Genomic DNA, 144,179 nt, shown 5'->3' with positions numbered 1-144,179 from the left:
AAACTTGAGTCCAGTTAGAAATTAAGGAAAGCAAGAAAGTGTTGCGTTTTACTGGGGCACGTGGTGAAAGCGGGGGGGGGGGGGGGGTAAGTCTATAGTAAAAACCGATAGTAAGATAAACCCGATAGTGAAAACCGGCGCAGAGTATAGGTAAAAATATGGAGTGAGTATTGTAAGAACTAACAAAGCGGTGCTTCGTAGATGCCACACCTTTTATGCATCAATGGAGCGTGTCACAAATTCTGACAATACACATGCTCAGCAACTGCCCCCATAACATTTCCAGGTCCGAAATACTGCCTGGTCTGGTCAAACATCGCCGCATACCATGGGAGGCTGTACTAGATAGGTTCAACCGTGCTAGGCAGGCTTTCTAGGACACAAAGAGCATTTCCTTACCATACATAAGTTTGGCAACCCTGGTTAAGCACATTTGCCTACAACCTCCTTATGATGTTGCAACCACACTATCGACCTTCAGTCCCCAGTAGCTGCATTGTCCCTTCCCAAGGAGGCGGGAAGGCAAGCAAAACAGCAGAAGGTGCTAAGAGTCTCTGGGTCCGAGTAGGCCGCAAATGGGGATTCTTTATAGCTACATTTAATGCTCGAACTCTTTCGAGCGAGCCAGTTTATCGGTGCTTCTACATGACTTATCTGGTATTCAATGGGACATAATAGGGTACTTAAGTCAGGTAAGAAACGTTGGCGAGGGATTTCTAGCGCACTTTAGCGGGGATAAATCCTGTTATTGGGGCATTATGAAACACATAACTCACGGGTAGGGTTCTTGGTACATAGGGCTATAACGGGAAATGTGGTAGAATTATATAGCATATATTTATTTATTTATTTATTTATTTACCTTTAGGGCCCAAAGGGCGTTACAATGGGGAGCGGGTTACATCTTGTCTAACATAAAAAACAAAAAAAGCAGCATTACAAACACAAGCTGAAACGAGCAACGTGAAGATAATAAATCACCACAACAGGTTGCTTACAGCAGATCGGAACGCAGTCTCATCTGTTATCGCAGCAACAAACAAAGGAAGGCGGTTCCAACAAACGCAAGTGGTGGGGATAAACGAATCATGAAAATGCTTTGTACGGCAGGATGGGACGTTAACATTGTACAGATGATCAATGCGTGCCGAAGTGCAAGATAGAGAAGATAGTAGCTGTTGTTTTAGAATTGAATTTTTGTGATATATTTTATGAAAAAGACACAACCGAAATAATTCCCTCCGATGATCGAGCACTGGTAAAAAAAGGCCTAATTTCATGGCCGTAACGCTTGATTTGCGGTGATAATTAGAAAGAATGAATCGCGATGCACGATTTTGGACTTTCTCTATTTCTGCAATAAGTGATTCTTGACCGGGGTCCCACACAGAAGCCGCATACGCTAATTTTGAACGAACGATACATTTGTAAAGAAGTAATTTTAGGGAACTAGGAGCCATATAAAAATTTCGCCGGAGGTGGACTAACATACGGTTAGCATTATTGACTACATAGTCAACGGGAAGTTTCCACGACAGGTTACATGCAAAGTGCACACCAAGGTATGTATAAGACTGGACAGTTTCGAGAGGGACGTCGTTAAGAAAGTAGTTAGTTGCAGCAGAGTTAGTTCGAGAAAAGCGCATGGATTTGCATTTATGAATGTTAAGATTCATTTTCCGCAACTTACACCATTGCATAACTTGGTTAATATCGGACTGTAAAGTGTTAATATCGGATGATTTAGTTATTTCCCGATAAATTACACATTCATCATCAAAAAGGCGGACTGATGAACAGATGTTAGTTGGCAAGTCATTATTGTTGATCAAAAAAAGTAAAGGCCCCAACACAGAGCCTTGAGGAACACCTGAGCGAACGGCAGATAAAGGAGAATCGGACTTATTTACAGTAACAAATTGTGCATGGTTAGTTAGGAAGCAGCGTAACCATGCGAGCACGTTAGTATCCAAGTTAAGATTAACCAGGTTAAGCATTAACCAGCGTATAGCATCTCTCGGTATTAGACTCAACAAAAGAACAGGTGCAGGCTTATGCGCCTACATCCACTTACGATGATGAGGATAGGGACGTATTTTACGAAGAAATTGAATTGCCAATGAATAAACTAAAAAAAATACTTACTGTATCGTTATGGGACATTTGAATGCGAAAATTGGGGTACAACAGCTAGGGAAGCATGTGGTAGGGAAATTTGGTTTAGGACCTAGAAACAGCCGCGGGGAAATGCTGGTTGGCTTTTCCGAAAGGAATAGGCTTCGAATAATGAATAGACTCTTCTGCAAAAAAAAAAAAACTGTAGGAAATGAACTTGGAAAAGCCCAAATGGTGAAACAAAAAACGATATCCACTTTAATCTAACTGGCACTACAAGCATGGCACACGACGCACAAGTGATTGGCAGAGTTAAAACAAGTAATCACAGGATGGTCAGAAGCCATGTCCCCCCCTCGGTTTAGGAAAAGAAATAATCAGGATGCTAAAGCGAAACACACCTAACCTGCCCGCTGTGGGAAGCGAAGTTGAAGAATCCAGATTGTTACTTGAAAACAAATTCTCAGTGTTCAATAAAAGCAATAATCTGGACGCTGTCACTTGTTTCACAAATGCGGTCGTTTAGTCAGCCCTAAATGTAGGAGGGCAACAGCCCAAGTTTTTAAGCTCTCGCAGAAAACCAAGGACCGCATTGACAAGTGCCAGAAAATGTTAGACGGCAGTGCTGGGGACCACATAGGAATGGCAGAGCTGTCCAAATTGATCAACAAGAGCAATTCTTCCAACATCCGCGCATACAGTGTCGCAAAAATTGAAGCTGAATTGAATATCAGGGGAAGTGTAAAGTCAACTAGAAGAAAGCTTATAATTGGCAAAAATAGAATGTACGCACCCCACCATGCCAATGGCAATGTAACAAGCAATAATGATCATGTACTCAAAATAGCCCAATAATTCTACACAAAGCTGTTCGCTTCTACCACTGACCCCGCAACACGTTTTGTTGTAACTTCTGACGTTCAGGTTCCGCCGATTGCCACAGATGAGGTCGCAGCGGCGCTCCACGCAAGGAAGACAGGCACAGCTGCAGGAAGCGATAGCATTACGCACCATATATTACCCCACCATGCCAATGGCAATGTAACAAGCAATAATGATCATGTACTCAAAATAGCCCAATAATTCTACACAAAGCTGTTCGCTTCTACCACTGACCCCGCAACACGTTTTGTTGTAACTTCTGACGTTCAGGTTCCGCCGATTGCCACAGATGAGGTCGCAGCGGCGCTCCACGCAAGGAAGACAGGCACAGCTGCAGGAAGCGATGGCATTACGCACCATATATTACGCCTTGGAGGGCACGTTGTGCTAGCAAAACTTGCAGCCATATTCTCGCAATGCTTGAGGCCTCACATGGCGCCAAAGGCGTAAAAAAATGCGAACTTCGTTCTCCTATATACGAAAGGTGATACCAAAGATCTTAAACATTACAGATCCCTCAGACTGCTATCTGTTACCTACAAATTATTTACAAAAGTCCTTCTCAATCGCTGAAGTGCCACTTTGGAATTTCTACAGCCACGAGAACAGGCCGGTTTCAGGAACGGTTTCTCAACATTAGACCATATCCACGCTGATAACCAGCTAATCGAAATGTGTTCGGAGTAAATGTTCCTCTCTATATGAGATTCACAGACTATGAAAAAGAATTCTACTCAGTGCCCACAACAGCAGTACTAATGGCGTTACGTGAACACGGCGTCAATGAGCTGTACATTGCGCTCTTCAAAGATATATACAGTGGGTGCACGTGAACTTTGCAGCTCCATCAAAGAACTAGTAAGTTTCCTATACAAAGGGGTGTCCGGGAAGGGGATACATTATCCACCCAATTACTCACGGCCTGTCTGGAGAATGCGTTCAGAAACCTTAGGTGGAAAAACAAACAGGGGTGAGAATTAATGGGGAATATCTCAGCGACCTAACGTTTGCAGACGACATCGTCCTGTTCAGTGAAAGCTGCACGGATTAGCCGCACATGCTCTGGCTCTGCCAATTGTGCTCCGAAAGAATGGCAGCAGGCTTAAAAATCAACAAAAACAAATTGAAGGTAATATTGAATCAGCGTGCTACAACACGAGACTTTAAGGTGGGTAACGAGATCTTGGAAACAGTACGCCACGTGTATCTTAGATAAAGCTTATCTGCTGATCCAAGCTATGAAACGGAAACTACCCGCAGAATTTGCACGGAATGGGTTACTTTCGGTAACAAATCAGGTGCCCCAACTAGTAGGCTTCCACTTCCCTCAAAAAGCTGGTCTTTTATCAGTGCGCTCTTCCAGTAATGACGTACCGGGAAGAAACTTGGGGTCTCACTAAACGACTTGACAGCAAAACTAGATCCGCACAACGGGCAACGGGAAAGAGAATGGTCGGTGTCACGCACAGGTACAAGAAAACAGGCGCGTGGATTAGGGAACAGACAAGGGTGGAGGACATTTTAGATGCTACGCATCTCTTTAACTCGCCTTGTCTCTCCATGCATGCATCCGCCGTCCATCCGCACGCCTCTCCCCCATTCTCCTCGACACGCCAGCTTCGCGGTAACGCCGCTCTCACCACAGCGCCATCTTGCGTTAGTGCTCGCTCCCCTCGCCATGCCAGCTGTGCCACTGTGGCATGGCGAGCTGTGGCGAGCTGTAACATGGCGAGTTGTAACGCGAGCTGTGGCACTGCCTCAGCACGCGTTAGCGCTCGGTTAACACATGCGCATGCGCTACTCTCTCTCATTCCCCTCACCGTTAACGCGCGGTACATATAAACGCGATAACTGCGCCGCTCCGCTCAGTCGCTCCACCACCACCGCTCCGATGGCATCCGATGACCACCGATGATTTGAATGGAGACTAACAGGTCTGCTACCGCGATGGTCGGCGCAACCGTAACAAGCACCGCCCAGATGCGTCGCATCACCCCATGGTTTCCATCCACGGAAAGATGTGGTCAATTTTTTATTTCAAATTAAGCGAAGGAAATGGGCATGGACGGGTCATATACTGCGTATGGCTGACAAGAGGTGGGCCATCTGTTTAACAGATTGGCTTCCACTAAATCGCACACGCAATAGGGGTCGGCCAAGGACAAGATGGCGAGATAAGTTGCGGAAATTTGGGAACATAACAAGCACTCAACTCGCACTCGATAGTCGTAGTTGGAGATTTTTGGCAGAAGCTTTCATCCTGCAGCGGACACAACCAGGCTAATAATGATGAATATGGTGATGATGATCGTAAAAAAAAATCCAACGAGAGTTCCTAAATGAACGTGGGCGCTGCCAGTTAGTTACGTATATTTTGCCTCCATTGTGCCTGCTATTTTCTTTTCACTGAAGAACGGGGAGATAAATGACAAGCGCAAGCGGTTAACTAGTTTAAAACGCTTATGACTATAGAAACCACTTCGCTTGTGAAGTACGCCGCGATGACAGCCGCTACGATAGAACGCGGTGTGGCTCTACTTGAGCCCAGCATGTGAGCTACGATGACAATGCACGGCCTTTAAGTGATGTGGACCTAAAAGCCCCACGAAAGCGAGAAGAGTGGCGGCAGAGGGATCGCGGGGTTTAAAGACGTTCAAAACCACTCAAACGACAATGGACCTCCCCCTGAAGGGCGGTTTCTCCGCTGGGGGACCAGAGCATGCACACGCATTCCACAACGGCTCCCAGTACTTTTGGCCATAAAACTGAATTTTCAATATCCACGACATTGTGGGTTGCACTCGGCAAACCAGGAAGGCTTCCGGTTCATCTGGATGCGAGCTACAAGGCCGTCGGAGCTCCCAGCAGACAAATACCAACGGCTGGAGACTTTGCCACGTCCGCACAGCAGCTAGGCCTAACGAGGCCTGGCGCGCAACTGACGCATTCACCATCGCACGACGCCGGACCAGCTGCACATCGCCACAGCTGCTGCGCAACCACTACGGAAAATATCGTCCACGGTGAAGATATCGACCCCGCAGACCTAAACAACAAGCCCACCGGACTGCTAGGCCGAGTGCCGTGCAGGCAAGTGCACAGCAAGGTCATCGCGCTCTCTGCGTAACAGCAAGAAATGCCAGGCTTGGTGCCAGCCTCTGCGAAACCTCTTCCCGCAATTCACACCAAAATAATCCTGCGTCCGCGTGGCCACGTGGCACTTACATCGGTCGCTCTAGCTATGCTAGCGGACATAATTCAAACACAGGCAGGACTGTGCCCTAACAATGAAGACCAAGTCCGCATACAGCAGGTATCCAACTTTATCATCATAAGCACTCCAACAGAATAACGTGTTATGAAATAAGCAAGTATAACTTCTCTCACGCTGAAGGGAAAGCAGTATGAGATTGCTGCGCACCTTGCCGCACCAGGGAACACGGTGATGGGAGTAATATTCAATATACCGGATGACGACACCCCAGAGCAAGTCCCCAATAGCGCCTGCCAGTACAACCCCGCCTAGAAGATCTTGGACGCTTGGTGACTCAATAACTCCAGCATCGCTCAGATAATATTCGTGATGGTACCAAAGTCCCCTACTGGGTTCGCTACCGTGCAGCAACGTATAGATGCAAGCCGTTCCGCAGAACGTCTGAGGCATGCTCAGCGTGCTGGCAGCCAGTACACCGTCGCGATCTGCGCCCCAACGCACAAGCGCCTCCAGCTGCCCTGTATGTGGGATTGTAAACGCGACCGAAAACAATCCGCGTGTGCCAAAGTACATCGTGTGCGCCAACCACACCCAACAGGGGCTGTGGACATCAACCGCGCTGTAAGCTAGTCACCTACGCACAAGCTGCGTCCCAAGCTGAAGATCCCAACAAGGACTCCTTCCCAGCCCTTCCAAACGCCGCACACCGCGACTCCAGGGGGCTTTCCACAGGCAAACGAAACCATTCGAAGGAGACCCAGCAACAACGGCCTCCTCAGCAAGACGACAGCCGGAAAACACAGGTGAGCTACCCACGTGCACCTCCCAGCAGCTCTATACAATGTTCATTCCTTTCCCCCCATTCGCAATCCCTCAAACAGACATCCTAAAGGAGGTGCAATCGATTCGCACCGAGATCAAGTAATTCCGGAAATAAAATGCTGCACTTAAACATAAGAACCTTCTACTAAAGCAACAGGCAACCTCCCCTCAGGTAGATGCATCTGAGATTTCCACCCCACCGCCGCCAAGACGGAGAAAGAGAGAGAGAGAGAACAATTTTATTGTGTGACCGGTGGGAAAAGGAAGAGGTTATAGATCCTCCTCGGTCCTCTTCCCCCTTCTAGGCGCCCACCAAGAGCCCTGGGACCCCGGAGGCGTCTTCAGCCATCCGGACTCGCCAAAACGGAGAGCAACTTTTTTGGATAAAACCAGCGCGAACGCAGAAAAGACGAAGGAAGTGCAACAAACGGACAGCCGTTGCACTGTTGTTGCACTTCCTTCACCTTTGTCTTAGTTCGCGCTGGTTTTATCCAAGAATGTCTTTCCAACTAGCTCAGCTTGCAACCCACCTGCGGAAGGCAACATCTCACGCTCCTGTTACCCCAAAAGAATCTTCTAACATGGAGGAACGCCTAGCCTCCTTCGAAAGTACGGGTAGACGGGCTCTTTCCGAGCAAAAAGAGGAGTACATTAACCTCTATAAAACCCTCATGAGCAATGAGGTTGCCATGCAGGCTACAATCGAAGCTCTGCGAACCGCAGTGCCAAATTACTTTCAGAGAATGGCAACCACTTCCACCGCCCCTGTAGCTACTCACGTAAACCCGCAACCAATGTATGTTCAGGTGAATGGCCAAGCTCAGTGAAATCCTCAAAGTCTGGCAACGGAATTGCCGGGGATCCGACAGGAAACGTTTCAACCTACAAATGCTGCTAACGACAGAAGCGGAAGCTCCATCGGTTTTTGCACTCCAGGGCGCAGGCCCTAACGTTAACCTTCTCGGGTATCAATCGTTGCAATCTTGAAATAACACCTACACGGCTACCCTGGTCCAAAGAACATCTCGGCAGACAGGTTACAGTTAGACAGCGTTGACATACCACATGATCTGGTGGTTCTCTACCCCCAAAAGCGCACTGCCTCTCGACTACATGTCCCCAATGTTTATAGCCGGCACCGGACTCACACACACACACCTTTAAGCATCTCTTTAGCTTGCCCGTACAAACAGCACAGCAATGCCCACTACCAATAGTAGGTGATTTTATTGCGCCCCACAATGCATGAGGCTATAACAGGAGCACCCGAAAAGTGCGTCTTCTCTGGGAGCACGTGCGGTCCCTCCAGTTAACATTTAAATCGTACCCCTCCATACGTACACAAATTGGTAACAGCATGCAGAAAGATACTCCACCAGACCTCACTGTCACTAGCAGGGTAGGAAACACACAGTGAAGCTGCACGGACCACTCGTTACGAAGCGACCACAACATCATCCAACTCAGTAACTCTGTTTTGTCAGCCTCAAACCGCAGTTAAGACAGCAGAATTTAACAAACTGGAATGAACTTAGGCAAACCCGCACTCAACGAGACCGTCCGGACACTAACGCGGATACACTAGAGAGCCGACTAGACCAATCAGTAGAGGATAAACGTAAGCACGACCGACCACTAGAACCCGCAATACCCGCAGAAGTAGTAGACACCCGCCTGCACTATATATAGGCTGCATACTAGAGTATACAGCGCAGATAGAAATGCAATAAACGTAACCACCCCTCGGAAGAAAACTAGCCGAACTTGAACAAGCAAATGAAACACACGCCGCCGAGTTTGCGCAAGCCAAATGGGGAAAACTGTGTGACCAAATGAAAGGGAATCCGAGTATGCACCGGACATGGTCCTAATTAGAACACTTGCTGGACCACGTACAATCATAAACGGTGCAAAACATCGTCTCACACACATCATTCAGAGTTCCCGGGAACGAACTTCAGAGTTCCCGCGAAATGCTAATAAACAATCAATCAATCAATCAATCAATCAATCAATCAATCAATCAATCAATCAATCAATCAATCAATCAATAAATCAATAAATCAATCAATCAATCAATAAATCAGCCATTCAGTCAATCAATCAATCAATCAATCAACCAACATCTCCTAGAGCGAACCAAAACGCTTTACAAAGCGAATGGTACCAGAGTCACTCTAACTCCTTATCAGGGAAAAGAAAACACAGAATTAGACAAAAATGGAACAGAAGCGGTGGTTCGAGAAGCCCTTCTTTACCTGCGCCCGGGGTCGGCACTAGGCATGGATGGCGTAACTAATAAAATGCTTCGCCATCTTGCTGACCCATCTATTTACAATCTGACTCAGCATTTTAACTATTATTGGACAACGGTATGTACTACTCGTATCGTGAAAGCGCGAGAAAATTTTTATTATTCCAATACCGGGCAAGCCTTTTACTCTCGACCATCTCCGTCCAATTTCCCTTACCTCGTGTATGCGCCGTAAAATTACGCCCATCTTCCCGCGAGGGAACCCTGATGTGGTGGGACGCATCAGGGGGGACCGGTTGGACTGACGCTGGTATTGGATTGCGTCAGTCCACTCGCTGAAGGGACTGTCGCTTCCATCACGTCTTCATCGGAAGATCTTGCACGGAGGTATCGTCACGCAAAGTCAAGACAAGTGCGAGAGCGAGCGCTGGACTGATCCGGCGCCGTGCGCTCCCCCGGTTATATTCCCGCTTTTGAAAGGAGAGGAGCCAGGGGGAAGAGTCGCGCACATGCGCACACATGCGCGCACCCAGAGCAGCGAAGCGCACACGCGCAATTGTTGTTATGATAATGAGACGGAGTGAGAGTGTTGCGCACAGCTGTCAGAGAGAAGAACAGAGGAGAGTTGCGCATGTGCAGTGAGCGTGCGGACGACGCCGCGACAACGACAACAATGGAGGGACATGCCCGAGAGCAAGAGATGCGTCGCATCTAATATTGGAGCATGTCATCCATGCACGAATGGTGAAGTACCTGGACTAGACAGACGCCCTCCCCAATACCATGATAGGCTTCCGGGCGGGACCGTCTACTCACGTTGTGCACCTGCAGTTATTTTATGATATTATGACACCACCTTCGCAGGTAGACGCCGCGCTATTCTCACACTAGACCTTACCAAGGCATTCGATAGAGTGTCCCATACGGCCATACTGAATGGCTTGGAATTCATAGCTCCTAGTCGAGGTACATATAAATACGTGAGACGTTTCTTTACGTCCAGTACGGCCATACTTCAAATAGGCGACATCACGTCGGACGTCGTTGAATTACCTTCAATAGGCATCGCCCAAATAGCCGTCCTCTCCCCGCTGCTCCTTGCATACTATTTAGGGTTCCCCTACGGGAAGATGGGGCAATTTTTTTTCTGTGCAATTGTTTTCAAGTAGTTTTGTTTTGTTTTGTTTTGAGTTGGTTTAGATTTGTGTGCATCCTCGTTATCGATGTAGCTTTTATATTTTGAAGTGTACCTGCTAAATGGCTTGATTTGGCCTACTATTATTCTGTAGCCGGCCTTGTTTTGTAGCTCGTTTACACAAAACTTGCTTACCATATTTTTATCTTGATTATCTCGATCTTATCTTTGTCTAGCACTGCCCAAGACGCCTTCATGGCTTGGGTTGATCGGATTTTGCATTGTGCATTCCTTTTCATAAGAGAAAGGTTTATTGTTATAATAAATATTGTTATTAAGATTATTATTATTGTTATCTATCTTCGTAATGATTTTTTTCCCTTGCTGTCAGGTCCGCTCGCGACGTCAGTGGCCAGGCGGCCTGGCTTTGAGTGTTAAAGGGCAGATCCCCCGCCGCACTGGCTGGAGGCACAGCACTGACAAAACTACGCTGTTGCCGCCGCCAATTTGCTGCGGCGCGTTTTGGAGCCGGCTTGTCTGGATGGCGAGAATGCGGCGGGTATAACCACCCCCTTTAAGAGGCCACACAGCCTCGCCAGGTTCCGAGGTTTGTCTGCGTAGCGGACAACCAAAGGGGAATTATCGTCGTGTGACCGCAGGGCGGCGGCAGGTTTTCCGGGAGATCCCTTTGTCATGCGCCACCATGGGAACTCTTCGGTAGCCTCCGATTTTCGCATCGGCCCTTCGAAGCCGCGGGCTTGTTAGCCTGCGCACAGGCGTTTGACGAGGAGGTGGTGGCGCCTGATTGATTACACGGCAAATAGCTCAGTGACAAATGTCTACGTGAATTTGGGCGCTCACCTGCGCGTATACGGAGGCTGGAGTGGCGTTCCTGAGAGAAAGTAACACCGAGGTGCTATAAGACCAGATTTTGCCATAAGAGAGCGTTCTTGTCTAAGATCTGACCTAAGCAGTTCCCGGTGAGGCAAGAGTCTCGACCGTTGAAGCTAGGCTGGGATTTCTGAATCCCTTAAGTGAGAGGTATACTTGAGGACCGCGTCAGAAGATAAGGGTACAGCTGTGTACCGGGCAACTAGACGGGTCCTGCGGCGGAAACAGTTTCGGCCGTCTTCGTCGATTGAGCGCTTTGTGCACGCTCCGAGCATACGAGAGTTAGACGTTTGAGGCTCTACAGTGACTTGTACGAACTTCGAGCTCTCGTCTAATTTAGTTTGAGATTTTTTCTTCTTTATTACTCATGTACCGAGTTATCTTAATGTGAAAGTTGCAAATAAAATTTCCGCTTCCCTTCATCGAATTCAAACGCCTCGAGTTCGTCAATTAAACCACCATCTCTTGGAGAACTTGGACACCATCGCCGTACGAACCTCCCGCCAAATCAACCGGAGCCCGGGCTCCGGGGTTCGTGATCCGCATCGGACTTCGGCGAAACGAACGAACATCATTACTCTTGCTATGTTATCTCATCTAAGTTGAGAATGCGTCGCACCCAACTTCTTACCGTACCTCTAATAACCCTTCCACTATGCACGTACAATTGCAAACGCTATTGCAAACTCCGCAGAAATTTTAAACTCCTAGATCTACAATGTACAAAAAGTGGTTGACATAACCTTGAAAACGTGCACATCTTTTACAGGCGCTTTCGTACAGAAACATTATTTTAAAAAAAGAACGCGCTGGCTAGGTTGCCGCCTACCTGAACGCCATAGAAACTCAAACGTTTTGCCTGGGTCACAATCGTTTGCTGGCTGGCCCCGTTGAAGACTGCAAGTGAGAAGTTTCTGCTGTCTCCACGCTCTCCGCCAATGGTGACGTAAATGGGGATGTCTGATCCTCTATGTTTTAGCTTGCCATTTCTCTGCAATTGAGCAAAAGCATCCAGGTAGCGTTGTCCACTTGTGTACTTCCAGGTCAAACGCCGGGATAGCCCAGTGATAGAGTATCCATCCAACACCAGTACGGTGCACACAGATGTCGGTAGCATGGCGGGCAGGTACGGCTTCTGCGAACTCCAATTCCTGCGTGTAGAAAGAAAGTTCGCCCAAGGTAAGCCCACTTAACGCAATAGTGCGCAGCATTTCCTTTGTTCATGTTGACACCCAATGTACACAGCATAATAAATACTTATAAACATTTCTGTCATTTAAACACTTTTTCGCACAAAACGAAACCATTTTCACAAGAGCGTTCCATAATCCACTTGTACCGAGTGTTCGCTTACGCGAACATTGCAGATCCCTCAAAGAAGTGTCTTGAAGTCAACTATCGATGAGTCTACGGAACTCGGCTCTGCTCGTGTCTTCAGTGATAACGCACGGTCCATCCCCCGGTCCAGTCCGTTTTTCGGCACGGTGAACAAAGTTCTATGTAAGGGGCAAAGACATGCCACATGGAAGACCTTTCAGACTCGTATGTTAGCGCACCTTCCTTGTCCTTTCTGAATACATAATTAAAGTATCTCGGCCGTGTGGTGTGTGATACCAATATTGGTGAGAACCTGCGTTTGCGCAATCACGTTGTGGGCACACCAACCCAACGCGCACGCACGAAGTTACAACGCAGCGGCGTCCAGTCTGCTATAAGCGACGCCGCTCCCCCATTGCGGGGAATATAAATGTGGCCAAGTTCCCATCTGTGATCTTTCCCTGTCAGCAGACTGTAAACAAAGGCGTTGTTTGGGACAACAACCCGTTCGGCTTCCCTCAGCGCAGTGCAGGTAGATTTTTTCGTTTAAAACTACTTTTTTTCTTGCAATCGAGCAAGTAAGAGCGCATGGCCTGTACAGTTTTTCCGGTGCAGAAATGACGACTTTACACAAACACTTCTAGCAATCTTTCAAAATTGTGTTAACGTTTGCGTAAATAGGAGCCGACCACCACCTGTTTAGATTAATTGGTTCGCCAGATTTCCTTCTTCGCCAAACTTTGGTTTCTTAATGCGTATTGCGTCAGCCACCGCAACGATCACGTGTTGGCGATAGCCCCTTGATCTGAAGCGACGCATTTGCAATCTGAAACAGGCATTCATGATATCCTCAGCCGCGTTCTTTACCGCACGGTTGAGGCAACGTCTGAAAATGGTTTTTTTCGCCAGTTTTGTGTAAGCGGACCTGAACGCTAATAGTGCCTTCCAGCTGTGAAGATGGTACATCCAACAAACGTGATTGTATGAAAACTTGAGGTTCAGTCCCAAGAATTGGCGACCTCACTGCTGGTGAATTTAGTGCGTAAACACGCGTTGATGAAGAACATCTTCGGATATCACCAGCATTCTTGCCATATCAGAAGAAAATACCTCTTTTACATTTTTTTAGCAACGTCTAAAAGCAATCACCATATCGAAAGACCTTTAGAACCGTTGCCTTGTTTTAGCCTGTCAGCAATTAACCTGTCCACGTATGTCATTACAACGTTTCTCAGAATGGGGGCAACGCGTGAACCAATACACACTCCTTGATTTTGTATGTACAGATTACCATCCGACTGAATGTAAGTTGATTTCAGGTTGAGCACTAGTAAATTAAAATATGTTAAAAAAATTCCAGATTCATTCAGAAACGGAACGGAACCAAACGCAAAACTAAAATTTCCAACACGGGTTAGCGTCAGGTCATTCGTTAGAAAATAATGGAAGTTTGACATCGACAGAGGCGGCAGTAACCTCCACTGCCAAATCTGGCCTCAGAAAGTCAACAAGCCTCTCCGAATTTTTATTCTAAAAGGGTCGTGTCTGTCCGACAAATTCACGGTGTGCTGTAAAGCACCGGCTCGAAAGGTACTACCGACTTTATGGGTTTAGCGCTGAAAACACGTCAAGCCCATGCCGCTCTGGTACTGATCAGTTTTACCAAACTCTAAAGGTGGAGCTTACTACTGGAGTAATTTTCTTCCTGTTGGACTTCCCGGAACTACACAAACTTGGAGGTACAAAAGAGGAAAAAACAGTGTCTTGAGCTTTGGCACAATACCTGGTATAAGGAAGCGCTCCGAAACCACACTCCTATTCCGACTGTGCATGGCACAGGTTATGATAGTTTGGGTAGTTGGCCGTCATCTTTTCGGCTAATCCGACCTTTGACGTCCAAAAGTACATCAACACCTTCCGGCACGCACCTTTCTTGTTATTCGGTGCAAGACTTGAAATTTGCATGCCGTACATGCGACAGGAGTTTAGGGGCGGATGCTTTCGGCTGCCCGCCGCATTTGGGACCGACGGTGACAGTATCCCTCACGTTGTCGGGAAACACGATGTCCCCAACAGTGAATACGCTTCCGGTTAAACAGGCGCCGTCAATATCGACTGCTCATGAGCACAAACGGCGTTCCCTCGCCGTATACTTCCCACTGTGGACTCCATTAGTGCGTTGAACTCTTGCCATCTCTGCTTAACGTGGTGCAGTACCCGCTGTGCTTTAGACGGTTTGTAGAGCAAATCACGGTAGAGCCGCCATTGCCTTTCCCACTCCAGACGTAGCATCCTCCGCATGACCCTGCCATGGCGGAAGGTAGAACTGAAGCCTCCGAAAAGAGCGCGCACTTTTTGCGGCAGCTGTCTCCGCCGAAGGCCGTACGAAAATGTGCGTGCCTTACGCACTGCTTTGACGGTTTTGTTGGTAGTGTGGTGTAGCATATAGGCATTTCAGTTTGAAAATAAAATTCTGCTGGAAGTAGCGTCTGTCTGTATAATATACTTTCTCAGTCCAATTTTTTGCTCGCTTTCCAGTTTTGATATACAAGCACGAACTAGGTCGCGCCCACACTTTCTTAAGTTATACCACGCAAGTCTAAAAAGGAAATACTCCCTACAGACTCCTAAATATACACATGACCCGAAGAAACAAAATGAGAGATCGAATGAACCAACTCAGCAAATTCTCGGAAGTGAAATGAGCGAAGTGTGGAACGAATAAACATAGATTTTATAAAGTCTGGCGGTGGGAAACAAGGCAGACTGGGCAATTAAACTTATACGAACTCTAAGTTGATTGATTGAAGGTTGATTGAATGATTGATAGAATATTATTGTTGGTAATATTACAATAATATAGTATTTTAATTTGTTTGTTATTATGTGTTTGCTTTGGCTTTTTGTGGGTGCATTCATCTTTAGGCGCACGGCAGTGCGTAATTCGTTGTTGTACTAGCAACGCTGTCTCTTAATGGCACTACTTGTGGGGTGTGTCAGTCGTCTTTGGCCTGTTTTTTCTCGTCTGCAAGCACAAAGGCCCTCCCGGGGTTCCTCAGAACGTTAAAAAATCAATCAATAAATAAATACACTAAAAAAGAATAGATTATTTATTTATTTATTTATTTATTTATTTATTTATTTATTTATTTATTTATTTATTTATTTATTTATTTATTTATTTATTTATTTATTTATTTATTTATTTATTTATTTATTTATTTATTTATTTATTCATTGACTTGCTGACTGATTTACTGATTGAATATTAATAACAAAGGTGCGAAAGAAACTGCCTGAGGCGGGAAAGAATCTGCGACGACTGCGTGAAGCCGACCCTTATTTGAACGTTTTCTTCAATAAAGATTGTCCAAGATGAATTGTGATTTGCACTGGCGCTCACGCCAGGCGGAAAAACATAAAGAAATTCTGCTGGGCCAGAGCCGGAAAAATCGACGCAAAAAAGTATTACAAGTCTCCTAACATTCGCGTTCCCGGTATTCCGATATCCATAAGATTATCTAATCATGGCAGCTTGTTTCAGTGAGTTATCTGATCTCCCTTTTTTCCAGGATAACATTCTGGTGCTCGTCATCAGGCGATTTTACTGTTGTAAACACTAACATTAGGAACACATGTAAACACAGAGAGGAATTAAAAGGTATAGCCAATTGTTTGAGTGAGTTTGAATGTTGTTGTGGTTACGGAAGTCAATCTGACTCACTTCTTGCAATAATTTTCCCTAAATGCGTACAAGTCTCATAGCATAACGAGGCGTACCTGCCGAGGGGGTGGCATTGGTGTGTTCTTAGTTCGAAATTTTATACTTGCGCACTCAACGTCAGTTTTGTTCATGCTGAGTGGCTGGCAGTGAACATGTATTGTGAAAATCACGATTTCTTGATGTTAGCTCTGTACCGGCGTCCATGTAACTTCTTGTTGGTTTTTTATTGGAACTGGACGATGTAGGGAAGCGTTGGCCATACGTTGATAAAGTTTTCCTGGCATGGGATTTTAATTATATTATCCTATATCCAAAGAATGTCATGGTACTAGGCGATCCGTATTGCTGTCGTGTGGTTTCGTGTCAACCATTGTTGCCCCGACCAGAGATGAAATTCTGAGTGGGTGTTTCGTGACGTCATGCTAAGACAAGATTGCAGTTCCAGCGCCTAATTATTCGTATAAATCATGTTAGTAGCCTCCTCCTCCTCCCCTTAGGGCTTCCAGCAATCCTTTCTTAATAAAGTTTGCTTCCTTAATTCCTTGCAAATCATGGGTTGTTGCTTAGAAAAGATCTCACTATTACTTTGTCGCTTGCAATGAATCTCTAAAGACACCACCTCCTATACCGCAACATTCATGTAAAAGTGGAACCGCTTTAGAAATACGGGGCATGTTTGTACACAAAAGAAAAAATCCCGGGCCATCTCCACTAAAGTTAAACCTGGTGAGGGGAGAAGCATGCAGTGTATAAGTGTGTACTTGACGCCTTGGCGCTTTTTCCAACGGAGATGAAACCATTGGGGGTACAGGTATACAGCTTGGCTGTAAAAATCTCTTGTTTTTGAATCACGAAGCCCTCTAGAACAAGGCGTAAACGAGTGCCCCGGGTTTTGTTACTACACGTTACGAAGTGCTCCAGGGCAAGGCGTAAACGAGTGTCCCGGGTTTTTTTTAGTAATCGTTGCGTTCTAGCGCGAAGGGTAAACGAGTTTCCGGGTGTTTTAGTACCATTACTACATGATACGAATGACGATTACGGTGACGACGACGGCAGGAGCCGCCAACAGCCCCAACCCCTCAGGGGCTTCTCCCGTAAAAGCAAGACGGCCTTATTGGGAACTTTGTATGACGTTCTCTGTTGGAAGGCAGATTACCACACAAAGTTTACGATAACCTGGGCGAGCTATTGGCCGATTCCAAGCGATCCTGCACATTTAACAGAAATAAAAAATAAAAAGCACTGAAGAAACTACGCTTGGATGATTCCGATATTATGCAGGCTACAGGTAAACCTGCATATTACGAAGTTGACAGAATTTCGCCATTTTTTGTTACATGCAGGTTTTCAGTAAACCAAGCAGAAACGAAACCAAAATTCTCGACATCAGAAAGACAAGCCCCCCATTCAAGGATTCATTTCACAGCGAAAAACAGCGGGAATTATTCCTGCGGTTGTCGTCAGCTTACGCACTACACGGCGTACCAAAGAAGCAACCTCACTTTCCCTCTTCACAAACGTAACTTAAGTGCCACGTTTTTTCTGTTGGCACTTTTCGGCGCGTGAACGCTTTTTAAGAACAAAGCTTATGATGAAATACAGCCTTTTTGCGAACTTGATGCTCTTTTCTGCTCTCGAAAATGTTGAGAGGGTGCCAGTTGGGATGCTCTACACGGCAGCGACATTCTGCGTTCCCGCCTACGGACACGGCATTCAAAATTGTGAGCTTGCCTTGAAGAGACAAACCTTTTCGTTTTTAGGCAGCAGAACTCATCACCGACGAACCGACATCACCGATAGGAGTGTAGAATCGCGACTACACGCCAATAGGCAGGCCTTGCATCCCAAAACTTAAGTCTGGAAAGGTCACCGCACTCGCCCGTGGAAATGCACCGTAGTTTGCGGTGCGGGTGAAAAAACATAAAGTGCAGTTACTGTTGCTATACCTGGTGTCACGCTACCCAAGCAAAACATGAGGTGGCTGCTACGTTAGCCACTGGATGGCGTTAGTTGATCCGTTCACCGTTATCATCATCATTGCGAATAAATTTTTTTACAAGTTTTTAGAGCTGATGGGTAATTACCGTAGTGTCAGTATTCGCTAAATAGTGCAATTCTCCTGCCAATTTATTAGTAAAAGTGCCCATAAAAATGCCTGATCAGCTCAGGAAGTTTGTTATTTCAAGGTTACCCACCGCAAGCTTTCTATACATACAGGTCGCAAACACATGGGCTATAATGGGGCTCGCAATGAGGAATTGAAACTTTTCGTCACATCCCAGAATTTCTTACATAAAGGCGCGTTACATCCAGGTTTAGCTTTACATCTCTGATTTCCTTTGGAAAAAATGCAAACATGGCCGTAAGAACGAACCCCTATATTTAGAATAAAAAATCGCACGAAACAATCTTGCCGCTCTAATGCTTTCGCTTGATAGTTTTCAAAGCTGGGATAACTGCGTAAAAGGCTTCCTTTGTGTATGGAGATATCTCCCAGCACGCTTCAACAGCAACCGTTCAGTATAACAACTTTTAAATGCGTTTTTAATCTTTGCGCACATGAGGAAACTGAGAACGAATACCCTTTTGCAATCCGCATTAGCTTTACGCCATCTGCCCTTCGCGGACCCAAACTGCCGATGTAAGGGCTACCGTGACGTGGCCAAAGTGCTGGCTGTGGTTCAGGGGTTTGGGACTGATGTTATGGTGAAATACGCGTAGAGATGGTGGGAACCACGGCCCACCTGGGTGCTCGCGTCCACACCGGCAGTGGTGCAAGGAGGGCGATGACGTCACGAGTGCCCTCCCGTAATGGTGGTTGCCCCGCTGTTCCTTTAGCGGAAACCGAAACTGACACTAAAAAACGAGGCTGGAAATAATTATTTACGCTCCTATCGGCTGTTTAATGTGTCATTCTATAATTAGTGGGCTCGTAGGCACCCGCAGCAGCGAAAAAAACGTAGCCCGAAAATTTTGTGTCCGTACGTTTTTAAAAGTAAGAAACCACCTCAACGTCGAACGGAAAAGAGCAAACCTTTGCTACTATCAAGAAATGTTCTTGCTCTGCAGTCACTCGGACGCAAACTGAATCTGCTTGGAAAGTTGGGAAAAAAAAAGTGCGGCCGTCCGTGGGAATAAAAGTTATTCTCCAGAGACCCCGCACGGGGCACCTTGAGCAATCCTGGTGACGGTACTGGCGATACCGCGGACCCCGAGCCCCCAAACATAAGCTGGATCCAACCGTGGCGATGTGTTTATAGGTGGAGGGTTCGAAACCACGAACGGTGGCCGTCGGAGCCCAGGTCAAGCTCCGGCGGATGGGCTCCCTGTCTGTTCACCAGGCAGGGAGCTCCGGGACCTCTTTGACTACCAGGGTAAGGTCAAAGAAGAAAGTACCCCCGTCTCCCTGCTTTCCAATGTATCATATGGCATTTTCCAAACCCCCCCCCCCCCCCAAACGTGATCGGCCCCCGAAAAGGGGCCGCACCGAAGCTTCATTCCCACCCTTGCCAACAATTGCATCCCAAAAGCCAGATAACTATCCGCGCTTCTTGATTGTTGAATCTCTTGACAAGTCGAATCCTATCTCCTCCCAGTCAGTGTTCCTTATCACCAAATTCCTTGAAGGCATCCCTGGCAAGTCTTTCCAAGCCAAGAAACTGGGAACCGGCGAAGTTCTGGTCGAGGTGAACACTCGCCAGCAAGCCACAAGCCTCCTTACCCAGAATCGCATGGCAGATCTGGACATCAGAGTCAGACCCCACCGTAGCCTCAATAGCTCTCAGGGTGTGATTTCTGAGCCTGATCTGATAAATGATACGGAAGCCGATCTGCTCGAAGGTCTGAAAGGCGAGGGCGTGACGGCAGTGAGGCGCATCACCATGCGGCGAGATGATAAGCAAATCATGACAAAGCATATAATCTGTACATTTGACCGTTCCACACTCCCTGAATCCATCAAAGCGGGTTTCATTCATTGTTCTGTCCGGCCTTACATCCCGAACCCGCGGCGCTGTTTCAAGTGCCAACGGTTGGGGCATGGCACCACCTCCTGTCGTGGAAAAACAACGTGTGCAAAATGTTCATCTCAAGATCATGATACAGATAACTGCCAGGCTCAACAATTAATGTGCAGCAACTGTCATGGACCTCATGCTGCGTACTCCTGCACGTGTGAAAGGTTCCAGATGGAAAAGAAAATAATCAACCTCAAAATCACTGAAAACATCACCTTCCCAGAGGCGCGGAAGAGGTTCGCCTCTTTCCCCCTGGGGAGGTACGCCGACGCAGCTCGCCGGGGGGCGGAGCGGCGTCTGGTTTCCACAGGGACCAGTTCAGCGAGTCTGACCTGGTCCCTCCGCCGCCCCCCCCCCCCCCCCCCTGGGTTGCCTCTGGCAGCCCAACCCGCCACCACGCCGCTTGCTGAGGCAGCAGCGGTTGTGGTGGCAACCTCTTCCGTCGGGACTGGTGCCGCTCCCGCCTCTGTCTCCCCATCCTCCAGTGCGTTGGAGGGTACCGAGGTGATGGACACCACGGGCCCCGCACCGGCTCCCACCGCCACCGCACCGCCCGTGCCACCTCTGGCGCCCCGGACGCCCTCGGCGGTGACGGCTCAAACGAAGGGCTCCCGAGGGGGGGCCAAGTCCGGGGGGCCCGGTCCGTCGGGCACCCCTTGGACATCCGACGACGACATGGATGTCGGGCCGTTCCTGCCTGAAACGCAGCGCAAGGAGCGGCCACCGACTTCCAAGCCTACAGACAGGCCTAAAAAGCCTAATCCCAGAGTAACAGCCCCGAAAGACGACACATGAACATATACACACACTCCATTCATTCTTAAACGTAAATAATGGGAACAGAAAATGTCATTCAATGGAACTGCCGAGGCCTCCCTAAAAATCTTGATGATGTGTATGATATCCTGCATGCCAATCAGCCAAGTCTCATGTGTCTCCAAGAGACTCACCTCAATTCCAAACAGACAAATTTCTTAAATAGGTACATGGTATTCAGAAAGGACAGGTTTGGCTGCACACACTCTTCAGGAGGGGTGGCAATTGTCGCCCGGAAATCCTTAGCCTGCCACCCTGTCACTCTGAACACTGTCCTCGAGGCTGTAGCAATCCGTACGATAATATTTAATAGGTTGGTAACGGTATGCTCCATCTACATTCCTCCTGATCATGCACTTTCGAGCTCTAATTTCGAGGCGCTGGTCGACCAGCTTCCCGAACCATACATACTAACAGGCGACCTTAATGCGCACAACTCTCTTTGGGGCTCCTCCAGAACGGATGACCGAGGTCGCCTGATAGAGAAGTTTCTTACATCCTCCGGAGCATGCCTCTTCAACAAAAAACAGCCTACATATCATAACTTAGGACACAATACATACTCTCATCTTGACTTGACGATTGGTTCTGCAGTTCTCTTTCCTTGTCTTGAGTAGGGTGTGGGCACAGACCCATATGGTAGGGACCATTTCCCCACTTCATTAACGTATACAGGGTGTCCCAGCTATCATGCACCATGATTTAAAAAAAGAGAAATTGCGTAACTCGAAGAAAACCTAGTGCATAATGTTTGCAGTGCTGTGAAGAAGCGGAGAGTAATTTTTTCGTTAATGAGACTTAAATAATTAATTGTAATTAATTATCTAACTCGAGAAATACTGCCCTAATCACTAAAGTGTCAATGAGGCACTTGTAGGTAACCACGAGGGGCATCTAACTGCGGTATTTTCAGCGACGAACTAATTGCATACTCATTTATTTTGACTGATAAAGGAAACCCGCGAAATATGAAAAATACCACGTGACGGCGCTTACGCGCGCATTGTAAAGCAGCGTCCCCAAACAAAGCTGATTGAAAGCAACTGCTTCGCGTGTTATCCGCCCGAAAAGACAGCGCATCACCTTGATAATAGCATGCATTGAAGGAGCAGCAACAGCAAGATTCGCGGGACGCGTGTGCAGATAAGGAACAAACTCGGTCGCGATTTCTTCTTTCTTTCTTTTGTTTATTTCATTCTGGCTAACTCAGAGGCAGCCTGTTTGAGGGCGTTGCTTTACGGTGGGCGCGGAGGCGCCGTCACGTGGTATTTTTCATATATCGCGGGTTTCCTTTATCAGTCATAATAAATGTGTACGCAATTAGTTCATCGCTGAAAATACCGCAGTTAGATGCCCCTCGTGGTTACCTTCAAATGCCTCATTGACACTTTAGTGATTAGGAGAGTATTTCTCGAGTTAGATAATTAATTACAATTAGTTAATTAAGTCTCATTAAAGAAAAAAATACTGTCCGCTTCTTCACAGTACTGCAAACATTATGCACCTGGTTTCTTTCGAGTTATGCCTTTACTCTTTTTTTAAATCTTGGTGCATGATAGCTGGGACACCCTGTATAGGTATAAGCCCGAGCAGTCCATCTTCCCATAAAAGGTTTAATGAATCACAAGCAAACTGGAGCACATTCACACAAACATCTCAACTACACCACACATCCATATAACACCTACACGTGGAGGAAGCCGCCCAACTCGTCACGGCGCACATCCTCGACGCCGCCGAAAAGTCCATTCCCCAGGCCTCCAGTGGGTCCCGCAGCCCAAGGAGGCCCTGGTGGAACGAGGACTGCAGGCGGGCGCGAGAGGCCCAGAACAAGGCATGGGGTGTCCTTCGCCGGTACCCCACGTCAGATAACCTCATTTCTTTTAAACGGGCCAAGGCTTTTGGGAGGCGAGTGCGCCGTGAGGCGAAAAGGGAGAGTTGGCGCACCTTCCTCACTTCCATCAATTCGTACACAGACACACACAAAGTCTGGACACGTATACGAAAACTAAAAGGACAACAGACACACAGCCTGCCCCTGGTTAGTACAACAGGGGACACACTGGAAGACCAGGCTAACACACTCGCACAACACTTCCAACACGTGTCCAGCTCAGCACACTACACTAATACTTTCATGCAACACAAAACATCTTCAGAAAAGAAGCCCTTACGAGACAAGAACAAGTCGAATTCTGCTTACAACTCTGAATTCACACTTCATGAGCTGAAGGTTGCTCTTGCCACTTGTAAGCCTTCAGCTCCAGGGGCAGACAGCATTACATACACCATGATACAACACCTACACCCAGACACTCTTGAGACACTCCTACACCTCTACAACAGAATATGGCTTTCGGGGCAGCTTCCAAGGTCTTGGAAGTAGGCCATAGTTGTGTCCTTTCTGAAGGAGGGGAAGGACCCTTCCTCTCCCGCAAGTTACCGTCCCATCGCCCTGACAAGCTGCCTGTGTAAGCTCCTCGAGAAGATGATAAACTGTAGGCTCGTGTACTTTCTGGAGTACAACGGTCTTCTCGAGGGCTGCCAGGCAGGCTTCAGGGTGGGGCGATGTACCAATGATCAACTTGTTGCACTGGAATCCTACATAAAAGATGCATTTGTCCATAACCAGTTCTGCCTTACAGTATTTTTCGATATTGAAAAAGCTTATGATACAGCCTGGCGCTATGGCATCCTCAGGGACCTTAAGTCATTTGGTGTGCACTTTCCAATGTATATTTGCAGGAAAATGGTGTGCCGCAAGGTGGAGTTCTAAGCTGCACATTGTTTATAGTTAAGATGAACTCCCTCCGAAAGGCATTGCCGCCGACCATTTCCTGTTCCATCTATGTGGACGATGTGCAAATATCTTTTAAATCCTGTAACCTGTCAATATGCGAACGTCAAGTACAGCTCGGTGTTAAGAAACTTGCTGGCTGGGCGGACCTTAACGGGTTTAAACTAAACCCGGCCAAAAGTACTTGTGTTGTGTTTTCCCGCAAGCGCGGGATTAACGCGGACCCTGAGATTACACTTAACCGTACACCTATTCCTGTTAAAAGGGAGCACAAGTTTTTAGGTGTCATATTTGACAACAAGCTCACGTTCATACCTCACATCAAAGCACTTAAACATAAATGCCTCAAAACACTAAACATTCTCAAGGTCCTCTCCCACCAATCTTATGGGGCAGACAAAGAACTACTTCTCCGGGTCTTTACCGCCTTAGTCGGGTCTCGATTAGACTACGGCAGTGTCGTGTATGGGTCGGCATCGAAAACAACCCTAAAAAGTCTTGATCCAGTACTCCACTTGGGTCTGCGCCTTGCGTCGGGTGCCTTCCGCACTAGCCCGACCCAGAGTCTATATGTTTAATGTAATAAGTGGTGCCTTGAGTACCAACGAACGTATGTTGACTTTCTCTACGCTTTTAAAATTTCATCTTTGAATAACCATCCTTTTAAACCTGTTTTTAATGATACATCCACATCGCCACTGTTTGTAAATCGCCCGTCTGTTCCTTTGCCGTCCTCACTTAGAGTGAGACAGCAAGCTCCAAATTTCGACATCTCCTTTTTAGACATTCACACATCTTCTTTTACTGACGTGTTACCACCCTGGCAGCTTCAACCTGTGTGTTGTGACTTGTCCTTCGTAAAAATTGATAAAAGCAGGGTACCACAAACTGCTATTTTGCAGCACTTCATGTCCCGGCAGTCTAAAAATGAATGTGCAGAGTTTTACAGTGACGCATCAAAAACTGCCCTTACTGTGTCGTGTGCGGCGCATGGACCCGATTTTAGAGTCTCTAAGACTCTGAACGCGAAGACCAGCATTTTTACGGCGGAAGCCCATGGAGTTTTGCTTGTTTTAAATCACATAGTGCAACATGAAATACCCAAGTCTATCATTTTCACAGATTCACTGAGTGTTGTACATGCATTGTCATCCAACAAGTCTTCTAAAAACAATGTTCTTAATGTAGTGTATAAAACCATTATGTCAGCATATGCATTAAATCTCGACGTGATCATGTGTTGGGTTCCAGGCCACTCTGGGATTGCGGGAAATGAGACCGCTGATCAGATGGCCGCTGCTGCTGCACATACAAATACACCGGACATAGCAGCAGTACTCTACACTGACCTCACGCCACACATCAGACAACACCTTCGCGAAACATGGCAAGCACTCTGGAATCAACAGACAGACAACAAACTACACATAATAAAGCCACTCTTGGGACCATACACGTCTGACGCACACAACAGACACACTGAAGTTGCCCTTGCTAGGTTACGGATAGGCCACACTCATATAACACACTCCCACCTGCTCACAGGATCTCCAAGACCTCTGTGCAGCAGGTGTGGAGAGGCCCTAACCATGATCCACATCCTTATACAATGTAAGGCACTCGACATTACACGACGCAAACACTTCCCACAACTACACACGCGACATATTCCACCACACCCGTCATACTTCTTAGGAGATGAAGCCATGTTTTCAATCAAACGCGTTTTCGAGTTTCTTACCGACGTAAAATTTTTACATCTCATTTCTTATCATGCATGTTGACAACCTGGCCCTTTACACCAGTCATCTTCATTACGTTGTGTTTTACTTTGTTTATTTTTACTGAATTGTTCTACTTTTACTTCCACGCCACTTTCATGTAATCACTATTGTTTGGCGCTCTTTGCCCTTAGTCGGCCTTGCGCCATTAAACTCCAAACATCATCATCATCATATTCTCCAGAGAATTTATTACGTAACGACCGTATAGTAACTTTTGGGGCTCTAGTGGAGTAATAGTAATTTGAAGGAATATCTTGTTAACGTTGTCCCTCAGAAAGCTGAAATTTTTATTGTAGATAAAACAGCCAGTACCATGCGTGAAAGAATGTTTTTGTAACCAAGAGATGAATATGAGTTTTTTTAGCGTCCATGAACCTCAAAAATTCAAATGCGTTAATTTTTAGTGACTTGTAAATAAAAACCATTATATATTTGTTATAAAATATAGTTCCTGTTATCGCACACATTAGAAATTTAGTACTCAAAACACACGTATTCCCGAGTGCTGTGAAAATTTCTAGAATCACTCAATATTAAAGACGGTGGTAACAACCTAATTTTAGAATACAGGCCAGTTTCAAGTATTACTTCGCCTTCCCGGGTTATAGGTAATAGTTTGATTGGCAACACAATTCATCGACTGACTTAACATTCTTTCTGAATCCTTGTTCAGATTAAAAAAAAAATAACTCAACAGAGGCAGCTTTATTAGACAGAGGCAGCTTTATTAGGCCAACAATCTACAACACATACATAATACTTTTTCCAATATCTGGCTATTCGTTGATTTTGCCAAGGAATTAGATTGCCTCAATCATAACATACTCAGGTATTAACTCTAATTCATTGAAACTCTAGGTGAACCACTTGCAGTACTCCAGCTGTATTGAACCAATAAAGACTGGCTGCATGCAAAGGCCCTTTTAATGTCATCACCAATAAGATTCGGTGTGCCTCAAGGAAGCGTAATACGGCTACTGCTCTCAAATACCTACAGTAATAATATTGTTGAGATAGACACAATAGATATACCCATCATGCGTGGGGATAGCAGCACCATGTTGCTTTTTGACAAAGCCGTAAATAATCTGTACACTTAAAGTAACAAATGTAATTGAGAAGCTGTATTTTTGGTCGCAATAAGAGAAAATAAGTCATACTGCAAAAACATGAGCAAATATTTTAGAGCATAAAATAACCAAACAAATTTTCACCGGTCTTTGAATAGGCGTTCGCACACTCCACTTACTCTTTCCAGGTAAAGTTTCTGGCGTAGTTGGTTGCACTCACCTAGTTGAGGAGATCGCATTGATAGCATATGCAAAAAACGATCGGCTGTGAGTGGAGACTCACCTAGCTGTCGAGCGCTGCTTCCAAGAACGATAACACTTCACGAACTACGCACTGTTTTGGTTATCCCACTAACTATCGTAGTTTATTTTGTCTGCCATAACAACAAAAACGTGAAGGATGTTCTGCGTTTTGAAAACATTTATTCCCTTAATTGCCATTGTGATATATATAAGCTCAACAATATCTGTTTCCCATCTCCAACGCTGTCAAGGTGGACAATATGTGTAATTCTCGAATTTTCTGCTCGTTTTTGTTTTCTTCCTTAAACACCCTAATCACTCGCAGAGGTTATGTACGACAAAAGAAACAACTTGGCTAGCACCCACAGTTCTATCTTTGATTCGTCTTACATTTCCGCAGTAATTATGTTTTATTCTCTATAACGTTATCTCAGATATTCTGAATGGCTGTGATTACACGGCAAGCTTTAATATCTTAAAACTGCAAATATGTTTCGGGATTCTGCAGAAGAAGTTTAACGATCTCAGTAGCTGTGTTGGTTCTTTTATTCTTGTTAAGTCACGTTTATGTTCTGGTTGTTAACTGTTATGTGCAATGTTCTGAAGCTTGGTATTCATTTTGTGTATTTTGCCCCATGAAACAAATTGTTTCGACAAAATTGATTTTAGCATTTAAAATGAAAAATTACCTAATGAGATTTCTTTTTGTTTAACAATTTTCTAGATTGAGTACTTACACTTAGTTGTTCTGTTATGACACGAGTCTGAATGACGCGTTGAGTATGTCGTTGGCGTTGCTACCATGCGGTTAGGTGGGCCTTGTGAAGCTGCTATCGTAGCTTTTAGCTGAGTTACCCAGCCAGAAAATAGTGGCGAAACAAACTGAATTGAATTAATCCGTGCAGAGTGCCATCTCTGCCTTTGTTGCTCGCTATGTGAAGTAAACGTGGCCGCCGCATTTTATCGCGAAAGACACCGACATCTTTGCCTTTGTGGCTTGGAGCCCCACGCACTCGGTGGAGTTTGTGAATGCTCACTCCATGCTCTAGAAGGTTTTCTGTGGGTTGAAACTCCGATGATTTGCCCTACCCCCATACCGACTACATGTTAAGCTTCAAAATTTGCGGCTCGGTTTATTTCATTGATCACGTCGCATATGTGTAGCTCACTTTACTGAGAAGTGACAGATGACCTCCCTATTTTGAACCACAGGATGGGGGTCATCGAACACAGGAAGGGCCGGAAATTGTCCTGCAGGAGCCACGCTTGTGTCCGGTATCAACGGCTGATCACAGGAGCCAGCCTGGTCCTCCTCAGCTTCGACGAACAATATTTCGGCAACCTGAATCAAAAGATTCCAAAAGATAACCATGCTCATTTTAGCCCTGTCAACAAAATGGCAGTGCCAACAGTGTCTTGAGTAGGTTCGCCACGGTCTCAGCGTGCAATATAAAAACATTGTTTGATTCCAAGCCGCGGCGGCCGCTTTTCTGATGGGTGTGAAAAGCGAAAACTTCCGTGTGTTCGAGATTTTGGCGCGGCCTAAAGCTCCCAAGGTTGCCAAAATTTATCCGGAGCCCTCTACTGCGGCGCACCATATAACTTGTGTAGCGTCAGCGTGCTTCTTGTCACAATCATGAAGAACCTGAAGTAGCGTCGACAACGGCAGGTTCCGGCCTTGAAGTGGCAGGCCCTCGCACGTGAAATACACTTCTGCACCGTTTTCCCAAATGCTGCTCACCGACGCCGTGATATGCGGTTCTTTCATCTATCGGATACCTAGCGGACGGTCTGGATGTTAGATAGAGCTCATGTAGGAAGCACACAACTCAATTATTTACCTCATTATATCAGAAAATGCTATTGCATTTTTATATTAGCTTAACAACAGGAGGCTACGGACATGTGTGGGGAATTTTGTTAATACTTGCTAGAAAGAAAATGAAATCTTCAAAAAACTTTCTTTTTGAGGCTCACCAGAAAACGTAAACTTCATACATCAACTAGATATCTGCAAGGCGCCGCCACAATCCCGCATTCAAGGTCAGTCGCTGATCACGCGTCTCATACACGGGGCATCTACTGCATTCAAGGTGACGGTATTGGCGACACCATGGCCCCGAGCGTGTACTTGTACCCGTGAGGTGTACTTATTATACTGATAAGTTGAGTGCGGTGGGATGCAAGCCTCTAACATTTTACATCAGGGCTCAGGTCAAGCTCCGGGCAATTGGCTCTCTGTCTGTCTACCAAGGTAGGGAGTTCCAGGACCAAATTGTCCGTCATGGTGAAGACAGCACAAACAAAGCACCCCTGTCCCCTGCTGTATATAACGCCGCATTGTGTTCTAGTACCCTGAGAAGGAGCCGTACTGAAGTATTTTCACCATTTTCTACTACAATGTTTTATAACCTGGACATCGATTCTCGCATCTTGGTAATAGAACCACTTGTTCAATAAAAGCCTCTTGCTTCAACGTCAGTATTTCGCATTTCAAAAAGCCTTGCATTTTCTCAAGCGAGATTCATACAATCACAAAAAACAAGAAACCGGAAAAATCCTTGTTGAAGTCACTAGCCAGGAATCTCTCGCCCAAACTCGCATCGTCGATCTGAACAAGATCACACCCACCGGAACCCGTACAGCCCTCCAGGTGTGATCTCTGAGCCAGACCTAATGGACGAGATGAATGCTGGCGTGCTGCAACTCCTACAGGATAAGAGTGTTACAGCAGTGAGGCACATCGTTATACGAAGAGGGAACGAGGAAATACCTTCAACCACATAATTATCTCATTCAATCGCTCAACACGGCCGAATGATGTAAATGCAGGATTCAGACTGTATTTCATTCGTTTTTACATAAAGAAACTTAAGCGCTGCTTCAAGTGCGAGCGGTTTTGTTATTCTTCGAAGTCTTTTCGAGGCTCTCTAGGCTTGTGCAAAATATTCCTCATAGGTTGACCCGAATAATAGCTGTAATTCGCAACACTTCATGTGCATCAATTGCCAGATTCGTCTTCCGGCTTACTCCAGGACCAGCACAAAACAACCCTTAGTAGAGGAGCGAAAACGTTCGCCTCTTTCCCCCCAATAGAAGTAGGCTGACGCAGCTTGCCGGGGACGTCAGCGGTAGCAGTTGGCAACGGTCTATGTTGTGAGCGATACCGCTCCCACCGTTTCCACGCCATGGGCCCTCGGTACACATGAGGGCACAAAGGAGATTGACACGGAGATTGACAAAGGAGATTCGCCTCTTTCCCCCCAATAGAAGTAGGCTGACGCAGCTTGCCGGGGACTGACTGGCTTCTGGTTTCGAGGGGATCCAGGTAGGGGGACTAAAATAGTCCGGACGCTGTCCACGCTGGTTAGCCTGCTACAGCGCAGCCAATGACCGCATCGCTGGCCGAGCCGTCAGCGGTAGCAGTTGGCAACGGTCTCTGTTGTGAGCGATACCGCTCCCACCGTTTCCACGCCATGGGCCCTCGGTACACATGAGGGCACAAAGGAGATTGACAAAGGAGATTTGCCTCTTTCCCCCCAATAGAGGTAGGCTGACGCAGCTTGCCGGGGACTGACTGGCTTCTGGTTTCGAGGGGATCCAGGTAGGGGGACTGAAATAGTCCGGACGCTGCCCACGCTGGTCAGCCTGCTACAGCGCAGCCAATCACCGCATCGCTGGCCGAGCCGTCAGCGGTAGCAGTTGGGAACGGTCTCTGTTGTGAGCGATACCGCTCCCACCGTTTCCACGCCATGGGCCCTCGGTACACATGAGGGCACAAAGTAGATTGACACGGAGGGGGGAGGGACCGCAGTAGCAGCTACGCCTGTGCTCCCGGTGGCACCCCAGACGCCCTCGTCTGTGGCGGTTGCCGCCAAGGTTTCCGAAAAGGTGCCATGTCTAGTGCCCCCGGTTTGCGGTAACTACCAGGGCGTCCGACTACGACATGGACGTGGGACCGGTCCTGTAATACTGCAATGCGGGGCGCACACGCTCGTGCTTGTTTGTGTGTGTGTGTGTGTGTGTGTGTGTGTGTGTGTGTGTGTGTGCGTGCGTGCATGTGTGTGCGTGCGTGTGCGCGTGCTTGTGTGTGTGCGTGTGTTTGTGCGTACATGGGTATGCGCGTGTGTGTATCTGTGTGTGTGTGCGTACGTGGGTGTGCGTGCGTGTGTTTGTGCGTACGTGCGTGTGCATGTGTGTGTATGTGTGTGTGAGTGTGCGTGTGTGTGCGTGTGTGTGTGGGGGGGGTTGTGTGCGGGCGCGTGTGCGTGTGGGTGGGTGTGCGCGTCCGTGTTTGTGTGTGCGCGTGTGTGTGCGTGCGTGGTTGGGGGTGTGTACGTTGGTAGCACATATTCCCGGTGTGTGGCCAACTTTGCACTAAAATCTTTGGGATATCATACCGTCCAATTGCCGAACATTCTTGCAGCAGCTGCTATTCGAATAATTATTTTAATATGTTTTAATGGTATGATGTCTCTCCATCCCTCCTAGTTACAGCTATCGATCTCTGAGTTTTACCCTCTAATGGATCAAAAACCCGTACCATGCATGGTAGTAGCCGACCTCAATTCGCGTAATTCGCCGTGGGGCTCTTTCCGCGCGGAAGCGTGATGTCGCCTGAGTGAAACATTGTCAACATAACAGGCAGCGCTCCTTTCAATAAGAAACAGCATACATACTTCTTTATTTATCTAATATAAAATATCTTACATGCCCTTATTGCAGGGCATTGTGTAAGGGCGGTAATGAAGGGTGAGTGCCGCGACAGAATTGTAAGATAATATCAAGCTTCGAATGAACAAAAAGAGGAACAAATAACACGTTATATGTCAGTAAAGAGAAAAAGCCCAGAGCGTACAAAAAAGGGCATTTGAAGTTGCACATGGGAACATGGCTGGTGGGAGGAAATATCATAATATAGAACATAAAAACATACCCACACATTAACATAGCTATTGGCTTTGCAGTTCCTTTTGCATCTCTTGTGGGGCAGGTTCATGAACCCATATGGTAAGGACCGCTTCAAAATAAATTACCATGCATACATGCGCAAAAGCACAAGTAGTTCACGTTCACATCAAACGTTAACTCAAGCAAGAAAGAAGTAGAGTACAATCACAGAAACATGAAATCTACACTACACCTCCAAGCGCACCTACACGGGAAGGGAGTGACGATCTTTTTACGGCGCGCATACTCGACCACGCGGAATGGTCGATTCCACACGCCTCTCTTGCGGCACGCAACCCAAGAAGGTCTTGCTGAAACGAGGGCTATAGGCTGGTGCGGGAAGCGCAGAACAAGGCCAGAGGCATCCGTCGTCGCAACCCCACATCGCAAAACCTCATATCTTCCAAACGAGCAAAGGCTCTTCTAACGCGTGTGCGGCTAGAGGCAAAACGAGGGAGCTGGCCTCATGCCTCATCATCACCGTCAACACCAGATTATGTACGTCCAGTCCACCGCAAAGGTCTCTCCCATTGAACTCCGCGCGATCGTGCCATACGCTGTTTCTTAAAATAATGAATTCATACGCAGACGCACACAAGGTATGAACACAAAAGGGCAAACTTGCAGAAGATAAGACACACAAGCTGCCCTTGGTTAGCTCAACAGGAGACTGACTCACTTGGAGATCAGGCTAAAACACTTGCACAACACCTCGAGCATGTATTCAGTTCTGCACACTACAGGTATTTATAAAACATAAAATGTGGGTTGAAAAGAAGCACCTATTCTACAAGTCAAATTCAGGTTACAACTGTGGATTTACACGCCATAGGTTTTGGGCTGCCCTGATCACATCGCAGCCGCCGGTTCCAGGTGCAGACAAAACTACGTACACTATTATTCAACACGTACACGCGATGCACTTTAAAAACATCTCCGCTTAACAATATACGGCTTTTGGGCCGCCTTCCTAGGAATTGGAGGGGGCCTAGAGTGACCCTATTTCTGAAGGAAGCGAAGGACCAATCCTGTCCGGCAAGTTATCGACCGATTGCTCTGACCGGCAGCCTGCGCAAGCTTTTCGAGAACGTGGTTTAGAAGAGACGTGTACTTTTTCGAATGTAATGGCCTTTTCGAGAGCTACGAGGCAGTCTTCAGGGTGGAGCGGTCCAGAAGTGATCATATTGAAAACGCTTATGATACGACACGCCGCTATGGAAGTGTTAAATACTTCAGCTTTTTTGGCATATCAGGTGACATGTCTAACACCTTTCCTAATTACATCTCTAAACAAGCTTACATACGAGCGACTACGAAATGAGGGGCTACAAGCGAGCGGCCACCTGCACCCGCCACTGCAACGGCTGTGTGGGCCCGGCGCGAACGAGGGAGCGGGCAACCTTATAGAAGTATTTTCGCTTCCCCAATTTTTATTGGGAAGCCCGTTGTCTCCATGCTAGCATTGCGCGAACTCCTTTCTCGCAGCGCTCCGCGCTGCGGCCATATCTGTGCGCCTTTTCCCCCTTTCTCCTTCCGGCCTATCCTCAGGGTAATCATAACACAAACGTTTCACGTCAGAGTCGGATCAGCACACCGAAACATTCTCGTGCAATATAATGGCGCACCTGACGACAAACGTTTGAGCTGCACGTTGTGTATAATTATGATGAATTTGAGTCAGAAGGCATTCGCACCCTCGATCTCTAGTTCAATTTATCTGGACCATGTTCAAACGTCTTTCAGATGATGTAACATGTCCATATGACGTCTTGACCATAGTTAATTAAAAAAATGTGCTTCCTGGGATGACACAATGGTTTTAAACTTAGTCTTGCGGAAAGTAAGAGGTGCGAACTCCGGCCGTATCCTGATATTAACGTTCAAGGTGACTCAATTCCCATAATAAAGGACCACTAGTTTTTAGTTAGTGTTGGACGAAAAAGTCATATTCTTTCCTTACATTAAACAACTTAACACAGATGGCTAAAAACAAATAGCATGAAGGACCTATCGCGCCAGTCAAAAGATGCAGACAAGCGCTTCGTATTGCGCGTTCATACCACCTTGGTAGGGTCCAGGATGGACTACGGCATTGTTGTGTATGACTCAGCCCCGAGAACGGCGCTAGAAATGCTCGACTATAGAGCTGAAATTGGGGCTTCGCTGTTCGTGTGGCGCTTTCCACAACATCCCCGTAGAAAGTCTTTACACCGAATACAAGAAACTGTACTTAGCCTAACTGTACCTAGCTTAACTGTATTTAGCTTAACGTATGTTACTTTTATACGCCCCACAATTTCAGCAATTAATACCCACCCTTTAAAGTTTGGTTAAACGATACCTCCACAACACCGAACTTTTTAAACCACCCGTTCGTTTATGCTTGTCTCTGACACAGAGGGAGAGAGGAAGCGTTTGAAGTTGCTGTATTTTTTTAGACACGTCTAAGACGGACTGTGCTATTCTTTTAACACTATGGCAGCACCGCTTTTGGCCGTGCGACCTGTTATTTGAGAAGCTTCAGAAAATCTGATTGCCAAGGAATTACTTTCTACAGTACTGCTTCTTTTTACAGTAAAATATCGACGTGCAGAATGTTACAGCGAATCGTTAAAAACTGCCCCCACAGTGTCTTGTGCTGCACACAGTCCAAACTTTATTACCCGTAGCACCATACAGTGGGTTTACGGCGGAGGCATACGGCATTTTTCTCGTTGCAGGTCACTACCACAAAATTTTGGCGACGAGATAACTGCGGAAATTGATGGGGTATGAACCCAGATACATCATCTATCTGCCAAAAATTGGCCGCGTATCTGCTCCTTTCGTTGCAAATGCCGTCAAAAGACGATAGTCTTTATCGGCTTTTGCGAAGTAAATGCCTCCCTTCGCTTTCCCGCTCACCTCTCATGTTGCTCCTCTTGCGTCGCGCTCCTCCCAAGGTAAAGACGCCAAATGTTTGTTTAAATCATTTTAAATTTCCCGCGTTCCACTGCTTCAAACCGGGGGTCTCGATGCGAACGCTGCCGTACGGCAAAGACGAGCGTGAATCGAGGCGCCCTACTTCAACGTTTATAGAAACGCGTTTCCCTACTCCACGTGCGTTGCAAGCAGAACGTGGAACCTATCTAGTGGAACCTTGCGTAACTGTTGCCGGTTGATTTCTTAAAATGGCGCCAGAAGCTATAGTGGCGCGGGCGACAGCAGGCGACGGCGGAGTGAATTTTTTTGCTGAAGTTGATGAAGTATTTAATTTCGCAGAAGTCAAGCATGTTTGATTTTTGATAAAGGAACACTGCAAATATCACTTCTGTATTGATTTGGTGTCGCATATTTGCGTAATGTCTTGTTCTTCTTCAACAATGTTGACAAGTATGAACATTCCACCGGACATAGACGGGTAGATTTAGCTGTGACTATATAAGACTATTGCGCAGGCATTGTTTTGCTTTGGCCTGGTGGCTGAATCGGGTCACAGACAGACAGACGGACAGACATACAGACAGACCAAAATTTCTGGGTTTAAGTAGCCCAAGAAAGACTATCGTCTTTAATATCAGCGGTAAATACAGCCCAGAACATATTTAACATCAAGTTTAAAATGTGCGAAACGCAACAGATAAACTAGCAGAGGACCTCGCGCAATCGACTTTCCCCAAATGTGGACTAAATAAACAATATCCAAACGCGACACCAGTTTGTGTTGGCCGCTTCCTCACTGCCGGCCCGCCGCTTTTGCTCTCGAGCAATGATCTGATCGCTGGCGCCAGATGCTCCGGGATATCGTTGGCTCATCGCGCAGCTGTGCGCGACCAAAGTTCTACAGCGATTCTAGGCACTCTATTTTTATTGCTTTTTATCACACTGCACAGAAAAGCGCGCCGGTGACGCGGAAAGTGCACTGAGCGCGTCACACGGTCGTTGCGTAGGCGACGGCCATGGCCGCAAGGTGGCGCAGGCCGGCGCAGGTACAAAGAGCAGTAGCATGTTGCCGCTGCAGTACATCGGACTCCCGTCCCAAACATGGCAGCTCATAGGAGTTAAGGATGCGATGGCGGGTTGCATTAAAAATCGGCATCTGTGCCGCTTACGAGAGCGGCAATCGAATATCAGCCGCAGTGTCAAGCCTAACACAACAGTAAGCAGACCTGTAGGCAGACTGGCCTGCTGCTAAAGAGCGCGCGTCTTCCCACCCACTGTCTCGAGCGTCGCGGGTTGTTCTCTAGCCGCGGCAGCTACTTCAGCTCGCGGCGGCTGCATCACGTCCACGTTCGATTTTTAAGTACGCGGCTGATGATATCAGTACGTAGGGGCCATAGCAGAAACTGCCGCCGACGCGGAATCTACAGAGCTACTGCCGGTCTGTTCTGCGATATCCGTCCGAAAGTAACGTGGGAAGCTTTGTTTATGTTAAGTTCAGCTTCTCGAGGCACCCGCTGAAACCGAAACTACGACTGGTCGCATTAAAAACGATTTTAATTAAATAACTGTCGCGCGCTGAAACAGATGAGGTTTTTACAGAGGATAGATAGGTCATAAGCTACTTATCGCTAAAAAAACAAAAACAAGATACAAAATTCTTGTGTCAGCGCCCCTCTAAGCCACTTATCCAAAAGACTTCTTTATAGACTCTCTGAGTGTGGTGCACCTATTGTCCGCCGCGAAGCCATCCAAAAGTCATGCCATAACACTTGTTTTAAAACCAGTATCTCTGTATATGCCTCGATTCTCGAACTGTCTGAGTGTCAGGTTTCAGGGCACTGAGCGGATCGTAGGCGATGAGGTCGGAGGTAGAATAGCTGGTGCTGCTGTACTCACGAATACAGTAAATATACCAACACTGCCCTACACCGACCTCAAGCCACACATCAAACACCAATTTTTTTAAAACACGACAATCATAGTGTGTTGAGCACAAATACAACAAACCACACGTAATGAAACCACACTTGGGACGATGCACAACTGACTCACGCAACAGACACACTGAAGTAGCCTTCGGGCCATTTCACACCAAACCACCCAGCTCGTCCGACCTCCGTCCATTTAACTATACAAAATATTGGTTGATCACTTGTTTACACTATGCGTTGCCGTAGCTGTTTTATTGCAAACCAATTTTTTTTCTCTATTGGAGCAATTTAAATTCCACCGCGGTGACGCAACCCGACGTTGGGAAAAAAATTCGGGAAATTAAAGATTATACGGACCTTAGTGAATTATTTGCACGTAACTGCAACAAAGCGTGCTTCCTTGCTGCAATGCACTGACAGTTGCTAGTGCGGCGGAAGGGCAGGTCGCGCGCGTTTTGAGATTACACGCGGATTGCTGCTTTAAAGGAGTGCGGCTGGCTATTACTAGATTTAGGAAGGGCGTCATGGGCAGATGATCAGTTGTTGATTTTCCTAAATAAATGACGCAACGCTGCGTTCGTGCAGGTAATATAGATGTCTAAGAAAATGGGCTGCCAGCCCGGCCGTGGTGCATTTTAGGAGTTCATGACTTCGTGTACCACAAAAAATGGACAAGGACAGAGGGCGGGGATGGGCACAAGCGCCCTAGTACCCGTCGCCTCCTTTTGTCCTTGTACGTTTTTTGCGCTACACGAAATCACGGAGTACCGCTACCAACCAGCCCAATCCAAGGCTCTGCTAAGCATTTGCGAGGCTGCAAGGCGCGTTCAACCTTTGCTAAAAGTGCTTCCAATCGGTCACCAGACATTCAAGGACCCGGACCACTAACCGAGAAAAACCCCATGCCACTCTTTGTCGCGTGCGAAGAACACCCATACACGACCTATCCAAATGTATAGCGGTAGATTGTTTATTAGATAAAGCTATACTTTTTACTCTTTCTTTGTACTCTTTCTACACATGCGTGTATTTTCTTATCTAGAAGCGGTCCTTTTCCATGGTTTTCAAGTAGCTATTTTGACGCAATGGAAGCCTGGTTTCACGCACGTGCCAGGTGGCCAGAGATTGTAATAGAGCTTTTCGTTCGACCAACCAGTATATGGGGAAATGCATTAGATTTTTGACGGACGCCTTGGGTCACAATAAGAAGCTTTCGCATTAAAATCAAGTGAGCATATACGCAGGAATTCAGCCACAGTTTGTGACATTACTTGCTCGTTACGCCTTTCAGGTCTAAGGCTAAGTTCGGACTACGGAGGTAACAGCTGTATCGTGCGCTATGGACGCAAAAAAACGACGTTTCGCGCAGTTCTGTTGGCTGAGACGTCAAGTGACGTCATTATTTAAAGATATTACGACATTTGCGACAATATTTTGAACCCGAACTAACCCATCTGGCACTTTCTTGGCAACGCACTGTGCAACACTGCCGACAAACGCTTTGCCTGTTTCCGTCGCGTCTGGAAGCACTGTGGAAGCTGTACTTATCGCCAGCACAGAGCGAAGCTGCGTGATTTTGTCGTCGCAGCAGATGCACCACCCATTTCTGCTTTGCTTTTGCGTCTTTCTTTGGGAAGTGGCTGTTGAACGCGCTCATCGCAGCAAGTGAAGGATGGGTGGCCAACAGTAGCTACACCACTGCGGCGTTGACGTCATTCCGGCGGTCGAAGAGCGCCACTACCAGGTAAGAGAGAAAAATGTTTTAGGCATATTTTTGAAGTATTTCTTGGGCATAGAGCTGTAATTTCCGGCTGTGGTACTTTGCGCCCCCATTATCGAAGTTTCGGATGTGTTGGCTGCCTACCTTGTGCAACCATTAAGGATTTTGAAAAAAAGTTGCGGAAGTGTTGCAGGTTCCCATCACGACATTGCGCAGTGTAAGAGTATGAAGGTTTGAATTTTTGAATTTTTGAATTTTTGAATTTTTTGAAATTCGAAATTTTGAAATTTTGACATTTTGAAATTTTAAATTTTTGAATTTTGGAATGTTCGAATGTAAGAGTATGAAAGGTTTGAATCCTCTAAGCACAGGCTCACGGCTAAATAACAAATTACCAGTCTCTAACTGTGGTCTGCAACATTATCCTGTGCTAAAAATGAGCGTCAGTCCGCCGTCGCTAGTATCCGACCAAGGTCACTATAGCATGAGATAATAAAAATGGCAACCTTCCCTCCACTACCTTAGCTATCTTATACGGGATGCTGACGATGTGAATGAATACTTCCTTAAAGATTTGAACCTGAGAAAATTGATCGCAGCTTGCACGCAGGCTCAGTTAATTTCACGGCGCTTTGCGGATGCTGTATATTCTTTTCCGGAAGTTCTTCGATGTTTATTCTACTAAGTATTGGTTTTGTTCAGCAAACGATTGCTGCCACATAGCATAACAGCGTTCATTCACCACTTCGTTTCAGCCGGTAGTGGCTCAAAGTGTGCAATATGTATTGTTTGAGGCCAATGGGGAGTCAACAAGCCAGTTTACAAGCAGCCATCAGTCAGCACTTAGGTGCAGATTCAGCTCTGGCCTCAAGCCAGATCACTTTACGATATACATCAAGCGCCCAACACCCGGAAGCACAAGACTGGTACGTCTCTAATCTTCAAAAACCGTTCAGCGCTGCCATCATTTTAGAACGTCACTTTCAGGGATTGTTGGATCCAATGTTGGATTGTGTTCTTGCATTTGCGTGCTTCTGTCTTGCGCACGCACTCTACACATGTTTCTTGGTGTAGTTCCTGTGCATTCCATTGCAGAACACTTGCTGCGCCGCTTGAATGCGGGGATGTTGCTTGGCCGATGAGACCCCGTTGTTGAACACTTGTTGCTTGTTTTCATTGTCGCCATAGCTTGCCACTGCGTGCAAATGGTATCTGTGCTCAAATTTGGTCTTGGTTTTGTGTATCAAAATGCGTCTTTGTATCGGGCTGAGAAGCTTTGTTAGTGTTGTTGGTTTTGTTGTCTACCACCCTGTAACGGCCCCACTGGGGCTAACAGTATCGTTAAATAAATAAATAAATAAATAAATAAAATGAAACGGATCAGGATCTTCTCCTGTCACTGTGATGCGGTAACGCTGATGAAATTGTTGTTACTCGTAACATCATGACGCGTTTGCTTCAACGGCTCAAGCTGTTTAGAACATCAACGCACAATCCAAGACAAAGTGCGCGAATAAACGTGGGGAAGCAGTCTGTTGATACCTCAATTCAAATCCGCACACTACATCCGCAAAGGTGACATGATATTTCTTTTCAGAAGAACAGCTTGTTTATCGTGTTGGTGCCTAATCGAGGGGAAAATGTCCTGCAAATTTGCTTGCTCTGTCGAAAAAAGGTAGTAAGCAGAGCTCCGGCGGCATCTGTGACTTAACGCCTCGTCGTTTCCCACCTTACAAGAATCCTCCCTTATTGTCTGTCGGTAGCCGTGTCACTACATATTCCCTGCTTCTGACGCTTCTTCGAGCACCGCACTAGAATTTCCCCAGACCTGTTGAAATACCATTCAAACTCATGGTCCCTTGCTTCGCGTCGTCCACACATTTGTCTAACTCGTGGCTTCTCGAATTTTTCTCGGCGTTTTTGTAAACCACAGTTCCCTCTACCCGGTTCCTACTCCGATCAGCCTCGAATACCTGTAACCCTTCAGGAAAACCTGCTTTCAATGTCGACGGCTGTTTTTACGAGTGAGTCACGACAGTTACGTGTTATGCAAAAAAGGGAGAGTGCACAATGTGGACTCGATGCTGGACGCACTAGCAAAGAAGTTGTTTAAAAATCTTCAGACCAACGTTGCAAACCGGGGTGAATTTCTGTGCAAGTCTCTTGCTGTTCCTCTTTTCCGAAATTCTCGTTCAAGTGACGCCCTATCACACAAAGGACTGACCTTAGTTCGATCGTCACCAGATCAATAATAAAGCTGCTGAGCAGCAGAAGTTTTCACTGCACGCCAATGATTGTGATTTTGGCGCTTTGACAGCTGCGCGCCCGTTGATATCAATCTGGGTACCATCTTCGCATTAGAATGTACCACAGCATAGCAACAATACCCTGCAATTCTAGGGCAATGTAGCAGTCCACTCAGCGGGCGACGTGCGAAATAGCCGTTGAAACACCGAGGTCGGAAGTGGGATAACGGTCACAACGCGGCCAATCCTGCAAACGCTAGTGTGGGAGCATATACTTGTATCACGGCTCCAAGTAAAGAAAGGCTCCTCGTGCATTCTCTCATGGCTGTATAATTCGCCGTTAATATTTCTAGAAGTGACGTGTAATTTTGTAATTCAAACTATAGGTTACTAATAGTGGCATCTACCGTAGAAAAACACCATTAGACAATGCTGGCTCAACCTCTTGATAGAAAGGACTTCGGTGGATAAAAAGATACGCCGAAAGTAAAATGTCTTGACACATGCGTGCGTCATTTCTGGCTGATTTGTGAAGGCACATCCGTCAGTAGTTCTGTTCGTGTCACTGTAGATAGACATTGGTGCGTTGAACGGGAGCTTCGGCGCCTGGTCTTTTGTTCCCAGGCCAAGCTTTCGGAGTTCCTGCATACATCAGGGTGATATGTTTGCATAGCCGAGAAATTCGAATTGTGGAATTGGCCGTTACGCCCTCAAGGAATCTTCTTACATGGGTTCGCTAAAAATTGAAGGTGGTTGAGGGGGGTTGTTGTCACAACCTGGTCGGAACTTGTGAGCTGTTCATTCACTCTGAAACCATCACTGGAAATCAAGCCAGTGTTCGGAATTTTTGGGCTTGTGTGAACGCATTGGTTTTAATACTTTTGTTGTGCCGCTGGCGCGCCGTGAAAGAGAGAAGTACGACAATTGCTAACCATACTTCATGACGTTTGCCGAAATACGTAACACGGGGCTAACACCTCCCCTCCCATAAACGATTAGCCTCTAAAGGAGCCTCACAACCCATTCACAGGCACAGCCATCTGTTCACAGCCAATGAGGTAGATCGATTACACGAATTTTTGATTTCTGAGTATTACAACCAATCAGAGTATTCGTGACAGGTTCTGGCCGCGCAAAGTGACCGAAGTAATGTATTTGTAATACTCACACATAACGGTTTAACTTGGTTACTGTGGCACTGGAAATGTCACCATGCAGACGTTATCAGCACATGCTTATTGGAAACACGTGCTTAAAAATTAGTATTTCGTGCGTCCCTTTTATAACATTGCGCTCCCACTTTTAGACAAGTCGTAGTGTCTAAATATGTGCATTTTGGTTGAAATTGCATGCTTACGATTCTCGTGCCGCTTTGATTTCGGAAGATTATCAGTATTTGAGGCGTGCATTGCGATGTGATTTCGTCTTTTGTAAGGAGACCCCGTAACAGAAATCCGCCATGACTTACCGCAGCAGTAGTGCTTGATGGTGCAACTGTTTTACGAACACTACCAGCCACACGTGACGTGAAGTAAAATGCGAGCGGCATGCCTATTATGATAAATCCCACGGAACACAAAGTCCATAGTATAGTCCAGCAGCGGTTCCCGAGCACCCGTGGCCGGTCTTCTTCCTGCGATGTGAGCGAAAGCGACATAACAAGGTTGGCGTTTTCCGGCATACAATATTGTAACCTGGGCTGAGCCCACATGCAGTGTCTCGTGGGACCCAACACCGCAAAATGACGCCCAAAACATGCTCCTTTGAGTACGAAGGGCCTATCAGAAAACGAAACCGTTCCCGTGTTTCGCTGATGTGATAAACAAACAGCGCATATTATAAAAGTTTCATCCGGCAAAACTGAAACCGAGCGTAAGGGAAAGAATGAAGGGAAAATTCCATAATGCATCACAAAACAAACGCACCTAAGAAATGTAGCCCTACGAAAAGCACATGTCGATTACACGTACCACACTGTAAATGCAGCCAGAACTACGTAGTCCAGGACAACATGTTAGACCTAAGATATGTCGTCCACAATGGCCAAAATTTAGGTTTGCGAAAATGGTGTAGGTTCTACGAACGAAAATTAAACTGGCGGAGATTCGGTATAATGGGAATAAGAGTCCCGCTTTTACAAAAGCGTAGAGCAGGCATTGGAGCAGCATTCTTCTGGCTTTGCGAGAATCCAAAAGTGCACAAACGTTTGGTAATAATTTACAATAGAAAACAGCTGTGTAATGACAGCAGTGTCGTGATGCATGGTTAGTGTAGCTAAAGTGTATTTGCCCGGATTTTTAGTCCCATTTAAATGTAGACCGCTGAGTTAAGTCTGTTGCACGATAAAACAAATCCTACTAGAAGGACGATTCTACTATACGAGGATATAAAATTTACTCCACTTTATTACCTCGTATTTGTCGTATGAGCAATAGGATTGCCTATAACAGTGATTCGTTCTGCCCGTCCGCTTACAGCCTTTGTTAAAACTTTTCTAGGCAAAACCTAAGCATTTTGGTTCGCAAAGAATTCAGAGAGTGAGCTTAAACTTTTAACCGCGACAAAACTACTTGATGACACTAAGAAAAAAAAGCGTAGGCTCGCTGGAGAGGTTAGCTTGTACATTGAATTTTTGTGGACTGTGAACTTTCGACATGATCCAGAAAATTTTGGCAAAGACTAAATACCAGCAAAAAAAATTCAAAACACAATTCTTCTTTGAAAGCAAGTTATACTACAAAATAAGCACAGAAAGCAATAGTACTACCTTACATCTTCCTACCTATTACAAATAGGGTTGGAATGTCATGCTGAAAATACAGAATAATCTGAGCAAATATAGGCCGGGAGACTCTGATGCGGAGCATGCCATGACCCTATTTCTTGATTTGCATATACAAAACTCAACAACATGATGGAAACTAGCTCTGCGCTACATCTGTAGTTTCACTATTTTGCTGACTGGTATCCTTCATAAAAACAGCTTGTCAGTAAACCAAGCAAAAGTGGTCATAACCTATCGTACTGATACTATTGAACCCGTTTTTATATAGTCCCGGAAAAAGGAAGTCTTTCTTCCAGGGAAACCCAAGGTATCTAATAACATTGCGCAATTTTTTCAGGAAACAGTAAAATATACTTACCTCATCTCTCATCTCTCATCTCATCTCTCATCTCTCACAGTTTTATTTTTTCAATATTCGTAAGAGCAAGCAACGTGGAAACCTTCTCCCCTAGCGAACGTGCCAACTGCGGCACGACTACTATTTTGCTAACAAAATATTCTTTCGATTTGCAACGAGACGTCTGCGCCTAGGATAAGTGGCCTCAGTCCTCGAGAAGAAAATAGAGCAAGGAGTGGAGAGAGCAAGGTAGTGGCCTTAGTAGAGGATAGAGCAGAATCGTGTCCTTGAATTGCTACGTTCGGGCTTTGTTTTATTGATTTAGCACTTGCGTTAAAGAGGGGGTTAAAATCAGATTTTATGTTGACGACTGCTTTTTGCTCACAACTATCAATTCCCTTAAAAATCAGGAAGTTCCAAGTGACAGCCTTGAAGGAATAATAATGGCGCAACCAATGGGACATGAACTAAACGCTGACAACACCGTATTTATGTGCATTACTAACAAAAAGCAACCATATGAATGTCAGTACACGAATAATGGCCTTCCTATCTCTGAAACCAACAGTTTCGAATATCGTGAGATTACGATAAATGATAATTTAAGTTGGTCTACAAGCATACTAAAAGTATGCTAGTCACCTCAAGGAAAACAGGATGGCTGAGAGAGACTAAAGCGCTTCCCTTTGAGCGAAACGCTTATTGCGTATAATACAATCATACGACGACGCTTAGATTACGTATGCGTCGTTTGCGACCCGCATAGTGTTAAAGACATTATTAATCTTGAAAAAAATTCCAAAATTACCTGTTCGTTTCATACACAGTCGATACCGCTGCTTCGACTGTCTAACAAAACTTATGAAATTTACCGAAATACCAACACCGAAATCTCGAAGAAAAATTGTAAAGGTTACATTTATTCTTCTTAGCGTATCGGCCTTACTCACTCCGTTGTCATCGCATCCCACCAGGCATTATCATTCCGCTAAGTTCACGCCAATCTCAATGCGCGCTAACCCTTTTAAGCCTTCATTGTTTCCCTGTACCGTAACTGATTGATTGACTGTAGGGTTTCACACGCCGACGCAACGCAGGCGATGTGGCGCGCCGTAGTGGAGGGCTCCGGTTTAATTTTGACCACCTGGGGATCTTTAACGTGCGCCGAAATCTCGTGCGCACGGGCGTTCTTGCTTTTCGCCTCCATCGTAAAGGCGGTCACCGCAGCAGGGAATCGAACCCGCGACGTCGTGCCCAGCAGCGCAAAGTCTTAGGCATTCCCGGGACTGTACCCGATTGGAATAATCTCCCTCGTGAAGGGAGGGGGGGGGGGTAGTTCTAACCCCTGTAGGCGGTAGTGTGTGGTAATGTCGCTAAAAGTAAGCAAGGGTTGGCGAGCGTTTCGTGCGCCGTGCTGTGAGACGTCCACGACTGGTGCTCGTAAACGAGTCCCCGAGCGGCCAGGTGAGCCGTTTCCGCACCGCCAAAGCTCACGTGGCCGGGGGTCGAGTGAAGGATTATGATTTTGTTGGGAGGAGGGCGAGATAGGAGAATTTGCCTAGCAGGGAAGATGTGCCACTGCGCGAAATTTCGTACGGCTGTCTCAGAATCGGAGATAATGTCAGAGGGGGGTGGTTGGTGTGTTATGGCCAGAGCTATTGCCGCTTCTTCGGCCTCGTGGCCGTGCTGATGGTGGCTGCCGCTGCTGTGATCGGTCTGTCTCCTGTAGTAATTGCGGCAGCGAATTAATAATATTCCTGTAATAATAGCGATAGCGAATAGCGACAGCGGTGTCTATGTTCTGCGGCGTCTGGAAATTGGGAGGGGGGCGGAGGGATAGGCGGAAGTGCGCCAAAGATCGGGCCCTTACGGACTGCGTATTGGGTAGGATGCATGTGACGGGGAAGGTGGAGGATGTTTGGACAGACGAGCAAGTTGGCTCAGGCAGGGAGCTTCGAGGAGCTCACGAGATCGTGTTAAATGTTCCAGGTGAAAGGAGGCGGAAGGAGAAGTGCTGGTCTGTATACCCTGGGCTGCAAGGCTTCTAATTTGTCGAGTTCCGCATTTCTACGTGATAAGTAAGGTTTGGAGTATGTGAATCGTGTGTTGAAGAGAGGTGTAACAAGTTCGCTTATTTTCGGTAGGGCCGTGGCCACGGGCGGTGATTCGGCGGATAAGTCCTACAATTTGTGTCGCTTGTCGGCTGAGTGTTTGTATTGTGGAAGAGTTGCCTTGAGTTTGCTGTAGGGTCAGTCCAAGTATGGTAAGGGATGGCCTAGATGTTATTGGCTGGTGATAGATGTGAATTTGTACGGGGGGAGGTCAGGGTTTGGGCGGCGGCAAGTAGTTAGGCATGTGTGAGTTTTCAGGTGGGCATGATAGGCTAGCTGAGTGGGCAAAGTTGTGTATGGTGTCCGTTGCGGTTTAAAGGCTTTATTACATGTTGGGTGTCACTGCACTGAGTTAGACAGACTGTTATATCGTCGGTGTATAGACTACTGTGGAGTGAGGGTATGTTGGTGAGTGCGGCAGCGAGAGAGATGAGAGCTATGTTGAACAGTGTGGGAGATAAGATTGAACCTTTGGGGGTTTCACGGTTGGGAAGGTGCAGCGTTGGGGATTGTCTATTGCCTAGTTTATGGGAGGCGGTAGGTTCACGTAAAGGGATTGAACGAGATTGAAGAGATTTGTGCCTACTTTCAAGTTATTTAACGAGGACAGAATAGCTGAGTGAGAGATCCGATCAAAAGGTTTCGTTATATCTACGGTAACCATTACCGGCGTATCTTGATCCGGGAGTGTTTTGAGTAGTTGATGATAAATTTGGAGGGGGGTGTCGTTGGTTGCGAGGTGTAATCGGGGAGAACATGTTATTGGGGAGAAGGCGCTGTTGATCGAGGTGGTAATTAAGGCGAGATACTATCATCTGTCCTAAGAGTTTGCAGATGCATGAACTGAGTGAAATGGGACGCAGGTTGAGCGCTGAGACAGATTTGTGAGGCTTGGGGATCAGCATTACGGTGGTATGTTTAAGTTCTGTTGGTACGTGCCCAGTTTGCCAGCAGTGGTTGTAGTAGTAGAGTTGTTGGTGGGAGTAAGGTTCTAGGTTTCGGGGGGTAGTGTATGTTATACCATCTGGTCCAGGTGTCGTGGTACGGGTGAGGGTATGTAGGACAGATTGCAGATTGGCGAATGTGAATGCGGTGTCTAGTTGGGAGTTTGGTATCCTGGAGTATGTTACAGAAGGCGCGTGTGGTTCCGGCGGCGAAATGTAAGTGTGGGTAAGAATTTGCGGCCACGTATGGTCGTCTTCCATGATATTATGGGACAATAGGTTGAAGCGTGCTTGGAATTGTGTTTTGGATGTTTGGCGGGGTCGAGTAAGTGCCTGAGAACACGCCATTATTTTTCATACTGAAGGCTTTAAAAATGTTGTCGCACATGCGTCCACAAGCGGTGGTTTGCAGTTGCATGCTATTATGCTCGATTTCGCATTCTAGGAAGGCAATTCAGTGGCGTAGCTTCCTATTGTAGCGTTGCGTCTTCCACCTCTTTTTCAGACCCAGGTGCGCACTGAGGAGATGTGCCAGTCTGTTGTCTAGAGTAACGGAGGGTGTTGAAGCTAAAAGCGTAGAGCTATGTTTCTGGATATCGGTGTGCATTCCGCGTATCCACTCCGTTAGGCTGAATGATTGAGGTGTTGGGTTGATGGGAAGTGCTTTCGTGCGGGTAGTTCGGAACCGGTTCCAATAGATTATTTTGTGCGGTCGGTTTTTTTTCCCTATAAGGGGTGTAGTAGTAGTCGTGATGTCAAGGATATTCTGCCGAGGATATGGTGCAAACGTTTTCACGTGGTGCGGTGGGTATATTTGGCAATGGAGAGGTCTGCAGATGTGTGTGTGTGCCGTGTGCTGGTGCCGTCCCGGGTTGGAATGTTGGTTTCATTTTCAATGGTGAGGAGGTGATGCTGTATTGTTTCCCATAAGGTCTGCCTTTTAATGTTCTGAGTCGAATAACCCCAAACTGGGTGAAGAGCATTCAAATCTATGGTAATTATTAAGGGGGTTTGTTCGCCTGTGTTATAGAGAGTCGGAACAGTTCGTGGAAAGTTTGTGACAGTCGTGGAGAGCTATACACATTTAGTATGCAGGTGGGCTGTGTGGCGCGGGTCTTGGGTATGAGGCGTATGAATGTGTAAAGGGGAGGTCGGGTCACAGTTCTATAGGCCAATTATGGCGACAATTACATACCCATTCCCTTCCCAGCCGACACGCCATCCACTGTATCTATCCCACATTATATCCCCAACCAAACGGCCCTGCATGCGGCGCTCGAGACACCACGCTTCACGCCATTTGGGAATGCCCTCGTTTACCCCCGTTCCGTTTACCCAAACCTCCCACTACCTAGTTGGAGGTTTCCGGGAGCTCATCGCCCGAGCTACAGCTCCTGATCACCACTAGGGCTCAGGACTACCTGCCGCGCCTTCTTCCCCTGGGGGACATGCGCTAGGACTCAGCCTCACCAGAAATAAAGTTATTCTCTCTCTCTCCCCTGAAATTCTTTCTGCAGTAGTAGGTTGATATGCTTTAATGAAATGTCTGATTTCTCTTTTTTGTTCTTCTTTGTCACATGCCTTCCAAAATGATTTTGTATTCCTCGGTTCAGACGGTTTTTACCGCGCTAGAAAGGGTATACTTGGTCTCAACACAATGTAACACCACCACTACTGCTTGGGCCCATTCTTGGGTCAAAGTATTGTTTAAATAAATAAATAAATAAATAAATAAATAAATAAAAATAGAGCCTAAATAAGCCTATCACAAGAGGAAGCTGTTCGCAAGATCAGTAGATCCACGAGATTTCAAATTTATGCGAATTTTTGTTCAAGACAAACACATACATGAAGCATCCGAAGCAGATCATTTTTGTAGTTCGTGCGGCATGTGTTTTTCAGCCTTTAGGAGATGCATTGTTCTATGCGGAGCAGGCAAAGCCAAACCTGCTGCGTGTAAATGGTCTCGTGAACAAGATACTGGTACCAACAAAATTAGTTACGACCAGTTGCAATTGGCTCAGCAACGCATACTGGCAGAATAAAAAGGTGTTTGACGCAAATTTATCACTAACTCTGTGCCGGCGGGGAACCAGCACAACTATGGATGTGGCGTTCACGCATATTCTGCTTCTCGTGCAGGTGACGTGCTGTTTTTCACTGAGTGACCCTTTTTTGGCAACTGCAATCTCGCTGGCATCGCTTGCCGTCCTCGTAGAGCCAGCGCACATCCCATCGGCGCAAGGGTCACCAGGAACAAAAGAAGCAACGTCGCCGCGAACTGAACATGCCCCCAGCTGAGTACGGCAAGTACACGGATTTGGTCTTCACACCTTAGGCCGCCGGCGAGCCCGACTTGGGACTACAGAAGGACGGATCCACCACTGCGGCCCTGGGGCGTGGAACCGGCACAACTACGGTCGTGCCGCTCACGATTATTCTGCTTCTCGTGCAGTTAGGTTCTGCCACTTTTACGTCCCAAAATGTTGCAGCCTTTATTTTGCGGTTTCACCCCAAGTGCTTTTCAACTGTGCGGTTAAACATTCACTATGTAGAACGCGTTTGAGGCGAGAATTTCTTCTTTTGCAAAGAGCTGCGTTTTATTTCTTGCTACTGCTACGTTGTGGTGATGTGGAGGTAAACCCCGGACCTACGAAAAAGCTTACACTAAACTCAGTTGCTTACGAACAAAAAGATATCAAAGATCAGTTAGATTTATTTAGGCAAACGAGAAAGCCTAAGCTTTCTGGTTTGTCGACAAGAAAATTCGACGAAACGGATTTGGGACTTGAAAGAAAAGTTTCCTGAATTAGCAAATGTCGTCACCACGGTAACTGAGTGCAGAAAAAGGTTTGATGAAAATCCAAATGTCATAGAGACGTTACGGGCAAAGGTCGACGACCTGGAAAACCGGGGTAGGCACTGCAACGTCCTCTTTTTTGGCATCAATGATAAAGATGCCACGGAAATCTGGACAGCTTCCGAAAAAGGTGTACAGAAAGTATGTACACAGAAATTACAAATTAACCCTCAAACTATCGCTAGGGCTAATACGATCGGAAAATTCAACCCAGAACGTAAGCGACCACTGACTGTTAACTTTGCGTCGTTCAAGGAAAAAGAAGCTATCCTAACTTCTGCAAAAATACTAAAGGACAGTGGAATCATCCTGTCAGAAGATTTGTCGGAACAAGTACGAAGGAAAAAAAAATTACTTTGGGAATTTGCTAAACTTCATAAACAGGAGGAAACGCGTGTTAACCGTAGACTCGACGTACTATATCTTGACAAAAACAAAGTGGGCGAAAAAAAGAACCAGGTTGTAAAGCGTATATGACCTTGCATCAAACCACCTACTACGCTCTCAGTTCTGTTTCTAAATTGCCGTAGCAGTAGCGGACAGTAAAGCCGTCTGTTGTTATCCGCACTGAATCAAGGCTGTATGAAGACATTGCAAACGATGAGGTATTCCCTGAAAATTACGAATGTTACACAAATGATAGGAGTGGTGACGGAGGCGGGGTGTTTATTTTAGTCTACCGCAACATTGCATCCTTAGAAAGTGATATGGTCACTACTCATTGCGAATCGGTATGGTGCCACTTAAGATTTTGCCATGGGAAGTCCCTATCGGTATGCACCTTTTACGGTCCACCAACATCCGGCGTAGAATACTTATCCCAATTTTCTCATTTTCCCCTTATAACATGTCGTTTTAGGTGGAGACTTCAACCTACCCGAAGTTGATTGGCATCGACAGCCGGCTTTGCCAGGAATATCTGGTAGCCCTATCACATTAATGGTTAATTTCGTGAACTTGCTTTCACTACCACAAATAGTATTAGAGCCCACCAGAGGCAACCACATTCTAGATATCGTTTTAACCAACGCACCTGAACGGGTACTATCAACTGTCATTATGCCTGGTATTAGTTATCACCAGGCTGTCCTTTGTGAAATGAACATAAGAATACTAACTCGTAGAATAAGAACTGCCAGAAAATGTTTAATGTTTGAAAAGCTAGCATAGCAGAAATCAATGCCGCCTTAAATAATTACTTCCCCACTTTTGAAACGTTGGCAGAATCACATTCTGTAAATCAGCTCTTGCATATCCTGAAAAATAAAATTGTAGACCTACGCTATCAGTATGTCCAATGATGGTCACTATCTCCAAGACGTTGCAGAAAGAAATCTTGGTCCACAAAAGAATTACACCGTCTAACAAAACGAAACCAGAGGATTTTTAAGCTTTTTATGCATAGTCCATGCGCAGAAAATGCAGAAAAGCTTAAAAGAATGTTTAACAACGTCAAATCAGCCATAGCAGAAGCCAAGTCTCGATTTTCCAATTTTTTTGAACATCAGCTTAAACAGAACCCAAAACACCTTCGGATATCCATGAAAAGTAGTAAAAAAGACAGTACGTCTATTCCAACTCTAGTTGAAGGTGACAGTGTTACGGAGGAAGCTTTCGAGAAAGCGGGATGTTTGAATCGCTATTTTAGTTCTGTATTTTGCACGGCGCTATCGACGACTGGTCAACATAGCATACGTACCCTTGTTGTTCAAAAACCGATAGAAGATATACTTTTTGACCCAAGCGGAATGAAACAACTGCTGGAGAACTTAAACGTTTCGAAAGCACCTGGCCCAGACCAATTACCAAATGCATTGCTAAAGTCTTGTGCGTCTTCTGTTGCACCATAGTTAAGAATAATTTTTGAAAAATCTTTCCAAGAGGGCGTCCTTCCACATGAATTCATAAGACCGGTCCATGTTCTGTTGTGGCGAATTACTGCCCTATCTCTCTAATTTGTGTGTGCTGCAAGGCCTTACAACATATATTGTGTAGCAACATAGTAAAACACTTTGAAAATAACGCCCCGTTTAACTCGTCGCAGCACGGATTTCGCAAAGGTTTATCTTGCATCACTCAACTAATACAGTTCACGCGTCATATCGCACTAACACTTGATGGTCGTGAATACGTTGACTGCATTTTAGGTTTTAAGAAAGCATTTGATGTAGTACCACATAAACTAATATTAAAAAAACATCTCTGTATGGCATCACCCCTAGGAATTTGTCATGGCTTCCAGCGTACATTACCGTAGACAACAATACGTAATCATCAATGGTACTGCCTCTCATACCTCCGCCGTGGCGTCAGGGGTGCGCCCGGGATCGCTCTTGAGGCCTTTGTTTTTCTACTTTATATCAATTATATCAGTGATAACATTACATCATCTATGAGGCTTTTCGCTGACGATTGTGTGCTGTATAGGAAAATTATTTGTGAAAGTGGTACCCAAGCCATTCAAAATGATCTGAATAGGATTAGCACTTTGTGCGAAAAAATGGGGGATGTCATTAAACCAAGAACAAACTGTCTCCAGTAAGCTTAGCAGAAAAGAAATGGTCCACTACGCAATTCATAAAATAAGACATTGCTGATTAATTTTTGTAAGGGAATTCAAGCACTTAGGAATTTACTTTACATCTACACTGTGCTAGCACAGCCACATTCAATATTGCGCGTAAAGGTTCAAGAACATTGGGTTTTCTGCACCGCAGCACAAGCACGTAACCGCAAACTGCCAGAGAACTATTGTACAAAACTAACATACGGCCGATACTCGAATATCCTTGCACAGTGTGTGACCCGCCAACCCTTCTTGATAAAGCAAAATTGGAAAAAGTTCGAAGCCACGCAACCAGGTATGTGTTAGGAAAATTGCCAAAGAAAGAAATGTTAGTAGAAATGCCCGCTTGAATTTACTGAATTTGGAATCACTTCAGCATCGTAGAACTGTATTTCGCTTAAAATTATATTATGACGTTTATTTTTCACTGAATGGTATGCCGCGTGAATGGATATTTTCTCGCCTCACTACATATATCCGCCCGCATAGACCATATTTATAAAGTTCGTGAGATAGATTGTAAGTCCAGTGCTTTCCTTGACTCATTTTCACCTAAAACCATTCGCCAGTGGAACAGATTACCTTCTTAATTGTTTGTACACCATTCTAGTAACACGTCCTTTGTCTACAGTTAGGTCACTCGAAGGCCTAAACTAACATTGTCATGTGTTTGCTGCCGCGCAAGTTTTGCTGTTTCCGCAAAACACCTGTCAAGTGCACACACTATTCTGTAATTGCTTCTTGTAATAGTATGTGAATTGTATTTTTGCAGCGTAAGCACGCGCTGTTTTTTGAATATCGTACCAATGCAGTCTTTTCACGTTGTGTGTCTCAGGACTATCTAAAATGTTATATGCCCTTTCTATTGCTCTGTCGTTATTTGAACCTTCGATTACCGCTTACGCAAATTACTTGTGAGTGCCTTTTTCTTAATTATTGTAATAATGCAGTAATTTTTCGTCGTATGTCTTGGGCTATTTTAAATGTATATATGCGTTTCCTTGTAACTTGCTTTCTTGCTTGCTAATACGTACTTCTTGTGGGTGCCTTTTTCGTGCACCCCCCTACTGTAATGTCGCAAGACGCTGTGGGTACTAAACAAACAAACAAAAATAAATAAATAATAAACTTTCATTGCGTAATAAAACTTATCCATTTTATAAGGTACAATATTACTTTCAAGTAACTGCGTCTAAAAGATCAAGGAGCTTTTCTGTTACTATATTTCGCAAGTGTTTAGAGTACATCATCTCCATTTTTTATGGGACCATTGTTGTGCCATCATCACCTGCAGTTTTATTTCTCCTTCATGCGATTGAACTTCTTTTACTCTTGCGCATTAGATATGAATGGGTCTTTTGCAAGGTAGCCTTATTTGCTGGGAAGTGTTTTCTTGCCGAACAATCCAACGTACCGCCTCTTACACAATCGTTGTGCAACCGTGATCACCTCATTCAAGCTGTGCGACATAATACCAAGTTAGTTTTGTAGTGCAGTACGCTGTTTCCGAAAACAACTTGCTCATACTTTGCTGCTTTTAAACCTTTTCTTGCCTTCAGCGTGTCCCAATAACTGTCATATTGGAGGCACGAATGCACTGATATTGTCACGTGGATATATATCAAGCAGCGATCCCCTGCTTCATAAATGTAGGTAGACGGAGGGGTATACAGCAGGATGGAGATGCACCTATTTATTAGGCGTAGCGCTACACCAAAGAGTACAGGCAGCACGGTGAGTCTCAGCGAAGATGGCTGAATCGTTCTGGCCCACGAGCGGTGGACCCACACACTTGCATCGTCGTCTTCGAACACCTGGCTGGCAAGAAGAGAGCACGTAACACTCGCTGGGGATTGAACACTGCACGGCGATCCCGCATACTGCAAGCAGGGGATCGCTGCTTGATACATATCTACGTGACATCCCCCCCGTTGAGAGAGCAAAGTCCCGATGCGTGCAAAGCTCTGGAAAAAAATGAACGCGCTCGAGGCATTGTCCCTCAACGTGTCACGTAGGGCTTCATACGCACGACGTGAACGACGTCAGGGCGGTGGTTACGTCGGCGTTGCGAAACGATTCCGTCGTCCACAACCTCATAGGTTACGTCGCTAAGTTGGCGCAAAACTCTATAGGGACCAAAGTAGCGTTTGAGGAGCTTTTCAGAGAGTCCTCGATGTCGAACAGGAGCCCATACCCAGACTCGTTCGTCGGGTTTGAAAACGACAGTCCTGTGATGGAGGTTGTAACGGTGCGTGTAGTAGCGCTGTTGCTGCCTTGTTCGTAAGCGCGCCAGTTGACGCGCCTCTTCAGCTCGTTCCGTAAACTCATTCAGCTGCATGTTGTCGTTGCTGGTGTCGTGACGCAGTGGGGTGTGTTATTTCTCCAGAAATACCGCAATTATCTGCGAATAGGTGGATATTTGAGGCAATGTGATCAGCTGTGTCATTTACGTATATCAAGAAGAGTAGAGGACCTTGGGCGAATCTCGGTGGTACACCACATTTTGCATGCATGCGGTTAGATGGGATTGTTCAGTTAGGCATATTGAAAACGGTTAGTTAAAAATTATTTGATTCACTCTCTCGTAAGGATGACAAGTTGAAGGCTGGAAATCTTCAGCAGAAGGCGCTTATAGGGCATACAGGCAAAAGATTTCGAATGATCAATTAATGAAGCATCAACGTAAATTGAAGAATGCAATGAGCGGTGAAGGTCGTCACTAGCTCAAACCGCTGCGTTTGGAATGATCGGTCACGCCTAAACCCTTGCTTGTTTTCACACAGAACATTAGTTTTATTGAGGTGAGCCATAATACGGTGACAAAGAATGTGCTCTACTAGCGTGCAGCAGATCGACGTCAGGGGAATAGGATGGTAATTACTCCGTCCAGTGCCATCACCAGATTTAAAAATTGCTACAAGATGGGCCTTTTTTCAGTCGTCTGGTATGGATCCAGCGCCGATTGACTGCTAGGAAATTAGAGATAATAGAAGGGCTGAAAGATGACCTGAAAAGTTTAACAGTTTTGAATTAATACCATCCCGACACGGGCTTGTGCTATGCTTTAGGCGCGGAATCGCTCGAGCTACACCATCTTAGGTGACAACGATGGGAACATCTGGGAATGGTATCGAAATCTCATAAAGTGTTATTGAGTTGTATAATGGCTGGTCAGGGGTAAATACTTCAATAAAATATAAGTTAGAACGTTCCGCATATTCAACTTCGGTTAAAAGTGTGCGTATATTGCTTCCTAATACAGGAATTTTGATCCTTTTTGGGGTTCGCGTTTAGCTGCTGCGAAGAGTAACTTTAACATACCTGTTTTTAGCTTCCAAAATAGTGGCTTCCAGTAAGTCCGCTACCTTTTTATACGGCGCCCAATGCTTAGGCTACCCAGACCGTGTGGCCTTTCTATAGCATGTTTTCTTTTTTTTTAACCCCGCCTTAACTTCATGCGTAAACCATGGGCAGCTTGCTTGTGTTCTGATCGCTAGTTTTGGCACGCATGCCTGTTTTATTTCCTTGACCTTATCTCGAAGTAGGCTCCAGTTTTCGTTAGTGGTTCGGGTGTTAAAGTTCTCATGAAAACCGCGCATGAAAAGCGCTACCATTTCATTCATATTTTCTTCGTCAGCGCGGAAGTAATCGAGTATAGGGACTGGGCAGCTGTACGCGTGGCGCCACCACTCGGCGCTCCATTCGTTAGTGGAATGAGCTGGTGTATTGGACTACGCATGCTTTCGTTGTTTTTGCAGTGTTTGCTTCATTGCTTTGAATGTTTTGGTGGGGTTGCGAGCCGATATCTGCGGTGGAACAAAGTTTAGACAGATGTGTTGAGTTCTTACATGCAATAACGGCTACGTAAACTTGTCGGGCGCTTCTAAAGCTGTATTTCGGCTACAATGACATCAGCGCTTTTTGCACCGATGTATACTTGGCTCCATCCATTGCATGTACGAATAAAACCACCATTATTACAATTCATTGCTTTTTAAACACACTAGCAGCTATGTAAACCTATAGGGTTGGGAACAGGCTACATTGCATGTATGAGCGCTTCCCGCTACGCTCTGCGCATGGCTCTACGCGATCTTAGTAGAAATAAAACTATTATTATCGTTATTTTATTTCTATCATTTTATCTTTACTGGTTTTAATGACTACGGTTTTCATGCCAGACTTAACAATGGGATACCTCGATACGTGTGCTTCGAAGGGAGGGCGTTGACGTACGAGATCGATTACCATGTGGCCGTGGAAACTTTCTTTGCGTAGGCGTGAGCTTTGTGACTCCGGTTTTCCTGAATGACCACATGGGAACGTGAGAGCCGAAGCTGTACTCCTATGTTTGTAGTGGTTATTTCTTCAAGACCAAAAGTTATTCAACCAACCAGCACCCCAAGCTACAAAGTATGCCCACTCGCCTCCCCATTTTACCACCTGCGTGGAATAAAGGAAAAAAAAAAAACAAGTCGCAGAGTGTTAACATCAGCCCGTGTTTTTTAATGCTTAACTATTCTTTGCCGAGTACCTAAAAAATTGTGTAATTCCTTGTGGAGAAACGAAAAATGTGCGACATGTTTCCTCAAATATAGGTGCATCAGCACGAGTACTCCAGCGCAGACGCATTTCCGACAAGCTGGGAGCCGGTAGGATTTGGAGAGGGGTGTACGGAAATGCAAAATTAAACAGAAAAGCCATCCAGCTTGCGTCTAACGACGAAGCTAGTTGAACGCGAAGCTTTCTTCATACAAGGGCCCTATTCTCGACTGCACAAATTGCCGGCATTTCGCCCATGTTTTTTTGCGTAAGCACGACCTAAGCAATCAGTGACGTGCTGCACCTATAGCTATGACAACATGCAGTGTAATTTGACGAGTCACTCATAAAGATCGCTACCAAGGTATCAAATATTGTGCAAGAAAGATATAACAACACTTTGCATGTACAATAAAAATTAAGGCGGTAGCTGAGGCGGACAAGAAAAACACATTTCTGGAGGTAAAATTTGGCGCCAACACCACAATGCGATCGAGTAACGTTGATCCAAAAGCGAGCGAAAGGCGGATGTCGAGCTAAAGAACATCACACAATTTTTTTACTGTATCTGTTTCTTTCTTTCTATAGCTTTTATTAACATAGCTGGGATCTCTGCTTCAATGCAAGCTTTGTTCCGTTATCACCTTCCCTGCCGCCACCGCCGCCACGCCATCGTCTGCTGCTATGTTACAGGTTTATGGCGTGATCACAGAAAAAGACGGCCGCGACCATCGCTTCTATGACACATAAGAGCAGCGAAGCGCTACCCCTGATAACCACGGAGCGCACCGATGTCACCGATTCACTCATTCGTCACGCTCGACTGCAATCAGCGCTGTAATGAACTAAATAGTCACTTTTCATTGTTATTTTTCTCTTGAGTTCTATCATGTGACCCAACAGCTTACTAGGACAAGTATGAACAAATGCCATGCATTGGGTTCTCTTTGTCATGGAGAGGCTTGTACTGCCCTCTTATGTTGCGGTTACGCCAAACAAATAATTTTTATTTTATTGCCAAACATAAAAGCAAAATACTGCACGCTATTTGTATGCTCCATGATCGCTGACTTAGAAGCAGTTGAAACTATAATTTGTTTCAGCAGGAAACAAGCTTTGAACAGTGCGCATGCGAAACTGCGCCTGCTGCAAATTGCCGCACATTTCGCGGCGCCGTAAGCCGGGGCAATTTTTTGCCCTATTTTGCTGGTATTTTGCGACAAAAACAGCCGCCAATTTGAAGCTGTTACGTAGCATTACGTCACTTTTACGCAGGCTGAAGTGGCCAATGCATGACGTAATCGTTCCCGCCAACTGTTTAAATTACGTCACGCCTTCTCAGCCAATCACAGAGGGGGTGTGTATTACAAGCAGTATTGTTGTTGAATAGCAAACACAGGCTTACGTTGTCCTGTCCGCTGCATTTAGTCTGGTTTTTCATTTCCGGCCAAGAATTATGCGCCTTTAGTAACGAGAAATAAGGCAAACTTTAGAACTGGTGCCTGTAAACGACATGAAACGTCTAAATGACGACAGCACACACCACCGCTTTGTCAACCGGAAGAACGTGACCAAAATTGAAAGCCAATCAGAAAAGACTTCCGGAAAATTGCCTGAATTGCCGGCAATTTGTGCAGTCAAGAATAGGGCCCCAAAATAGAATGAGAAGGGTCATTCAGAGACACTGCGAGCAAAACGCCAAACTGCGTGCTAGAGAAATCGAAAGCTCAACTAGTCAACCTTTCAACCAAGAAGGAAACCAAAGAAACCCATTCAAGAAAACTTTGCCGTAAACCATCATCGTCGTTAGACTGAGGAGTGCATGAGTTTTCAAGCGTACGTAGCAGCTTGCAAAACTCGACCGCGGCATTCAGTTGTGAAACTGAGGGCAGGTTTTTGGCGCCCTCCTCTCTCTCCTCCTTCACCCACGCAGGAAATGTTTTATGAAAAAAGATTAACCAACTACCCGGCAACCATCGCGAGTCTTATAACGCAATGCTGTTCCACCGTAAGCCATAACATTCCACAATCATGCAGTAATTATTCTGAAAACTGTTCCGGTGTCGGTAATAAACGTATTTCTGTGGAATTAAACACGTTTCTACCGTAGTTAATAACGTTACGGAGCGTTGTACAGCAAAATATTTGTTTTGGGGTAAATTTTAAAAGGCACTCCCCAACTTTGTCTTTCGCTTGTGCACGATCCGTTTCGTCATGAACTGCCGAAGGCCAGCGCCGCAGTATTCTTGACTGATTGATTGATTGATTGATTGATTGATTGATTGATTGATTGATTGATTGATTGATTGATTGATTGATTGATTGATCGATTGATTGATTGATTGATTGATTGATTGATTGATTGATTGATTGATTGATTGATTGATTGATTGATTGATTGTAGGGTTTAACGCACCGAAGCAATGCAGGCGATGAGGTGCGCTGCAGTGAAGGTCTCCGGAATAATTTTGACCATCCTCGGTTTGGAATGCGCCGCTAGGTGGCCGAGCAGTGCTAACACAATTCCACATCGTTCCGTTCAATGTCTCTTTTTTGACGTTTCTGCCCCTGCTAATCAGATGCCAACCTCACGAGTCTGGACAAGAGCCTCACGGGATCCAGCGCAGCGAGTTTTCCGACCTCTCCAGCGATTTTCACGTTTCGGAGATTTTCTGCCGGGCACGCCGCCGTCCAGCGAAGCCTAAAGCCTTGGGCGACCACAGCTCGCGCTCGCAGGGTCGGACTGCTGCTTGCCGCTGCGCAGGTGCGCATGCCCTGCAGGTGCACTGACCACTGCGCCCGCCACGTGCTGCTCGGCGCGCAACGCCTACCTTCCTTCTATGGCCGAAGCCACTGACTCCAACACTGCTGCTAACGCTACAATATCTACCTTGCCTTCCTACCACATGGAGTGCGTGGTTGAGGGTGAGGACATCGACCCCCAAGTTTTTGAAGAGCCTGGCTGGCTGACTATCCCCCGCAAGATCGCCATGAACTCCGCAACCAGCGCACCGGACGCCGCGACGGCGGCACACCCCGACAGCAAACAGACCTCCGGTAGCAACCGCCGCCATGAGCGCCGACGGTGCAAAGCCCCTCCGCCCGAAGACCCGCTACCTGAAAACGATGTCAAGGTTTTCATCCGCCCTAAAAGAGGCCTTGACCTCCCCAGGGTCAACGCCGCGACTCTCGCAGACGTACTTCAGGAACAAGCCAAGCTCCATCGCCATGCCGGAGACCAGGTTCGTCTCTATTATCGGTCCGAATTTATTGTTGCGAGCACCCCCAAATGAAAGCCAAGCCCAACGCTACCTGGAGCTCCCTGCCCTTAACTGGAAAGGCACTGTGTACGCGCTTGCTAACCACATCCCCCCCCCCAAGCGCCACAGCGGTCGGCGCCCTATTCACAGTGCCTTCCGAGGAAGACACCGACAGCATCCTTCAAGGCATCATACCATGCAATCCCTCGCTACGCACGATAGTGCAGGTCCTATTTCAAGGTACCATCGTGCCGTATTAGATCCACTACCGAACCGCAACGATGAGATGCTACCCCTTTAAGAGAAAGGAAGAGGCCTGCTACACCTGTCGGCAGCCTGTACACCGCAAGGCTGTCTGCCCGCACCCACCCCACCGACCGCTGCACCTCCTGCGGCACCACATCTCCTCAGCCCAACTACCCCTGCGCCCCGTCCTCCATATTAGGCGGGGCGGCCCACCTCACCAGAGCGGCTGGTTGTTGCAATCACTACCAGCCCCGGCTGAAGACTAGGACATCTGCCTTGACTCCACAGCACCTGGTTGCCCTTTCGCCCCATGAACCACTCATAGGCTAAAAAAATTGCTTCTAGATATGGGGTGCAGGTAGCCATATCTGCACCAAACAAACTAGGAAAAATATGTGCCTTAGTGGACAGAAAGAAACAAGGTAAGGAAGCCGGTATACATAAGTGCTCGATTAAACACAAGAACAAATATGTTCCATGCGATGTTGGTGTTGTTTACAAAATCCCCTTGTCATGTGGTCTGTTTTATGTTGGCCAGACTGGCCGGTGCTTAAATGTGCGTTTAAGAGAGCACTTTAATTCATTAAAAGGCACACCCACCTCCCATTTGTCGGATCATTGCCGTTCATGTTCCTCGCGCGCCTCTCAGCCCCTTTTTGATAAAACTTGTATTATTCCGTTATCATATGCAGCTTAAGGGAGAAATTATAGAGGCATTTAACATAACCAGGCTTGGTGATAAGTGTGTTAGTAAGCCCTTTGCATGTCTGCACGAGAAAGAAGTGGCTTTTCTTGATTGTTAAATTCGAAGCCAGGGTAAAGTGTTCCGGTTATCTCTTTCAGCGTTTGAGCGTGATTCGCACCATTGCACATGCGCAGTTTTGAATTTTTCATGTGTAAATGTTTCTTCTTTTTCAATACATCTCAGTTGATAGTTAGCGCTCGTCCTGTGCGGTTCTTTTCTTCGTGGTGCCGTTTTAACGCGCTATTTCCAACCAACCATAGAAACTCACCGAAGTCGACCACTCTACCTAGCCACCACCTGCACCACACTTCCGCTGCAACACAAGCTAACGTCACCCATGTCGGCCCTACTTCCTACAGCCAAGTGTCACCAAGCGCAGGTGAGCCCCCAGAGCTTCCCAGTGATCGCAACCTTTCCTCCCACCCGCTGTCACACCTCAAGTAGCACCAACTATGATCACGTCATTCGTGAAATGAAAGCTCTGCGCGAAAGAGTCATTCGCCTCCAACAAGACAACGCCGGCTAAGCGCAAGAAACCCAAACGCTGCGCCAACGTCTCACCACGTCCTCCGCCATCCCCGCCACCACCTCCGCAGTGCCCTCGCCTACTCAGTCGTCCACTCCTTCTAATCACTCCCAACCGCCGCCCCCCTGAAACGCAAAGCTGAAAGCGATACTCAGCCAGCCTCCAAGGACGTCCCCCTTACTCCGCACGAACTCCACTCTGAATATCAATATACGTTCGCGTCGCTTCAAGGACAATTGACGGCACTACAACTGTCCACACAAGAATTACATTCGGGAATGCTTGAATGGATGCGCTCGTTCGCTCAGAACCCACCGCCCTCAACGAACCTAACTCCTGCGGACGCCCTCATACCCATAGATGCCGACAATGACATCTAAAGACGTTTTAGCCTGGCAATGGAACTGCCGCAGCTTCAAGACGAAGCGGGCATCGTTTCAAGCTTTCACCACCCCACTGTCTCACACGCCTACAGTCATTGCACTTCAGGAGATGGGCCCTAAGGTCAATCTGTTAAATTACGAAGCTTACCGACACTCCGATTTTCCTCAGCTGGCAGCTCTGATACAACGCAATAACAGTGTAGAGCAGCGCAGCCTGCCTTACGACATTCCATACATATTCACCACCGTCCTACCCAAACGTATAGGACACAGACAACTTAACGTACTTAATATTTACAGCTCTCCCCGCTACACGGAACACACATTCCATGACATCTTTCAATCGGCTCTCCAGCACGCAGGTCACCAACCACTCCTTATTATGGGCGATTTTTTTCCCCGCATATTGCGCGGCGCTGCTCCCGCACAACACGTAAAGGGTGCCTGTTTTGGGAGGCGATCCAACAACTCTACCTCACAACTCACAGCGACCTTGACGTCGCCACACGCTTAGGAAACAGTGTACAGCGCGACACAGCCCCGATATCACTTGTTCACATCGTCTCGGTCCTGCCACTTGGCACCCTCTTCCACATACCTTGGACAGCGACCACTTCATCACCGAGCTGAACATCACAATATACATCTCTTCACACGAGCACCCACAGCACACGCATATAACGGACTGGGACGCATTTCGCTTACATAGTCAACATATCTCTCCCCCTGACCCTGAAAAATACAGTGACCTCGAGCAGTCGGTCGCTAACCTCCTGCAAGCTAAACAACAACACGAGAAACTCGTAGACCCGGAAATTCCCTCCGCCTACGTTGACTCCAAACTGATGCATCTATGGGAGGCTTACAGTAGCCTCAAAGGACGGTGGCGCAAACACAAGCACCTCCGAGCCCTGCGCCGCCGAATCGAACTCCTCCGCACTGAAATTACACGACACGCCGAACACCTGACGCCGGCCAACTGGCACCAACTCTGCGACGAAATGCGGAGTACCCTCAACAAGCGTCGCACCTGGGCTCTTTTACGACACCTGCTAGACTCTTCCAAATCTAAATCCAGCCAATCCTTACGTATCACACAGCTTCTCCACGAGCAAGATGGCACCAAGCAAGATATCATATCACGCCTTAAAGCCATATACATACCGTTCTCTAATTCCTCCTAGCCACCCATTGCACGCTACGCTGGAGCTCCCAACCCCACCCTCGATGCTGAAATTTTTCGCGAGGAAATCATACAGGCCATACGTTCCCTGCGACGCCAAACCGCACCCTGTGCGGACGCCATCACTAACAAGCTACTCCGACATACTGACGATACTTGTATTGGTCATATCACCACTTTGTTTAACTGCCACTGGGAGCACGGCACTCTTCCCAGCTCATGGAGGCACGCAAACATCTTTCTAATTCCTAAACCCTACAAAACGTTTGCACTTGAACATCTCCGCCCTATTTCGCTCACTTCATGCAATGGCAAGGTAATAAAGCATGTCATCAACCCTCGCCTTACTGCCGCGGATCGCGACGTAAGAAAGGAGCCAGACAGCCGGTCGCCCTTTCGCTGCGCTGATTACGAACCAACTGCCCCGAGCACGAGGCGCGAGCTATGCCCGTACCCACGTGCCCGTGCAGCCCTGCCTCTTTTATTCATTAGCCACAACACACTCCCCCCGCCGCCAAGGTGCGCATGTGGCTTCCAAATGGAGAACAAATGTACCCATGAACGATGGCTGAAAAAGGCAGTCACAGGCGCACTGCGAATTTCAGCAGGGGAGAAACGGAACGAGTCACAGGGAAGGAAAGGTACTTGTAGAGACCATCGTGAACATGCCTGCACCCTGAGTCCGCCGACACAATGAGGATGCGCCGGCAAACCGGAGGCAGGACGCGAACGCAGACCAAGGGGTTCATAACCTGTCGCCTAGTCATTCTTATCCCATTGCACCACGGGAACAGATCCGTCACTATCATTTTACTCAGCTTGCGGCGACCAGATTCTTTTGATCCTGCCTACAAACATCCCTTCATCATCCTAATTTGGTGATCTTGGTGTGGCTGATGGCAACGGAGCAATGAGGTACTTCTGGTCATGGCTGGCAGCAAGATGATACCCGGTGTCTCTGTCGCCGTCCTTGTCGCCTCCCGGTTCGCCGCCGCCACCAGGATCGTACGGGAATTCGTACGGCATCCGAAATGCCAGGGAGACCACGCAGTAGCCAACCGCGAGCTCGCTCACCAAACGTAGACCACACAAAGGATGTCCGGGAACTCTGTGTCCCGTCTGGTCACCCCCTAGCCGTCCGTAGCCACCAGGATCATAGGGAAATACCACGTACTTGCGGCCCAGTCTTCGGTTAACGGGCGCAGTCGTGTACCCCTTGCAGGAATGTGCGTCGCCAGTACAGTGCGGCGTGGCTGGTAGCTGGACACCAGTGATCACTCCTTGTCGTGAGCTGCACGGATCCTGATCATGAGCTGCGCAACCGTGCGTCCGGAACGGTGATCGTGGCAGCGGATGGTGTGGCTTCCAGGAGCTTCCCAGGGGGCCGCCAAGCGCGGTAGTTGAAGCTGCGCGGTTGCCGTCCACGAGCCCTCCGCAACCAGGGTCACCTGACGGTTGGTACGATCCACAATGAAAGGACGGTGCGCTAATCCGAGTCGGGGATACCATGTATCGCTGACCCCAGCGGAGACGGCAACTTAGAAGCCAGCGTCGGGAGCAACACGGCCATCGTCGTATTAGTGGGAACGGCGCCCGCTCGCGACACTTAACGACCACGTATTCTCTCAGCAAGGAACCCCCACGAGCGGCAGCGATGTCCGAAGCGTCGGAGAACATCACGCTGGACGGGTCCGCATCACCGTGCATCGTGGTCATGGGGTCCTCGGAGAGGTCAGTTCCGTGGCCGCCCTGGACGATGACGCAGTCACTGCTGGGCGGACGACCGGGTGCACCCAGTTGTGCCTCAATAGAATCGGTCGTGCTCTCCGCTGGTTTCTCTGGAGGATCAGACTCGTCGGCAGCTGTGAGGACGTTCCGACGGTCAGAAACGCACGGCTCACACGCCGCGGGAACGTTCGCCACCTTGTCAGCCTCCGCGGTCATCCCGCTGTCACCGGAGGGCGCCGCGGTCTTGCCGTGCCTGATGACGGCGGAGTAATCGCTGGACGCTCCGGTGCTCCGAGCAGTAATTGGCGGAGGAACAGCGAAGGGTCTGGCGAAGCATACCAGTGTACGGATCGTGACGACCTTATCGTCGTACTCGTAGCTATCGAATAAATCGGCCTCAAGGTCGTCCAAATCAATGGTCTCCTCATATATGCGCTTATCGAGGGACTTCAACTCCTCGTACCTGCTGTCGACGGCGTGCAGGTGCGAGCGGATCTGGCCGGTTGATGAGAGGGGATCCTGAAGTAGCAATTGAATGGCAGCTACGCCCCTTGTGACGGCTTCCCTCACAGTGTCACGGTGGCGGCGAAGCTCCTCCATGGCAGACGGCGCGAACGCAGGCGACGGGGTGTCCTAGACACGAGCCCGAGCAGCAGACAGCGTTCGATGACGAGGCTCGCAGAATTGGGTAGCTTCCAGGATACCCTAGGCATAGCGTCTTCGAAGACTGCGCCGCATCAGGTCAGGTCTGCTCGTGGGTCGGCTCCCGGGCTTCGCGGCACCAGAATGTCGCGGATCGCGACGTAAGAAAGGAGCCAGACAGCCGGTCGCCCTTTCGCTGCGCTGATCACGAACCAACTGCCCCGAGCACGAGGCGCGAGCTATGCCCGTACCCACGTGCCCGTGCAGCCCTGCCTCTTTTATTCATTATCCACAACACTTACTGCCTACCTTGAAGAGAATCAGCGACTCCACCCAATATGATTGGTTGTCATCCTGGCCTTTCGACCCAGGATGCTATGCTCCAGATTCGCGCTGACATCCTCGCCCAGCCACCTAAATCCGAAAACGCCACCATCCACGCACTTGATCTACATAAAGCTTTTGATCATGTCTCCCACCACGGCATCCTCGACTACGTCAGTCATAACAATCTTGGCAGTCGTACACGCACCTACATAACAAACTTCCTTTATAATCGCACCGCTACGCTGCGCCTCGGCTCACTCCTCTCCAGAACTTTCCCTACGCCATCTCGCGGCATGCTCTAGGGTGGCGTCCTTTCTCCGCTTCTCTTTAACCTAGCTGTGAGGCCTCTCGCTCGCGCACTTGAACACACCCCCATCCTCCGATCTGTGATCTTTGCTGACGACATCACAATATGGGTGCCAGGCGGTACTGATGCCATGATCGAAGAGACCCTCAATCAGGCAGCCTCGATCGTACACAAGCATGCCCAAGCTGCAGGTCTCTCCTCCTCTGTCTCGAAATCAGAATTACTTATATTACCTCCCCGGCGATCCCGGTCCACATCCCTATATGATGCAGCTGAATATATCCAGGTCTGGCTCGATGGCACCATTATTCCCCATGGCTCACGAGTCCGCATCCTTGGCTATCATACACTCAACTCGCAGCAGCACGCACACCATCGCCCAGCTTCATACTTCACCAGGCAGCTCATTGGCCTCACTAAAGGCATCCGAACCCGTATAAATGGTCTCGTTGAATCTGAGCGCCTTGACCTCCTTCATCGCTTTCTCATCTCGCGCTTCTGCTACCACTTGCCGTACGCCACCCTCACCCTCACTCAGCAGCAGTCCTTGCACATCTTTTAAGACGTGCCTATCGTGCAGCGCTTCTCTTGCCTACACACGCCCCTACCAAATGACTTCTAACCCTAGGCCTGCACAATACGGTGACGGAGCTACTCGAAGCGCACCGCACTGCCCAAATCACTCGCCTATCCCAAACGCCCAACGGCCGCTGCATTCTTGAACGAGCGCACCTCAACCCACCCATTCTACTCGATCCTGTGGCTACCATCCCTCTCTCAATCCGCTCCAGCATCCACATCAAACCCCTTCCTCGCAATATGAATCCCAGCTTCCACATCGGTCGCCGCATAGCCTGTGCCCGGGATCATCTCAGACGCTACCCCTCTTCCCCGGACGTCCTATATGTAGGCGCGGCTGAGCATCCCAGCAAGCCCGCTTTTGCCATTGGGGTCATAGGAGCACCTGGCCCCAACCCGCATGCTTCAACCACGGTGCTCACCTCGACTTTAGTCACCGCGGGGGAGGCGGCGAATCCCCTCGCTGCTACGCAAACACCCACTCCTCTCATTGTATTATCAGATTCCCAACCCGCCATCCGAAATTACCTCAAGGGCACCATTTCATCACTGGCCTTCCAAATTCTTCGCACTCAACCCCTTCCGAACCTGTGACGCTGCTGTGAACACCGGCCCACACCGGGATAGGTGGTGATGAGGCTGCCCACCACCAAACCCGAGCTTTTACAAAGGGGGCAGGCTCTTCTTTTACACTTAACACTGCGTTCCCGACATGTCCCATTCGGTACGCCTCACATACTGGGACATCACCCACCATTACCGCCTCCTTCGCAGACAACTTCCCCCTCCGCGCCCCACCCTCACAGCCGAGGCTGCCCACATATGGTGCCTTCTTCAGACGCACTCGTTTTTTCGCCGCTCTCTATTAATTCATACGTACCCCCACCTCTTTTCCTCACCCTACTGTCCCTTGTGTGACGCGCCGGACACGCTCTATCACTCGCTCTGCGAATGTCCGTGTGGCCCTTACCCCCCTCTACCCTCCCCCAACCTCTGAGAGCAGGCTCTGGTGTGTTCGGATTGCGACCACCAAGAACTGGTCACCGGGCGGGCCCTCGACGTGACGGCGGCCCTATGGGCCACCGCCACTCCTCCACCGTAATACCAGAGTTCCCAATAAACTGGATTCTCTCTCTCTCTCTCTCTCTCTCTTTCTCTCTCTCAGTTAGCTCCAGGCCAGCCAAAACCGCTTCATTTCCTTAGGAGGGCTTCTGTGGCTCCCCTGCCTTGATCCTGATTTATTTTGACCACCTGGGAATCTTAACCGTGCGCCGAAATCTCGTACACACGGGCATTTTTGTTTTCGCGTCCATCAGAAAAGCTGCCGCTGCGGCCGGGAAATGATCCCGCGCAGCATTCTTGGATCGGCTGCACACACAGGCTTTGTAGGAGAGCATTTATCTGTAATATATTCCTCGATACACCAAACTGCATGCAGGCATAAAACATTTACACCCACGAACGGATTTGAACTTCGAGCATGGCGCATTGAATGTCGTCTGCTATTTGCAATTAGTGATTATGGGCGCTAATCATACAAATGCCATGCCTGAAAAAGGGCGCCTCTGCTTTGAAGGTTTACTGGTCCAAAAAAAGTCATTGTGGTTATGTACGCGTTGCAAGCCGCACCGCAGCAGAACGACAGAATGCCACGCACGACTGCGCTGCGCTAAACGCCATCGGCATTACACTGATAGAATGCCGGGTGGCATTCGCCACGGGCGCCGCTGTCCTTTGAAGCGATGGTGGTGCCACAAAATGGCCTCCCGGTCACTATACAATTTCCAAATGCCGTTTTATTACTGTAAACTAGAATACTTGGCTGTAGTTTTATCAGGGCGCGGTAGTGGCAGGGTGCTGTGAATGATGTTGTGGTCGCTTATTGCTTCTAGTAGTATGTACCCGGAGGCATTATCAGGATTATTTTTAGAAGTTGACCCAATGTATGACCACCACGTGTAGGCTCAAGTACAACCTTCGTTAGTGAAAAGGCTGCAATAAAGCAAAAAACTGAACACATTCGGCTTGGTTATTCTTAAGGTTAATAAACAACGTCGATCAGTCTATGTCCGGGTAATTTAAGCCTCCAGCCAAGATCATTGTGGAATCGGTGTATTTTCCTGTACCTCCCTCGAGCGAGGTAGCGAGGTATTCGATAAACTCGGATCGACTGTGAGGAGGAAGGTAACAGGCACTGAAGATTTATTTCATCCCATGTAAACAGGCAGGCACCCAGACAAGCTGAAGAGGACAATATACAGTAAATATCTTTAGCTTATAATTTGCTTTTATGGCAATCACACCTCCTCCTCGGGAGTTACTCCTGTCTTTTCGGAATATTAGAAATTGATTTGGAGGGGCAAGCTCACTATTTTCAATTTTATCGGAAAAGCACGTTTCCGTGGCAATGACTCTGTCGGCTGAGCAGTTTTTAATACTGGCCTTCAAAGCGTCGATTTTCGGAAGCAAGCTTCGACAGTTTCCCACAATAGCAGATAGCCCGCGGTTTGTGTTCAACCGTATTTGTTGTCATGTGACAAGCTGTTTCCTTCTTGTGGAGATCTACAAGACAGTGTCTGTCGCCGCGTTGTAACTAAAAATGCTGCCTGAAAAATGGGAGCTATTGAAACGCACCTGAAAGCGCTCGTTTCCACCACGTTTAGCCCCAAGTTTTTTCCGTGCCCACTGGATTCTCGGCGAACTATCCTCTTCCAGCCAAACTTTTTGCGACTCGACATCTTTGAGGTTGCTAGCACTGCTCAGCGCTTCATTTTTATTTCAAATTTAGGAACTTGGCAATAATGGGTCGGTGGAAATTTGGTCGTGGTTGGCAGACACAATGGCCACCGTCAATGTCGCCTATGTTAGGCTGAAGGTGGGTGGTGCTTACAAAAATTTTAGATTCTTCATACTCTTCCTTCTCAACCTCAAGGTGGCCTTTCACAATGACGTTCTTTGTGCGCACTCTGTTGTTTACATCGTCAGCGGCGTTAACGAGCTCTTCACTAGCTTTTTAGAGGCTCAGTTTGCTTTCTCGAACCGAATCGTGTACAGCATCAAAATTATCTGTGAGCTGGGGAAAAGTGCTGATGGTCTGCTCGATTACACTAGACTTGGCGTTCATGTTTGCTACATTTCATCTTGAATCATCAAGTGCGAAAGTAGTTTCAAGATGTTGTTGTTTCAGAAGCAGGAGTACATCTTCTATTTTAGGTCCACGGTTCATTTCGACGTAGCTCGCACAAAGCAGATCCAACGCAAGGCACGAAGATAGTACTAACGAGGCCCTAGGGAAAAAAAGAAAACAAGCCACCAGGGGGCTAAAACGGCCGAAGGCGCTCCACATCGGCTCTTCGTCAAGCAAGTACAGCAACAAAGTTCGCTTCAAAGCCGGGAGGAAACCATGGCAACGCAAAGAACTCCAACTACGGAACCCGCTGCCACCACATTGAGCTGATTGAGCCATTTTTGGGAATTCCGCGAGCAGCGAAAACTCTCAACGGCGGTGGCCCTTCCAGCCCTAAAATAAGGCGTAGCGACGACCGGGTAACCAAGCGAGTATGTTGCAACCACCAGATCGCGGTGACGGGGAGAGAGAGAGAGAGATAAACTTTATTTTGAGGAAGTGTCTCGAGGAGAATCGAAGTCCGAATGGTGGCAGGTAACGGGCCGAAGGCCCGCCCCGTCCTGGACGTCTTCTCCTTGGCTTAGGTTGGGGGTCCCGTGGTGGCCATAGGCTGGCGCCTTCTGGCGACCTCTTCCGCCCTCTTGACCAGGCGGACCTGTAGGTCCGGGTCGGGGCTGCGAAGCGAGGCCTCCCACCTCTCCTCAGAGGGTATTTCGGGGAAGGGGTCCTGGGGGCATGCCCACATAATGTGGGCCAGGTTGGCATGGGCGCCACATAAGGGGCACGCCGAGGTTGGATAGAGGCTGGGGTGGACATGGGTCATGGTGGCCGGATTGGGAAAGACTCCCGTCTGAAGTTGGCGCCAGACGTGGCTTTGCTTTAAGGTCAGGGATTTGTCCGCCCGAGGATAGATCCGGCGGGAGAGGAGGTAGTAGGTGGTAATATCGTGAAAACCGATCAGACGGTCCCGCGCGGACCGGGCTTCGTGGTAAGGATACGGGTTGGGCCCTGCCCGGATAGTAAATCCTCGGGCTAGGTCATGGGCCGCCTCGTTTCCCTCGAGCCCAGAATACGCGGGGGTCCAGATCAGTTGTACTGGCGATTGCGGGGGGTTCCTGAGCAAAATTTTGAGCGCTGTTGGGGATATACGACCAGCGGCAAAATTTTGGAGAGCAGTTTTAGAATCGGTAATGATCGTTGCGGGTGTGGGGGTGAGTGAAAGGGCGAGCGCTATTGCTGCCTCTTCCGCCGGTTCTGGGATGGGCGTCCGGACTGTTATAGAATCGAGAATGCTGGTGTTGGGGTAATTTTGTACGGCGATTGCGGTGAAAGCCTCCTTGTGTCTGTACTCTGCCGCGTCGACGTACACGACTTGCGGATCATTTTTATACTTCTTGTGCAGGGCGCGGGCTCGTTGTTTCCTGCGCTCGGAGTGGTACGTGGGGTGCATGTTGCGGGGAAGCGGTTTGGCTACAATATGAGAGTGAATACTAGGGGGAACTGTTTTCGCGTCCTGATGTAGTGTGTGATATCCTATTCCTAGTTTGCTGAGTATGTATCTCCCTGTGGGTGTGCGAGCGAGGCGTTCGTACTGTCCCATTAGATGGGCTTCAACAAGTTCGCTGGCCTTGCTGTGAAGGCCTAACCCTTCCAGTTTGGCAGTGGACGTGCCGGAGGGAAGACGTAATGCTGCCTTGTAGGCGCGTCTAATGAGGACATCAATTTTGTTGGTTTCGGCAGCTGTTAGTTTAAGGTATGGAATCGAGTAAAGTATTCTGTTCACGACGAAGGCTTGGATTAGGCGAACCCTGTTCTGCTCGGTCAAACCTGAGTTCCTATTGGTGACCCTTTTGAGCAAACCAATGGTTTGGTTTATGTGCCGTTCTATTGTTTGGATAAATTTGTGATTTAGTCTAGTGGATTGTATGTGCAGCCCTAGGACTTTGACGGCCGGGACCTCCGGGATCTCTCTACCTTCAATATGGAGTTTGATGCTGGAGTGAAGCCGTTTTTTCTGGTTCGGGGGAATAACAAGTAGCTCAGACTTTGCCGGAGAGCAGGCCAAACCCGCTCTCCTGGCCTCCTCCACCACTACCTCTATGCCTCTTTGCAGTGTTTTTTCAATGTTCCCATCACTCCCCTGGTTCATCCAGAGGGTAATATCGTCTGCGTAGAGGCTGTGGTACAGGTGGGGGATCCGTGCTAATTTCTTCGGCATGTCTATGATTGCAAGGTTAAAGAGTAATGGTGACAGTACGGCTCCTTGCGGAGTGCCACGACTGCCTAGCGGGAATGTATCTGAGACAAGGCTGTCTAGATGTATGGCGGCTGTCCGGTTTGACAAAAAGTCCCTGATGTAATTGTAGGTTCTCTCACCCGGATTGATCGATCCCAGACCCGACATTATGGCCTCGTGCGAGACGTTGTCAAATGCTTTTGTCAGGTCCAGGGCCAGTATCACCGATGTGTCTAGGCCGGTGGGTGGTTTGATAATTTGTTCTGATAGCTGTAGGTGGTGGTGAAAAACGTTCTTTACTGAGCTCAAGGGGTAGGGAAAGGGGTGTGGTCAGCCTCCTTCGTCCAGGAGGCCGCGGGCCTGCGCTGCATCCGTGGCTCGTTGCACCAGCGCGAGTTGACGCTCCGGCGCCGAGCTGGTCAGCGCAGACTCCCACTGCTCAGGGGATGGGGATGGGATGGGGTGAGGGTGGTGGGGACAGGAGTATACTAGGTGGTAAGTTGAGAGTGGGATGTCACACTGTGGGCAATTGTAGGGGAACAGAGATGGGGAGATGTGGGACAGGATGGTGTGGTTGTAGTATGTCTCGGTTTGCAGTCGCCGGTAGATATACGCTTCATGGTTGGAAAGAGTGTGATGAGGAGGTGGGTATATCCTTCTTGTGTGTGTGTAATGAGAGAGAATGGAGCTGTATGTGAGGTCGAGTGGGGTTAGTGCCTGTGGGACAGGTGGGGCTTGTCCGGTTCTTCCTGGCCTTGCTGTTGGGAGTGCCCGGTTGAGGAGGTCGCGGGCTACGGCGTGGGCCGCCTCATTCCCTGCAAGGCCGGTGTGGCCTGGTGTCCAGATGATAGAGATGTCGATGTCTTCGGGGAGGTGTTGTAGGATCTGGATGGCTTGAGGGGGTGCGAGGCCGGCTTGGTATAGGCGGCAGGCTTGTTGGGAATCCGATATGATGGTCAAGTAGGGTTTTTGTTGGTGGGTAGTGGTGGCGTGAGCGATGGCTAGCGCTTCGGCCGTTGCTACAGGTAGGTTCCGATAGGAGGCTGCAGTTGCTAATTTACCAGTTGAGTCGAGGACTACCAGGGTTGTGTGCTTGTGGTCTGTAGATCGAGCAATGTCTGTGTACCGTGTGTGAGGGTCTGAGCTGTGTCGTTTTTCAAGGAGCCTCACCCTGGCCTCTCGGCGTCCCCGGTTGTAGGTAGGATGCATGTGTTTTGGAACAGGATGGACCTTGAGGCGTTGACGGATGGTAAGAGGAATACGTTGCGGTGCTTGCTGTGAAGAAGGGGTAGTGCGTCCGATGTCCTGGAGAACTTTTCTTCCTGCTGGTGTCAATATGAGTCTCTGGAGGTGTGATGCGCGCTGTGCTTCCAACAGTTCACTTAGGGTATTATGCAGGCCGAGTTTGAGGAGACGATCGTTAGATGTGTAGGTTGGGAGGCCGAGGGCTGCTTTGTAGGCTTTTCTGATGAGGGTGTCCAGTTTGTTGATTTCCTGTGGTTTCAGGTTGACAAATGGGGTGCCATAGGTGATGCGGCTGACTATCAGCGCTTGGATTAGCTTGCAGGTATCGTGTTCTTTAAGTCCGTATGTAGAGCCTCGTATTCTTCGGATGAGGTGTGTTAGCTGTGTGACTGTTTTTTGGAGTTGTGGTAGAAGGGCCGCTCCGGAGCCATCGTAGTGGAAAGGTGCGCCGAGCACGCGGAGCGTGGTAACTTGTGGGATGGGGGATCCTTGAATGACGACTTGGGGATCTGGGGTAGTGGGAGGGGGTCGGCCTCTTGTGCGGGAACGTAGAATCAACAGGGCCGATTTGTTAGGTTCTGCTGTGAGGCCCCTGGGTTGGAGATAAGCAATGGTGGTGTCGATGGCTTGCTGGAGTGCGTCTTCTTGTTCTCCGCTCGAGCCATGTGTCGTCCAAATGGTTAAATCGTCCGCGTATAGGGCATGACGAATGCCGGGGATATTGTCTAGTTTGCTTGGTAATTGGAGGAGTGCGATGTTAAATAGCAGGGGTGAAATTACGGACCCTTGCGGGGTGCCTTTGGCCGGTGTTTCGAAAGTTGGGGATTGTATGGGTCCGAGTCGCAACGTGGCTGTGCGGTTTCCCAGGAACGCCTTCACGAAGTAAAAGATTCGGTGGCCGCATTCGGTATGGTTGAGGTTTTCGAGAATGGCTTGGTGTGTTACGTTATCAAAGGCGCCCTTAACATCTAATGTGAGTAGGGCCTTTGGAGTGTCACGGCTGAGGTGGTCTAGTATTTGCTCTTTGATTTGTATAAGGATGTCCTGCGTAGAGAGGTGCTGGCGAAAGCCGAACATTGTTAGGGGGTACAGGTGTTTTTCTTCTAGGTGGGTAGTTAGGCGTTGATGTGCTAAATGTTCGTAGATTTTTCCGAGACATGATGTCAGGGAGATAGGTCGGAGGGTGGTGGGTGATAGAGGCTTGTTAGGTTTCGGGATTAGCGTGATGTCGGAATGCCGCCACTGTTCTGGATAGGTGCCCTGTTGCCAGTGATGATTGTAGTAGTCAAGGAGAACTTGGAGGGTATCTTCGCTTAGGTTGCGGATGGTGCGATAAGTGATGCGGTCCTTACCCGGCGTGGTGTTGCTGGTTAGCCGGGCCAGGATGGCTCGGAGTTCGGCCAGGGTGAAGGGAGTGTCAAGGGCTTCGTTAGTTGGTCCGGTGTATTGAATGTCCGGTGTGGAGAGGTAAGTTGCAGGATCTCCGAAGAGGTGTAGCTGTATGGATTGCAGGAGGTCTCTTGGGGGGAGGGCACTATTTCGTATGAGTTGTTGTATCCGGTGATTCGTTTGTTTGTGAGTCGAGCTATTGTCCAGGAGAGATCGCAGTAAGTGCCACGTTTTCTTAGTGTGTAGGGTTCCTTGCAGTTGGTTACAAAAATCGTGCCAGTTCTGGGTTTGGAGTTGGGCTGCATATGTCTGGGCTTTCTGGGTCAAAATGGCAATGCGCTTTTTTAGGGTTCGATTGTGTTTTTGGCGTTTCCACCGCTTTGTGAGGCTCCGCCGAGCATCCCAAATATGCATAAGGTGGGGGTCTACCGCAGGTATGTCTTCTGTGAGGGCAATGAGTTGGGTGTGTTTCCCGACCCGTTGCTCAAGGGCTTGGGTCCAATCTTCCAGGTTTTCGCCGATGGGTGGGAGGTCTGAGTCGTCCTTGCGAAAGGCTGGCCAGTTGGTAAGATGGGCAGTGCCTTTTCTGCGCGGTTTTCTTTCGAAGGGTATGCTCGTCGATATTATATGGTGATCACTGCCAAGTGTTTCGCTTAGGCAGAGCCAGGTGGTGTTGGGGCAGTTTTTTGAGAAGGTGAGGTCCGGTATAGTGTCGCGGGCAACGCTATTTCCGATTCTCGTAGGGGTAGTAAGGTCGTTTTGGAGGACCAGTTGATTGTTTTGGGCAGCATGGAGTAGGGCAGTGCCCTTTTTTGATGCGAAATGATAACCCCATGCTGGGTGGGGGGCATTGAAGTCGCCAAGGATAAGTAATGGATTATTGCAGGCCTTCCGTGTGGCTTCATGTAAGAGGTTGTCTATGGTTTTCAGGTTTTCGGATGGCGGGCTGTAGATGTTCAGGATGTAAACGCTTGGGCTTGACGGGCGGGTCGGGATGAGTTCTACAAAGGTGTGCGGGATGGTCTGGTTGAGGTTGTGGGGCTGGGCTGGGTGGGTGTTATGTACTAGTATGGCGGTGCGGTATTGAGGGTCCTGCGTGAATGCAGTATACTGAGGCAGACGGGGGGTGGAGGTGTTAGTTTCTTGCAGGGCTATTACGTCCGGGGGCTCAGTCTGTATGAAGAGAGATAGTTCGTGCCGTTTGCTGTTGAAAGAGCGGCAATTCCACTGGTACACTATGATGGTGTCGGCCATGGCTTTAGTCATAGTATGGGTGGTGCTTGGTTTTTTTGGGGGGATGGGCATTCGATAGGGTTTCCTTTATTCCTTGCATGGCCAGTTCAATCTTGTTTTGACGATCCGTGAGTGTTTGAAGATTTCTGCATAGAGTGTTGAGATTTTCAGCTTGTGTGTCGATGAGTTGCTTAAGGGCTTGCGCTAGTTTTGTTTCGATTATTTGTGTGAACGTAGTTTCGATGAGGGCAGAAATTTGTTCCGGAGGGGTAGTTGGTTGTGAAAGGGTTGAGGGGAGTGGGGTTTGCACCAGCTTTTCTATTTTGTTTGTGAGGTCGTCCAGCTGTTTCTGGAATCGTTGTTGCTGCTGTCTGAACTCTTCAAGCATGACAGTGAAAGTGTAGTTGTGCTGAGGGGGTAGGGGGTGGGTAGGGGATAAAGGGATTTGAGCAGTGGGAGCATTCGTGAGTTTGGCTGACCAGCTCACCTTTGTTGGGGTAGCTTTTGGTGTCTCCTTGCTGATGACCGTTGTTGGAGGGGAGAGAGGCGGGTAGTCTTCAGCTGGTACCTGAAGCTTGCCGTGGTTGTTAGTCTGGTTGTTAGGGCGCGTCTCATATGGTGTCAGGGTTGGGCGGAAGCGTTTAGGGCAGTCCCGGTTGGCAGTGGGATGGGGTCCGTTGCACAGTTGGCAATGGGGGACACAGTCGTGGTCTTGTGTAGGGTTGGAGAATCCGCAATCCGGGCAGCGTGGTTTGTCGGGTTGGGGGCATACGTCTTGGCGATGCCCAACATCTCCGCAGCACTTGCAGGTCTGGAGCGTGCGACGGTACGGTCGGCAACGGAGCATTTCGCAGTCAAACTTGATGTAATAGGGGACCCGGGTTCCCCCGAAAGTCAGAAGGGCTGACCGCGTTTTGCCCATTATACGTGCGTGGATCAGATATGGGCGGTTTGTGGCTGTTAGTTCCAGAAGTTGGGCTTGCGTGATATTATCTGGAATGCCGTGTATCACTCCTCTTGAGGTGCCGGGGGGAGGCTTCATGTAGGCCGTTATGTGGTAGGTAGAGTTTCGGAGAGTGAGGGACGTTAGTTGTGAAAGCCGGTCTGCAACGTGTAGATCGGGTGTGCCGGCAACGATAAGGTTGGTCGTCGGTTGTGCCTGGATCGTGATGAGAGTCCGAAATTGTTGTTCAGGGATGTGGCTGGCGGCAGCGATGCTTCGGGCCAATTCGTGAGTTTGCCATTCGCTTATACGTAGACCGTCATGTGGGCGAATAACGGTGATGTAATGGCTTGGCGGGAAACGTGGTGGGGGGATAGTACGCACCGCGGCGGGGGTTGTGTCAGCAGCCTGGGGCTTCCCTTGTGCTGAGTCAAGTTGTTTCTTGCGTCGGGCGTAGATGGCTTCAATCCACGGGTTAGCGGGCGGAATGGTCCGTCCACTGAGGGGATCGTACTCCATTTGGTTGGCTGTGGTGTTGGTGGTTGGGGCGGCGGGGCTTTCAGGGTGAGTTTCCATGGTAGTGACTGAGGCGCCTACGAGCGTAGGCGCGCCACTGGGTTCGGAGCTCGTTTCCATGTCATCGGAGGCAGCGGTTGTCAGTGGCGAGTGGTCTGGCTTCGCGCTGGCCGTCGCGCCCAGGTGTGCGTCCTGCTGCGCCATGGCTGGAGAGCCGCCGCTCGCGCTTGGCCAGGGGAGTAGGCCTAGCTGCGGCGCCGGCGTGGTCGGACTTTTAAGTTGACGTGTTGTCGCTGCCGTTGGTCCGAGAAGGTTGAACGAGATGTCAGGCGGTTCCTTGGGTGCTCAGGAAGCGTTTGATGGTGCGGGGTGTCTCGTTCGCATCGAGGAATCGCACGTTGGAGGCAAAAAACGGGAGTCGAAACGGGGCGCGGGCGCCGGTGTCGGCCCCCTCTACGATCTCTGATAGCTGTAAGAGTATATCTTGAGTTGAAAGACCAGGTCTGAAGCCAATCATTGTGTGGGGGAATTGTTCCGTGTCGTTCATGTGTGTTGTGAGCCGGGCTAGGATTACGTGTTCCATGAGTTTTGCTAAGCACGACGTGAGGGAAATGGGGGGAGGTGTTCGATTGTAAGTGGTTTATTTGGCTTGGGGATTAGAATAACCTTGGCATGCTTCCACGATTCCGGAATTCGCCCCGTTCTCCAGCATGTGTTGAGAAAAGCAGTGATTGCGGTGATTGAGGAATCGTCCAAGTTTCATAACGCCCGGTTCGAAATGTGGTCAGGACCTGGGGCCGAATTGGACCTAAGTTTGCGAATCGCCAATCGTACCTCGGCTTCAGTTATGTCCCTGTCCATCTCGCTGTTTGGGTGACCCATGTACGAGGGTAGTTCGATCTTGGGTCCTATGGGGAGGTACATGTCTTTGATTTCTGCTATAAGTTGATCGTCAGAGCCTGAGTATGTGTGGATGATTTTGGTTATGCGGTTTCTCTGTTCTGTCTTGTTGTGATCAGGGTCGAGGAGGTGTCTAATTATCTGCCATGTCTTCTTCATTCCAAAGTTTCCTCGCATGTGGTCGCAGATCTGGTCCTATTGGGAGTGCGAGAGAGTGACCGCGTGCGCTTCAATCTCCGTCTGCAGACGGTGCAGTTTTAGCCGCAATTTGCGATTGCTTTTATTTCTGCGCCATCGTTTTTGGATTCCTTGGTACGCCTCCAAAAGGTGATTGAGACGGGAGTCTACGATATCAGAAGGAATAAGCGGATCGAGGTCCTTCGTGACTGCTTTTATGTCTGCAAGTAGCTGTTGTGTCCATTCGTTTATGTCCCCAATGTATTCCGGGCTTGCGCACTCATCCGCATGGTTGCCGTTGCATTCTCGGATCGTTCTAAATTCATCCCAGTCAGTCATAGTTTTTTGTCTGGGCGTTTGAGTGATTTTGTGTTTGGTTATAGTCACTATATCGATTATGAGGTGGTCGCTGCCTAGTGTTTCTTCGGTGACTCCCCATGTTACCCTGTTTGTGTGCAGTGAGAGAGTAAGATCCGGGGTGGTGTCGCGTTGTGCGCTGTTTCCGATTCGTGTAGGGGTGTGAATGCCATTCTCTAACGTAAAATGGTGTGTCTGTATTCGTTCCCAGAGGTCTCGTCCCTTTGGCTCACAGGTTGGGTATCCCCAGGCCGTGTGAGGAGCATTAAAATCTCCAACTATGAGCAGTGCATGTGGGCCCACCTCCTTCCTCGTGAGCGAGAATAGGTGGTTGAAGCGGTCTGTCTTAGATTTAGGGGCGCTATATACGTTTAGAATATAAAGTCTTTCCGCTCGCCTTTTGCTTGGGAGGACCGTAATTAAGTCGTGGGGGATGACAACGCTGTCAAATTGACTCCTGTAGGCTGGTATATGCCTCTGTACGAGGACCGCCGTTTTCAGGTCCGTCGCACTTTGAAATGCCCTGTAACCCGGCAATTTGACAATGGCGTTTGTCTCCTGTAGGGCTACAATTTCTGGGGGGGAGTCTAGGCTTTGCAGATACATGTGTAAATTATGCTTTTTGCGTTTGTACCCTCGGCAATTCCACTGCCAGACCTTAATGGGGTTGTCATTTTTATTGTTACTGCGAGCCATTGTGTGCTTCGGGTTGAGGCATGAGATTGGGAGCTATACCGAGCCTGTTCATTATATCTTGCATGAAGCTGTGTAGTTCCGATCTGTACAAGTTCACTTCGGATCGGAATGATTCTATACTATTCTGCATGGTGGTAATGTGCTCGTGCAGTTCAGCGTTACTTCTCCCAAGAGCGATTATTTTACGGTCAAGTTCCTGCTGCTGCGGGGACTCTTCTACCGGATTGGGGATTTGTACGGAGGCTGCCGCAATCGCTCGTTTTTTGGGTGCGGGGGAGGCAGGTTCTTGATCGGTGGAATTCGGTTGGGAGATTGCTGCGTTTTGGCGGCGGACCCTGAGGAGTTCCTGTTTGAGGTCATTATTTTCTTTCCTAAGAGCTGCCATTTCTGCTCTTATGTTGGCTAGCTCATCTATTAGCTGTTTATGGAAGTTTAGAGGGGGCTGGGAAGAGGGACTGGGGTGGGAGGCCCCGCCATCGAAGCTTACCGACTTCTCGTTTTCGGCCGTCGACGGAACGTTGGCCCACCTCTTGGAGTTGGGTTTGGAGCGGCCGGCCGATGGAGATCTTGCCTTGTGTTTGGACAGCGATCTCGACGGGGCTCTTCCTCTTTCCGGGGTCTGCGTTCTGGGGGGTTCGCGGCCCGGAAGGGCGGGCCAATCTTGCTGGCTTCGAGCGTTCAGCGGGGCGTCTTCTTTTTCGTTCTGGTCCTTCGTTGTTTCTGGCGGCGGCAGGGGGCGACGTGGCTTGAAGCGCTGCGGGCACTCTGCGGACCCGGTGAGGTGGGCTCCCTCGCACACAATGCACTTAGGCTTGTACGGGTGTCCCTCACTGGGGTTGGTGATGCCGCACTTGGGGCACCTGGTCGTTGGGTTCGGGCAGACGTCAGGTCTGTGTCCTCGCTACCAGCACTGCTTGCAAGCTTCTGTTTTGTGCCGGAATGGTGTGCAGCGGTACGTGGTGTAGCCGTACCGGATCCAAAACGGAACCTTGTATCCGTCGAATAAGATTTGAGCGGCGTCTGTGCTTCCCAGTCGTTTGACCGATAAGATGGGAAGGTCTGGGTTGAAGTCGACCACGTTCCGAGTTATTTCTTCGGGAGTATCGTCTTCGGGAATTTTGAAAATATTTCCCAGCACTGTGTTGGCGGGGGCTGAGACGTGCGTAGAGATTTCATACTGCTTGTTGTTGAGAACAAGGGATTTGATGCTTGCGAAATTGCGCGTTCGCTGATGGTCGGGGGTACTGATCAGAATGTAGTTGGAGTTTTGGTGCACCCGAACTTGATCTTCTGGACTCAGGGGGACTGGTTCCGATTTAGAAATGGCATTGGCAATAGTTGTCGGCGCCACCGACCGTACATCGAGCCCTCCTCGTGGTCGTAGGACAATTTTGATGTCGGTCTCCGGCAAGCGCTCCATCGGTGGACCTCGACGACGCAGCGGCCGGCTTTTGCGGGTATTCCATGAGACCACTTCGGGCGACGTGCTGGCATTTCCGGAGGTTGCGGTCCTCTTTAGGGTCAAGGCTCGTTGCTTGCGCCGAATTTCGGCCCATTCCTCGCTTGCGAGTTCCTCGGGGGGATCTCTTCGCCGTCTACGACGACCTCCATCGCTGCAGCGCGATAGCGTTCCTCAGGGGTGATGGGAGGCGGGGGAGCGGGCACGTGGCGATCGGCCACGGCGGGCTCCGGTGCACGTGCCGGTGGCTGCTATGGCCGCTCGTGGATTTTATACTTGGCGTGGCAATCCTCGCTTCAGAATTTCAACTCGTCGTAAAATTTCACGGGGTCCACTCACCGACTTCAGTGTAGGCTTGTTAGATGGCGTTCATCGAGAGGAATCAAGCGGTGCCAGAAAATCCACCGGATGGCAGATTTAGCCGAAGATTGGGCGGGATTAAACGGGAGCCCATGCACCGCACGTCATTATGAATCGGCCACCTCGCGGGGACGGGGAAATGGACCAAAGCAAACCTCCAGATGAAACCGCGACTCCTTCTGAAAAGCCAAAGAAACCGTTATACGAATGACACATCGTCGTAAAGGGGACATACATCCCGGTCAGCAAGCTCAACACGTCTAACGTGATAGCCACTATGAGGTCTAGCCGGCAGCCACTGTTACCGCGAGCCAAACACACGGTCATCATACGACCACGCAATGGCCTACAACTAAACGTCATCGGAACGGTAGCACCAGCGAGGGCGCTGAGCAAAGTCGTCGTGGAATACACCGGCTGCAGTTTCATTCGAAATCTGGTGCCTGGGTCATACGTAAAATACGGGCCGCACGTAACAGCTTCGCCGTTTAAACATCCCTAAGTTTTATATGGGTGTACTATCTGAAACAGTCACTGCCATCGAAAGCAGCATGCAGTTGCTGTCCCACAAATACGACACGGTGATAACAGATATGACGAACCAGCAGAAGCAAATGGCTGACATTACGCGCCGAGTGGAGCAAATGGAAACAGGCCAAGGCAACGTAGAGATAAACAACCTGAAGAAAGACATGAATGAACTCGAGTGGCACAACCGTAAACTGAATCTTGAGCTGCATGGCACACAAAAAACAGAGCATGAAAACCTTCTTGAGAAAGTCAATGCGGTTGCTGCCTCGCTCAAGGTTCCGGAACCCGCTGAAAGGGACGTCACAGCCGTGCATCGGTTGTCATCGAAGCCAGATAAGACCCCTGGGATTATCGTTCGCTTCACTCGACAAACCGTGAGAGACAAGTGGCTTCAGAACAACAAAAACTAGTGGAAGCTAAGTCGGACGTGTTCATTCAAGAAAATCTGACGAAACAGACGCGAACCCTTCTAGGGGAAACGATAAAGTGGGCAGAGGGAAAAGGCTTTCGCTTTGCCTGGCATAGCTATGGCAAGGTTCTCGTGCGTCGATGCGAGGGAGAGCGCGCGGTGGTCGTCAGATCACGAAATGACCTGTCGGCTATCGCTTAGGGCGTAGACCAGCGTTCTTCGCATCTTCCAGTTGCATGTACATTGCCCCTGATGAGCTTAGGCACCACTTAGGAAAGAAGTATCTCGCCGGAGTAAAGGTTTTTCACATAATGTACAGTCAATAAGGAACAAACAGGTATCTTTGGAGTTATTGTTTAGCCAGATAGGATTTGATTTTGACATAATTATGCGGTCGGAGACTTGGCTATCCAGTCAAGATCCAGCATTCTCGATGCCTGGATACAATAACTTCTACATGAACCGCCCGTCTCGCCATGGCGGCGGTATCGCCATATTGGTAAAAAATGAGTATCGCTGCCAGTTGTTGCATGATTTCAGTGCTACAAATAACGATTTCGAAATTTTGTCCCTTTTATTGAATAACTATGTTGTTTCGGTTGTATATCGACCACCCACTGGAAACTACAGCGCATTTTTCTCGTATTTGGAAACAGTTTTTCACTATTGCCTTAACAACAAGCTCAACGTTCTTTGTGGTGGAGATTTTAATATTGATATGTTATCAGAATATCATGCAGCGAAAGAACTTGTGCATATGTCTCAAAGTTTTGGTCTTACAAATCCCATAAAAATGCCAACAAGGGTTACTGAAACCAGATCCACCCTTATAGATATTTTTCTGATTAGCTCAATTATCGCAAACGTAAAATCTGGTGTATTAGCATCTGATTTAAGCGACCATCTCCCAATTTTTCTGGCCATTCAGCGGAAAGGTAAAGTGTCAAAACCGTCTTACACAATTCGTAATATTTCCCCCTTGAACCTGACCACATTCCGTGATGAACTATTAACAACGTCATGGGAAGATATTCTATCCAGTGATGACGCAGACATTGCTCTTAATAATTTCCTTCAGATATTTAAGAACTCGTACGATAAAAATTTCCCCTTAAAAACTTTTACGCCAGCCAAAAAAAGCCGCAAGCCTTGGATTAATCGCGAGCTTCTGAGCAAAATAAAAGCAAAGTGTTCAATGTATAATACATTTCTGACAGAGCGTGATCCCGAGGTGCTAGAGCTATTTAAAACTTTTCGCAATCGCCTTAATAAAGAAATTAAACAGGCCAGGAATAAGTACTTCAACCAACAATTTAATGCAAGTAGTCACGACACAGCCGCTACATGGAAAAAAATTAACTCGGTGGTTTTTACAGCCAGCTCGCCAAACACAATCACTGAAGTGGTCATTGACGGAAAAACGATTGCCGAGACGGAGCTTGCAGAGGCATTTAATGATTACTTCGTTAGCTTGTCTTTTTCAACAGGTACTGGGGATATTTCAAGATATTTAACAAATCCGTGCTCTGACACGATTTTTTTGCAGGCTGTAACAGAAGCTGAGGTCTACTCAACTATTATGCATTTAAAAAACAGTAGCTGTACGGAATCTTTTGATATTCAAATACGTCCAGAAAAATTTGTCGCAGATATCATTGCATGCCCGCTGTACATGCATTTAATATTTGTCTATCTACTGGTATCTTTCCCGCAGCACCGAAAACAGCCAAGGTTATAGTTATATATAAGAAAGGTGATAAGAATAATTTGGGAAATTATAGACCAATTTCAATATTACCTGTTATCTCAAAAGCCTTCGAAAAACTTCTGCATTCACGCCTCTCAATATTTACAGACAAATACAACCTGATGACTGATTCCCAATACGGTTTCCGAAAGACGCGTTCAACAGAATTTGCATTGCTTACGCAAAAAGAATTTCTACTTCAAGAAATTGAAAACAAAAAAATTGTACTCGGAATATTTGTAGACTTTACAAAGGCTTTTGATTCTCTGAACCGTGAACTACTGTTACAGAAATTGCAATATTATGGAATCCGGGGGACTGGCCTACAGCTTATCCAAAGCTATTTGTCTAATCGTCGTCAGTATGTAGCTATAAATAAGTATGTTTCCTCCATTAAGTCGAATGTCTAGAGTGTCCCACAAGGGAGTATTTTAGGACCTGTTCTTTTCAATATTTATATAAACGATATTGTACAGATTGACCCCCGTGTAAAATTCATCATCTATGCAGATGATACGACCTTGCTCATTTCAAATGACAACTGCGACAAGTTAATCAACCAAGGAAATGAAATTTTAAGTAAATTAACGGAATGGGCTTCTTGTAATGGCTTGGTTATCAATACAGAAAAAACGAAAGCCGTAATATTCCGTGCAAAAACGAAGCAAGCCAGCGCCAGCCAGAATCTATACATGAACGGTTATCCAATTGAAATCGTAAAGAGCTTTAAAACATTCGGCGTGATATTTTCTGACACTTTACTTTGGGATATGCAATGCGATCACGTTATACACAAATTATCGCGAGTCGTGGGTTTGCTGTACCGTAATCGTGATGTACTTCCAGTTCGAATCAGGCTTATTATATACCATTCCCTATTTCTTTCTCATGTACAGTACTGTTTTTTTAGTGTGGGGCATGACAACGCAAACAAATATTGCAAGATTGACTAGGATGCAAAATAAAATAATTAGGATAATTACTAACGTTCCATCGGATCATGAAGTAGACACGCTGTTGAACAATTTTCGTTTAGTTATTATAGAAAATCTCTACAGCTACCATTTGTGCAGAGCCTTGAACATGGAAAAAAAGCGGAATTCCAGCCACCTATTCAGTCTGGGTAATTTAGTCATAAATAAATATGTACATGAAACACGTCGTGCAGAGTATTGGAAGGCGGGTTTAAATAGAACTAATTATGGGGATCAAATGTTACGAACTGTAATTCCGAAGAATTTGAACTTCCATGAAAAAGGTATAGATTTTTACAAGCTTACTGCTAAGGAGATCTATGAATTGTTCTTGTAAACTTTATGGTTGTCATTTTCTATATTGTGTGTGGAATTCAGAGTTTTCTTTCGATTGTTTCTTGTTTGTGTACTATTGTCGCTTACTTTACTGTATGCAACTGTATTGTATTGTTCGAAATGCCTAATGCTCATGTGAGTTAATAGGCATTATTATGTTACTGTTGCAATTCAATTCGCATTGTCAAGTTATTTCTCTTGTGTTATTGCTTGGAGGGGTTTCCGGCAGGGTATCTTGTAGCATTTATAACCCCTTCACCGAGTGTTACCCGTGAAACATGTGTTGCTGTATGCTGTGTTGCTGTATGCTGTCCTTGCAAACAGGGGGCGGGAGCTGGTCAAGCTGCCAAGAGCAGCTTTTTCTTTCGCCCCCTCATGTACTACTTGGAACACGAAATAAAGATTATTATTATTATTATTATTAAAGCGACAGCACTACTAGGCTGATCTTTGGATGCTGCCGTGTGTTCTAGCCCCCAGTTATGTGCCACGCTCAGCAAGCGTCAGCGGAAGTACGTCATCTCTGCCCGTCATCCCTGCTAACTGGAAGCTATGACTGAAAAATGCCAGATACGAGTGTTCGCCTGAATCTGGAATACAATGAAGTGTCAACTACAGTGTGGAAAGAGCCCAGGACCCCTGGTAGAAAGTGTGAAATTGTCTAAATATAATAAAGGGGACTTCTGCACTCCTGCAAACACACCTAAATAATAAACGAAAATAGCAAAGTGCACAACTGAGCAAGGGAATGTTCGCAGCTAGATTGCAGGTACTCCGGTTTAAGTGCTGCACGTGCCCGTACGGCGGCAAGGAGGTTGATTTCGTTCGTCGGAAGATAATATTTTTAGATAGGCGGTTCCGCGTTCAAGCCAACGGGAATATAACAAACCTTGTACACCAACACATAGCCACATAGGAAAAAAGGAGAACTGCGCAACGGCACAAACGTTTTTTTTAAATGTTCATCTCTAGAAACGATAGTTATAGCATATATCTCGCAAATAATCGTATAAGCGGAATATTGGTTGAACCGAAATATGAGTGGACCCCCTTACCCTGTAGCAAAGAAATTGGGAAAAAGAGTACCTACATGTTACGTTTTGTTAAGGCTATGAGCACTTTTTTTGTCTAAGGTTACTCCTTAGAACTGTCCGAAATCTTGTCAGCCAACTGCCTTTGTCTGTCTGTCTTCCACACAAGTTGTCCTTCCTACAGGCCGGGAAATTGCTTATGTAGCACTTCTTGACCACTCACAAGACATGTCGTCTGTAAGCGAGTGCCTACCGTTTGACACCCATGTGCAGACAGCCGTGAGATTCGGTTCGCGCAGCCGGCCAGCACACGTCTTCGTGTTGTCCACGGCCATCCATTCGTTGAGACCTCGCATGTTTTTGGCTCAGAAAGGGGCTACCTTGTGCCTCAGTTCCAGGTGCAAAGCGCAGCACCAACAAAACGAGGTCTCCCGAGCGCTGCATACCGACAGCTGACTTAAGCCGGTATCGTACAGCTTACGCCGGTATCGTACACTCTAGTGGGTGATACCGTACTGGCACTAGACCGACATGTTGCTGTAGGCTTGGGCGTACTACACAACGCTTCTCTAAACTGGTGTTGGCCACTGGCGCTAAGGGCCTTCATTTATCTTGATAATGACGAAAATAGCGCACACATGCTGGCTAGTAACGGGAGAAGCGACAAAAAATGACGGCCACTCCGATTGATGTCGGTGGCTATGGTGCACTTGCAGTTAGGATGGGCCCGGTGGGCTGCCTGATTTCAAGATGGCCACTTATATCACGACAACGACCCGTATACCCGAAATTTAACCGAAAGAGGTGATTTACGTCAACTATTCTGGTAAAAAATGAAGGCATCTATTTTGGCTTGTACAGAAGTCATTCATCTTTGTGAAGCTGCTCTTCAGAAATAGCCTTTCTGACCACGTGGAAAGATCAATGCCGAGGTACATTGATATTGAAAGTGTCGTGAATTTATATGCAGTTTATATATTCGCCCCTAAAACGCAGACATTCCCGCTTTATCCTGCTAAATTAAGTAATGAAGGTGATTGCAGAGTGCTTTGAACGCTGATATGATGCGGGAGAGCCTGAATGTCCGCCGAGATAAAAGATCCACTAATACGCAAGATTCAATCGAGCCTGAATATCCACCGATGCGAAAGATCCATTGAGACAGAAGGTCCAATCAAGCTTGAATGTTCAAGAAAATTAAATATCCACCGAAACGAAAGATGTACCGTTGGAAATTTCGCGTCGTTGGATCTTGCGTCTTGTTGGACCTCTACACGATGAATGAATGAGAAAGGTAGGCGCCCGCTTCCCCTCCCCAATAATTATTTTGGATCAAGACCACTCAGGCTGCCTGTGACTGACATGTTTTTGAAAGGTGGTAACATGAAAAGCCATTTTTAATTCAAATGGCTCTCCTGATGTTTCATTTTTGCGAGCACCCTCTTCGCCTCTAAAATCTGAACGAAATCCCATGTACGCCACTGCCGCGTACTCAGAACGTAGATGCCCGCTGATATGCGGCCTACGCACCACTGTGTGTTTTAAAACTGTCCCGGCAAAAGAAGCGAGACTTAGCCCTGTTCGGTAAAAACAAGCAACTTGTGATAAAGACGATGTTTATCCAAACAGTGTGTGCAATTGTAAGATCTCGAGAAACCAATAGCTCTCAATTCCATGGCGCATATAAAGCCCCACTGATTTTTCCGCCCACGGTAAAGCGAGTTACTTGCTCTAGAAAATAGAAAATATAAAAGCTTTTACCTGACGCGGCATGGTCCCCACAACTTGGGCTCTTGGCGACACTCTGGGTGCCTCCCGAATCGCCGCTGCAGGTGGTGCAGGCGATGGCTCGCCCGGTCGTCTAGCGGCGTCCAGTGTTGGTCGTGGTGCTGGTTCATCGGTAGACGGTTCGGACTCTGTAGAAAGCAGTGAAGTCTGCGCCGGGAGAAGGCACGAGTTAAAAACTTTTATAGCAGTTAAATATTTCTAAAAGAGGTTTGGTGTTTTTAAAACGTATTTTTTTTTCCAAAAACAGGAAATGTTTCCAAAAACAAATAACCCCTAAATGAACCAGCAACCCTAGAAAGGTGAAAGAATAACTCCTAACATGGTAGCCAGCTATTAGCGATATGGGGCTTGAGCAGAACCCGCGTAGGTAAATACATAAATACACATTTCGCCGATAATATCGCGATCCTTGATGCCACGAATACAACGTGAATTTCAATGTGACGTAAGTGATTTGGCTGACAATTGCGATACTCCCTAATTCGAAACTTGTTCGCAGGGTGAACTGCAGTCTTTGGGGTTAGGTGTTATACCTGCTGCGCCTCACGAAGTGATCGCTTCTTCACCGAACGCCCCAAGGCTCGCAATGTGCTCTGGCATTTTCTCGTAGCGCGTCGACTTGAGATCTGTTTCTCGGCCCTTCTGCAATACTTCGATCCTCTGATTTTCTGCTCGCTCTATCTTCGGTGACCTCTTCGTTCTCTCGGTTTTCTCGTGACGCACCGCCGCCTGAGAGAATGCCTCGCGGCATCTCGACATCGCCATTCCCCTTCCACCCTTTCACCACACTTTCCCCTTCTGCTTTTCTGCTAGTTTTGTCTCGTTTATCTTCAGTGTCCAATAAGTATCAAAAGGTTTCGCACTTTCTCGCCGTCGGTTTTTCAGTCGGGATTTGTCATAAATGCTAGTAAATGACCTTACTTGCTTTTCATGAACAATTATTCGCAGCAACGTTCCCGATGTCACCCTGGCTGACAGAAATGGCACTTTTGTTCCAGTATCCTAATTTTCTCAGTTATTAAATAAATCATGTTCGTCATTTTTTTCCACATCAGAATATTGCTTCATACCCTAATATTGATAGTGTTTCAGGGATTAATATGTCTGAAGTAATATTTGTCGAAGATGGTGTGTATGTTTACATTGAAACGTAAAAACTTCATTTCATTGTGATCATAAAAGTTTCAACAACGCAATGCCCCGAATCTATTACTTTTCAAGAAATCAATCTGAATACATTCAATGATTTTCGCCAGAAAATTCAGCCAATTAGGTGGAACATTGTACTTTAGTTCATCCCTGAAGGTAATGCCTACGATACTTTTGTGGGAATTTCGATAGATGCTTATAAAAAAAATTTTCCTCTTAAGGTGGTCAAGAAAAATAAGAATAATAGGAAACCATGGATTACAGATGAATGTCTGGGGATGACCCGTAAAAAAAGTTTTTTTTGTACGTAAGTTTGTAAAAACAAAAAACGGGGATGATTTTGAAGCCTTTAAAAAATACCGAAGCTTTGTTACAAAGATATTGCGCTATACTAAAAATATGTTCTTCTAACAGGCGTTTCCTGAGGCTTCACCCCGGCGTGATGCCATGTGGCGGGAATTGAATAAGCTTTTCCGCCCCTTTACCCCCGTAACGACGATTTTGAACCGACTGTAGATAATACACCACTCAAAAATAAGGAACTGCAACCTAGTTTTATCCCCCTTTCAGAAATCTTGAGCAGCGCTCCCACAATAAAAGCACTATGAGCTTCTTACAGGATTCTAACCCCCATACAGCCTTTGTCTTCCCGTAACGGTTCTCGAAATATGATCGAGTTCAATCTCACTAAAAAAGAGCAAAGTCATAGACATCGACGGGCTTCAGATCAGGCCTGTTAAGTTTATAGTGGATTTTTTTTGAATCGCCGCTGGCCCATATATTCAACGCATGCCGTACTACTGGTGTTTGTCAAAAAAAGATGCAGCAAGCTAAGGTGACGGTACTGTTTAGATCGGAAGAAAAAAACACTTTTTCAAATCGTAGACCAGTTTCTGTACCTCCAGTTATTTCAAAAGGGTTAGACAAAGCAGTCGCCAAACGTGCTATGTCGTTTTGTCATAAACACTATCATACGATCTGAACAGTTCGGTTTTTGTCGACATATTTTAACAAAATTACGAAAATTTACGAAATTACGAAATTTAACAAAATATTCTTTATTAACGCAAAAAAAAAATAATTATTCATTGATTTGAAGAAGAGAAAGTAAAGTTAGGTATATTTATAGACCTTTCTACGCATGTGATACAGCTATTCTTACAACATTGCTAAAAAATTGCAACATTCTGGATTCCGGGGGCTTCCCTTTTCCCTTTTGCAGTCGTAACTTATACGAAGGTAATACTAAGAAAACGAAAGGAGTGTTTTTTTCACCGGTCCAAAGATCTGTAGACAGAACTCCCGTTACGACTAGCCTCAACCTGCTGTTTCCTTTCACCAGCGTCTAAACACGTCCGCCTTGACCGGAAGCTTCTAAAAGCTTTCCGCCAGAGCGAGCGTGTTTGAACATAGCTGCGCTAATTTTCAAAATTTTGGCAGGAAATCTGGGATGTCAGTTCAAATCCTTCCTAGTTTATCTTTCTTGAAGTCTGAAACCACTTTGTACCAAATTTGGACTTCGTAGCATCAAGAGTTTCGCAGATATAAATGTGTCCTTTTTTCACCGCGGTGGTGGCCCTGTTGAGCCACGCCTGGTGTCAGGGCAAATAAAACAAACCTATATAACTTCCGTGCAGGGTGGCCCCTTAAAGGCCACACTCGTGTTATTCCGGGACTGTTCGGACACTCTAAAAAGTAAAATTAGATTGCAAGGCGCTTTTTTGTGAAATTCACAGCCAATAAAACAGTCACCGTAGTCCTATTCCGCGAAGCCGCCTATGCAAAATCAAACATTAGGCAAGTATTTCACCCTGCCTGCCCTTGAAACATATAAACTAGGTTATAAAACTCTTCCGCTGCATCGCATGTGCACTTAGAAACAAGAAAAACTCGTACAATAACAGTGCTCATCGTAGAGCGTTATAAAGAACCCGTCCAAACCGCAAGTCTACCAGGGCCAGGCAGCAGGGTTTTATTTGAGAAAAAAAAATTATTCGCCAGTCAGGGGTCAAAGGTTACTTTCAAAGTTTAAAGTGACACAGCATTGATTTGTAAACATTGCGGGATTACTAGCGCAAATTGTATTCTGGAGTCGCTAGGCCATACTCCGACCACTCTGGATGCGTTTACGTGAATTTATTGTGTAGAAAAATCAATGAAAAATGCTGTCCTCTTCTATGCATGGTCGCCCATTTTCTGTGACGTTTTCGTGTGACATCACGAAACAAATGACTTGGCTTGACTGCGCTACTGCACGGCTCACGCAACATCCTACAGAGGCATCCTACATCCTACAGCCCGCGGGCCGCCGACGGGTCGTCACAATTCATTCGCTCAGTTGAAACTAAGCCATCGCACGTTTGTGAATGGAAGATTATGCCTTTCTTTACTTTGTTAGTTTGCAACTGTACCTAGCTTCAAGTCCAGGTCGCTGCACAAAAGCCCTCCACAAGCGCACATGCAACGCTTCGATCATTGGTACGTTAGTAGTAGGAAGATCTAAGGCCTTTTGAAGGCTGACTAAGGGTCGGTGAAGTTAACCTAGGTACTAAGAAAATAAAATCAACTAAAACGTTTACCGTGAAGCGTACAACTAGGGTGCAGGAAGCACGTTTTCGCGCTGGGTGAACAAGCACAGCGGTAAGCCCCACGAGCACGCTTCTACGAACGCTTTTCCGTCTAAGAAATGCGATTGCTAGGCGGAACTTTGGGAACCACTTAGTGCACGAGCGCTATACAACGAAAACCTACCTAAGCTGCTTGAAATGCTCAAAATAAATAAAAATGTACACTGCTTACGCATTATATACCTTATATTTTCTGATCTCTGTAACGCTCTACCTGCCTCTGTGTGCGTTCCGTTTGTACTCAATACAAGAGGTCCCCTCGACAGGGTAAACTCTAGGACCTCCTACTGTACCATAACTGCCAGTGTTTGTTTCTTGTAGGCTAATATTTTTCAATAAAACCTGAAACCTGAAAACACCCGGCAGCGCTGGCTGTTAACCGAGTGGTCTAAAGAGAATGGCATGTTATTTTGCAAGTCGCAAGTTTGAATCCCTGAGGGTACATCCTTTTCAATTGTACGTTGATTTCTTCGTTGTCGGCCGATGTTTTCTATATTGGATTCACCATTTCTGGGCAGTAACATTCATTGTTCCACGCGAGCGAGTTCGTAGAAAGATGGCAGACTGGCACTGACGCGCTAGCAAGTTCTCTTTGTCGTGCTGTTTCCACAAGTACTGACTGCTTGCGGGCAATGGACACAGGCCAGAATCACCAGACCCTTGGCCTGGTCGCATGGTGCGAACACGGTTTTTACGATACAGACATGAGTGAGGCAAGTTCCAAAGATGGGGGAAAAGCGCATGGCATTTGGGTGTCTGCGGTGACGAAGAGGGCGTTCATCCGCTGTGTAGGCCTCGGCTAATTATTGCCACGATTGCAAGTCGCCGCGGTAGGCTTATCTGAAGCATTTTACAGCTTACAACATGTCAGAAGCGCGGTATGGCGATTAGTGAGATATCGAGAATGCCCATCCAAAGATAACGCCGGATGCCAAGCATGTTTCACAAAACCGAAAATTTTTTTAAAGCTAATCTTGGACATCGTCCAATCCCGTAGCACCTTTACCTTACGTTACTACCGTTAGTTGTTCGAGCCGCCGCAAACCGCGCATGGTAGCTTTTCTTCTTTCAGGCTTTAGAAAATAAATACCGCCTTATCCCTCGGACAAACGATGAAAAGTGTGTTCATTTGAGTCAGTCTACACAGTGCAACCAAAACGGGAGCTTGACAAATTCACTTTAGTGTCACTTTAGCAACACCTCCTGCAGCATCGGACACTAACTTACGAAGGGGAAATATTCTGGATAATTTCAGTGCTACGTCAGAAATACCGCGCGTATAGCGTGCTAAGAATAGGACAAAGGCCCAGGGTGATACAAGTAGCATCGCCCAAATTTGAATAACGCAAAAACCTCAGAGCTTGCAGAAAAATTCCCCGCATTTCCCCGAGGGGAAGAATGTGAAAGTGCGAATGCACGAGTTGAATTTGCGCGGTTCGGTAATGTTCGCGAAAGAGAGATCACACACGCACACACAACTACAAAGAAAGAAAGATGCATTTATTCGCAGACACCTATTTGTGTTGTCGTTGTACTTGATTGCTAGAGCGGATCTCAGCTTTGAAATTTCGTGTCAGTACTCCTTTAAGCGGGTGCATTAGCCCTTCTCACGCCCGCTTCCTGGCCAATCCCCCACGTGGGTATGTGCCATGTCAGCGGCCAGGCAGCGCGCGCCCATCTCCCCCCGTTGCCAAGGAATACGAGGAGATTCCTGGCCAATCCCCCACGTGGGTATGATATGCGGACATCGCCGGTGGACGCAGGTTCAGGTTCGCTTAAGAAGTGCATTCGCACTTAAAAGTACAGCCACTTACCGTGATCGCCCGAGCAAAGGCTACCTTGATATGGAAATTGTTTTCATGGGGAAAATATGGAAATAGAGCCTTTGCACCCCTGCGTTTGTCTTAATGTTTCCGGACTTAAAAGAGCAGAAGATAGGCTAACTTTCGCGCTTCCCTGCCAAAAGGTCACCATTGTAGGCGAAGAAACAGTTTTTTGGAAAAAAGTATTAAAATGCGAGGAAGGCTTCTAGCTAACGTTGGATACGGTGCGTTTACAGATAAACTGTTTATACATTTTAAACTAGAACCAGTCCACAAACTTTTTCATTGTTATTTTGCCCTCCGTTACTGAGAAGCTGTCTATAATAATCATAAAAGTGTTTTCGTCTATTTTATTTGAAAAGAACTATTTCTGTTTATATTTCTCTGAACCAAGATTACTGGTGTATTCCTTAATGTAGAATAGATTTTGTTCGGCAAATGTTCTTTATACTGTCTCACATGTACAAAAAAAGTACGTGAGAGAAAACTCAGCGTAGAACGTAGTAGTTTACGTGCTATCCGGCAAGCCCTCTTGTAGGAGGCGATTTTCAAAGTGCAATATGGGAAGTGAGAGCTGCATGCCACCTGCAATGTACTTTGTCTGGTTTTTGTCAAAGTAATGGCTATTGTCACTTTTTGTACAATGTATGTTCGTGTAGTAAACCTCTTAATGCATCTTCTGTCACCATTAATGCTTTGGGTGTTTATTACTGCTTCTTAGAATACTTTCTGTTTTTTTTTTTTTCCTTTTTTTCTCTCCTGGAGTTTCTCTTCTGTGCGTGCGTCTTCATTAATGTACGGGATACACGGAAGTTTGTGTCCGAGCTACTGCTGTCTTCCATGTAACAGGGGGGCTCGGTTCACCTCAAGAGATACAGGTCACATTTTTCCAGGGCCTCCCCTCATATGTGTGATGAACAAAAATTAACTAAAACTAACCTAGACTACTACAACTTCCGCGGCCTTTCTCGCCAGTTGAGCTTCTAAACTCCGCATTTTTTCGTAGCTATACACTTGAGCATGGCAGTGGCTTACACTTCCAACGGCCAGACATCAGTGGATCTTATGTAAGCCAGGGTCTCAGCTTATTGCTTCAAAACTGCGCGTATAAAAACAAACCTATTTTGCTCTCTCACTCTTTTACTCCTGGCTCCTTGTGCCAAACCTATGCAGGAATGGGGGGCTGGCTGCTCCGGAAGTAACCATCCTACCGGACACCCAAGGGGACACAATAAAAAAGGTTCCATCATGCTAGAAGAGTCTTAGAGACATAGACAGCACTCCCATACCAGAGAAGGATCTGGACTGCCTGGTGTAGTAGCTGGCCTCCCCCTCCAATAACTGCCCAATTCAACTTACGGCCCTCAGTCCCCAGCAGCTCTAGAGAACCTGACCAGTGTGGCGGCCAGAACAGCGAAAGCGCAGAGGGTGCAAGAATGTCTGGGTTCGGACAGACTGACTTTTGAACTTGACCATGACACCGTTAAACGAACGAACCTTGTCTAGTATGGGAAGCTTATCTGTACTACTATATGGGCTCTCGGATATAAAGTGGGATATTACAAGGGTAAGAGAAGCAACAAGGACTGAAGAGCGCTTCATGGAGCTCCCTATCGAGAATGTTCTGTGCTACAGTGGACCCAAAGAGTTGTAAGAATACAGTGTGAGATGGAATTTTAAGCCGGCAGAGAAACAGCAGGAAACGTGGAGTTTTTCAGCATTAGCGAAATAGTCCCGGGTGTTGTGATCAAGCTAAACAATCGATCAGGTTAAAGATACTACAGGCTTACGCGCCAACAACCAGATATGATGACGAAGTCGCAGACAGCTTCTACGAGGACACCAAATCAGCTGTGAAGAAGGCAACGACGCAATTCACGATTGTGGTGAGAGAATAACACAAAGGTCTGTAAGAAGCTCAGTGAGAAATTTCTGAATAGAGAATCGCAACAGACGATAAGATACACTGGTGGGATTCGCGCACAGAAATATTTTGAGGCTGATGAACTCGTTCTTCTAGAAACGAAAAAATAGGAAATCAGAACATGAAATCAGGAAATATGACAATCAGACGTGTGGGGAAATAAGGAAGCTGGCTGACAGTCGTAAACAGTGCGGAATATCTTCATAGAGAATACACTAGTCGTATCGTGCGCTCCGCGTTGATGAGACAGGCCGCTGGGCAAGGCCGAAAATATGGTCGAATGGAAATATCGAGACTGAATTGTTCCGATAAATTACAAATGTAATGGACATTTTCTCAGCGTTTGCTCCACGCAGAAAATAAACTGAATTGTTGGACATGGCCGTTTTCCCCATTTAGACACGACTGGCCGTTTCCGGCTGTAAAGACAAGACCGGAACATCTCGGCGCTTCTGTGGCTAAACCTTTCTTTTCATTTACCACTGCCGCCAAGATTGAGTTAGAACGGCTTCTTTCATCTGTACACTTCACAGAATAACCAAAAATGTTTCGAACCCCTCCACCCCTCTACGACGCCTATTGGGTGATGACACTGCCTTCAATCATTTACCTGAAGTGACTTCTTATTGCGAGCGATCTCAGACCTTTCACAATGCGTTGTTGATTTCCCTTCGACACCATGGTATGAACTTCCGATGCACAATGCTCCGGATGTGCCTGGTGTTTTTTTCAGGAGTGTGCAGAGGGCGGGGCTATGTAGTGTGGCGTTTCGGTCTTCTGCGCTTGACGCGTTCGCGTGTAACTAACTGCCGCGTATTTACTGAGTGCTGACCGGTAGCGCTCCTTCTCACGTGCTTTGGCGTGCTCCGGCGATGTGCTGCGTACATGCTTGCCGATGTGCTGTGCGCTGGTGCACATCTTTCTAGGCGTCGACTATGTCTTTGCGAGTGTTTATTCTTATGTTGACTACTGTGAGTGAGCCCAATGTATTTTGCTTTTTGTGTGTGGTAGCGTTTCCTCCTACATCGTATTATGACTATTGGCTGATTTCATGAGAGATCAAAGATGCAAGTACACGCACATATTTGTGTTTTTTTTTTTCAGAAATTTTTATAAGTTGCGCCTCAGTCAGGAAACAGCCCAAAGGTGCAATTCGTTTTTTCAAGTATCGGTACTTCGCGAGAAAAAAATGGTGAAGGTGTCTCGGGTGACACGTAGTTCCGGGGGTGGCAGTTTTTTTTTTCAAATTGGGGCTTCGCGCTCGGAAAGGTGCGATTCCTCTGACTAAAACTTGTTTGAAAACAAAACTTGCCTGAAATGACAAGCAGCTCTAAGGAAAAATTGGCTCTGCCGCCAACACAAAATTTGGAAAAAAATCTTGAACTGCGACCCCGCGATAGGTTTTCGCTCACTTTGACGCCCCTATCTCCATAACATAAATAAGAACCAACTTGTAATGTTCACGAGATATTTCTAAACACATCTGCGAACTTTCATTTGTGTAGAAATGTATAACAAGGAGCGCAAAACATTGACTGCTATATTGTTTTAAAAAGGCGTACTTTTAAAAATCAAAATAAAAAAACGCTTTCTGTGTTCCTCAAAATTAGGGAAACAAGGCTGAACAAAAATGGCCATTGAGTGAGACGAACCGGCAACCATTGGAAAACTAGGGTAACAGAGCGGACACCAAGATGGGTCAAGAAGAAGGGGAGGACCATTAAAACGACGGAGGGTTTAAAAGAATAAATTCGGGGGTAAACAAAGGGCTCGAGCAGGGAAGGACAGGAGTGGTTGGAGGTCATTGGGAGAGTGCATTGGTCGTGTAGCAGACATTAATAGGCTTATGATGATGAGGAGGAGGAGCTAGAGGACAAAATAGAGGAGGAGGCTAGTTTCTGCTCCATGCTCCTCTACGTACTCTCGGCTTATGTGAAAAATTTCTACGTCGTTTTATTGCTCCATACACTATGCTTAAAAAGATCTCGCCAGTCAACTACAGTGTGGCCAGCGAGACCAGACTAGCGAAATTTTAAGAAAACTGCTCTAACATATCGTAAAGTAGTAGTTTACGTGTACAGATGGCCCGCCGATTGCAACTTTTGTACACAAGTCCAGAAAAGTTATTGTCAAGAGTAAACACAGGGCATCCTTTATATTTTAAGGTTTCAGAACGGTTCAGGTAAAAATAAAATGCGAAGCGTTCCCCGAGTGTATTTATTCCCTACTACGAGGCTAGTGTTGATGATTATAATAAAGAGGCGGCGCTCACGGGTACGGAGGGCACGGGCCAGCTAGCGCCTCGCGCTCGAATTGAGCCGAGCAACCGGTGGTGGTGGAGGTGGGGATATTTTAACGAAGATGGGAAGAGAAAAGAACTGGGAATATTGTTGAACTGATTGGGGAGTTCACCCTCATACAACCCAGTCTAGGGATGGGGATTGGGGTTTTAGAGGATAGGAAGAGAGAAGGGGGAAGAGGTGAGTGGTACGAGATTCGGAGACAGTCTATGTCGCTTCCGTTTCGTCCATGACTCGATGGCTACAAACGTAGCGCTAGTCCTATCAAAACCAGGTAGTAGGGCAAGTAGGGCCCGCATCTGGATAGGCCATAAGCCTGCCTCCGTGTACGTCGCCGCCACCGGAGATGGTCTCGCAAGGCCCAAGCAGAGGCGGATAGCCCGGCGTTGATCCACCTCCAGCTCCTCCCATCGGCGTGGCTTGAGTTTCACTAAAGGCAGTGCCTAGAGGACGGCGGACGACGATATCCCGTGGAACACCCGCAGGGCCACGGTATACCGTATTTACCCGATTCTAACGCGCACTTTTTTTCCGGAAAAATAGGCCGAAAATCGCATGCGCGTTTGAATCGGATACAAAACCGAAACTGCCGACAGCGGAAATTTCGTCCCACCTATCGCCATCGCCATCGCCATCTCAAGATGGCGCCAAAGCTTTTGGCAACAATTTTTCGGACGCAGCAAGTATTATATAGCATCAAGCCTAGGCGCCTAGGTTTTTCTATCGCCGTTCACACAAATCGTCAAATCGTTCCGCTTGCGCGCTTGATAACAGCAATGGCAACAGCGGCTCCCACGCGTTCAAAAGGAGCGGTCGGCTCAAGCGTGTACCTCTGGAGAAGCTCTCGGGATGGGCGTGCGAGGCGTTCGCCATGATCCCATCGACCATGGTTGAACGTTCGTTCAGAAGTGTGGCATCACGAACACGCTTGAAGGCACTGAGGCCGAGATGTTCTGGTCAGGGGAGAGCGACGAGGAGTGAGATGAGGGAGATTACTTCGGGAAATAAATCGCCCGTTTCTCTCGAATTCATTTGACTGGGTCACAAAGTCCCGTGTGCGTTGCAATCGGAGGTGCAAGTTTTTTCGTTTTTTTTGCCAGGAAAATCGGGTGCGCGTTAGAATCGGGAGCGCGTTAGAATCGGGTTAATACAGTATTTGCAACCCTGTCCCCGTGCCAGCAACCTCCGCACGGCCTGGTGGACCCTCGTTGTGCGTTGCCGTTGCGCCTTCACTGCAGGTAGCCAGGAAAACTGGCAGTGGACGAGGAGCCCCACATACTTGGCGCTAATGCACAGCGGAAGGGACTGGCCGTTCAAGAGTGGCGGTATCGTCTTGCGTGCCCTGTAGCCCGTCTGGTTGAAGATCATGGCCTGCGTTTTCGTCTTGGACAGCTACAGGCCACGGCTTGTCAGGAAGGCAGCGACTGCACACAGCGCCCCCAAGAAACACGCCTTCACCTTGGAGAGTAGTCCCGTCGGTCCATGCGGCCAGATGGCGATGTCGTCAGCAGACTGACATCCCTACTGGGAATGCAAGCCCAGCTGGTATGCAGTCCGGGAGTGGAGCCAGGACGAGGTTGAAAAGGAACGGGCTGAGCACACTCCCCTGGGGAACTCCGGAGCTGACCTCTCTTCGGCTGCTCATTGCTCGGCCCACCCTGACTCGCAGGGCACGGTTAGTCAGGAACGCCCTCACAAAACTCGGGACATGCCCGAAACGCCCATGCTGTCCAGAGCCTTCAGGATGGCGGTGTTGGGGACGGAGTCAAAGGCTGACTTCATATCCAGCATGAGCAAGAAGGCCACTTCCTTGTCATGGGGGGCCCGCTCCAGCATAGACACCCCATCTCCCAAGGAGTCAGCCGTACAGCGATGGCGCCTGAAGCCACTCTGCTGCTCCTTAACGCCCCCACGATCAGCATTCCACTGCAGGCGGGAAGAACGGTGTGATCCATCAGCTTGCCTGCTGCGGACGTCCGGGAAACCGGTCGGTACAATGCAGGCTCGGTGGGCGGCTTACCGACCTTCACCATCGGCCTGACTAGTGCCACCCGCCAAGTAGGTGGAAGGCTGCCCTCCCTCCACATCCCGGTTGAGGAGCGTAGAAGCGGCTGCAGCTGGGTGATGTACAGGGTAAGGAGCATTTGGTATCTCACGCCGTCAATGCCAGAGGTGCTCCGTCGCTTGGGGCGTCAATCCAAGGCGGCCCGCATCTCCCGGAGTGTGATGTCACCACTGCAAATGGCTACCACTTGCGGATCCTGGTAGGCCACCGGCAACACGTGCACCTGGGCCTCAGCGGCAGGGGGAGCCGGGGTGAACTAGTCGGCTAGCTGCTCTGCCAAAACCTCCTCAATGATGCCTAAGTAAATGGCGCAGGCCAGCAGTGGGTGCCGGTTGATGACGGCAGTTTGGAGAAAGGCCCGACAGAATCTCCAAGCTTTGGCCGGATCCCTACGTGAGTCCATTGAGGAGCAGAGCAACTCCCAGCTCTTTCGCCGCCGCTGCCTGGCTCTCCTCCTGCACTGTGCATCCATCCACCTCTCGGTACGCCGTCCAGTCTTCTGGACGCCTGCTCCGAATGGCCTCGCCGTTGCAGATGGTTGCGCCTGCGCAGGAGTCCCAGGAGCTCCTGGACTGCTAGTGCCGTGTAGAAGGGTACCTCCCACCGCACCGTGGCCATGTTGGTTCTCTGCACGACACCTGCCAGAAATCAGCCCCTGGGTCCTCCAGATGCTCTGCAATCTCCATGCGGTAGGTGTTCCAGTTGGTAATGGCGTAGAACCAGGGGACTGCTCGCCTGCGATCGCCCCTGGGGTGACCAGGATTGGGTAGTGGTCCGATCCCCAGGTGCTGGTGGCGGTTTCCCAGGTATAGGTACACCGTTGGAACACCAGTTTGACGTCAATGTGACACCGCTTGACCGTGCCCAAGGGACCAGGGCGAGTGAAGGTTGGGCTGCCTGTGTTGGCCACGAGCAGGCCGCAGGCTGTGGTAGCATCCAGCAACTCTCGTCACCTGCGGGTCGTGGCTGCCCCAGGATGGGTTGTGCGGGTCAAAATATCCGCACACGACAACGTCCGGACCGAGGTCGGGCCACAGTCGACCCACTGCTGTAGCGTCAGAGGGCCGCGTTGGCTGGACGTAGACGCTGGCCACACTAGTGTCCGTGGACCCTATGTGCACGGGGACAGCGGCTCATTCCTTCGGGCCATCCACGATCGAGGCCAGGCTCACTGGAGCACTGTTGAGCACAGCCCTCACGTAGACAGCTGCCTGGGACTTGCCTGGTGGGTGGCTGACGTCTTGGCACGGATGGCTGGTGCAAGAGTGCAAGCTGAAGCTCGTTGCGCTGGCGTGGCACACGTACCCGGGCCGCCGCAGGGTGCTGCCACAAACGTTGGTCACCTGCAGCGCCAGTACATCGAAGTGCTGCCGCAGACGCTGCTCTGCCATTGGCGCGTGGCGAGGCCCCAAGTGGTTGCAGTTCCACTGCAAGATGCGTGGCCACGTGCCGGTCCTGCAAGGTCTGTTAGCGATGCTTGGGTGCGAGGGGGGCGCAGGTGCGCCAGGGCAGCAGTGGCTGCCAGGCGTGTGGGGTCCTCAGTAGGCAGGTGACCCACCAGGCTGTGCACCAGGGCAAGAAGGATGGGCACCAACTGGTCCTAACCGGTTGCGGCTCAAGCTGCAGGCAGCTCCTCCACCACTGGTTGCGCGGACGGCTGGGCATGTAGGCGCCCTGCTGAGTTGTTTGGCTACTCTAGACGTACCCTGGTAGCTGCAGGCTGCTGGCGTCCCTGGGTGGCAGGAGGCTGCTTCAACTGGCTGGGATACTGCTGGCGAGAACGTCGCCAAGCCATATCAGCCTAGCTTGGTGGCTGTTCAGTGCGGACGCTGTGGCCTCCTCTCGCGGTACTGGCTGCGGTGCGATTCCATGGCTGTGGCAACCTTGCGATCGTGCTGCCAGTGGGGCAGCGGGGGTCGGTGACGGGGTGCGGGCCACTGCAGTTGGTGCAGCGTGAGGTAGAGGCAGGACACTGCTGTGCGGTGTGGTCTCCACAGCAATGAGACACCTCTGTTTTTACCTGCACAAGGCTGTCACGGGGTCCAGTCGACCACAGCGGGCACATTGCGTTGGCAGCGGCCGACAACCCCGCACAAGCAGCGGCAACATGTACACAGCCACAAACAGGGGAGGCCAAGGGGCACCAAACGTGATCAGAACAGCCCTATCAGCCTTCCGTGCCACACCCCTCACCGCCACCTCGCACTCGATGTTGGCCTGAATCTTCTCGATGGTGAGTTGACGGTCAACACTAGCGGTGTGGCCTCGACTAGTGGGGCAGCCGGTCGGACAGCAATCCCAGCTCAGTACTACCTTGCTCTGCTGGATGGTCCACAGGCCTTCGAGATTTCCGGGGTGAAGTTCCGATGCCGAGGAGTTGCTTGAAGTGCCGCCGCAGGTCGCGATGTCCATGGGGAAGGGCCCGCTCGGCTGTTTGTTGTCCTGGCCGGCACCATCTTGCGCGTCGACCGGATCAGCAAGGAAGGCAGAAAGCGGTGGTGCTTGAAGCGACCGCCGATGGACGGTGGCTGATGGCGCCGCTGGGATGAGGGCGGAAGCCGGCGGAAGCTCACCCGTGCGAACCGTGTCGTCTGACGGGTGAGGGCAAAGGATGGCCGCGGTGGTCTTCGTGGCTCATGACGCATTGACGGCTTCCCCGACCCGGCCCTGGCGCTTGTGGGAGCGAGTAATGGCCGCCACTCGGCCTTTCTCCTTCGGCATGGCGTCGTTTTCCCCGCGCTCGTCATCCGAGCCATTCCAGACGTCCCGCGGGTGCTTGAGGAGGGCCGTCTCAGCCATTGGCTACTCCATGGTTGCGGCGGGGTTTTCTTGCGAATAGGTCACAGACCCAGCAAATATGGGCGGGTGTTATGGCAGCACAAACAGCGGCCGTAACGTGGGTCGGTTCGCCGTGGTGCGCAATGAACACACACACACAGGCAGGGGCGCAGGCTTGGCTTGAAGCATCCCTACTAGCTACTGGGCACGCTTCTGCTGCTGAAGAATGTCCTCGCAGGACGCCATGTGCCTCGCGAGGCTGCGGGAACACCCGAAAGTGTTCGAGCGACTATGTAACACTTGCTTCCGCGCGGCCGATGCACTGGTCGAAAGTAGCGGCAGGATGCTGCCCGTAGAAATCTTCGCGCACTCTGTCTGGGCTAGTTTCTAAAGGAACTGCCGCATACCGACGCGAAACACTAGATAGACGCACGAAAAACTTAGTTCAAGTAGCCAAAATCACGAAACGAACAAGAACACGTCCTCACTGCTCGCCAGCACGCGCGAAGGTCGCCCACCAACCGGACTACCCTCTGTGTGGCAACCTCCTTGTGTCACGTCCGCGACATTCTGGGACAAACCCCCGAGACTCGATTCACGAGCTTACTTGACCTGATGCGTCAAAGACTGCAACGTCGCTACGCATGTGATCACCTGGAACTGCCGAAGATCTCTGCGGGCTTGTCAACAGTCGCTGTGCACGCTTGTGGTCGTGTCTAGGCCATCCCGTCGCCTGGCTTCTCTGATTTCTCAGCCATGGAATGAATAACGAAAGAGATTGTCGCCATCGAGTCTACGCTAATGAATCCGGCCACACCTGGCGTAGCTCTCCATGGGCCGCTGAACTTCACCAACATCATCGAAGTACGAAATGATAATAGCCGTTGACAAGCAGATACAGGAGGATCGCAGTGACGAGGATTTTGATTCAGACCTGGCTTATGGGAGTACGACACCAAGTTGGAGAAATTCGTACGGGCGTAGAGTTTGCGACGAGGTCCGCGGCCACTCTCAGCGCCATTGCCGATGATCCTGAAACGAGTATCGCCTGAACGAGATCTCGGACGCTAATCTGCATCGCTCGGTCGTCCCTCCCATTGTCCACAGCTCAAGCGTTGCCGCGTTTCGAAAGCTACACATCCCTATATTTTTGGGTGACCGGCGGAGCTGGAAACAGATTGGGAACATTTTGATACAACTATTCGCACGCCCCGCCCGGCCTCAAATGAAAATGCACGTAACTGACGTCGTACTTTACGGGCAAGGTGAAGACGGCAATTGAATGGATACAACTAGCGAAGGCTAATTACGGTGTGCCTGTAAGCACCCCCACCGACCAATTTCGTCGTACCGACATGCCTTCGAGGACCATATTGACACCCTGCTTGTCTGACCCCTTTACGGAGCTCACTAGATAAAGAAAAACTGAGACCTCCGTGACGACATCTCCACCCGTTCCAACGCGGTTGCAGTTCTGGGCGTCGCGACAAAGGAGTATGCTGCCGTCTTTCCTCGCGTACTAATGAATTCCCTGACAGCGACCTCGGGATCTTGTACCGGCAGAGGGTCAAGGTATCATTCTCATAAGCTGCTTCAGACAGAACAGTCAGCTCGTCGCAAAGTCCGATACCAGTGCAATATATATTGAATTTCCTGCACATTCAGGTAAGGTACGCGAGGGTGGGCAGTTTTATCCTTCGAGTGCTCTGCAGCGGGGCAATTTCGACAGACATGAGCCGCCGCCTTCGGACCCCGGTCCACCTCCCGCCATAGCCTTGCCGAGTGTGCCACCGCAGCTGCTCTCACCTACAACACTTACCGACTGCGCCCCGGTCGTCATACCGGCTTTGCGCTGCATGATACCACAAGCTGGCCGAGTTTCGCACAAAGCGCGAAAAAGGAAAAGGTTGCAAGCTGCTAGCCTCTGCTTCCACTGCGGCAAGCCAAACCATTTTACCAGCGTGTGCCGCACAGAGAGAAGGATTGTTTGCGCTAGCTGCTCACGATGACATCTGGCGTCTCTGTGCGGCGTTACGAATAAGAACCAGCTTGGGAAGAACGGGTTTCTTGCGTAGATGGCAGTCTTGACGGTCGAGTTGCAAGGCTCGGCATTGCAATCGGCTCGGCATTAAGCAGCCCCACCCTGATAGCCCCGTATACCTGAGGACTGCACGCGCCTGGGCGAAGGGACCTACAGATCAGCTGCTGCTGTTCTACTCAACAATGGCAGCCAGCGCAGCTCATTTGTCACGACGTTTCCACGGCCTGGCCTGTCCCACCAAGGGAGCCGAGCTGTTCTCCCATATCTCCTTTTGCCAGACGTATCAAACGGAAAAGCCCTTCAAAAGCTGACCCTGAAATGTCAGCATGACGACAAACATGTCACCTGCGATGCTTAGGAAGTACCAGAAAATTGAATCGTCATCAGTCCACGAGTCAACGACGAGATACTCCCCTCAAAGAAGACCCCCGGCTTATCCGCGGCTGGCCGTTACATGTACGGCATGTACTCGAAGAACTGAGCATCTTGATCGGCTCGGACTTCTACTAGAAGGTTTCGTCTGGAAGAATGTGCCGCTTGACTCCCCATCTGACTGCCTCCAAAACATTGCATGGATAAGCGCTTCAAGGAACAGGCACTAAAGGCAAGGAACAGATACCCCAACCACAACTGTGGCCGGTTCTACATCGAGTCAAGCCTGCACGGCCTCTAAGCCTTCCGCAAGGGTGGTGACGGAAGTGGTGGCGTGTAACCGAAGTCAGCACAGATACCGTCTCACAGGTTCCGGCTGCTCCGCGTGACGTCTGCCGCGTCCACCCCAGAGGCCGAACCAGCCTCGCAAGTCAAAGCGTCACAAGCCAGAATAGCTACACCGGGTAGTTGTGAGCAAAAGATTACCACACGAACTTCAGCTCGAAAAGCCAAACATCCCTCACGTTTGCGACATGTTCAAGGCATACGCAGGGGGCGCTACATCTCAAGAGCACCGGGCATACATTACCGGTTCCCGGCAGTTCAGGGTACGATAAAGGTTTCCAAGATTTCCGACCCAGTTCCGCTGGCACTGGACAGTTCCGGATGTGAGCCACCAGACCAGCGAGAGTCCCTTGCATGAATAGCGGCTAAATGCGCCTGCCTCAGTAATTTCCCCTGCCCACCCACGCAACGCCCCTCGAGTGCTGGCACGCAGAATGCGGGGCACCAAAAGCTTCGTGCCGTCGAACGATACCACTTCGCTCTCGACCCCCGGCATGGCCCCTCCTATCTTTTTCCTGACCGTTGCCCTGGAGAAGAGCGCTCTTCGTCGCTCCCGCCTTTCGTAAAACACGTGGTGCAGCTCGAAGCCGACGAAACTCATAGAGGCGCCGCAAGCTGATTCTGTATGAGCGCTGAGTTAACCGGCGCCATGCTGTTCAGGAGACAGCAAGGGATTCTTGACCTTCAGAGCAGCGGCACCACGGACGACAGACCGCCGCGATGTCCTCTGCGACAAGCTTACTCCGCCCACGCACTTGTGGTGTGGATACAGATGTTCATGCTCCGCATGAATTTTTCCTCGCCTTTGGCTGCTGCATTTTTATTGCGTTGCACGGCTCCTCCTGAACTTCCCAGCGTTGCATCGAACCGCTATTTAGCCTATTGTACATAAGTGTATTTTTGTGATCGACGACCGCCTATTATTTCTTCCATCGCCCTTGACCTGCGCACCTTAGTGGCAGGGGATTGTTTTGATGAAAATAATAACAAGGCGGCTCGCACGTGCACGGGGGTACGACAAAGCTCGGGCCTCGCGCTCGGCTAGTTGCTCGAGATTAGCCCAGCGAACGGGTGACCGGGTGGGTTGCTGCCTCCTTGCGTCGCATCGGCGACAGCTAGCTCTCGATGCTGTTCGAAGCTGGGCCCGAACATAGCTGAGCCCTGCTGGGACGTTAGGCCGGGACGCCGGCGCATGCCCTCCGCTCTTCGCTTACTCACGCTGCATTCGCACTCTCCATCCTCTACAGGGGCCACCAAGTGCCCATTTCAAGTGCGATGCACTTCATAAGCGACCCTGAACCTGCGTCCACCGGCGATGTCCACATAGCATACCCACGTGGGGGATTGGCCAGGAATCGGGCGTGAGAAGGGGTAATGCACCCCCTTAAAGGAGTACTGACACGAAATTTCAAAGCTGAGATCCGCTCTAGCAATCAAGTACAACGACAACACAAATAGGTGTCTGTGAATAAATGCATCTTTCTTTCTTTGTAGTTGTGTGTGTGTGTGATCTCTCTTTCGCGAACATTACCGAACCGCGCAAATTCAACTCGTGCATTCGCACTTTCACATTCTTCCCCTCGGGGAAATGCGGGGAATTTTTTTTTCTTTGCATTTTTTGCTAATGCCAGCGGACCAAGTTCAATCTTAGACAGCCACTCTATTAAAGAATTCCGCCAAAATGTTCCCTTACCTTGGTGGTGGTCATCCATTCCTTGTCCATCCAATCACTGTAGTCACCCTCGTGCGCTTCCTGTCGAGAAAACGAAGAAAATGCGAAATAGTTAATTAACACATATTGCCAATTTTAGATGCCAAGCATGTCATGGTCGGGTCTATGTCCCTCCGTTGTTGTTGCGCCGTCCACAACCCCACTGCGCATGCTCAGCTTGCTGAACGCCCGGTGGTGTCTTACCTTTCAATGGCTCATGGAACGAAAGTGTTGCCGGTGTCTTCCTGGGCCACGCCGAGACAAGCACGCTCTCCTCTCCTCCTCACAGCCGCATAAACCAGTTGTGCACACGCGCTGCGCGCTACTCCACTGTGCATGCGCGTGTCTCCTCCATTCTTCTCGTGTGCACAGCGCTGCGCGCTACTCCACTGCGTATGCGCGTCTCTCCTCTCTTCTCCTGGTGTGCTCACGAGCTGCGCGCTAGTCCACTGCGCATGCGAGTCTCTCCTCCATTTTCCTCCTACCAGCCGTATAAACTAGGTGTGCACACGCGCTGCGAGCTGTTTAGTCTGCTTCCAACCCCCGCCGTCGCCGGTTCTGCTAGGCTGCTGCCACATCAAACAACATCCCCTGCTGTTTCGCATGCTCCTCAGGGTTACCCCCACGAGAATATGGCATAATTTGTCGCCGCCCCAACACATTCAAACATTCCTGTATCGTGTAGAACACTATTTCGAAAAACGAAACAATAAAATTAAGAAGCTAAGGATGAATCTCACAAGTACTGAAGTTGAAACAAGTACACATTATTTCTAAAAGTCACTGAAGGATTTTGCACTCCCAGAAAATAAAAGTGCTACACCCGAAGAACCGACGGATAAATCACATTTTAGAGAATACTACTGAATTCAAAATATCCACTTTTTAGGTCCTCAAACTTCAATCACAAAGCTGACATGTTGGACAACGCTGATAGCAGCACCTCATCAGTTTTGTATGAATAAATGGTTTGGAAATTTTATGTATTCCCAAACGATTTTATTTGCTTTTTATAACAGATAATCATGGCGACGTATAAACATGGTATCCTTCATGCTTGCTCTATCATTTCAGTTTGCTCAAAATGATGTATTCTATTCATTCCTTTTTAGCATGATCTTTAATTAGCGAGGAAAGGCTAACTTCACTGATGGCATTTTTTTTCAGACTCAGGTGTTTCTTTTCGCTTTAAACAAGAAAGAATTCGGGTGTACAGTTCCGCCCATTGAAAAATTATTTTGAGGACGTTTTTGACCATGTTAGCTTCTTGGGGAGGGGAATGACTTCTTTGACGCCAGCTTAATGGACAAGTACTTCATAGCGTCGCATACCTGCGCGACAAATGTGGACACTCAAGGTTTCATCGTCTCGGCTCATGCGGTTAGGCGCAGATAAATTTAATTTATCCTGAGCCTGTTGTCATTCGTTAGACTAGTTCCTCCTTGCTATGATTCTTCCGGGTGACAGGGATCGCAACTCGACAGGGATCGACAGGGATCGCAAAATGTCGTAGGTGAGTCTCAAACAGTGCTTTTGCAAGTTTGTTCATATAAATGCCCTAGAGGTGGCTTCGGTTTCTAATCCGCAGTTTTTAAGCCATTCCGAATACGTTGCCCCTGCAAGACTGTAGAATGTGAATCTCCAATATTGTTACCAGTGCAAACATACCGGGCAATTGTTTAACGTAAATTAGAATTCGTTGCTTGTAGTTAAGAGAGCGGGATGGTAAAAAAAAATTAGCGCCAATTCACCCTGTGAATGTGGTTGGAAAGCAAAGCTGTAAACGCCACACACAACGATTACCATGCGACGTCACTTAAATTCACTGACGTCGCTCTACAAATAGTGAAACCAGAGAGTTGTGAACTGCACTTAACCACACCCTCTATTACTTCGAAGAGATGTTGTTGGTAACGGGAAATGAATGCATGATGCATGAACGGTGGTTGGTTGATTTGTATTGGTGTAGCACATGACTGGAAACCCTTCTTTATAAAAATGAAGCTCCAAACCGGTGTTAAACGATCTCACTTCTCCGTCTCTGCCGTCGCGGACGGAGGCGACGAGATCGGCGGCATAGACGTAGAAGGAGCACGAGGAAGAGAAGGAGGGAACGAGGAAATACTTCTATTCAGATTTCTGAACGGCCCAGAGTGCGGTCCGGGGGAGTGGTTCTTTCTTGACAGTAGCCCATATTCAGTCCCCGCCGCCTGTGATCTGTCCACCACCTGAAGCTGGGTAGGTAGAGAGGGGCTGGACAGTAGCTTCTGCCATTGCTCTTGTTCGGTAGTTGAGGGAAAGAGAGGAGGGTGCTCATGGCTCAAGTCACACGCCGATTATGTGACAGAGTATTCCTACTTCTGAGCAAAATGTACATTCAGTGTCGTAGCGATTCGGGTGCATTAAGTGAAGACGCGTCGGGTGTGGGAAGGACCCGGATTGTATGAGCAGTAGGGTAGTTTGTTGTTCTATGAAAAGGTCAGGGTATGATGAAAACAGTTTCTGCCTCAGAAGGCTATAATGCTGGGTTATATCCCTGAAGGAGAGAAGCGGGTGACTGTCTTCGTCCAGCTGCATAGCACGGGGCGTAAAAGTGCAGGCTTGGTGGGCCTATTCGTTGCCCTCCATGGAAGCGTGAGCGGGTGTCCAGATGAGCTGAATAGAACCATTTGGGGAGCGGTTTTTTAGCACACGCAGTGCAGGTCGGGACAACAAACCTGACTGGCAATTGTGGTAGGCTTGTTGGGAATCGGTCACTACCTTACGAACGCCTGGTTGAGCGAGAGCCAAAGCGATGGCTGCCTCTTGTGCTGCCATCATGTCTTCGGTATTGAGTGAGGCACAAGCTTGGAAGTTGGTTCTGGAGGTAGTAACAATGATGGCGTACTCTTGCCCTCGATATTGGTAGGCGTCTGTGTGATCCCACCGAGGGTGGTGTTGAGTGCTTGAGCCAATGCTTGTCGGCGACCCTCGTCGTGTGAGGGGGTTCACGTTTCTAAGCAAAGGGAGCATCTTTAGTTCTTGTCGGCAAACGTCCAGGAGTACATCAAGCAGAGTGACAGTCTGTGCTGCCCAGCCGATCTGGTGAGGGATGCGGCTACCCGCCGCAGGTCTGCTCATACGGGGCTTCTGGATAGAAAGATGGCCCTATATCAGGTTTTCCACCGTGTTGTAGAGCCCCTTGCTAAGTAGCCTCTCTGTGGACGCACTCATTGGAAGACCAACGGCTTGGTCAACCGCATATCTAATCATTACATAAAGCATCTTTATTTCCTCCTTGCCGAAAAGATTACAGGGGTGCTTGTGCTTGTGCTTCGTCTCTCGTCATTGTATGCGTCCCCAGTTAAATTTAGGCTGATCAGCAATCAATTATGATCCAACTGGCTCAGATTATCTCTATTGGTAGAAGCCAGAGGGTGACGTAAGTGATTCTGGAGAGGACAAAAGCTTGAACCAGTCGAAAGCTATCGGATTTCTTCGGGCCTCGCTTTTTGGTGGCAACTCGCCTGATCATGTGTATGGTTTTATTGATGTTGTGTTTGAGGCGCTGCAAGGATACGTCACTCTTGATGTTGGCCTGAAGATGAGGGCCCAGGATATTGATGCTGGGGCTAGAAGTGATGGCCTGGTCGCCAAGGAGTATTTGAATGAGTTCCTTTGGGTGTCGTTTGGCGTGACGGCGGACGAGAAAGAGCTGAGATTTTTCACGTGAACATTGGAAGCCACAGGCGTTAGCATATAGGCGTACTAGAAGGGAGATGCCATGGGTTGGTGTGAGCGTGGCATTCAGTGAGAATGCAAGGGTTAAACGCTTAGATGTGCTTGGTGAGTGCACCACTTGTCTTCCCCGTCTCCACGTGGGCTCGTACCTACATCGGTAAGCGAACGGGCTCTGGCTTTGTTACTCTGTTAGTTCCTGGTTCGATTTCTGGCGGAGCGAGGAAATTCTTATATTTTTTCGCTAGAGTTTTCTGTTGACACCAACGGTCGCGACAGTACCCTTGTGGGGTAGAGGTAAAAAGCGTTGCTTCAAAAAACCAAAAGCTGATTCGTGTGTTCAACAATAATGCATTTGAACACATGTAATTCCAAGACATTCTGCTACTTACTACTTCGTCACTAATGGCATCGTGGTGAACTTCTTTTAAACATGGAAACCGCTAATTGCTGTTATATATTTAAAGTATGCAAAAGACGCTCCGGGTAATAACAGCATTGAATGGGGGACAAACCTTTCGTCCAGTCGACTTCCGCAGCAATGGATGCGGTGGAGGAAGGCTCAACCTGTGGGTCTCGTATTCAGTTGAGTTCTCTGTCACATCGTCTCCCTTGTCGGGCTCCGGCAACGCCGTCAACACAAGGCCACTTGGTACTCGGCTGAGAGGGTTGGCCGTAGGCTTTCCTCGCTTCTTAGACCGGAGGTTAGAGGGGTGAAAAAGCTTCCGCGCTCTCTTGCTCCTTGGGGATGTCAATTTCATGCTTGTTGTTGGTGTTTTGGGGTCCTGCGATAGCGAACACGTAACAAACACTATTTTAGACAACAGCAAATTTATTTGATTTTTGTAATCAGTACCCGAGGCGTAGGGGTTCATTGACAGCTTGGTTAGAGCCTGTCTCCGGCAGTAATTGAGGTCTTAGTATTCCGTAGTTTATTGAAAGTGAATACACGACTAACAAGCGCAGGTAATACGAGAAACATAACGCAAATGTGAAAGTTCCTACACAACCACATTACTTAAGGAAAGTTCTCTCTGCCGTTTGCCTTCTGCGTCAAATAAGAAAATTCAGGATGATGCTTCCAAAAGACTAGGAGTGTGAAGGCGAAAGCCTCCTTAAACCTCCTGTGGGTCTGCAGTTGAATTTTGCTTTGAAGTTTCATATGTTTCTAGTCGGTCCGCTGCGCCCGTTTTCTGCAAAGCCGCTTCTGCCTGACGGCCATCAAGAGGAGCCGAAATTCGAGCTGTTCTAGGTTCTTCTACATTAATGGCACACTGAGGTCAAAATCAGAGTTAGACTACATAGACAGATGAGCATTCCCTGAAAAAGAATGTACCACTCTCTGCTGCAGTACATCAAAAATAATCACGCAAATAATCAAGAAGTGAAGCTTTCAGTCGCCCAGCAGAGATGAAGTAAACGGTGACTGAGCAGATTGGCCAAACGTCACGTGACAAACAGAAAGATAACCGCGCATTCAAGCTTTCACAGGAACACATAAAATTTTTCTTTGCACGTAAATTTTCATAAGGCATGAACAATTATAAATGTACAGTTATAATTTAGGCTGTGCCGACATTCGCAAGGTGCCAAGCCATGGCGCCAGCGGCTGTTACGATGTCATTGCACATTGTGCGGAGTTGCATGCCTGTTATCTTATTGCTTACATCATGGCGACAAGTAGCTCGTCGGCCTTCCACTGTTCCACTCTTCTGTGGACAGTAATCTTTGTCTTAAAGAACAAGTGTTTTGCTCCCTCCCTCACCTAGCGCACTCTGCCCGAAGGAAGTTCCGCACCCAGACCAGCGGCCGAAGCTGTGCGTGTGTTGTGTTCACGTTCACTTAACAATTAAATGCGGCTGAGTGCTCCTGAGAATAGGCTGTGCTTACTACGTTGGAATTATCACTACCGACGATTCTACCCGCACCGAGTATAGACAGTGTGCGCGATTTTTTCTAAACCTTCTCGGCTGGCGCCGGCGTGAAGTGACTTCTTCGCCGTCGTGAATCGCAAAAAAGCGAGCGCTACCCTTACGACAAACAAGAGGAAATCGATCGCCTGTTAATTTTGCTCTTCGGCCTCAAAACGCATGCCGTGATGATGCGTTTGCTCGACACCATTTCTTGATTTTTGCATCCTTATTTTGAATAAAATGTGTGTGTCAAACCGGGTCTTTCGATTCAAGAAATTGTGTGCTACATGCTTCAAGTATACGGTGCCTAATTGGTAAAATGATATCGGTACCTTGTTATGCACGTTCATCATTCATGACTGGTGCCAAGGCGTTTGTTTGTAATGGTTTGGGTGCTCGTAAAAGCCCTAGGCGAACTTATGGCCCACTTCTGGCAACGCAATAAGCGTCACCATATCGTGACGGAAAACCGACGAAGCGTTCTACTAAAACTCAAGTCGCGGTGCCGACGTAGCGGGCACACAAATTTAGCGTTGCCCGCTGTTACAAGTTAAACTACCAAATGGCGCCACACTTAGGCCGACTGCATCGAAGCGACTAAAACCCGTCTACCCATCACGAGCATGCAAATCAAAACAGCGCCCAGTTGTCGTTCGCGCCGTGGTTGGGCTGTCCCCTAAACGTTTTGTAGGCAAGGTAAAATGCCGCGCGGCACATTCACATTGTTAAACGGCCATCTCACGCCCCGCAAGGCACCTAGATTAACGCACACGCAGAGGCAGGTTACGGAGTTGTACGCGGGCAACTTAACATGCCCGGAGTGCGCAACCAGTGGCTCATGCAGCCGCGATTATTCGCTCCGTAGGTTTCAGTTTTCCTGCTAGACAACACCGTTGTCTCACTCGCTTACGGCAACTGTTGACATCACACGAAACGTCATGAAATAGCGTGAGGAATGAAATGAGGTTTGCCATTGGTAATTTCTCGGCAATTGAACCATCTTTCGCAGCCAAATAAACCCTGACAGGGCTTCGGGGCAGTTGAACGTTCATCTGAGCCCAACGTTGTATTGGAATTCAAGTCCCTTTAACGTTTTTCTCGCTCGGCCCCGCCCGGAACTGGGCCCTGGTGCGTCGTCATCTATAAAGAACTTAAAATGAAGCTCCCAGCCGACGCGGCGGTCAGTCACCTTCCTGAAAACACTCGTTCAGTACTGCTTTCCCGGCGCGCGCTCCGACTTGTTTCACCTAAACTTCAAGTTTTTTGTGTGCTTTACTGTACCGCACAACTCTAGCTTGAAACATAGTGATCTCATTCTTTCGCGTTTACACTAAGGCTGGCCGGCGTGGTCAAATACGAATGCACCAGACACAAAAAAAACTAGGAAGGAAAGCGCGATGTGCAGCCGTTCACTCATGTAAGAATGGATCTTGTTTCAAGCAGTGGCATTGAAGTCAATAACACGTGCCAATCAAACAAGGTGCGTTATACTTTTCATTACTATTCGCTGCTGCGAAACTACTGCCCGTTCAAAATGCCAAGCGCGGTATGGCGACCCCCTGCCTTAAAGAAGCACAAAACGACCTGCGTTTGTTTCACGGGTAGCAGGTTTCACCAGCAGAAAACGGCTAACAACCTCAGTTTTTGCTCACAAAACTGTGCCTACAGTTTGCAAGAAGTTAGTACGGTAGGTCAAGTCCAGCCCTGAAAGCATTTTGTGTGAAGGCAATGAAAATAAAAGAGCTCTACGCAGAAATTTTGCGTGTCACTGGTAGTTTTTTATTTGCGTTGTCCGTGGTTATCGAGCGAATTAAGTTAACATCTAGCTTCTTTTCTGGTGCGAGAAAATAAGTCACGCCTGTGGTTTACGGCTGAACAGTTTTACCGAAATCGATTCTGTAACCTCACTCGGGTTGGTGCAACCAATAGATTCCAAGAAACTTAGAGAAAGGGTTCCAGCTACACGCTTACACTGGGTTTGCTCTGCGCCTGCCTCCTGATTTTATTGCCGCTGTTAAACCTCCCATTTTAAAACTTCCCACTGTTAAACCTCCCATTGTTAAACCTCCCCACATCTCGAGGCTAAGACCAAGAGTGACGTCTCCTTGCAGCGCCTCAAAAACAGCATTACTCAAGTCATACACATGATCAGGCAAGTTGCCACCAAGAAGCGAGGCCTAAAGGAATCCGGTACCTTTCGATTAATTGAAGCTTTTGTCCTCTCGAGGGTCACTTACGTCAACCCCTGTCTTCTTCTCAACAAGGAAGACATAGAGATGCTTTATATAATGATCAGAAAGGCGGTCGGGTAGCCCATTGGTCTTCTCATGAGAGCGTCCACACAGAGGCTGCTTAGCACGGGGCTCCGCAACACGGTGGAAGAGCTGATAGAAGGCCATCTTTCTAACAAGAAGGTCCGACTCAGAACTTCGGTGGGTAACTGCATGCTTCACCAGATTGGCTGGGCAGCCCAGAATGTCACTCTGCTTGACGTACTCCCAGAATCTTGACGACTAAAATTAAAGATGCTCCCTTTGCTTAGAAAAATGAAACCCTCACATGCCGATGGTAACCGAAAAGCACGGGCTCAAGCGCTACACACCACCATCGGTGGGGATCATGCAGTTATCTACACAGACGCCTCCAGACATCGAGGGCAGGAATACCCCATCATCGTGGCGACCTCCAGAACCAATCTCCTTGCGTGCACCTCGCTTAGGAGCCAAGAAATGACGGCAGCAGAAGAGGCAGCCATCACCTTTGCTCTCACTCAACCAGGTTTCGGAGGGTAGTCAACGATTCCTAGCAAGCCTACTGGAATTACCAGTCGGGTTGAGTGTCCCGACCTACACGGCGCGTGCTAAAAAACCACTCCCCAAACGGTTCCATTCAGCTCATCTGGACACCCCCTCACGCTTAAATGGAGGGCAACAAATACTCCCACCCAACAAGCCTGCGCTTTTACATCCCGTGCTATGGAGCTGGACGAGGACAGTCACCCGCTTGTCACGTTGAGGGAAATAACCCAGCATTATCGACTTCTTAGAGAGACCGTACCTTCCCCTTACCCTGACCTTTCCAGAGAACAACAAACTACCCTACGGCTCATACAATCCGGGCTCCTTCCCACAGCCTACGCGTCTTCACTTAATGTATCCGAATCGCTACGGCGCTGAATGTAAATTGTGCTCAGAAGTAGGAACACTCCGCCCCGTAGTCGGCATGTACGACTTCAGCCCTGAGCACCCTCCTCTCTTTCCGTCAACTACCCAACTAGAGCAATCAGAGATGCTGCTGTGCAGGCATTCTCTACCTACCCAGCTTCAGCGGGTGGACAGAACACAGGCCGCGCGGACTGCATATGGGCCCAAAGAAGAAGGAATCACTTCCTAGAGCTGCACTCTGGGCGGTTAAGAAATCTTTACAGAAGTATTTCTTCCTTATCCTCCTTCTCTGCCGCAAATCTCGTCGCCTCCGGCCGCAGCGCAGAGACGGAGAAGTCTGATCGTCTAACACCGGTTTGGAGCTTACCTTAATTTTATAAAAAAAAGTTTCCACTCTTGTGCTACACAAATACAACTCAACCAAACACCGTTCATGCATCATGCATTGATTTAACCTTTCCAAGAATATCTCTTTGAAGAAATAAATGATGTGGTTAAGTGCATTTCACTTCTCTCTGGTTTTACTATTTGTAGAGCGATGTCAGTGAATTTAAGTGATGTCGCATGGGTAATCGTTTACCGCTTTGCTTTCTAACCAAATTCACGGGGTGGATGGATTGGCGCGATCCCAAAGCAGCGTCCTTGGGATCAGCAGCATAACTGAGCCACTGCAGCGGGTGGTATTTTCCGTTACTGCTGTAGGACTGACAGGGGATGTAAAACGGCTTCCGAAGTGCTCTGGTTCATCATGTGTATATTTCTTTACTACCATAACAACGTAAAGCCCCATAGATATGTTTACCATCCTGGTACATTATTGTGTTGGTGCTACGTACCTTGCTCCAGATGGAATATCAGCCACAAGTAACAAAGCAGCAATAAAGAAGCAAAACAAATGAATATATTTAATTTATATGTAAGACAACAGCGCCATTTCGATTTGCTAGGAGATGCCACCTCAGTAGAGTAGTAAGTTTTCATCAAATAGTGAAGGTCGTAAAAAAATTTGCTTTTCTTGTTTTTTTAGAAAAAATATCGATAATATAAAAAAAACACGATTCCAAACATATCAAAAGCTCGACATGTTTTTACAGGGCTGCTGAAGAGCTTTTCAAAATATTTGTTGGTAGCATTCTTTTATAGTTTTCTTCACGCTGAATACGGAAAAAGTGTTTATTGCTTGTGAAAATACACCCAAACAGCCTTTTTTTGGCGAAAGCAAACGACCCCTGCCCATTGCTCGGTAAGAGCACTGGCTGCCTTTCGCGATTAGGACCCGGTAGATAACGTTCTATTCGGAAGCCCCGGAGCTGCGTCGACCACTCAGCCGGCAGAGCTCATTCTGTTCCAATTTAGAAACGGCTCAGAAAGTCCATAGGAAAATTGAAGACGCACACAATCTTTCCTTAGAATAGGGGAGCTTGAAGGAAGCACAAACTGAACAAGTCTGCTCGCGGCGAGCTTAAAAACGGAGTTTTCCCCGAATGACTCATAGCCGACTTTGGATTTTGGGATGCAGGGATCTTGTGCAGATATGGGATTGTCGCTTTTACAACCAGCGTGAACACACATTCCTAGCACAATTTTCAGCCCCCTATCAGCCCCTTTCTCGCATGTGCAACTTTCGTTTTACATTCGGGAGGGCGATAACAAGCTCTAGGACATCACTGACTTTTAACCCAATCTATGACTCCGTGACTATCTAATGACTATTACCAGGAAGCGATTTTTAATTTGTTCCCCATTAATTCCCTCATTGATACCTTTAATTTGATTCCTCACAAGTCCTAGTGCATCACTTTGACTTTTAACCCAATCTATGACTCACGTGACTATCTCATGATTATAAACAGGAAACGATTTTTAATTTGCCCCCAAGAGTCCACGCGTCGAGACCTTTATTTTATTACCTCACAAGCCCTAGTTGCATCAGTTTCACTTTTAACCTAATCTATGACTCACGTGAGTATGCCATATTTATACCCAGGAAGCGAATTTAAATTTGTCCCACATGATTCCCCAAATCGAGACCTTTAATTTGATACATAGCCCCGACGACATAACCCCGAGCTCGGGGCTATTTCCTTTCGCTCGGGCTATGTCCGGCGTCCGTCCGTTGTCCGCACCTCTCCCTCTACACTATAAAACAAAACAAATAGTTAGTGGCGCCCAGATTCGATCCCACGACTCTGTGGCCGCAACGGGAGGTACACGGCGCTCTTCCCACTGCGCTACAAAACCGAGGCAGAGCAAGTGCTACGAACGCGCCTTATGTCCTTGACTCATTCAAACTACGTCAAGAAGCTACTGATACAAAGAAGGCACGCGAAGCTCGCGGCAAGCAAAGACAGCGCTGGTGCGTGCAAAAAAAACGTGCCGCAGCTGTAGGCATCTCGCCCGCAGCTGCGGCACGTTCCTTTTTTTTTTGTTTTTAGTCCCGAACTTCAGTTTTCTGCCACTACGGCAAAAAAAAATGGCGCTAGTGTCGCGCGGCAAACTCCATGTTACGTTCCGTATTACAAATGCTAACAAAAGCACAAAGCCAGCTGCGCGGGTTGGTAAGGGTGTGGGGTGAAACGGATCGCGAGAAGAAACAACCGCAACCGCGGCAACAAATGCAACAGGACGGAGCGCTACTATTAACGAAGGTTTTAATTGAACAACAAGAAATTACATACGTGAAATTTTATACACTGGCGCTTGGCTTAAATTATGCCGCATCATGTTTTGTGCGTTATCTATTTTCTTCACGTATGTAATTTCACGTTCTTCAATAAACATCTTAGTTGATAGCACGGCTACGCCATGTTGTATCCGTCCCCCCCACCCCAAGTTAACGTCGTTTATTTTCACGCTTCGTTTCGAAGTGGTAACAGATGCAGATTCTAACAGCAAAGCTGCTGAGCAAGTCGTTTGTGTGCGGTATCTGCAGTTATAAATACCTACAAAATGCCGAGAACCCAGAACGCGTGCCTGCAGAGCACGTTCGTGAAGCTAAGCATACTCACTTAAGCAGACTGGCCAATATTGGCCAAAAAGAACGCCAACGTTCGCCTGTGCCTCGGGCGCCCTTAGAAGGTCTGGCAAATATTATCCACAAAAAAACTAGACTGTTCATTGTACCTTGACGAAACTTGCTCGGTACGAGAAGTACTTGTGATAGCGTACTCTGGCGTGCCTCGCCACAAGCAAAGAGAAGGGCAAGGACGTGAGAAACGGCTTGGCAAAGTCAGTCGCCTTGCCCGCTCGACCCGACCATCAGAGAGAGAGAGAGAGATTAACAGTATTTTAAAATAGCAAGAAGGGAATGTGGAAAGTGTTATGGGGGAAGCCATATTTCCAGGACCCCAATAGCAAAAGCTCCCTCCCACACTGGCTTTCTCTAGAAGCTGGCGCTGTGTCGAAAGGTCTGAGCTTTGCAGGGCAAAATTAAAGGACTCTGTAGAGGTCTAGTAGGTGTTCGGTTGCCCAATTATAGGACAGTACCAGACTGCGTGCAAAAGGTCTGCTATTAATTTGTGGCATTCTTCGGGATATGTATCTAAGAACGGGAGGGGCAGCCTTGATTTAGGTCAGGAAATGTTCGTTTGTAGTTTTTTTAGGTTTCTTGCTTCTTGGGTATCTAACATGTTATTCGGCGCGGGCACGGTCTTCCTCCCTTGTCTTTGTGTGAAGAGCCTTTGATTAAGCGTCATGAAGGGAGGGACCATAGGGTGTAAGAGTGGTCCGCTACGCTACGGCTGTTGAGTTACCTCACTAGGGAGTCGGCTCTCTCGTTTCCTTTGAGGCTTTCGTGTGGTGGGCTTCATACTGTTCTTAATGCGTTTTTGTTCGGCTCGTAGAATCTTCCTGCCTGCTGTGGGAATAAGGCAGCATATTAGATTTCTAATGGTTCATCTGGAGTCCCTGAATATGATGGTTTTTGTATTATATTCTTTTCATCTTACAGCGAGTATATAAGGGCTGTGGTTTCAGCTTCTTCAGATGTTTGTTTTATGCTCATAGGGAAGTCTAGAAGTTTGCCCGGTGCATCCCCAACTACGGCTGATGAGATTCTCTGGTGGTTAATAGCGCCACCCGTGTTTACTGTATTAGGATTTTTTCAGTATGTACTTTTTATATCGGTAATTTTTACTACTCTTCTGCCTTTGTTGTAGAGGAAGCTCATTTTCTTAGGAGTGGGTGAAATTTCGAGAGCTTCACGTTGTTCTGGTTTCTGCACTGTTGCTCTTTGAACGAGATCGGTGTGAATAGCGTGGCCCATTCTTCTTATGAATTCCCTGCCTGTTCTTGCTTTAAACAGTCTCCCTCTTTTTGCTTCGAGGGTCGGTTCTTGGACTTCTTGAAAGGTATTGCAGATGCCCAGGTTGTAGAACTTCTCGTTCTTGTTGGAGGTGTATGTTGGTAACACGGGGCGATCTTGTAAGGTAATCTTAGGATAGCACTCACTCCTACTTGTTTTTGGCCTAGGTGGTGGAACGGTAGTCTTTATGCGATCCTACTCATTATGAGTGATAGGATTACTTTGATTCTTCTCTTCTCTCTTACCTTTTCTGGTACTTGTGATGCGTAAGACGACTCTCGTTAGTTGTTTCATTCTTTTTCTTAGGTTGCTCCTCATAGGTATTGCTTTTTGCCTTCCTGTACGTACAGTCAGAGACTTAATTTTGCAGACCACGCGAGCGCGTGGCAAAAGCCACCGATGCGCGCTCTGGAGGCCCAACGCCTGTTGTCGAGACCCGCGCCGCGCACATGCGCGTCCTGTTTTACTCGCAGGCACGCCGATTTTCTCGCTTCCTGAAGCTGCCATTTTTACGAATGCGACGGGTAGAGCGAACAGACAATTTAAATGGGTACGCATTTCTATCATTTTTAAGTAATGAAGTAGGCAGCACAAACACCGAAATAATTTCTTTTATCAAACTTGCAAATCGCCTACTTAATGGGCCTACTTAATTACAAAATCAACAAGGTGAATAAAGATTCGCAATTCATACAGCTGGCATTTAGTCGTCGGTAGAGCGGTACCGTGAGACTGTGCTTCGTACGCGCTTCATTCGGGGACGCCGTTCGCAAGCCGCTAGTCTCATCGTCTATACACGATAAAGCACAAAACAAACAAAGAAAACATTCGGCGCCAGTGTTTATCAGGACGCGAGGAGGAGCACTTGCGCCAAAGCCCTCGCAATCGTCACGTTAGGCCCCAAATTTGCCATTGGGGAAAAAGGAATGCTACAAAAGCGTCGCTATGCGGTGCTTGAGTGACCATTGCCACACCGCTGCAGGAAGCGAGAAAATCGGCGTGCGTGCGAGTAAAACAGGATGCGCATGCGCGCCGCGCAGGTCTCGACCACAGACGCTGGGCCTCCAGAGCGCGCATCGGTGGCTTTTGCCACGCGCTCGCGTGGTCTGCAAAATTAAGTCCCCGACTGTACATGCTTAATGTTCTGACCGTAGGATTGATTTCAACAACTTTGCCGTGTATTTGGGAGCTTCTTGGATGAATGGGTTCCTTCGATGGGCTGATTCGAATTATTCTGACTTTTCTGTAGCGCATTGTAAACCTGTTTTCTTGTATAGGACCCTTTATGCTGTCTATGGCTTTTTGTAGAGTATTTAGCTCTTCAGTTAGAGCGCCTTCTTTGGTACAGATTGTTACATTGCCGCGAGCATTGGCTTGTTTATTTGTGTTTTGCTTTTGCCGCCCGGCGGCGCCGGACTGTGTTATTGGTGTTGTCTGTGTGCCAAGGGAAGCGCGTGTTCCGTTCTTTCTGTGCCGCATGTGTTATCTCTTCTGATAGGGAGAGCGTTCCCAACTAACGTGAACAGCCTGGAATAATCTTCTTGGATCTACAATGTTCTAGATGTGAATTGACGGTCCGAGAACCACGTGCGCCGAAAGATAAAAACTTATAGTAGCGTAAGTGCAGATTACAAAGGGGCGACCAACGCGGTAGGATTTGAAGCGCCTTCTCTGACAACCGCAGCCGGTGCACGAACGAAGAAGCGAGCGGCGGCGAAAGATGCGGCGACCTCGAAACTAAAGCGTGGCAAACTGTTCGCATGGCGACGCAGTGAAACATCCCCCTCGCGAGGGGCACGATCAAATGCAGAGCATTTCCGGGGGCGCACGACGTTAAGTAGTTTGCGTTACGTTAAAGGGATACTGAAGCACTTTTTACAAAAAAAGAGCTTTTGCTCCCATTTTATCATTTTTCATACGGCGAACTCGAAAATCAAGTCAAAACTTGGCATAAACTATTAAAAAGCACTTAATTTTGGCAAAAATGAACAACGGGTGCCTAGGGGCATGGCATGTGGCGAACCTCACCGCCGTTCGTGATTGGTCAAGTCTTCGTGACGCGTCGTGAGGACCCTCGGAGGATGCGGAGCATGAAACGCGTTCCCAGCGGGTCGTCGCGGTAGAAAACGCTGTATTTGCATTTGTGTAATTGATCCCACGATGGCCAGTCCGAGTAGTGAGTTTATCGTACACCCGTACTGTTCGAGCCTCTCGCCCGTGCACGAGCGGCGACGGCGACAAGTGCCGGCGACGAACAACACTTCCGAGGAATACGTGTCCCAACCGGCAACGTTCACCCGCCTGGGAAACAGCTGAGTCGCCAAGCCATCGGCCAACTGCCGAGTTGCCCGACCGCGCTGTCATACTACGCCGACGGCGAAACAAACACGTCGGCCGATGGAAAGTCGCCGTAGTGTGACTAGTTCGCCGACCGAAGAAGCCAACAAAATCGGTCACCCGACCGGCCGCTCGACGCGTCGTCGGGAATCGACCGAGAAGCGAAAACTGCTCCCCGACAACATCTGTGCCGCAATGAATGCGGCTCTATTTTTATAGCTTCTGGAGTGTAATAAACTCAGTAAGGTCCACGAAGCCCATGCAACTCAACACTAGCGCTAATGCAATCCGTATTTTGGCTTTCGACGCTTCGGCTGTGCTCTTCGGCGCCGCCGCTACCCCGGAGCTGCAAGCTGTAAATGGTGTGCGAACGGCTCGCCTGTAGAAAATGTAAGGTCAGTTTCGTGCAGAAGAAGAGTTACGTAGGGTAATTTGGGTAATAAGGCATCAATATCGGCCAAGGTTTTTCATGTGAAACGTAAAACCAAAGTACGACAAGCTCTATCCCCGCAGTGGGAAATCGCAGTCGCAGCCGCGCACACACATTATTGCGAGCGCTTTCGCGAAGCAGCGGAGTTGATGGCGATAAGCTATTGTGGGGGCTTCGGGGAACCTTGCTGTGCAAGCGCTATTTAAGAAATTTCAGTTTACCAGCCAGGAATTCTGTAAACCAGCTAGTAAACACCGACGTATGACACGGAAGGATGAGCCTCCATCTATTACCTAGGCTATTTTGCACCGTGTCGCCATTTGTGCGGTTGCGCAGTGCTCTCGCGCGTCGCACCCGTGCGCTCAACTTCGCGGGTTCAATTCCCGCCGAAGTCTTTTTTTTTTTTGTTTTTTTTTAGGGGGTATGGTTTGCGTATGCAATTTGTGAATCATTTTCTGCGCTGATTTTGAGAAGCAACCACCTTCTCAATGGAAAATTTCCTTCGAAACATGCAAGTGGCGTCTTGAGCAACAACAATTAATTTCGCTTTTCTCGCACCGTGCTTCTCGAAAATGCGGTACCATGGTGCAAAGTATATATCCTTCTTTATTAGAGGAGGTTAAATTTCTGCTGACGTACGCACTAATTTATATGCAAATTTTAAGTGCTACAGAGGTCTTTTCACCGGGGGTTCATCCATAACATCCATATTATTACTGTCGCGGCACCAGCGCACAGCTCTTTTTTCTTTGTCCGTGATCCAACAAGAAGTTCAGGAGTACATACAGTACAAGCAGCGCACACGCCAGTAAGCACCAACGGCTTCAGTCGTACAGCGGCGACACGATACTGCAATTTTGATTACAGAGAGCCGCTCCTGACATGTTTTTGCGACGTCACCACTGCTGTTCCAGATTTTAGAGCCGATATCCCGCCGCTGGGGCTTTTGTAACTGCAGTGGCGTCGTCACTTAGTTCAGCATGAGCTATATTGAAACGCTTTGGTCAGTAGTGGTCCCTTCTGAGGCACTCATATCACGATAAGCATGTTTTCATAACAGGTGTTCATGCGCGCACTGCGTTACAATGACCGACTGAGAAGATTGCTGCTGTTGCCAGGAGATACGGGAGGTTCGAGAGAGGCAAAGGCACCCCAGGTGCACCACAACCATCAGAAAACTAAAAAAATGTGTGCCTCAACAGGGCTGTGCTGGAGGTTGCACTTCGACAGAATGGCATCCTGATACTGCCTAGAAGCAGCCTGTCTGGGAATGTCTGGAACACAACACACTCGCCTTTGTTGGCTTGAAGTGTTCCCTCTTTACAGTAGCAACCCACTGAGCAGCGAGTTTCGGCTCCCGCGGGAAGCTGTGAAAGACCACTTTATCGCGGCCATAGGTGCTGTTGCAACCGAATGCCGAGCAGAACCTCGGCATGGTTACTCCGCTTCCTCGGCACGATTGTGAAGCAGTACAACGCAGCACTGAAAAAGTTTCCACTACTAGTTGCTAAATTAAAACAAAACACAGCACGGGGCCCAGGAAAGCTAACGCTGGCGGACGGCACGCTGAGAAAGGCAGCAGCAGGGGCCGAACACTTGCCGCGGCGGCCGATCGCTCCTCACGACGATGTCACCACGACCCCTTTCACTCTCGTGCCGTCCTCCTCCCCTGCGCTCCGCGCGTCGCGGGGGCGTGGCGATGGCGCTTGTTTATTCGCCTATTACGCCGCTATTTCAACCAAAAAAAAAAAGAAAAAGACCTCGTAGGTTAGGTGTTTAAGGTCAACGTTTCCGAATTTCTGTATATTCAGGAAATTGAAAACTGCCTCAGTTTCCCTTTAATGTTGTTGAACTTGTGGCAACTGCTGACGAGAGAGCGCTCGTCAGCAGTAAAATTGGCAGCCTCGGCGCACATTGAGTCCGAGAGAGGGGAGAGAGTGTCCTTGAAACGTGCCTGGGCGCGCTACCGAATGTTGATTGCGCCGATAGCGAAACGTCTGAGCGGGGCATGTCGAGGCGAGCGATGCGGACTACTACGGACGCCTAGAGCGGGTGACATCCTGAGTTAAAGAAATGCTCTGTATTTAAAAGACTGCAGAGCAGACGCCGGGGTATTGCGATCGTCGACGCCCGCTCGCACACGTCACTTTGTTGACTGCTGCTTCGCCGCCTGTGTATTCTTTGAGTTGTTAGGGGAGCACAAGTTCACTCCAATAAACGGGTTCTCTTATAAGACAACTGCGTCGTCTCTGGCTTCCTGACATCTGGTGGATCTGCAGGGTACATGAACCCTAAGCCCTCGTCAAGCCGTCAAGCAAGCCGCACTCGTGTCAGCCGCCGACAGGCAGATTTCCACTGCTTCCGGATAAAGTGAAGAAAGAAGACGTCGGGAAAACCACCATGATCAACGCAGGCACCATGACCAGCGCTTCCAATCCTGTAGTCGTTCTTCAGCAACCCAGGGATCCCCCATCATTCCATGGGTCGTCTGCGGAGGACCCCGAAGACTGGTTGGAGCAGGTCGAACGGTTCAGGCTGTTTAAGCGATGGGACGACGCGGAGACACTGAGGCAAGTGTTCTTCTACCTTGAGGACTCAGCACGGATCTGGTTCGAAAACCACGAGAGTTCCCTAGAGTCTTGGAACGACTTCAGAACAAAATTTTTAAAGACGTTCACCACGGTTGTGCGGAAAGAGCGGGCCGAAGTATTGCTGCAGACGCGGACACAACAACCTAACGAAAACATTGTTGTGTTCGTCGAGTAGATGAAGAGGCTCTTCAATCGTGCTGAACCTTGCATGGCGGAAGAAAGGAAGTTACGCTTCTTGATGCGCGGTGTGACGGAGGAACTCTGCTGGACTTGTCCGGAATCCACCCAAAACCGTCCCCGAATTTGTCACCGAAGCCAGCACAATTGAAAAGGCCCTGGAAATGCGTGCTAAGCAGTATGATCGCAACTTTGTTAGGGCGGCCAATGCGAACAATTTCGACAGAACGCGGATTCCGGCCGACAGCCTACGCGAGACTATCCGCGCAATATTGAGAGGGGAGCTGCGGAAACTTCTCCCAACGCCGCCGCAACCCCACGTCGCTTCCCTTACCGAAATGATTAAGGAAGAAGTGCAGCTAGCGCTTGGAACTTCAACAACGCCAGAAGCGCCCCGCGAGCCGCAAGCCATGCCCTACGCGGCTGCCGTCCGTCGACCTCGCCCGCCTGCCCCCTATCGTCCCGAGGCTCCATACCGTCGTCCCCTGTCGCCGGTGCGACCACCTGCGGTGCAAACCCCCGCCCCAAGGAAGACCGACGTTTGGCGAACGCCTTATAATCGGCCGCTGTGCTACCACTGCGGAGAGGCCGACCACATCTACCATCGCTGCCCCTACAAGACGCTCGGTTTGCGAGGGTTCTCCGTCGACGCACCTCGCCCCCCGCCCGGCCAGCGCCCTACTGAAATCGAAGATTACGTGTCCAATGCCAACCGAGGTCCAGCCCGTTTCAACAGCTCGACGTCGCCCTACCCGTACCAATCGCCGAACCGCCGCAGCAATGCTGACTTCGCCCGTGGAAGGTCCCCGAGCCCACGCGGTGGAAACTAAAAGCAGCAACTTCTGGAGGTGAAGTTGCTCTACGACGAAAAACCGGAAACCCTCCAACGACGCAAGGACGCACCGAAGACAGTTTATTACGGCATGCCCTCATCCCGACGACCCGACCTAACCCTGACGAGACTCCCGAACACGAGGACTGCTACACGGCACGACGCCTGCCAGACATGACCGAGACTGCCGCTGAGAAGACGACGACGGCGCACAGTGCCCGACCGTGTCCACCGACGGCTTTGATGTAGTCGCCCTCATAGACACGGGAGCCGACTACTCACTAATGAGCAGTCCATTTGCGTCTAAGCTGAAGAAAGTTATGGTCGGTCCGGTCCGCACATACCCGCATACGCACATACGGTCGGGACGGTTCGCGCATACGCACAGCTGGAGGCCATCTCGTGACGCCAAGTGGAACGCGCACATCGCGAATCACCATAGAAGGCACAACGTACCCTGTGGCGTTCGTCGTTTTGCCTAACTGCTCCCGCGACGTAATTCTCGGAATGGACTTTTTCACGGACAACGGCCCAATAATTGTTCTGCTGACCAAGTCCATAACTTTTTCCTCCGATCAGTCCATGACGCCGGATCCAAACCCGGAACACCGTGCTGCTTTAAGGATCGCCGATGATCAAGTCGCACTGCCACCCCGCGCAGGCTTGATGATAACCGTCTACTGCGAAGATGCTGTTCCTGATATCGACGCTATCGTAGAGAGTGACCAGAGCGTGCTCCTCGACCGCGGTGTCTCCGTCGCATGAAGCATTGCGCCCTTTACGCAACGCCAATCCCAAGTTTTGGTCACTAATTTCAGCGAGAAATACCAGGATTTGAACAGGGGCGCTGCAATTGCGTTCCTCGAAGAAACGCAAGAAGCAAGTTTCCGTGATTGCGGTGGCCGACTTTGAACGCGCACCTGAAGATACCTTCAAGCTTCCGAATCACTTTGACATGAATCCGGCGCTACCGCAAGAAGAGAGGAACAAGCTGTTGGCTTTGCTGCGCCGCTACAGCGAGTGTTTTTCGTTGAACTCAAAGTTACGTCAGACACCTCTGGCGAAGCATCGGATAATAACCGAGGATGGAGCCCGACCTACCCGACAATAACCGTACCGCGTCTCTACACACGAGCGCGAAGCCATCCGGACTCAAGTCGACGACATGCTAAGCGACGACATTATACTGCCATCGAAAAGTCCGTGGGCTGCGCCGGTCGTACTCGTGAAGAAGAAATTTAAGACGGCACGCTGAGATTCTGCGTTGACTACCGGCGATGGAAAAAGACCACCAAAAAGGACGTGTACCCCCTGCCACGAATCGACGACGCCCTCGACCACCTCTGCCACGCGAAGTACGTCTCATCGATGGATCTGAAGACAGACTATTGGCAAATTGAAGTGGACGAGAGAGATCGAGAGAAGACTGCATTTATAACCCCGGACGGCCAAAACGAATTCAAGGTGATGCCGTTTGGGCTATGCACGGCGCCAGCAGCGTTTCAAAGAGTCATGGACACTGTGCTAGCTGGCCTGAAGTGGCACACGTGCCTCGTATACATCGATGACGTTGTGGTATTCCCCCGGACTTTCGATGAACACCTTGCAAGGTTGCAGGCTGTGCTCGAGGCCATTCGTACGTCGGGGTTAAGGCTGAAGCCTGAAAAGTGCCGTTTCGCGTACGAGGAACTCAAGTGTTTGGGCAATGTCGTCAACGCCGCGGGAGTCCTGCCTGGCGCGGTGAAAACTTCTGCAATAGCGAACATCCAAAGGCCGAATGATAAGAAGGGTGTGCGCAGATTTCTCGGACTGTGCGCATACTACCGGCGCTTTGTCGCAAACTTCGCATGCATTGCAGAGCCACTCACGCGCTTGACGAAAGATAGCACCCCTTTCAGCTGGAAAAACGCCCAAGAAAAAGCATTCTGCGAGCTGCAACAATGCCTGCAAAGCCCGCCCGTTCTCGCGCATTTCGGCAAAAACGGCGATACGGAAATGCACACGGACGCCAGTGATATAGGCTTGGGTGCTGTCCTCGTCCAAATGCTGAGCGGTTGCGAAAAAAATTGCGCCAATCCACCCCGTGAATGTGGTTGGAAAGCAAAGCTGTAAACGGCACCCATAACGATTACCCATGCGACGTCACTTAAATTAGCTCACATCGCTTTACAAATAGTAAAACCAGAGAGAAGTGAAATGCACTTAACCACACCATTTATTACTTCAAAGAGATATTCTTGGTATGGTTAAATCAATGCATTGTGCATGAACGGTGTTTGGTTGAGTTGTATTGGTGTAGCACAAGAGTGGAAACTTTTTTTATAAAATTAAAGCAAGCTCCAACGCGGTGTTAAACGATCTGACTACTCCGTCTGTGCGCCGCGGACGAAGGCGACGAGAGTTGCGGCAGAGGAGGAGCAGGAGGAAGAAATACTTCTGTTCAGATTTCTGAACGGCCCAGAGTGCAGCCCTGGGGAGTGATTCGTTCTTCTGTGGGGCCCATATGCAGTCCGCGCAGCCTGTGTTCTGTCTACGCGCTGAAGCTGGGTTGGTAGAGAGGGCCTGGACAGCAGCATCTCCAATTGCTCTTGTTGGGTAGTTGATGGAAAGAGAGGAGGGTGCTCAGGGCTAAAGTCGCACACCCCGATTACGGGGCGGAGGGTTCCTTCTTCTGAGCAAAATTTACATTCAGCGTCGTAACAATTCCGATACATTAAGTGAAGTGGCGTAGGCTGTGGGAAGGAGCCCGGATTGTATGAGTCGTAGGGTATTTTGTTGTTTTGTTCTCTGAAAAGGTCGGGGTAAGGCGAAGGTACGGTCTGTCTCAGAAGGCGATAATGTTGGGTTATCTCCCTGAACGTGACAACCGGGTGACTGTCCTCGTGTAGCTCCATAGCACGGGAGGTAAAAGCGCAGACTTTTTGGGTGGGCGTATTTGTTGCCCTCAATTGAAGCGTGAGGGGGTGTCCAGATGAGCTGAATGGAACCGTTTGGGGAGTGTTTTTTTAGCACGCGCAGTGCAGGTCAGGACGCCCAACCCGACCGGTAATTACAGTAGGCTTGCTGGGAATCTGTGACTACCCTCCGAACCCCTGGTTGAGTGTGAGGCAAGGTGATGGCTGCCTCTTCTCCTGCCGTTTTTTCTTGGCTCGTAAGCAAGGTACACGCAAGGACGTTGATTCTGGAGGTAGCCACGATGATGGCGTATTGCTGCACTCGATGTTTGGAGGCGTCTTTGTAGATAACTGCATGATCCCCACCGAGGGTGGTGTTTAGCGCTTGAGCGCATTCTTTTCGGTGACCCTCGTCATGTAAGGGGTTCATATTTCTAAGCGAAGGGAGCATCTTTAGTTTTATTCGCCAAGAATCTGGGAGTACGTCAAGTGGAGTGACATTCTTGGCTGCCCAGCCAATCTGGTGAAGCATGCGGTTGCCCACCGCAGTTCTGAGTCGGATCTTCTGGTTAGAAAGATACCCTTCCATCAGCTTTTCCACCGTGTTGTGGAGCCCCGTGCTAAGCAGCCTCTGGGTGGACGCACTCATGAGAAGACCAATGGCCTGCTCGACCGCCTTTCTAATCATTATATAAAGCATCTGTATGTCTTCCTTGTCGAGAAGAAGACAGGGGGTTGACGTAAGTGACTCTCAAGAGGACAAAAGCTTCAATTAATCGAAAGGTACCGGATTCCTTTAGGCCTCGCTTCTTGGTGGCAACTGGCCTGATCATGTGTATGATTTGATTATTGCTGTTTTTGAGGCGCTGCAAGGAGACGTTACTCTTGGTGTTGGCCAGGAGGTGTAGGCCCAGGATCATTATGCTGGGGCTTGGAGTGAGGGCCTAGCCATCAAGGAGTATTTGAATGTGTTCCTTGATTTGGCGTGAGGGCGGACGACAAGGAGCTGGAATTTTTTACGTGAACACTGGAGGCGATCTTTAGCATATTGGCTTACTAGAAGTGAGATGCCATGCATTGGTGTGAGCTCCCTTTAATTTCTGTAACCTTTAGCACATGCGCAAGCCCCGCACAGGGCCGCTAGACGAGCGTGAGTGGTCGCGTGACGCTTTGACGTGGCATTCGCTGACGTGGCAGTCACGTGACGTGGCAGTCACGTCGTGACGTGGCAGTCACGTCAATGACGTGCATTGACGTGACGCTTTGACGTGGCAGCAGCGGCCACCGCAGTACACTGCCCTAATCGCCACGCTTTTGAAACACAGATCCTGCTCTACGGTGGTGCTGGGCCTTTGGCGTTCTCCGCCGGACCAGCTTTGCCTCGTCGCCCCTCGGAACCAATCGCAGCCGCTCGCTTGGCCTGTTTGCTGTGAAGTGCTTCGCCACGTGTGGAGCACCATATTGGCCTGCTGACGTTGCCAGCGAGGTGACGCCTGCGCAGAGGAATCTGCGCATCGATGACCGGCGGGACCCCCACCGTAAAAGCATCTGCGGTGATCTTCCGGGCTTCATTTGGCAGCAGCGGCCACCGCAGTACACTGCCCTAATCGCCACGCTTTTGAAACACAGATCCTGCTCTACGGTGGTGCTGGGCCTTTGGCGTTCTCCGCCGGACCAGCTTTGCCTCGTCGCCCCTCGGAACCAATCGCAGCCGCTCGCTTGGCCTGTTTGCTCTGAAGTGCTTCGCCACGTGTGGAGCACCATATTGGCCTGCTGACGTTGCCAGCGAGGTGACGCCTGCGCAGAGGAATCTGCGCATCGATGACCGGCGGGACCCCCACCGTAAAAGCATCTGCGGTGATCTTCCGGGCTTCATTTGGCAGCAGCGGCCACCGCAGTACACTGCCCTAATCGCCACGCTTTTGAAACACAGGTTTGTGTCGTGTTTTTTCCGCCTGGCGTATTGCTTTTTGTTCCGCTGCTGCCAAACTGTGGCTGTATTATGTCGCAATACGAGATGCCCCATGAAATTGCTAAATTCTTGAAGGACTTGAGGCAGGAAATGAGAGACATGCGGACAGAGATGGAGAAAGAATTGAGGAGGGAATTCAAAGAACTAAAGAATTCTATTGACTTCTTCAGCACTCAGTTTGACGCAATGGCTAAGCGCTCCGCGAAAGTCGAGAAAGAGAACGCAGCGCTGAAAAAAGAGAACTTGCATCTAGCAGCAGAATGCAAAAGGCTGAATGAAGTTGTGATATCCTCCGAGCAACGTACGACCAGCCTTGAGCAGTACTCGCGAAGTAGGAACATTGAGATCAAAGGACTCCCGGCCGTTGACAAGGAAAATCTTCCAGCTATGCTAAGGATGCTCGGCGATGCTATCGATGAACGGATCTCTGAAACTGACGTCGATGTGTGCCATCGTGTACCAAGGAAAGATCAGGGTTGCCCGAATGTGGTTGTGCAGTTTCATTCACGTGCAAAGCGAGACGCTGTAATTGAGAAGGCACGCACGAAACGGGTCTGCGCGTCCAGTTTTGGTTTCTCTGAACCCTTACCGGTGTTCGTCAATGAGCATTTGTGTCCTACTCTTAAAAAACTGCTCGGGCAAGCTGTCGCGCGAAAGAAGGAACGAAACTGGAAGTACGCCTGGACAAAGGACGGCAAAATCTTTGCCCGCAAGACAGACACATCTCGGACACTGCGCATAACCTGCGAGCAGGACCTAGAGAAAATTCAATAGCCTGATGTGTAAGCAGGCGCGCATCGAATCATTTCGTAAGCCGAGATGGCTTACTTTCAGCTGAGTACTAGTGACGTTACCAATGTATATTTAGCTAAAAAACATCGCCTATCTTTTTTTCACGTAAATACTCAGTCAGCTTGCAATAAAGCTGATAGCCTGCATGCTCTACTTCTGGGCTTTAACTTCGTATTCGATGTCGTCATGCTGACCGAAACGTGGTATCAGCAAACGCAGAATATATTTAAAATGACCGGATACAATACTTACTACCTAAACCGCACGACTAAAAGAGGGGGAGGCGTATTACTTATGGCAAAAAATAATTTTAGCTGCGAAGTCATCGACGATTTCAGTGTGATTACTGATGACTTTGAGATTCTGACAATGCTAAGCGGAAAACTTGTTTTTTCAGTTTTATACCGGCCACCAGGAGGGAACATGTGTGCCTTCCTATCATTTATCGATGCGTTTTTAGGGTGGATAAACGAAAACCGTCTAAAACTTGTTTTAGGTGGTGATATAAATATCAATATGTTAGCTCCGACATCAGCACAGCGTGAATTTGCAACAATATTGACATCGAATGCATTTGTAAACACTGTCACTGTGCCTACTCGTATTCAACCCGATTCTGCATCACTAATTGATGTTTTCGTTACAAACGTTGAAGACCCCAATATTGAGTCTGGTACCATTGGTATAAATATCAGTGACCATTTACCTATCTTTCTGATGACAGACACTACTGAAACGAAACACCCTCGACGAAGCCCCGGCCCAACATTCCAAGATATCAATGCAGTTACTTTAGACCTTTTTCGTAACGAACTAGCTACGATAAGCTGGCAGGACGTATATGCGGCAAACGATCCGGATATTGCCTACGAAGCCTTTCTGACACAATTTATATTGGTCTATAAAAAACACTTCCCACGCAAGCGTTTGCGCTCCAGAAAATCAAGAAAGCCATGGATTACGCCCGAATCCTTGCAGCTTATAAGAGAGAAAGATTCTCTTTATAGGCGTTTCCTAAAAACTAGGAACCCCGCTGATCTTGTGGCATTTAAGGCTTTTCGAAATAAGGTCACAAACTGTCTTAGACAGGCTAAACGAAACTACCTTTTCAACATCTTTAACGAGGAGGCAATGAAACGAACGGATGTTTTATGGCAAAAACTAAACTCCCTACTTGGCAGGGAAAAAGAATTCACGCGAAGCACAGAACTAATGCTAAATGGTAAACCAACCTGTGGAACGCAGCTAGCGGATGAGTTTAATAATTACTTTGTCAACATTGTAAACAGTACTCATAACCCTCATATCGTCGAATATATGGCAGCTAGAAATTGCAAAAGTGCATTCTTAACACCTACAAGTAGCGCTGAAATCTGTTCCGTTTTTTGTACGTAACGCAATAGCAGCTCATGTGATTACGATGACATGCAAATACGACCCGTGAAGTACACTCTTGACATAATCAGCCCTGCCCTTGCACATGTGTACAATCTTGCTCTTTCAAACGGCGTTTTTCCAGACCGTATGAAAATGGCTAAAGTTAGCGTGATATTTAAAGGCGGCGATAAAAACGAGTTATCTAATTACAGGCCCATATCCGTCCTACCCGTGTTTTCTAAAGGCCTTGAAAAAATAATCACAGGAAGAATGACCACATTCTGCGAAAAACATAGTATAATTACCGATTCCCAATTTGGTTTTAAGAAAGGGTCTTCGACGGAATCAGCGCTACTGGCACAAAAAGAGTTAATTTTAACGTCGTTTGAAAATAAGCTGCTAACGCTAGCGGTGTTTGTAGACTTCTCAAAAGCTTTCGACCGGATTAACCATGTAACTCTGCTCACAAAACTTGAATATTATGGTTTCAGGGGTGTATTCTTAGATCTGCTACAAAGCTATCTGCAGTTTCGGAGCCAGATTGTTGTTATTGATAATAAAATATCTGCTAGTAAACCTCTAAATTCAGGAGTACCCCAAGGAAGCATCCTTGGGCCATTACTGTTCATACTCTACATAAATGACATTGTGAATATTTCCACCTCTGCAAAATTCGTTATTTACGCGGATGACACTACATTATTCTTTACGGCAAAGGAACCTACACGATTGTTGCGTGATTCCAACGATGTGCTGGCAACGCTAAACGCCTGGAGCACAATCAATGCGTTACAAATTAACACCACAAAAACTAAAGCCGTGCTATTTAGGCCAAAAAATTCGCAAGCCTATATTGATGGTTGCCTGCACATTGGAGCATCTGCTGTGAGTACTGTGTCCCACTTTAAAAGTCTCGGTGTTTACTTTGAAGAGACCATGACCTGGAACAAACACGTTGAAAATGTAGCAGGTAAACTTTCGCGTTCTGCTGGGATTCTTACCAAGTTGCGTTTTTTCTTACCCCAAAAAATCAAGCTTTTGATTTACAACTCTCTTTTTTTCTCCCACCTCAATTACTGCTTACTTGTGTGGGGCAACACAACAAATGCCAACATTAGCAAACTCCATTTAATACAGAAGAAAGCTGTGCGAGCAGCAGCGAACTCGACGTATGATGCGCACACAGGACCACTCTTTGAAACTATGAATATCAGTCCCGTTACGCATTTATATAACGAAACACTAACTAAACGGTATCACAAAGAAAGAAAAAGATGCAGTTCTTCTTTTTTACATATTGCAAACTTAACACCCCGCAGTCACAGCCATAATACACGTCATGCAGAACCATGGCTTGTTCCCATCCCGAGAACAAATTATGGCAAACAGCTGCTGTGTTATACTTTGCCTACGTTGCTAAACTCGGAATATAACCTGTGATTTGTAATTTTTGTTCCCTTTCGGTCTTCCTACATATTTGTCTGTATTTTTCTGTATTTCGAACTACGTGATGTCAGTATTTTTCGATTCCTTAGGTGTCATGTCTTATCATTTTGTTTTTCTACCCTGCAGGTTGTCAGTATTAGTGTAATCTTGGGCGGGTGTATTTGTCTTTGCGTTTTATGCCGCTAAATGCGGTGGTGCTGCGGTGTTGTTGCTAGCTGATTTTGTTGTATAAACGCGAATTTTATGCATGCGCAGCTTGTGCTACAATTTGAATGTGCACTTTTACTTGACCTGTACATTAAGGGGCACGGACCCCGTCAAGCCACTTTATTGGCTTTTTGTCCGTGCTCCCGGCATCTGTAAGTGTGTAGATGCCAAATAAACAGATTGATTGATTGATTTATAACGCAGGGGGAACCCGTAGAAATGCTTAGTTAGTACACCACCTGTCTCCCCCGTCTTCGCGTGGGCTCGTAGCTCAATGGGTAAGACAACGGGCTCCCGATTTGTTAGTCTGTTTGTTCCAGGTTCGATTCCCGGCGGTGCCAGTGAATTCTTTTATTTGTTCAATGGAGTTTTCTGGTGACACCAACGGTCGCGAAAGAACCCTTAGGGGGTAGAGGTAAAAAGCTTTGCTTTAAAAGTAATCTCCTATGCCAGCCGTGGTCTGTCCAAGGAAGAAAAAACACTACTGAGCCTCTGAGAAAGGGTGCCTCGCGATTATATGGGCCATTTCGAAATTTCGCCCACACGTGCACGGAAGACCGTTCAAGGTTGTACAGACCACCATGCGCTGTGTTGGCTCGGCAATTTGAAGAACCCCTCTGCCCGTCTTGGGCGGTGGAGCTTGCGCCTGCAAGAGTTCGACGTTCCAATTGTCTACAAATCGGGCAGGAAACACTCCGACGCCGTCCTGCGCCCCCGTCGACCCACCACCACAGGACTCCAATAAAGACAGCGCGTTCTTCGGAGCCGTGACAGACAGCGACCTAGCCGCCCAGCAGCGTGCCGACCCTGAATTGCTCGTTATGAATCGACTACCTCGAAGGACTCAACGTCGCCGTGTCTAGGGCGTTCAAGCGGAACTTACCAGCATTCAGCCTGAAAAACTCCGTCCTCGTGAAGTGAAGAATTTCAGCCGCGGAACAAGAACGAATTATCTACTTGTCATCCCCGCAGACCTTCGTGACGAAATTTTGGAAGCGTGCCACGACGGCCCGTCTTCCGCACATCTCGGCACAGCTCGCACTATTGCAAAAATCAAGGCGAAGTACTTCTGGCCCCACCTTACATCTGACGTCACCCACTACGGCCGGAGCTGCCGTGACTGCCAGCGACGAAAAACACCACCGACAAGACCCGCCGGACTTCTGCAACCGATCAGCGTCCCGTCGAGGCCATTTCAACAGATCGGAATGGTTCTTTTAGGCCCGTTCCCTACGTCACGATTACAGAACAAGTGCACAAAGGGACTGCGCAAGACATCGCCAAGTTCTTCATAAACCAAGTTGCGCTGCGACATGGAGCCCCTGAAGTCCTAATCACGGACCGCGGAACGGCCTTCACTGCGGAGCTCATGCAAGAAATCTTGCCCTACAGCAACGCGGATCACCGAAGAACGACGGCGTACCACCCCCAAACGAACGGACTAACTGAACGCCTGAACAAGACAATCGCGGATATGCTGTCTATGTACGTTGACGTTGAACATAAGACTTCGGACGAAGTCCTACTGTATGTCACGTTTGCGTACAACACGGCTATCCAGGAAACTACGCAGATGACACCGTTCGAGCTTGTCTACGGTAGAGTGGCCGACTACGATGCTGGACGCCATGGTTCTCCACGTGGAATACGACGACCTCAACGCCGACGTCAAAGGATACCTTGAGCGTGCGGAGGAGGCCCGCCAGCTCGCTCGAGTTCGCACAACGGACCAGCAGCTGGTGGATGCGAGACGCTACAACCTCCGACGCCGAGACGCCGAGTGCCACCCAGGGGATCGTGTGTGGGTTTGGACTCCCATCCGACGACGTGGACTCAGTGATAAGCTTCTACGACGGTATGTCGGCCCTACCGGATTCTACAACGTGTTGGCCACCTTACCTACCAGGTGATCCTCTATGGGGATTCAGGAATATCACGACAACGCACGCGGCCCGATGTCGTCCACGTGCTTCGCTGAAAACCTTTCTACGCACGATGACGGACTTTTAGTTCATGTTTTGTTCGCACTGTCGCTTATGTTAGCATCGGGTCGATGCACTCTTAGAGGGGGGGGGGGGAATGCCGCGAGCATTGGCTTGTTTATTTATGTTTTGCTTTTGCCGCCGGGCGGCGCCGGTCTGTGTTATCGGTGTTGTCTGTGTGCCAAGGGAAGCGCGTGTTCCGTTCTTTCTGTGCCGCATGTGTTATCTCTTCTGATAGGGAGAGCGTTCCGAACTAACGTGAACAGCCTGGAATAATTTTCTTCGATCTACAATGTTGTAGATGTGAATCGACGGTTCGAGAACCACGTGCGCCGAAACATAAAAAAGCCGCCCGCATCTTCCCACGGGGGGAACTCGAGTAAATGCGTCGCAGAGTGGTGGGGGTATCGCGTGAATGTGGCGCAATTGGGTATGGTTTGGTAATGCTTAATTGTTATTTTGTCTTTATTATTCTTCTTTATTGAATGAAGGAGAAGCGAAGGCAAGGAGTGTAAAGTTAAAGTCTGTCTTTATTGCTTGGTGCCGTCAAGCAAAGCGTCAAGTAAAGCGAAAGCCAAGCAAAGACGCCCGTGACTGAATTCCGAACGCGCGCTCCACCGCTAATATACACACCGCCCGCGTTCGAGGGAGAGGAGTACGGGGGAAAGACGCGCATGCGCACACTTCCGTACACAAGCGCGCGAACTTTCCACGCACCCACCACGCCGTTATCACGTGTACACGCCCTGCCACCGTTACTGTTGAGGGCGACGCAGCGCACGGGTAGCTACGACGTATGCGCGCACAGACGGACGCGCTCCCTTCGCACCGCCGCAGCTGTTGTTGAGAGCGACGGAGCGCACGGGGTACACGCGCTTCTCCCTCACCGCCGCACCTGTTGTTGAGAGCGACGAGGGTACCGGGGAGAGACGCGCACCTGCGCCTCGACGCGACGCGCATGCGCAGTGAGCATGCGGACGGCGCCGACAACATCGACGAGTGACATCGCGAGCCTAAGAAATGCTCCGCATTTAAAAGCCTGCAGAGCAGACACCGGGGTATTCCGATCGTCGACGCCCGCTCGCACACGTCACTTTGTTGACTGCTTCTTCGCCGCCTGTGTATTCTTTGAGTTGTTAGGGGCGCACAAGTTCGCTCCAATAAACGTGTTTTCCTTCAAGACAACTGCGTCGTCTCTGGCTTCATGACAGTATTATCTCCGTAGACAGTCTTTCCAATCTCTCTTTTAGCGTTCTCCATATTCCTTGCATTATCGGGTAAAAGATAAGAGGCAAATAACATAACTCTGTGGAGCTCCTCGGTTAGGCATCTCGACGGGTTCGGATCTAGTATTCCAAATTATTATGGTGGCTGCCCTGCTAGAAAGGAAGTTGGCTACGTAGTAGGATATTTTCTTGCCGCATCCTGTTTTCTCCTCTGCCTTAAGTATCGCCTCATGTTCAGGTTTTTAAGGCTCCTTTCAGGTTGAGGGCTGGATCATTGCAGTTAGTGTTCTCTAGTATGTCATGTTTTATCTGCAGGAAGGCATCTTGGGTGGAGAGTACGCGTCTGAAGACAATAATTCAGTCTGTGAACTTGTTACCTTCTTCCAGGTATCTCTTAGTCTAGCATGGTGATTCTCTAACATACTTTTCCTACGTAGGATGTGAGGGACTTGGTCTTTGATTTTTTTATGCCCAGTTGTTTTCGGGTTTCATTATTCTTGTTATTATGGAGTGTTTCCACTGAGGTAGTAGGTAGTTGCGTTTCACATTGCGTTTCTTGTTGTTGATATGGTCCCCAAGCGCTTCCACTTGTTCATCTTCAACGTTTCGTAGGATGATGTTGCTGATGCCGTCTTCTCCTGGTGTGCCTTTCTTTTTGACTAATATATAGCTTGGTTTACTTCCTTTTTTGAGATGTCTCCGTCCAGCTTTTCGTTTTCTGTACGCTATATTGTCTTGTGATGGGGTCATCTTCGTGTTTAGCCCGAATCTTTCTTTCAGTGCTTCTATGAGTTCCTCGGTTGTCCCCTCAACGCCATGGGCTACTCTGTATTGGCTGTGCCTAATTTCCCTGCTGGTGTTTTCTGCGCTGAGCATGCTTTTGATAATTGCCCACGTTCTCAATGCGCTTAAGTCTGTCACAGAAGCGTGCCGCAGAGCGGCAATCCAGAGGTGCAGATGCACGGCCCACATCTGACCATGGTTTCGATCACGGATAGACCTACAACATGGAAGAACACCAAAGACAATCTCTGCAGCGACCATAATAATATAGAAATTATTACGGAATCAGTCAACTTCCGAAGGAAACCCACAAAAAAACATCACAAATAGGACTCCCTGGCTGAACAATCCCAGTACAACAACGCAAATAGAAGATATAGACATCTGGCGCAAGAACGTAAACGAAGCGCACAAAACAGCCACCAAAGAATTTCGACAAGAAAAAACCTCTGCGTTGACAACTACCTTATAATACTCCGGAACACGAAGCAGAAACTAACCAAAAGGGATAAAAAGAAGAGACGCCATAAAAGCCTGCAGCCAAGAATCAAAAACCCAGAATAAAGGGAGCCAGAGAAAACACTACGCAGTTAGCGAAACAAAACTGAGCGTGAGTGAATTCCTGACATTCAAACAGCTTACTCACCCGTCTGCGACTATGGGGGGAGAAATTATGCCAATGCTCGAGACAGGACACGCGATATTGTACACGTTGTACCTGCGGCGCCTAATTTAAGTGTGTGCATTTCGCTCGCTCGTTCGTGAAAGAAGGCCCCCTCCTTGCGTCGTCTAGCATTCCAGGTGATTTGATCCGTTTTCGGCGTTATACCAACAAAGATGCAGAAAAGGTCGTTGCAGCAGCGAAGAAGCGCAAATCGGCTATAACCATCGTGCTGGTCATGAAGACTGCGTACAGCTTAGCTACCGTTATGCCTTAAGCGTTAGTGTCAGTTTCCTGCATTTTTATGAAAAGGAAATAAATAAATAAAAGCACATATGGGTTAACAAGATGACAAGTTGGGCGAGCTGGTGCTGATTCATATCGACAACAGGCGCGGAAAGACGTAGACTAAGAAAGAAATACACAGGACGACGCGCTACTAGCAACTGGCAACATTTATTAGGAAACAGAAATATATAGGGCGACCAACCGACATAATTCACTGATTAAAGCTTATACATAACTCACTGAGTAAGACCTACACATAGATTATCAAATAAAAGTTTCCCCAGACATAAAAGTGTAACCCATGATATGTTATTACCGCACGTGTCGATCCAAGAACGCCAACTCTGCTTCTTGCAGACTGACTGAAGATTTACTCACGCACATTGACCCCTCCCGGCTGATATTCCAAGCTTCCATTATCTCCCTTTCTGTCTTGCCCCTGTGCCTAAACAACACGGTTGTTTTTTCGAACATGGGTTTGCACCCCCCCTGTACCTTGCACTCTTTACAGTGCGTAGCCAGGTGCGTGTAAGGCCTGCCCACCAGCGAACTGTGGTGCTCCCGCAGTCGTATGTTCAGGCATCTGCCTGTTTGCCCGATGTAGGCCTTGCCACAAGGTAGCGGCAGTCGATACACCACTGATTGGGTGCACGCAACAAACTGCTTGCCATGTTTCACGTGGCAGCCTTTTTTGTGCCGCCCCGGCTTATCAATGCGTCTGCCAACGGCAGAGCATATCTGGCCTACTCTCTTCTCGGCAGAAAACACAACGTTCAACGTTCAGTATACGTCTTTCCGCGCCTGTTGTCGATATGACACATATGGGTTAGTAAGGGGTTGGAGCCCGGGTAACCACACCATGAGCCAACCACGTTGCCTCGGAAGTGACTTGGCACCATGTCAGAGCAAAACAAGAATTAGCCAACTGCGGACGCTTCTGCAGGAGAAAGTGCGTCACGTGAGTAGAACAGATGCAGGCCGAGGAGTGCTGTGACTTACTGCCGCGCAAATTTCTACCAGTATGCCTGTCGCATTGATTCTTGTTATAACACCAAGAGAAAAAAAAGAAACAGACGCAAACAGGCTAGGCTTACAAGAGTCTGATATCTGCTAAGCCTTTGTATTTAGGACACATAGGGAGCCTTAAGTTCACGAGGTATCTTCGGTAAAGGCTTCGAACTGCGGGGTAATTTCAAGGCATGCAGTAGATATTAATGTTATCAGTGTTTCAAACATGCTCTTACTAGTTCAGTGTTTTCCCTTCAACTTACTGTTCTTTTTTCTTTCACGTCCAAAGTACACAATGTTACTCTATACTGTACACCGTTTGCATCTACATTCTATTCCTTCAAAGAGAGGGGACGTTTGCTCGCCTTCTGACTAATATGTATGGGGTGCAATAGGAGTACTACAGCGTTATTTGAATACCAAATATAGATTTACCCTGCCTAGGCAGGAATCGACGTGCCCAACACGCTAATATTTATTGCCATACCCCACACGAGGGCGCAGCCGCCTGGTCAGGTGAGACAAAGAACCCAGGGTGCCGATACCCCATTTTATGTTTGGAAGATTCTAACCACACGTGGGGCCTCGCCCCTGGTACTTTTATTACGTTTGCGTGCGTGCTGCGTGCAATTAATAGAGGCGGTAGCGGATATTTTTCATGGTGTATGATGAATTTGGATGACCTATTGATGACCTTCATGATTAGTGGGTTAGACTGGAGGCGGTGACTGGAAGATATGTTTTCCCGTATGACACCAGCGCAATTCCCAAGTGATCACAACCGGTGGAACCCTATTTTAATGCTTCCGAAGGTGATCCTGTTCGTTCGGGCACAGCTAAGGTATAGTTTGACCCATACGAAGCAGAACTCCTCAACAGGGAAGAATATACTTCGGGGCTTTTCTGGTAAACCAGTCGGTCGCCAGATTGCTGCAACACAGGGCTAGCATCGCGTGTCCAAATATTTACTGATTCCTACGTGTCCAACATCGAGGACGTGCTGGCGAGGTGCCTTAAGGTATACGAAGCAATGACGGAGGGTGACAAATCGGGCACAGGATTAAGCGAATTGCGGGTGGTGTTTTTAAGCTTGTGCCAAGCAGATAGCACGCAATGGTCGAGTCATTAATTAAAGAAAGCAGGCGATTTGAATAGGCCAGCACTCGTCGCATCAGCCCTCAGCTAGCGCAGCTTATTAGGGCTGTCACATCGTCCTGCGCAGACGCTCCTCTCGTGACCCCAGAACCATTGTCATCCTACACCTGGTAAGAATATTGCGACGCACATTTGCGACCACAGCTTCTTCCGGCTTTGCAGAGCCCGCTCCGGATCCCCATCTTCCTTCAGTCTGTCTCATTCAAGATCTAGTCCGGCATTAGATCAACAACGTCGGCGTACCTTGCATAGCCTCCATGAGTCACCCAAACAACCACCAGGTGGCTTCCACCACTTTTGCAGCAGCGAACATGATTCGACACGTTATCGTGCAAGGAATCCAGAGGAATAGGGCACGACGGGTGGCAATCTTTTGTGTTTTAACTGTTGTAGTGGAGTTGACCACATCGCTTGGAACGTATACACGCGCAGGTCTTCGGTCACCACCGAGACGTTATACTGCGGAGCAGGATATGTAAACCCCCTCCAGAGTTTTTAGTTCGGTGAAGCCAGTTTACTCAGCGCCGCTCGCCACCGCGTCCCGCTATATCACAACTGCTACTCCCCTCGTCCCCACCGATGCCTCTTCCGCAAGTTGTGCAATCGGCTTGAAACAGCGGTAGCAACCTGATCAGATGATTGTGGAGAACGCACAGAAGCGCGTGTGGGCATAAAACTAACCGAAAGCCGCCGCCGTGGCCGCCTCATATTCAACCTCCCCGAATATGTGACTTGAATAGAAACCTGCCCGTTTGGAAAGCAGGTGTGATCTCGTAATCATTCAACTTGAAAGGCTTTCCGAGCGACGTTTTCTGGTGTGTATTTCACGCCTAAGTATGCGTCCATCACCGGTTGCCGGTTTATGCATGCATGGGTTTGGGGGGGGGGGGGGGGCGGGAGAAGTGGGACGTGCACTCACAACTGGGATCCATGCCGCTACCCATAATGCCCGTTGTGCTGGTTCGAGATTGAAACATAGAAATCTCATGATTCAATGCGTCCTGTGAGCTGTCGTCCGTAATCGGACGGTTTATGTCTGGGTTGGTGCGTTACACAGAATAATATGCCTACGACGGAGAAGCGAAGCAGACCGTCATGTTTGTCCACCAGAATAAAGCTCGAGACCTTCCAGCCTTAACTCGCTACGGGAAGAACGTATATCGTTCACTTGGAGGAAGAGCAGGAATTGAAGAAGCCTCGGCCCGAAAAGAAGCGCAAATATGTGCAAAAACAAAGGGCAGCCGCTGCTGCCGCCGTTGAATCCTCTAGTTCCAGCGCGCCAAGTTGTTGCGAATTCCTCCGGGATGAACGGCAACTTTCCCGCTTGGAACGCCGATGTGGGACTTTGTTCGGCCTAAGGGGCTTTCAGAGCCACATTTTCGACGTTTTCTCTGACTTCTATGCCCGCGCACATA

At 48.3% G+C, this 144,179-nt stretch overlaps 1 protein-coding gene across 1 annotated transcript; it reads right to left on the bottom strand.

Moving 5' to 3' along the window:
- Nucleotides 1-26,599: 26,599 nt before the first annotated feature.
- Nucleotides 26,600-112,006, bottom strand: LOC144152651 (uncharacterized). The gene is made up of 5 exons (XM_077684018.1): nt 111,742-112,006; nt 107,492-107,551; nt 88,348-88,521; nt 42,318-42,482; nt 26,600-28,422 (listed from the first exon to the last, which is right to left on the bottom strand). Exons 1-5 carry the CDS (start codon nt 111,985-111,987, stop codon nt 28,246-28,248), a joined length of 822 nt encoding a protein of 273 aa, XP_077540144.1. The 5' UTR covers nt 111,988-112,006; the 3' UTR covers nt 26,600-28,245.
- Nucleotides 112,007-144,179: the final 32,173 nt, after the last annotated feature.

Source organism: Haemaphysalis longicornis, unplaced genomic scaffold (assembly GCF_048455015.1).
Source record: "Haemaphysalis longicornis isolate Haplotype H1 unplaced genomic scaffold, Haemaphysalis longicornis Haplotype H1 scaffold_9, whole genome shotgun sequence".
In the NCBI taxonomy this organism is placed as follows: Eukaryota; Metazoa; Arthropoda; class Arachnida; order Ixodida; family Ixodidae; genus Haemaphysalis; species Haemaphysalis longicornis.
Note: the sequence above shows the minus strand (reverse complement) of the source record. Positions and strands in the feature narration are given on the sequence as shown.

Bases quoted from the DNA above. Each gene is read 5' to 3' on its own strand.
- LOC144152651 (XM_077684018.1), bottom strand. From the start codon at position 111,987: ATGAAATTGACATCCCCAAGGAGCAAGAGAGCGCGGAAGCTTTTTCAC. The intron at 107,552-111,741 runs GTTTGTCCCCCA...TTTTCTCGACAG, and splicing joins GGAAGTCGACTGGACGAAAG to GAAGCGCACGAGGGTGACTA. The intron at 88,522-107,491 runs GTAAGGGAACAT...CTCCCGGCGCAG, and splicing joins AATGGATGACCACCACCAAG to ACTTCACTGCTTTCTACAGA.